Source organism: Eretmochelys imbricata, chromosome 12, assembly GCF_965152235.1.
Source record: "Eretmochelys imbricata isolate rEreImb1 chromosome 12, rEreImb1.hap1, whole genome shotgun sequence".
Lineage (NCBI taxonomy): Eukaryota > Metazoa > Chordata > Testudines > Cheloniidae > Eretmochelys > Eretmochelys imbricata.
This window is the reverse complement of record NC_135583.1, coordinates 25,618,185-25,736,922: the sequence shown is the minus strand read 5'-3', so window position 1 is coordinate 25,736,922 and position 118,738 is coordinate 25,618,185. Positions and strand designations below refer to the sequence as shown.

The following is a 118,738-nucleotide window of genomic DNA, read 5'->3' as shown; positions in this document are numbered from 1 at the left end:
AATTAAATTCAAAATTCAATTTGCACACTTGTACTTTTAAAGATCTCAACTTCTAAGACTGAATATAAGCAAACTAACAGTCCAGTACAAGTGTGCATAAACTGATCTGAATGTAAAGATTAAACTATTCCATAGCTTAATGTCTGTATAAATGATCAGAATATAAATAGTCTTTGGTTTAGGATAGTGATGACTGGTCAAAGCAAATCTATATTTTAAGGTAGGAGTTCCTTCTCTCTAAGGAGAAGTCACACTGTTACAGGTGATGAATTAAAATATAAAATTATAAATGTTAAATTCCCTGATTCCAAAATAAAACTGTCATCTTAATTTATTGGTATCTTGGCTGCACCATTACTACGTTAATTTCCACGTTAACTCTTGTAATAGTGGAACAGTCATTTTTTAAAAAAATTATACATTTTAGTAGCTTTATTTTACCCACAGAAACATATACAACTACATATCAGAAATCCCGTTTATGTATAAAATTATCTTAACACACCAGAAAAACAAAGATTTCTTCATCAGGCAATTATGATCGAGCAGACAAACACTGGTTCACCACTTCCAGCAAATGAGAATTCTCCAAAGCAGCCGCTACTCGTTCTTTGTCAGCAAGTTGTTTATTAACTGTGTGAAAAGAAACCCACAATAGATCGGTCAGTACACATTTCTATAGTGATGCATGATAACATTTTACATACAAATTGTTTACCTCCCACACTGTTGTAATGGCAGACATAGCCCCATGTTTTTCTTAATTCTAATGTGCCGCAGAATTGCACTGTACAGTGTAAATTAATGATTTAATGCACAGTACTGCAACTTTTTCCAGATGGCTGGACGTAGAGTCCCTAATATTTTATTGGAGCTCCGTGTGAACGCAGGGGTTCATCGGCCTGGAACAAGTTGTGGAATCAGGGCCTACACTTATTATCTCAGTATTTTAGCACTTATTCAGCTACCATGCTTATCCATTGTTGTTGGAGTCAGTGGTAGATTTTGGTAAGGGTAACTTTGCTGTAAAGGGTGCGGAACTAAGAGTTTAAAGTCTCCTCTGACTTCCAGTTCCCTCTCTATCCTGCACTTACAGGTCAGTGAACTTGATGACAGATCTATTCCATCTCTCAATTCGAATATTTATTAGATTATTATAATTATTAGCACCCCTTGGACTTAAGAAAAGCTCACCTGCATGCTCAGAGGCATGGGTTCCTGGTGTTATGTGAACATCCATCTAAAAAATAAAATACTCTATTTGTAATAGTTATTTATAAAACTTGTTACACTACAATAGGTCAGTGTTTACTTTGACTTCACTCTTGAAGTCTTTGTGAAGTTGTTGGACAAAAGCTATAAAGATAGAAGGAAAATTTATTCAGCAGTTCAGAAAGCAGAATGTAGCATTCTCCCACAAAAAATAAATGTAAAGGGTCTTTATCAGCTTCAAACTCATGCCTGAAAAGTCTGGACCTCCCATAGTTACAAGCAACACCTTGGTCAATACTGAAGTTGCTGAGTAAACGCCAATCCTTTCATGTATTTATACCTGCTCCTGTATTTTCACTCCATACATCTGATGAAGTGGGTTCTAGCCCACGAAAGCTTATGCCCAAATAAATTTGTTAGTCTCAAAGGTGCCACAAGGACTCCTCATTGTTTTAATTAAAAAAAACTGTTTACTTTGTGCATTTGACAGCTCAGAGTCCCCTTTCCTTTCCCCCTCCCACTCTTATGGTCAGTTTCTCCCTTCCTGAAAAGATTATAGACATTTAACAGGACAGCAGAAAAAAATTCTTAAGATTTTTTTAATGCGTTTATCAAAATTCTGGACATACTATTTGAAGGATGTTTTATCAGACTGGGTTTTTTCAATATTAATCAATTTTTTAAAAGAACATGTTAACACTATCCCTTAAAGGAGATTTAACGTTATGACAAACCAACAAAACTCTGGAATTTTGGAGATAAACACTTTCATAATTAAACATGAAAACATTTCTACACAAAGGAATTTTTACTTGGACCAGTCACTTTTTTTTTTTTTTATTATCTGAATCAGTTTTCTTTGGGACAGATGCGTAATTTAATGGTCCGAGCCCAGAACTATAAGTCAGAAACTACTGAATTCTAATCCTACTTTTGCCACAGACTTCCCTTGTGGACTGGAACAAAGCATTTAACTTTTCTGTAGTGTCAGGTTCCCCATATGTAAAAATGAGAATCTCTTCCACAGGGCATCAGTTAATTTTGAAGTAGTAAGTGTTATTTCTCACACAAATCCAAGTTACCATTTGCCTTGAGCCTGCAGTGATTACTAATTCTGTGCTAATTTCAAATTTATTGGGGTTTGGGGGTTTTTTGGTTTCATGGAGCATGTCCTTGTCCCACAGCAGGAGGAGATAAAGAGAAGTGGTAGTTATTTTTCACTTTAGGTTTTTCTCTTTAAAACACTTTCCCTCTTCTTCTTTGGGGCTGATTTTATTACTCACCTTAAACCTTTCAGGTAGTGATCTGATCAACTTTACTTTTATTGATAGGCCAATTAATGTTGCCATGCTGCAGTGAGGAATTGTGGGAGTAAACTCCACCACTACTGTGCTTTCAGCATCACTCACCTGTTGAAAAACAAACATTTTCCATATACAAAACTCACTGATCTGACCACAAGTCAATACTAGCCATTTTAGTTGAACTTCAACTTAATTAATAGTCCTTAACTCCTCCTACTTCCCTGCTTGTTATTTTATCTACGGTATCACTATTGTCAAATGCAGTTTTTTACCATGACAGCTCTAAATATTCGCTTTCCATACCGGAAATGTGTGATAAACTAAGTAGACAATGGACCAAATGCTGTTCTGTAACACCTGTGCAATCTGGCCACAGTCAGGGGTAACAAACATAACTGAGGACAGAATCTGTCCCAATATACATAACTGCTAAAATAAATATAGATCATATAATTATTTTACCAAAATGTTATAAGCAGAACATAATCCAATAAATGCTCCATGGCAATTTAATAACATTTAATTTGTATAAATAATAATTGTATTTCTTAAGAGATTGATGTTATCTAACTTTGTTGAAAACTGAAGCCCCAACTTTTCCTTGCCTATTTGAGTCATTGCCAGCACCCCACCCTTGCAGAAATGAGATATTTACTGGAAGTTCTTTACTCCAGTTTTAAAACATCTCTACGTTGCATTTCCTATGTATGTTTCCTGAGACAATTATGCGTTTTGCTTTCAAACATGCCAGTACTGAGACAAAATGTGGTTAGTATACCAATGCTTGCCAAGTCCTCTCTATTATAATTTTGTTACTAAAGTAACTTACGTTAACTCTAACTTGTTCAACAACATTCAGCTCTTCCAAAGTAAGGGGATGTTCTGGGTCATTAATTGAACGAATAAGATGTATAATGTAAAGGAAAATAAAGCAGTAAACAGAAATAACAGTGGCACCCAGTATCAATGGAAAGGGACATCAGGTGAATGGGTGATGACCCCCCTCCACACACACACACTCTTTAGGTTTCTCTCTTTTCTACCTATAACATAGATATCCCTTTGTTATTCAAGGAGCAAGTGAGAAGAGACCTACAACTTTCTGCAAAGCTACAATAAAGTATTAGATTAACTGTTTAATTTACTTTTATACTAGCGTAGCTTTCAGAGTTTGCTTTATGGGGGGGAGAGGGGAGGCTCATCCAGCTGTTTGGGATTCAGAGCCCTTAAGTAGTGCCACAGAAGGGCCTGGAGCTTTACAATGTTCTGTAGGACTGACCTAGCAAAGAAACACCCCCACCCTACCAAGCCACTACACGCACAATGCTTTCCCCTGGCGAGGGCATGAGGAAGAAGGGCGCTGATCTGACAGTCACGTCACAGGGCACTACTGGAAGGTGCTCAGAGACTGGGGGGCTGAGGGCGGAGTAAGAACCACGCAGAACACACAGACGTCCACGAATGTCTTCGTACGGCACCGGCCCTGTCAGGAACGGAGCCCGGCCCTGTTAAGCGCGGGCCGAGGCGCTTACCAGGGACTTGCACCGCAGCTGTTACCAGCGCAGTCAAACCAGAGAAAATACATCCCACGTTTTCCCACACAGGGAAGAAATCTGCAGCTGGCGGGCAGGGGCTGCCCCAGCCCAGGGGAGCAGGAGGCGAAATGATGGAGCGTGAAGAAAACTCTCCCCCCGCCTCCCCAAAAAAAGCCGCCGCCGCCGCCCCCGGCCTCCCCTAGCGCAGGATATCGAAGATCTCCCGGTCGTCGATGGAGTCGGGCAGCTCATCGTCCTCTTCGCGCGCCGTGACGGGCCGCTCCCCCGAGCGCCGATAAATCAGGGGGTTCGCGTTCTCCAGGGGGCTCCCCCCCCCGGGCCCGGGCCCCACCATCGTCCCCGGCCGCCAGCACCGGCACCCAGGGGCAGGCGGAAAGCCGCGCTCGCTTCCGAGAGATGGGGGTGATGGGTGGGTTACCCGGTCACTCGCCCACTTCCAGCGCTAGGGAGGGGGAAGATGTTCTCTGGTGCACAGACTGACGGGAGGGGCCGAGATTCCTCGCTCGCTCGGACACACTTCCGGTAACGGAAGGGGACGGATTTGTAGCGCGCACACTTCCGGGCAGCGGAGAGGCGCGTCTGCGCTCTCGCGGCCCCTGCTGGGAGGAGGGAGGTGAGTCTCCTCAGCAGAGGGCCGGGAACGGGAACGGGAACGGAGAGGCGGGGCCGGTAGAGTCCGCGCGGTCCCGCTCTCGGAGGACAGGCCGCGGGGGATGCTCTGGGTCAGGGCCCGCTCGGGGCTGGGGCTGCCCTGTCTCGCTGCAGCCTCCAGCCCAGACAGTCAGCATCGCATCGTCCCCGCACGCACGGGCACCAACAGTGAAGCGAGTGACGTCCAGTGAGGTGCCTGGGATCGGGGGAGCATGCAAACAAGAGCCCATAAAGGGCATCCGAACAACACACGTGTGAACACCACTCGTTCTGCCACCGAATTACAACAGGAGACGCTCTCAAGCTCCCCCGGCACCTTGCTGTGACCGTGGCAAAGCAGTAACTCAGCCCAATCCCACCTCCCTTCAAAGTGCTTGTGTTTGCCAGCAGGCTGAGCAACCCCAAAATGCAGATTTTTAGGTTGCAGACTCACTGGGGCCAATGACCTGTTTGTCAAAGTGCCAGACATACCAGCGGTCAGGGAAAGAATGATGAATTGGAGAATTCCTTGTAGTGGGGTTTGTTGTAGATAAGTGATCAGGGTTGGTCTTGGTAGCTCTTGTTCAACCTGTCTCCAGAACTGGCTTTTTTATTCACTTAGGGATGGGGTGGAAATTAATTCCTTTCTAACACATATCTCCAGGGCCTTTTACCTCATATCTGTTTCGATCTAGAGTTTAGTAACAAGCCCTTAGTCGCTCTTCTGGCCATGTGACCTTTGTGCCTGCATTTTGGCAATTAGAAGAGAACGAGCAGTTGGTTAGTGTAGACATGAAAATGCAATCTGCTGTCAGGAGTTTGCTGCTCAGATCTCTGATTTGTACTGCATGGTTCCTTGTGATTGCAACTGAAGGTAAATATAACCTCCTTTACTGATGGGAAAAGTCAGGAAGGGATATAAGCAGGGGACCCTTAAGATATTTTTAACATTTTCAGTCTGATTCTGTTAGGGTGACCCATATTAGGGGCTTTGTCTTATATATACAACTAATCTTCCCTCTCCCCCCCCCCCAAAAAAAAAGTGTCACAGAAAGCGGCCAATGGGAGTGTGGAGCCGGTGCTTGGGGCAGGGGCAACGCATGGAGCCCTGTGGGCCCCCCCACCCCGCCTAGGAACCGGACCTGATGCTGGCTGCTTCCAGGGCACAGCACAGTGTTAGAACAGGTAGGAACTAGCCTTCCTTAGCCGGGCAGCACCACCAACGGGACTTTTAATGGCCCGGTCGGCAGTGCTGACCAGAGCTGCCACGATCCAGTGTTTTACATTCTGTGACCCACTACTGGGTCACGATCTGCAGTTGGAAAACCAATGACTCAGAATATGTGCTAACTATGTATGCCAAACTGTCTTGGCTCTCGTATTTAGTTGTAACAGTCTAAGGGCTTGTCTGCACTGGCACTTTACAGTGCTGCAACTTTCTTACTCAGGAGTGTGAAACACCCCCCCCCGAGCACTGCACGTTTCAGCTGGTCCAATAAAAGACTTTACCTCTCCACCTTGTCTCTAATACCCTGGGGATGACATGGCTCCAGCTGTTATACCAATAAATCAAAAACCAGCAGGATCTTAATAAAGGGAAAAAGGCAAAATACCACATTTATTGTGAATACAGAAAGAATCATAGTAAGCAGTTAATTATAGCTATAACATTCCATTCAATCTCATATTTATTCACACATTCATTCCTACAAACACACACACAGAGGTTCTGCAAGGTTGCTATCATAGTTACCAGCCTTAGAGTTGCTCATGCCAAGCCACTGGCCAGGTGGCCTGGACATGAGGAGGGAGCAGGGCCTTGTCAGATGCTCATCTGACACTCCTGGAAGTTGGTTTGCAGAATCAGACCCCAAAGTTCTCACTTCGTAGAGTCCATTTTTATAGGAATTTCTTCCTATGCCAGTCTATGGGAATTGCTTCATCATGCTGTTGCTGAATCAATCAGCAGATAGCACATTCCTGATGGCGCTGTGCTGCCAGATGTTATCTTGTTCTTTGGTTCTCCCATTCTTGAGGCTGTTGGGTGGATTCCAGTCTGCCCTCCGGGGGGTTCTCTGGTTATTTCCACTTGACGCCTTGACACTGGATTCTTAGTCTGGCACCTCCCTGATCATTCAGTTATTATCCATACCAAGCATCCATCCACAAACATCCTCTATCTCTATTTTAATTACAATTGTTAATACAACAAAAGGGGCGGGGAGTCTCTGGGTGCTGTTTCTGTTGTTACAGAGTATTGCTTTGAGCTCTCTCTGTGTGAATTGCCTTGAGAACAGACTCTGTCTTAGAATGTACTAACGCAATTAGCAGCTTGCAAGTTTCACACACAGAGGGAGAGAAACAGTACCAAAAACCAAGAGACCTCTTAATACCCTGGAATTTAAACTATGGGGAATCAAACTCATTTGTGATTTTAATACGGAACTTCTTTAATATGATCCGACATAATAACACTGCACAAAACTAAGAGGTGTTACCTTCACAATTGTCTGTTTACAGTGAGGCTGTGCCTCACTCAGAGGCCAAGGGTGAATGTATTTTGTTGAAGTGTAATTTTTAGTATCTAGGCTTTCCTCTGGTTTTTTTTGTTTGTTTTTTGTTAGTTGTAAAATGAAAGTGGTAGAATTTTATTCGGTGCTATGAAATTTATTATCTCATAGACATAGTGAACCTCTGCTCTGGGAGTACAAAAAGACAAAGTGCCTAGTTACAGGCAAACTGGTAGGCAAAACTCGAGTGAATTATTAGAAACATTTTATAATTGTTAGGGCAGGAGTGAAAAATAGACACTGGGGTGAAGTCCTGGCTATACTGAAGTCAATGGGAATTTTGCACACACACAAAAAATTTTGAGAACTGTTGCTGTGGACTCTTTGTTTCTGAAAATATGTAAATGAAATTGGTTGTTACTTGCAAGACTTTTCTTTATTGCTATACATTGATTTTACAATGAAATAGTATTTTTATCTCAAAGTGAAGGACGTTATAATATAAATCAAGCCCTCAACTCATGGGCGGCAGCAGGGCCGTCCTTAGGATTTATGGAGCCCTATGCAGTATTTTTACACTGGTGCCCCTATGCCTGACGGCAGCCCGGACTCGCATGTATATTTTAGATAAGGGTGGTCTTTTGAAGGATTTATTTAAAAATCTATATGTTTGAAGATCCAAGCATTTCAGGCTAAAGGTGAATACTCAGAGTGTGCATCTAAAAATTTATGCAAGGATTTTTTTCAGATGTGATTTTATAATCTTCAGCAACACACTAATGAAATATTTTTAAAGCAAATTTTAAACTAAGGTCCTGTAGACTACATGTTCTGAGTAAATATTACAGTAATGCACAACTGTTTTTGTCAGTAAATTCAGAAATTAACAGTATATGCCTGGAGGTTGGCAAATGCCTGTTAAATGGCTTCATTACCACTTGAATGGCTCTTTAACAGTTTCAATGTTGTGCTAATAGATCTGGCAGGTTTTTTCACTTTTAAGTACTAGATCCCCTCTGGAGGAAGAGTCAACAGGCTGCAGCAGCCAACTGTGGTGGGAGCCTGCAGGACAGATCAGAACTGGGATAGGAAGAGGCGGGAGGGAGGACACTAAGACCCAGGGGTGCTCCAAATTTTCGAGGGCGGCAGATATCATAGGCAGAGGTAGGCTGTGCTTACCCAAACAGCCTAGTGTGGCCCTGCCCACACTCCACCCCAAGGCCAGGCCCCCTCCTGCTGTTCCCAGCCCTGGCTGGCCCAGGCTAGCTAGCTGGCTGGCCTGCCTCCTTCAGGGAGGCAGGGCGGCTGAGGCTGGAGCCATGCTGCCCAGTGTACCAGGGATGGGGGCTCTGCATCTGCGCTGCCTAGCGCTCTGGGGCTGGGCCACAGGGCACACTGGGGCTGGGGGTGCTGCCATCCGGGGCTGGGGCTTCATCACCTGGCCTTGGGGCCAGGGGCTGCAGTGTGCTCTGGGCTCCTGCGGGGAAGGGAGATAGAAAGGGGCGGCCTTGGACACAAGAGGAGGGGCTGGGGCTGGGGCCTAGCCTCTCCCAAGGGCCGGGTCACTGACACCCCATGCCTCAACTCCTTTCATACCTTTGTCACAGGTTTCACATAACCAGGTCACCTTCTTTCTCTGCCTTTCATTTCAATTCAATTTAATCACTCCTGTGCACGCATGTTGCACAAAATCTAGTTTAATCCCTTTGCTGCACACCTATATAATGGTTCTCATGTCCTTTAGGGGAGAGTAACCGCTAGCCATGGGAACAGATTTTATGTTTAGCTTGACACTTGCTAGACTTGCAATTGCCATCCTTTGCCTTGTGGTAGATGCTTTTTAGGTTTTTAATTCATTCCTTCCTCTGAACAACTGTCAGCTTGATCCCTACCTCTTAGAGATATGTATCATACAAGTGCAGATTTTGGATGCTTCTCCCAAAGTCATGTTCTTTGCTGTAGTCACACCAGAGGTTAATCAGAACCCTGGTGTGATCCTTTGGCTAGCTAGCAGCGTGCTTGCTTGGCATCTTCTCGGGCTGTTTGGATGAGGTGAACTGAATACTGCAGAAATGGAGCATGGGTGCATGGAATGAAGAATTAAATGCTGGCCTGGTGGGTATAAACTGGCAGGTAGCTTCAGGCACATAGGAGGCAAGTAGGAAGTGAGTAGGTAGGAGGGCCAGAAACTACAGGCTTAGAGGGCTGACAAAACCTGAGCTGTGACCTGGGCTACATCTTAATTGCAAAGTGGGCTGGTCAGAGCCCACCTTAAAGAGGACCCTGTGCTCTAACCTGAACCCCCAGATGGGCAAAAAGGTATAGGTTCAAAACACATGCACATGCATAAGGGTTTTGTGTGAGGATGATGGGGGGTAAGAGCATGGGTTAAGCCTGCAGCGTAGGCATGTCGTCTTTGTTTAATGGTCACATATTGATTTCTTGTGTTCAGTAAATAACAAACATTGCCTTTTTACCTTATCCTTTTTTATAAAAGTCATTACATATTCATCAGGAAGAGGAAAATTATGTTGAATGAAGTCTTTTTTGCCTTCTGGTGGTTCATATAGACGCTAGTAACTCTGAGTGGAGCTAATACTTGCCTCCTCAAGAGATTTGTGGGAAAAGTCATGCATTATGCTGCTGTTGCCTAATATTAAAGTACAGCCCCCATAATTCATCCAATCGTAATTCTGGTTATAGTGAGCCCAGTCAGTCATACAAAAAGTACAAACCAACATGGTAAAACTGTGAGAATAGACAGATTCTTATTGTTTAAAAAATGATTATGTTGCCACAGTAGATTCGATACTGAGTTCAGCGTTCTGCCTAATTAACTTTTATATTTCAGTCAAAGGACCAGGTCCTATGGAGTACCAACACCTCTCAGAAGTACTGAATGCCTATGCCTTTGCTTCCCATGGACTTAGTTGAGGGCAGTCAGCATCTCTCATGATCAGGCTCAAAGACTTTAGTTGAAAAGTTGGATACATAAGGAAATGCTTATCTACGTGATAAATTGTGGTAAATAGCACACTGTCTTCTGCTGGTCAGAGCTGACCTATAAGCACCTGAAGTCTAAGGAAAAGTCAGAATGGGAGAAAGAAGAGGAAGAAATGAAAAATATCCATACTACATACATTTAATAAGTTAAACCCTAAGAAACTGCACCTCACTGCAAAAGGTTTATGGAGTATTTTTATTATGAAAATGATAGTAGTATCTTTAAGTATTAATAATAATGTGAAGTTCTTTACTATAGTGAGAAGTTAGTAAACACTTCTACTACTTCCTTTTTGTTGCAAATCATGTATGTAGTGTAGCAAATGTACATTGTACTTTAAAAACATAGAAAGTGACATATTCCTTGCCTGAAAATGCTGACAGTCAAGGGCATGTGCACAGAGAAGACTCTTACTCCTGTGTAGAAACCCATTGAAATAAATGAGGTTCTTCACAAATACCCATATGGATTAGTTCAGGATTGGACCTAAGTTTGAAGATACCAGTTCGTATTTTTTTCCAGTTAATAAAAATGTAGCTGCCATTTTTATTTGTTTTAGTTTTAAAGGTGTACACGTCTTTACAGAAAGACCAAGTTGAGTAATGCTTTTTATAAGCCTTTTCCTGAATGTATTATGTATTCCACTTTTTGTAAAGAAGAGACTCTTTGAACACAAGTTATTAAAAGATGTCCATGCCATCTAGAATTCTGCAGACTATCATTACCTTGTATGTGTGCAAAGACCAAAGAAAATCAAACAATAAATTATGGGTGAGATTTTCAAAGTTGCCCGAGGAATTTGTTTCAGAGTAGCAGCCATGTTAGTCTGTATTCACAAAAAGAAAAGGAGTACTTGTGGCACCTTAGAGACTAACCAATTTATTTGAGCATAAGCCTTCGTGAGTTACAGCTCACTTCATCGAATGCATTCAGTGGAAAATACAGTGGGGAGATTTATATACACGAAGAACATGAAACAATGGGTGTCACCATACACACTGTGAGGAGAATGATCACTTAAGGTGAGCTAATACCAGCAGGAGTGGGGTGGGGGGGGAGAAATAAACATGGGGAAATAGTTTTACTTTGTGTAATGACCCATCCATTCCCAGTCTCTATTCAAGCCTAAGTTAATTGTATCCAGTTTGCAAATTAATTCCAATTCAGTAGTCTCTCGTTGGGGTCTGTTTTTGAAGTTTTTTTGTTGAAGAATTGTCACTTTTAGGTCTCTAATCGAGGAACCAGAGAGATTGAAGTGTTCTCCGACTGGTTTTTGAATGTTATAATTCTTGACGTCTGATTTGTGTCCATTTATTCTTTTACGTAGAGACTGTCCAGTTTGACCAATGTACATGGCAGAGGGGCATTGCTGGCACATGATGGCATATATCACATTGGTAGATGTGCAGGTGAACGAGCCTCTGATAGTGTGGCTGATGTGATTAGGCCCTATGATGGTGTCCGCTGAATAGATATGTGGACACAATTGGCAACGGGCTTTGTTGCAAGGATAAGTTCCTGGGTTAGTGGTTCTGTTGTGTGGTATGTGGTTGTTGGTGAGTATTTGCTTCAGGTTGCGGGGCTGTCTGTAGGCAAGGACTGGCCTGTCTCCCAAGATTTGTGAGAGTGTTGGGTCATCCTTTAGGATAGGTTGTAGATCCTTAATAATGCGTTGGAGGGGTTTTAGTTGGGGGCTGAAGGTGACGGCTAGTGGCGTTCTGTTATTTTCTTTGTTGGGCCTGTCCTGTAGTAGGTGACTTCTGGGTGCTCTTCTGGCTCTGTCAATCTGTTTCTTCACTTCAGCAGGTGGGTATTGTAGTTGTAAGAATGCTTGATAGAGATCTTGTAGGTGTTTGTCTCTGTCTGAGGGGTTGGAGAAAATGCGGTTGTATCGTAGAGCTTGGCTGTAGACAATGGATTGTGTGGTGTGATCTGGGTGAAAGCTGGAGGCATGCAGGTAGGAATAGCGGTCAGTAGGTTTCCGGGATAGGGTGTTGTTTATGTGACCATCGCTTATTAGCACCGTAGTGTCCAGGAAGTGGATCTCTCGTGTGGACTGGTCCAGGCTGAGGTTGATGGTGGGATGGAAATTGTTGAAATCATGGTGGAATTCCTCCAGGGCTTCTTTTCCATGGGTCCAGATGATGAAGATGTCATCAATGTAGCACAAGTAGAGTAGGGGCATTAGGGGACGAGAGCTGAGGAAGCGTTGTTCTAAGTGAGCCATAAAAAATGTTGGCATACTGTGGGGCCATGCGGTACCCATAGCAGTGCCGCTGATTTGAAGGTATACATTGTCCCCAAATGTGAAATAGTTGTGGGTGAGGACAAAGTTCAGCCACCGGGTTTGCCGTGACATTCTCGGGGATACTGTTCCTGACGGCTTGTAGTCCATCTTTGTGTGGAATGTTGGTGTAGAGGGCTTTGACCAAAACCTATTAAAAATTAATAGGAATTAGACATCCAAATGGTTTAGATGCTTTGAAAATTTCAGGCTACAGCTTCTCTGTGAAGTACATATGAAGCAGAGAAAGATTAACACCCAAAAGAAAGAAATCCTTCAAGCCAAAGCAGTCAGTAACAGTGACTAAAGCAAGAGGTCAATAACATATTTGAAGGTATTCCTAAAATATCTAGCGCAGACATTTTTTTCCCCTTTTCAACTGTAAAGCAGCTTTAAAAAATGATCAGTAAAATACCTAGTTTGGGCCAACCCTTAGGCCTGAGAGTTAGTGCTCTGCATGATCATATAATCTGCTGTTGTGTGATTCCTGAATCTGGCCTCATGTATCCTTATCCTGCAAGGTACCCAGCACCTTGCTGGATCGGGACAATAGTTGACCTGCTGAGGGAACACAATGGAAGGAACCATTTGTTTTCTTAGGCACAATGTTGGGTCAACTGAAGGGAATAAATCCCTCTTACTTATTAAGATAATTATTTGTTACCAGCGTCACCCGAACAGTGTCTGAGCTCACGTTCTACAAGAGACAAAACAGTGAGATAGATGAAAGGTCATGCAGGGGAGTATGCTAAGTAATCAAAGTGGTGATTGGCCACTTTTCAACCATATAGGATCAGATAACCCATCGTTTTTGTTGTTTTTTAAAAACTTGCAGCCTATTCCTAATTACACCCCAACTCTCACTATCAGAGCGTATTTCTGCTTCGGAATTGGAAATATCATAAAATTCTTATAGTGAAATACTGTAAGGGAAGAAGTAATTATTTTAACAGTACTTTTACTTTGATGTATGATAGCAAACAAATAAAAGGACTATGCTAAAAGCATCGAAGAAAGATTAATAAATTGTAAGGCCAGAAGGGACCATTGGGATCATCTTGTCTGACCTCTTGCATAACACAGGCCATTAAATTTCCCCCAGTAATTCCTGCATCAAGCCCATATCTTGTGGTTGAGCTGGAACATATATTTTTAAAGACATCCAATATTGATTTAAAGACATAAAATAATGGAGAGTCCATCATATGACTTGATAAGTTGTTCCAGTGATTAATTACTATATTGTTGAAAATTTACAACTTATTTCTAGTCTGGGGTTATCTAGTCTCGATTCAGCTTTCAGTCATTGGATCTTGTCATGCCTTTGTCGGCTAGGTTAAAGAGCCCTCTACTATCTCAAATCTTCTCCCCATGTAGGTACTTATAGGCTATGATTAAGTCATCTCATAACCTTTTCTTGGATAATGTAAATAGATTGAGCTTCTTGGTATTTCTTACAAGTACAACTTCTTACAATACTTACAAGAATTTCACTGTAAGGCAGGTTTTCCTGGAAAAAAAGTGGAAGATTGTCTGAGCAGCACTTGATGCCCTGGGAAATCTGCCTCATTGAGAATGTGCTAATATCTTATCAATATGTTGCACAGGGCATAAAGGTGCACAACCAGAAGTGACTACCAAATATGGGCGACTTCAAGGAAAACAGACCAGCGTGAAAGGAGCAGACAGGCTCGTGAATGTTTTTCTTGGAATTCCTTTTGCAAAACCACCTCTTGGATTCCTGAGATTTTCCCCACCACAACAAGCAGAGCCATGGAAAGGTCTGAGAGCTGCAATTTCCTACCCACCAATGTAAGATCCGATTGTGTTAGGCTTTGCCTATCTACCCTGTTTAGTAAATGAATCTGAATTGCATCATGTATGCCTTTTTTTGGTTAATGAGGTTGTGTAACATTATGTATCCTAGCAAAGGAGTTTGGCTTTATTGAATGTGTTTGCATGATAATGGTGGGTCCCAAAGGGAAAATGTGAAATTCCTAAAATCCTCCAGTCGTTTCTCTTGTGAATTGAATGGTGTCCTTGTCCTTTACTAAAATAGCCCAGTAACATCACAACACTAATATATCGTTAGAGATCCATTTGAGTGTGAGCTGTGAAAACCGTTGCTTTATTTTAGAAAAATAAAATGAGAATAAGAGTCTACATTTAAATTTTGGATACTCTGCCAACCTAGTTAATGTTGCCCTCAGTAAATAAATCTGGAATGTAAGCCCTGCTAGGTCAGTTTAAGTGGGGTCAAGCTGTCTGGAAAAGATTTTATATGTGATTGATTTTTAACTGTAATTTCAATTTTATGGCCATTGCAATAAATAATTTTCACTGTTCATCAGTGATGTTCTCTCCCACTTCCTCTTCCTCCTGCTATGCAGACTCAACTGAGGTCAGGGAGACTACTCTCAGTAGAAAGAAAAGGAGTACTTGTGGCACCTTAGAGACTAACAAATTTATTTGAGCATAAGCTTTTGCGAGCTACAGCTCACTTCATCGGATGCATTCAATGAAGTGAGCTGTAGCTCACGAAAGCTTATGCTCAAATAAATTTGTTAGTCTCTAAGGTGCCACAAGTACTCCTTTTCTTTTTGCGAATACAGACTAACACGGCTGCTACTCTGAAACCTATTCTCAGTAGGAGTTTATAAACAACTGTGCTGTTGACTTCATTATCCAACATCTCCAGCATATTGGCTGGAGGGAGCTGTAAATGAGCAGGCAGCCCCTTGTATACTGAATATTTCCAAATAATGCCTTTTGTAGTATTTTTGAAAATAAGTTGATAGCTTAGTTATTGTTTCACACATTTCCAAGCAAAATGATTCCCCCACTGATCCACTGAGTTGAACTTTGATAAGGCAACCTGAAGCTTTAAGAGCTCTTTTGGTTATATCTTGACTTTCATGAGTTGTGCAGAAACAAAAATAATATGTGTTCAAAGTAAGAGGCAAATCTACATGATTATAATGCCAGGAGGATATAGGTGACTGGGGTTTTCTGTTGTAACTCAGATCAATTGCAATTCTTACTTAAAGCTGGTTTCCTTATTTCAAGATTAATGTGGTGTTGTGAATTTTTGGATCACTCTGTAATTGTGTTCAGCTTTAGAAATGCTATTGTCAGAAATCTAGTATCAGATAAAACTAATATTATGATCATGTGTTACTATCATTTTACTGAACACTGGCATTTTCATTATATCATTAAAGGTGCCTACAAGTCATGGAGTGGATAAAGACAATAGAAAGAATGTTAAAAACTGAATTACCTCCCTTAACAGTTTCTGAAGATTGTTTATATCTGAATGTTTACACTCCTGCCCATTCAAACAAGAAGGCTAAGTTACCTGTAAGCAAACCTACTTAATGGTTTAACCTGCTAATGTTAACCTACTAACGTTAACCTGTCCTTCCTCTCTCAGCTTCCCACTACTGTTCTCTTACCCCTTTTCATTGTGTCAGATCCGAAATTAGCTTTTCAGAGTAGGGATCATGACTTCTTATCTATATTGCAAGATGTTCATCACTTCCTTGGGTGCTGTAAAATAATAAAAAATAATCATCCTAGTTCTGCTGAGTCACAGGGCAGGAGCACCTTTGTTAGAAATACAAAGTGAAGAGCCATATATGAATTATAGCAAACAATCGAACAAAAGAAAATGCTGAACATTATTTCAATAAGATAACTTGGTTAGCGTAAATAGCCTCTGATACCCTTTGAAATGTCAAAGCACTGTACATAAATATAAGTGAATGACACTGGGTAAAAAGGATATTTAAAATGCATTATCATGGTCTTGGTGACAAAAGTAAATAAAAATGTATTGGTCCTTAGCATGGGTCACTTGTCACACTTCTAACAGAGTAAATGTTATACATAAACAAGAGTTTGTTTTCTCTTTGTTGAGCACTATCTAAAACTAAACTGTTGCTTTAAAAATAATAATCCTGTTTATATAAATTGCAACCTGCAACCCTTTGATTTGTTTTTGTCATTTATTACAAAATTAGCAAGTTCATCATTACAAATAGTTGTAACTGATCCTGCTTTTTTCAGGTTATGGTGTGGATCCATGGAGGAGCTTTCATGATAGGTGGGGCTTCGATATATGATGGGTCGGCATTATCCGCCTATGAAAATGTGGTGGTAGTAACTGTCCAGTATAGATTAGGTATCATTGGATTCTTTAGGTGAGACATGTTTTGTTACTATGAATCTGCTCAAACCAGATACTCTGTTAACTAACACACACACACACACCCACCCACCATGATAGGAAGTATGCTCATGATGAGTGAACCTTTCTTACTGAACAATTACAGCATCTTTTTTCCAAGTAATTAATTTTATTATTACCTTTCATTTTTAATGACAAAAAGTACATATCCCGTTCTACTCTGGATGCCCTGACAGCAGTTAAAAATTCACAGTCAAACAAAAAATTATAAAATACAGAAAGCTAATCTGGTCAGCCTAAACCTATAATGTAACTTGATATGTGCCTGTTGCTAAATGCTCTGTCTGTAATATTATGTTGTCTGGAGTTCACATGTATAGTGCAAAACTATTCCTTTGAAAGTCAAGCAATGATCAGCAGTGGCCTGTAGTACTCAAAGCCATACGTTGGGGCTCAGAAATAGACTTTGAATAAGCTGGTGTAAGAATAAAGTATCCACATGGTTTTTGTTCTGTAGAGCCAGTATTGTATGCCAGACAATAAGGAATAAATAGCCGGTGGTTTTACGACTGATACCCTATATACACTTCTGATTTCAGTACTGGTGATGAACATGCTCGTGGAAACTGGGGCTTATTGGATCAAGTGGCAGCTCTGCAGTGGGTTCAGGAAAATATTGAGTTTTTTGGAGGAGATACAGAGTCTGTTACTATATTTGGAGAGTCTGCAGGAGCATTCAGTGTTGGAGCACATGTAAGTTTCCAATAAATACCTTTGTATTAAGAACACTAAGTAAGTCTAGACCAGGGATCGGCAACCTTTGGCACGCGGCCTGCCAGGGTAAGCCCCCTGGCGGGCCGGGCCAGTTTGTTTATCTGCTGTGTCTGCAGGTTTGGCCGATCGCAGCTCCCACTGGCCGCGGTTCGTCGTCCCAGGCCAATGGGGGCTGCGGGAAGCGGTACGGGCTGAGGGATGTGTTTCTACAGCCCCCATATGGCAAACTGCGGCCAGTGGGAGCCGCGGACATGGCAAGTAAACAAACCGGCCCGGTCCACCAGGGGGCTTACCCTGGCAGGCTGCGTGCCAAAGGTTGCCGATCCCTGGTCTAGAATCAAGCCTCACTTTTAAATCTAGCTTCTGAAGTAAAGTCAGTCATGGATTGTATCAAATCTGCATTTTAACATGTAAATTATATTCTTGTTTTTCATTTGTAGATTTTATCTCCATTGTCAAAAGGTTTGTTCCATAAAGCCATATCAGAAAGTGGAGTTGCTCCACTTCCTGGCTTCTTTATTTCCCATGCTCAAGCCATTGCTAACGTAAGTTTTCAGTATTACCTTAACCGTATTTCTCTAAAATACCAAGTTTCCAGTGCCTGAGACCTTTTCAAAACTGAGTTTCAAATTAACCACCATATGTTTGCACCCTCCTGTTCTTTCCTGATGGAGAAAGATGATCTCAACGGTTTTATTTATAGTTTCTCCTACTTCAACAAAAATTGTAGACTGAAAATATCAGGTTCTGATTTCCCTCTTTTTCTGTAGGACCTCTGCAATTGTAGGAAGACTTTGAATGTAACATCACAAGAGGCTAATGCCTGAGCTGCAATAATCTGCCAAACTCAACAGATTCATTTATTGAACTGGGAGAAGTCAGTGTCCTGTGCTGTTACTTTCCGAATCCGGGAGGAAAAATAGGAGTTAGAACTTGACTTTTCTAATGTTTTTAAAAAAAATGTTAGGAGACAAGGAAGCCTTAGACATTACAAAGGGAACAGAAAAAGGACTGCAATCAAAGGAACCCGAATTTACCCCAGAATTACAACTGAGACCCATCAAAGCATATATCTGTTGAAGATTAAGCTTTTATAAATAGCCTGTTTTGCTTTGAATATTGCCGAGAAAACAGAAAGTATTCTTCAAACATGGGGCCTGCGGACTCCTGTTCATATCTCCATACACCATAATCTGAATGTATCTATATTTTGACACACCCACCATTTGATCTAAGGCAAGAGATGTATGGAATGGAGAGTTGACATAGGAAGCATCTAATTGCCTCTGCACACTGGTAACTTGTCTGTGGCGGGCACTTTTTAAAATCCATCATACTAGAGCAGTTTTGGTTATTGATGGATGATTTGTTTTTATCACACCTCTCTCATCCGTTTTTTTTTTTATTAACAGTTGCAGGTAATCGCTAATATATCTGGCTGTGAGACAACCAGTTCTGCCATGGTTCACTGTTTAAGGAAGAAAATGGATAAGGAAATAATGACCCTGAGTGCTGATCTAATGAAGGTAGGTGAGAGTTGCTAGTTTGGGAGCTGCCAGAAGGCTGATTAAGCTCAGTAGAAAGACTCCCATTGACTTCAGTAGGCTTTGGATTGGGCCCTTACTGCAGTTACTGATATTTAGGGCTTGTCTACATTTACACTGTGCCGTTGTAGCCCTTCAGTGAAGATGCTACTTACACCAACAGGAGAGTTTCTCTCATTGGTGTAGGTACTCCAGCTCCCCAAGAGGTGGTTGCTGTGTCAATGGGAGAAGCCCTCCTGTTGATATAGTGCTGTGTACAATGAGGATTAGGTCAGTATAACTATGTCACTCAAGGGTGTGGAAAATCCACACCCTTGAGTGATGTAGTTAGACTGACACAAGTTCCTAGCATAGACCAGGACTGAGTGTTTCATACAAGGATGGTCCACTGAGCTGCAGAATTTGAATCCACATTTCAAACTCCACAAAGTCCAAGAGTATCTGAATCCAGGACTTGGATTCAAGCCCATTTTTAATTTTATGACATTTATTACTTGTTTATTCTGCTACCCACTGATTCTACAGCCACGCAAAGTTTATTGCAGTTTTATTTCTGATTATTTATAGTACATCTGCACACCGAGGCTTCTGTATCAAGCATTAGAATGGGAAAGTAAGCAGGCTTCACAGAGCCAGCTGTCAGCAGATAGAGTGAATTCAGGAATGCCTCCATTTCTGTGAAGGGGATTTCAGGGTAGAGAGGAAAAAGAGGAACAGCAGCAGTTGTGGGGAATGGAGAGTTGGCCTAGGAAGTATGTTAGTGACAGTGGAGCTCCCAAATATAAAGTTAAAAGACCATTAATGTTTTCTTTAGAAGGAAGTTCTAGTGGTTTAAAACTCTCTTCTGTGGCCCAGAAGTCCTTAGGGGACAATTGGCTGACCCTCTCCCCAATCCTATGATCTTCCAGAAGTGTCCAGAAGGCTCACTTCAGCCTTCAGAGACTACAGGGGAGCCAACAACTGTCCACTGTACTATTGGCCAGGCCAATAAAGAGCCTTCTAGAAGAGAAGCTTCTTCTCTGTTTCCAACCTCCGCGGTCTAGCAGTGTTGCTGTTGCTGCTAAACTCAGCCTGGGATCAGAGACATGCAGTGTTCTGAGGACTTAGGCATCTACCAGATTTGCATCCACAAATGCAGTTTCAGTATGCAAACCAGATTTTATGTGCACTGTTAGTCATGGAAACAAAATCTTGGCACCCTCAATTTTAAACACCAGGTGAGGCCACATTTTCGATTCCATTCTGTCATTTCCAGATATGTTGTTCCAGAAATGTATGTTTGAATTGCAAGAAAATATATCCTCTATTCCAGAAATACTGGACGTATGTGTGCTAATTTTAGCATGTGGCCACACCCTTACCTGGGATTATTTTCATGTTCTTGGGCTTGCCTCTTCGGGTCAGTGCTGCTGCTCACCTGTTGTGAAAAATAAATTAATTGTCCCTGTCAAACTGGGAAATATAGCTAGCTCATAGGGAATGTTTCCAGTGCCAGAGTCATTTTTTTCTTAGAAGGCAGAATTAAAGTATGTTACACAGCAGTATAAATGCCACTGCTGGGAATTTATCATCCTCTCTTTTTTATAGTCATGTGAAAGGTTCTTTGAAATTCTTCTTCCATATTATTGAAGTCTTAACTATACATCTTATACAAATCAAGCTAATAACACACATTTCCAAGGTACATTCAGCTGATGTATTAATCTTGGCCATCTGGAATGGAACATTCTAAAGTTCTCGATCCAACTTAACTGCTCCTATTGAAATAAATGAGTGTTTTATTATTGACTTCAGTGGGAGCAGAGTTAGGACAACAGAATGGTGAAAATCTCACACCTAGTATTTATTTTGTTGTAACCCTCCTTATTTATTTCCCAGTATGCAAAACTCTGCCATATTTTCCCTCCATGCACCCACATATTTCTGACATGGAAAAGGTGAAATAGACCTAACGTACCCCACACATACATTGTGTAGATATTCCACAAGGAAGCACATGACAAAGTAATAAAAATAGCCTGAGACTTGAGGGCTTTGTTAATGGCTTTTACAACCCTCTTCTGTGTTGGATTGTAAAATGTTAGAACTTGTGAGTTCTTATTTTAGTCTTGGCTCGGCTTGGCTTGGCTCAGCAGTGGGAATTTTTCAATGTCATCTAGAGGAAGAAATAATTATAAAATAATATATTGATTTTTTTCTTACAGCAAGGGGCATATTTCTTTGCAGTTATAGATGGTGTGTTTATGCCAAAGAAACCTGAAGAGCTGCTGGCTGCCAAAGAATTCAGTACTCTCCCATATATAATAGGAGTAAATAACCATGAATATGGCTGGCTTATTCTTTCAGTAAGACATTTTTAATTATTTTTCTACACTAATTCCTGTGTTACAAAATATGAGATTGTTCCATAGGACCAGAATCAAAGTACAGTCCCCTAACATGTAGTGTTTTAAATATAGCTCTGCCATCCCTGCTCTACATTGTCTACACTCTGTTCTTACGCCTATAAATCAGACAGCACTCTTTGATGTCATTGCTATCAGTGGACTATGGATCAGGTTCATATTGAATTAGCCTTGCCCCTCTTTTAAATGCATGGGGGTTGACATCTCCCAGCATATGTTTTAATATCTTCTCCACTGTCTCACAGAGTCTAAACATATTGTACATTTATTGGTCTTTCCAAAGAGTTTGCCAGGAGCCTAGAACACACTGCCAATATGTCGTGTGTTCTGTGAGAGTTTTGATTAATCCCACAATTTATATTGTCATTGATTAATAACTCTAATTTTTGTGTGAAGACTTTTAGACATGTAATTTTTGTTAAAGGAACATGTTTTAACGTGTGCTGTCAAACTGTCTTCAGAGAATGGTACTAAATCTGATCTCTGGTATCAGTATGTCCAAATGGCTTTCAGTAACTCAGACTGTCACAACTTTTGGTGCCCATCTGCTCAACCATCAAGCATTTTTCCGGTTACTTAAATAATTTCGTATTTAAAGAATAAGTTTATATTTAATAAATGATGAATCATAATTACTGGCTGGTATAAAATGGAGCAGTAAGTAGTTATGAATTAAATAACACATGGTATCAAATCATTTTAATCAATATAAAAAGGAAAAACTATATTTTAACTATACAGGCACTTAACTTTTCTGGCATAGAAGAAGGGATGGAGAAACAAACCATAATCTCATCATTGCAGCTGACATTTTCACAACTGGTAAGAGACCAGCAGGTTAATTTGGGTGATATTTTAATATTCATTTTAAACCCACTCCACATTTGGGGCTATATGATGCTATTGGCGAGATCTCATTTTTGCCGTATTTATGCATTCAGTGGCTTAGTAGTGGATTCCAGACCTAACTGTGGCTCCTCTGGTGTCATCCCCTGTGAAAGGATGGAATATTAGGAATTGGTGGCTCCATACTGCCATATAATATGAGGCACAAGGAGAGTAAATAAAAGAAGGTTCCCACACTGAAACTAATAGTATCTTTTGTGCCCCTCCAGCCCCTTCAAAGAGGTGGTTTCCTTTAACATAAGCTGTGTATGACTATTCTTTTGCTGTTCTTGTTTATAGCTATTACATTGTTTTATAATTGTGTTCCTTAGGGAATGTGTATACATTGAATCTCTACTGTCCAGAGTGATGTTCCAAAACGCCACATCACTTTTGGCTTCTCCAGCACTAATAAAAAACCAGTTGATAGTATTTATTAATTCACGACTGAGAAAGAACTCAAGAGAGAGAAGCACACTAAACGCTGCCGTTAATGTTGTATTTCCATCCTTCATTACAGAAGTTTCCATCTGAATCTGTGTCTGTGGTAGCAGATGAATATTTAGGAGACACAGATGATCCTGCTGAGCTGCGAGACCGATTTCAGGATCTGATGGGAGATTTCCTCTTTGTTATTCCAGCTCTTCAAGTGTCTAAATATCATAGAGGTGAATTTCCAATCAACGTCAAAAATTCAGACCAACTCCCAGTTGGCACTCAGCTGAGAATAAATCATTGTAGCACTAAATTTGTATTATGCCAAAATTCTCATTGATTCAAGATTTGGCACTTGCACATGATAATTTTCTGCCATGCTGCTCTCTCCTCCTATGCTGTTTCCTTCAGTGGAGAAACTCATTTAGGACAAGTATCCTCATTTAGGATCTGATCCAAATGGAAAGTCAAGGGAAAGACTTCTGTTGTCTTCAGTAGGCTTTGATTCATGCCCTTATTTCGCTTTGTTTGGAAAAAATGTTGTCTGCATTTTTCTCCAGTTTAGACTGTGCTTTCTGAAGAGTAAAACTTGGTACAGTAACTCCTCACTTAAAGTCTTCCCAGTTAACGTTGTTTCGTTGTTACATTGCTGATTAATTAGGGAACATGCTCGTTTAAAGTTGGGCAATGCTCCCTTATAGCATCATTTGGCAGCTGCCTGCTTTGTCCACAGCTTGCAGGAAGAGCAGCCCGATGCAGCTAGCTGGTGGGGACTTGGAACCAGGTGGACTGGCAGCCCCCTATCAGCTCCCCGCTCTCCTAAGTTCCCTGTGCAGCAGCCGCCCAGCTGGCTATCAATTTCCTGCAGTTCAGCTGTCCCTCCCCCACTGTCCTGTGCTGCTCCTGCCCTCTGCCTTGGAACTGCTTCCCTAGCCTCCTGCTTGCTGGGGCAGGGGAGAAGAAGGGGGTTAATGTCAGGGTGTCCTTGCTCCTGCACCCTGCTTACCCATCTCCATAGAGCACGGGGACACACGACAGGGCTCAGGATGGAGGGAGCTTCCTGGCAGCAGCTGTGGTCTCAGCTTGCTGATTAACTTAACAAGGCAGTGTACTTAAGAGTGGGTCAGCGTACTTAAAGGGAAAATGCGCATCTCTCTCTCTCTCACACACAGACACACGGTGTATGTGTCTGTCTCTGTCTGCCATGCTGTCTCCCCTCCCTCCATTCCTGCTGCCTTGTAGAGTGTGAGGCTACATTAACAATGAGTTAACCCCTTGAGGGCTCAGCCAATTGCTAGTTCATCATTTAGCAGTACGGCATTCCCTGGGAAATATCCCACTCTCTGACTCCTCCACCTCAACCAAGCTTCACAATCATCATCGCTGTGTACCGTATTAAATTGTTTGTTTAAAACTTTGTGTGTGTGTGTAGTCTTTTGTCTGGCAAAAAAAAAAATTTCCCTGGAACCTAACCCTCCTATTTACATTAATTCTTATGGGGAAATTGGATTCGCTTAACATCGTTTCGCTTAAAGTCGCATTTTTGGGGAACATAACTACAACATTAAGTGAGGAGTTACTGTACTGGTTATCCTTCTTCAGTCTAGCCCACCTTTACTTTGTCAACGCTTTCTTGGTTACTAGATCCTATTGATCTTTCTAGTATCTAATATTGGAGAGAGTACTCTAGAGTTAGGCAGGATCAAGTTTTATGCAGCAGAAATAAATTACATGAAAGAACATAACATGTTAACACTGAGGTTGGATTTCCTCAGCTAAACCAGGAGCTAATGGATGTTTCTCCTATGGTAGCGCCCTCATATTTTTCAGTCAATATGCCAAAACATTGTTTCTTCATTTAGTATTGGATGCAGCTAAAAAAAATATTGGCCCCAAGTTCATTTAGTTCTAATTATTCTGTATCCAATACTATTGTCGGGTCTTGGGTGGTGGTGTGTGTTTTTTAGATCGAAGGAGAGAACGGGAGGGATATTAAATCAGTGAATTTAGTCTGCTTGTACCCCAGCCTCTTGTATTTTCTGAAATCTAGTTCAGAAACAACTGATTCTAAACCTTAGCTGAGCTAGAATTTTAGTCAGCATCTGATTTCAAGATTTAATCTATTGCAGCCTTTTAAAATATGAAAAGAGATTTCAGAACATGAATGAAGCTGTTGATCTGATTTAATGGTTCCCTGTGGAAAGCACAGTAATTGTAATCTTGGCTTTGATTCTCAATGTTATCTTGTTTAGACTCTGGCGCTCCTCTCTACTTTTATGAATTCCAGCATGGACCCAGTATTTTTAAAGATACTAGGCCAGATTTTGTAAAGGCGGATCATTCAGATGAACTTTTCTTTGTCTTTGGTATGCCGTTCTTGGGAGATGATACAGGCATAACTGGTAAGGACTCATCTTTCAGATATTATCCTTTCATTGTAAAGTAAACCTATTTCACAGTATGGATGCATACTTGTCTTTTAAACAAATACGACCCACACTTTTCACTTCGTTGAACTAAGTACTTTTGCTAACAAAGAAAAGATGGGTAAGTTATTTTTTTCATTAACTTTGGGTTTTTTCCTTATAACACTGATGTACTTTTTTTGTCCTTCCCTTCTTCCTTCCACATAATTTAAGCTCGTACATTCTTTTATTGAGGGTTATCTTTAGAGTGGTACTTACGGCATTTTCTTTCTACACCCTGTTGCATCTTTTAAACCCTGTATGTGGAAATACATGTATATTGACAAACCAGTTTTCCGCCTGTGCATCAGGACTTTGATGTGGTTTTGAATTTAGCACACATCTATGCTGTGAACCTGTCTTCACAGCTTTTTTTTTTTTCTCTTCACTGTACCTTCCCGCTTCTCTAAGGGAATGACTAGGAATAGCAGCTTTACACGATCTGTTGAGATGCAAACATATTTATGTATGATTTTAGAACAAGGACTGAATGCTCAGGAACCTATATAATGAGCCAACTCATCATTCTTTTGGCTGGTAAACTTTGAAAATACTAGCATTAGACAGGCTAGAATAATATCTAAACAATAAAAATCTGTAAGCGTTATTCCCTATTAAGCAATTCTGTTGTAACTTGTATCTTGAATAGTCTAATGCACTCATGCTTTGATATTATGCATGTATAATTTCAAACATTTTGTTTTGGTTTTTTACTTTACAAAATAGTTACATTTACATATTCTCCCTTTCAGCTGAGGCTACGGAGGAAGAGAAACACCTCAGCCGAACGATAATGAAATATTGGGCTAACTTTGCTCGAAATGGGTGAGAATAATGCTATAATAAAATATTATGTTGTAACATTTGAATTTGTTTAGTCTCAATAGATTAAATGGGGATTTTATTCTTCATTCTGTCATTTCCAGAAATCCTAATGGCAAAGGTTTGGTTGAATGGCCAGTCTATGATTTGAATGACCAATACCTGGAATTAAATTTAAAGCAAAAGAAAGCAGAGAAACTGAAACAGAACAGAGTGGAGTTCTGGACAGAGATCTTCCCTGAAAATGTGAAGAAAATAACTGAAGACAGGAAAGAGCACTCAGAGTTATAAATTATAATGTTTAAATTTGTATCTTTCAATTTGTCACAGCAAAATTCTACCAGATAATATTGGTTCAATAGAAAAAGTTTAATCTTATTAGCATATTTTTTAGTTTGATTGAGGGAAGTGAGAGCAAAGCTCTGGACATTATAGAGATTTTGTTGCTAACTAGCGAAATATGTGACAAAGTGGAAAACTCCAGATCATTTACATTAAATAATAGGAGATATTAACAATTGAAAAAGTCCCAACAGAAGTAATTGAGGCACTAGGGGCATTGGAGGGAAGACTAGATATAGCATTTAGGGATTTAATGTAAAGGATAATCTTGTATTAGAGGAAGTACAGGGAAATAGAACTCTGTATCTCAGGAAGAGACCCATCTTCTGAGATATGAATCCAACATGGTGTGTATCTTTTAAACAGCAACACATATTCCCCTCAAATATCTACATTTTGATAATGGACTGGAATAAAATTTGGAACATAAATGATTTCAAATATCAGAAAAGTCTGATGGGGAAATGTTAAAAATATAGGGCCAAATTATATCCTGAGATGCATGCTTCTGTTTCCTCAACCAGACTTTGAATGATGCTAGGTAGGGCTTTTTGGTTTATATTAATGCTTTGGGAGGGGGTTTTTAAACAGAAAATGAAAGATCACACATGCAAAGGTTGTTAGCCAATCTCAATGTACGTACACATATATGTAATATTGCTAAAAGCTTAACCACGCTCTCCCATACCAAACACAGTGCAAATAACTTACCAAGAAAAGAAACATTAACATCTTTTTCCAAAATTAAAACAATCTCTTTTATCATCTAACATTTTTCAGTAATATTTTCACTTGTAAAATTGCACAACATTTGATTTTGTATCAGATAATTTCCCTTTTTTGATTAATTTGTCTTTTACTCTTCCCTGGATAAATTAAAGCAATGGAAAATGAAATAATCTGAGCCACTGAAATTTTCTTTGTTTACTGATACGTCAGAGATTATGTCGTTGTGTGTGATCAGGTATAGATAAAACTGATAAAAATTGTAATACAATAACAGGAATAAAGATGTGAGCCTCAAACAAAAATTAGTTGCCTGTATTAAGTAACTATTTAAAAACACAGCAAAAGTTGTCCCAGTGTCACACACAATGTTACATACTGAAATGCTCATCATACAAAGACAGGATTCTACTTATAATCAAGATGAATAAGTATGTATAGTACTGCATGTTTCAGCCTGGAATATCTCCTTGAAAGACCCCTTCAGAAGCTCTGCCCATGATGTTCATACTGTTCTGAAATTGTTTTCAAGCATATTAAATCCATAAGGCTCACAGGTCTCCCTGCAGGGTGGATTAAGGCTAAGGAAGGGTGCTTATGATTTGTAACTCATGATCCCAGCTAGATCAAGAAGGCAGAGCAGCCAGAAGCAACACAAAGCTCAGATGATTGCTGTGGACCATCTGGGTTGATTCATTCAGAAGGAAGCTCAGGGACTCAGATGTGGGAAAAGGAAGAAAAGAACCCATCTGCAGAAGCTGAAAGGGAACGTTAACCCTGCAAAGGGCCTTGACTGAGAGAGGACTGCTTGTGAGAAACAGAAGCTCGGTGGATCTGAGCCCAGTGTGGCAAGATTGTTCCCCAAGGCTGTAGTGGTTTCAAGCTGTACTCCCCTGATTAATACTACAGGGGTTTGTGTATCTGAAGACACAAAGCCCTTCTGGAACTCCACTGTGGCGTGCTGAGGAAAGGTGCCTGCAGTTCTGTCCCTTGAGACTGCGGCATACATGCCTGCTAGTCAGCTAGTTCCACTCAGCCCATAGCCCTATCTCTTCCTGCCGCTTTTGGGGTGGTTTGCACCCTATGGGGTGCTGGCAGAAAGCCTACCCTGTTTGTAGGATTGCAATTTTGACTGGCTTCTTGTGCCCTCTCTGACCTTGCGCACCCTGCATAAGGTGGTTATAACCTGACCTTTAATTTTTAACATCCCTGGTTCTTGCTCTAAGGTAAACAGCAATGACTTTCAAACGTGCAGTTTTATTCTTGTTACATGAGGTGAGAGGGGAGAATTGATTTTAGAGATGAAAAATTTGGTCTCTGGAGGATACAATGTAACTGTACAATTCCATCAGTGCAATGTCACTTTCCAGTGGGTCTGATTAATGTTTACATAAGGGGTGGGCAAACTTTTTGGCCTGAGAGCCGCATCAGGTTTCTGAAATTGTATGGAGGGCCGGTTAGGGGAGGCTGTGCCTCCCCAAACAGCCAGGCATGGCCCAGGCCCCAACCCCTATCCAACCTCCCCACTTCTTGCCCCCTGACAGGCCCCCCCGGGGACCCCTGCTCCATCCACCCCCCCTCCCGCTCTCGGTCCCCTGACCGCCCCTGGACCCCCCCGCCCCTAACTGCTCACCGCCACCCCATCCAACCCCCCACTCTCCTTCCTGACTCTCCCCCCCACCCCCCAGGATCCCTGCCCCATCCAACCCCCTGTCCCCTAACTGCCCCATCCAACTCCTCCTCTCTTTCCTGACTGCCCCCCTGGGACCCCTGCCCCCATTCAACCCCCGTTCCCCACCCTCTGACCACCCCCTGAACTCCCATGCCCTCTATCCAAATCCCCTCCCCCCCGCCGCCCCCTTACCGCGCTGCCTGGAAAGTTTCACCTTTCTGTCTTATAGCACGAAAATGGATCTCCTCCTCTGCCTTGTCCTTGAAAGCTAAAGGTGAAAGTTTTCTTTCACATAGTTAGAACAATGTTTTTTAAACTGGCATTGCTAAAGTGAGTACAAGCTAAAGTTACATTCTAGGAGGATGCTATTATTTGATTGTACCACTTTAAATAATGAATGCCAAAGCACAATATGATAATAAAAGTAATAATGATAATTACTCCAGCCAGGACAGGTTAGGCATTTTAGAACTCACTCCTCAAAGAATTCAATATAAGCCTAAGAGAGAAATACAATTATGAAATGCATAGCCCAGTAAAAAAAACTAAAATAACAGCCCTTTGAAAGAATACAATTACAGAGGATATATGTGCACTGTAGGAAGTACCAACAAGTGACAACAACAATATCAGCATGTACTGGGCCACGGTGGCCAACCGGTGGCTCCGGAGCCACATGCGGCGCTTCAGAGGTTAAGATGCGGCTCCTTGTCCAGGCACCGACTCCGGGGCTGGAGCTACAGGCGCCAACTTTCCAGTGTGCCGGGGGGTGCTCACTGCTCGACCCCCCGCCCTGCCCCCACTCCACCCCTTCCCGCCCCCTCCCCTGAGCCTGCCGTGCCCTTGTCCCCCCCACCGCACAGCACACCATGAAACAGCTGATCGGGAGGTGCGGGGAGGGAAGAGGAGGGGGAGGTGCTGATTGGCGGGGCTGCCGGTGGGTGGGAGGCGCTGGGAGCAGGGAGAGGGGGCGAGGAACTGATAGGGGGGCTGCTGACATGTTACTGTGGCTCTTTGGCAATGTAGGTTGGTAAATTCTGGCTCCTTCTCAGGCTCAGGTTGGCCACCCCTGTGTTGGGCGGTGATGAGTGTGAAGGAGACAGTGTGTGAGCTGGGGGAGTGTGTGAGAGAGGCGCGCTGCCCCTTTAAGAGAGGGGCGGGCAGCAGTCTGAAGGAAAGCTCCTTCAGACACAGCAGCAGCAGCCGCCAGCCGCTCTGTCCCGCCCACCCCACCACCCGCTGTGCGGAGATGGCCGGGGGGGTGGGTGCAGGGGACACCCTGACATTAGCATCCCTCCTCCCCCCCGTCCCTCCCCCCTCTACACAGCAAACAGGAAGATCCCAAGAGCAACTGCCGGGGCGGCTCTGAGGCAGCGGACAGGAGCTGCAGACGCCAGCTGAGCAGTAGGGGGGAGGGGCCCCCCGCTCTGGAGGCGCCCCGTTTGTAACGGCGCCCTGGGCTTTCGCCCCATTCGCCCATGCCTAAGGCCGGCCCTGCTCCCAAATGGGCAGGCCACCCCTTACGCCCAGGTCAGCCCACGGGGCACAAGGAGGCCGAGTGCGAGTGGAACGCCACCAGTAGGCCTGCTAGGCACCCCAGACATCTGAAGTGTGGCTTATAGATGAAGGTCTAGCCCACATCCCGCAGGCGAGCTGCCCTCAGTCTGGGAAAGAGGCTGGCAACCCCAGCCCATTAACATGCTATGCTTGTGGGTAGATGGCACATATCGAGGGAGTGCCCACTGATGGCATGTGAGTACGCCCCGGGCTGGATGGTGGAAACCCAGGCACGGAAACACCCCCTCCCCAAGTTGATGGCACCGGTGATGGTCCAAGGGAAGCTGCAGTCAGACAGTGGTCCAGGCCTCCATGGTGAGAAGTAACACCACTCCCAAAAACACAATCCACCTTCAATGTATCCATGGCAATGTCAAGACCTACCCCAGCCAGCAGCTACAGCTGATGGTGGGAGCCCATACTGCAGTAATAACCGCAGCCTTAGCAGAAAAATTGGCCTACCCCATGATTATAGCCTAGATGATCCTTTTTATGGCAGGTTATTAATACCCAGGCCTGGGCCGCAAGTGAGAACGGGGCCAAGTGGCGACACCAGCTTGCCAGAGCTTGGCAAACCTTGGGGAAGCCAATGACCCCAGAGAAGGGACATCCTGAGCAACACAGCCGCAGACCCTCACCGAAAGAAAGAAGCAGGCCACCAGGAGCTGGCAGTCCTCTTACGGAATGGGAATTTCTTGTTAGAACAGAGGAGCAACCCTAAGTTAAGCCATGCATATGAGCAACTAGTCCCCATTAAAACAGAGTCTCAGGAAGGTGAATGGTATCCACACTTTGCACTCAGGAAGGAGCACTTATACCAAATAGAGAAGAATCAGCAAACTGGATTGGTGAGAGACCAGCTGGTGGTACCATGCTGGTACCGCCAGGCCGTGTTGCAGTTGATACGTGATATCCCCTACATGGGCCACCTGGGGAGAGAAAAGATATTGGCCCAGATATTAGTTCAAGTCTATTGGCCAGGCGTAAACCATGAAGTGAGAGAATAATGTTCCTCCTGCCCAGAGTGTCAACTAGCTAGAAGCAAAGGGATTCCCAAGGCACCCTTGGTCCTTCTGCCCTGATTGACACCTCTTTTGAAAGGATCGCGGTAGACATGGTCACCCTAGAAAAAACTGCAGCAGGGCATCAGTACATATTAGTTATTGTAGACTATGCAGCCAGGTATCCAGAGGCTGTGCCTCTCCACTCCCCAAAAGCAACAGCTATAGCTCCAGAGCTCTTGAAGCTCTTGTCACTCAGAAGGTTTCCCTGCGAAATATTAACAGACCACAGGATTAACTTCACTTCCCAAATGATACAGGAATTATGCTTCCTTCTGAAGGTCAAGTCTCTGAAGACCTCAGTGTACCACCTGCAGACTGATGGTCTAGTAAGGTGGTTTAATAAGACCCTGAAGGGGATGCTGAAGTGACAAACCCAGGCAGTGGGACCAGCTCTGATACTGGAGAGATTCTTTGGACTCTATTTTGTGTCCCTAGCTTCCATTTTGAATAGGCAAAAGTCAGTCTACCATTAGAAGCTGCAGGTTATATGATACTTCATTGGTGACAGTAGGCCAGAAAGTTGAAAGTTCAGCTAAAAAAAAACAAAAAACACCCTCCATAGAATTGCCACAAAGCCAAACAGGTGCGGCATAACTCTGTGGCATACAAGTAGTGATAAGCATGTGCAGTAAAGATCTGATAGCTGAGAGCACTGTATAAAAGGTTGAGGGTTAGAACAGCTGAGAGAGAAGAAGTGAGGAGTTAGGAGAGCGGCTGCCGGAGCAGAACAGACGGCGAGATCAAGCAGAGAACTGACCTGACGGAGCAGAACAGAACGGAACAATCTGGCAAAGCAGCAACAGCAGTGGTAGCGGCTAAAGTCAGCAGGTAGCGTAAACCCATTAGTTTTAATTACAGTATAAATATAAGTATGGTATAGTATAGCGTAGTGTAGGGTATAGTATTAATGTGTGTGTATGGGTGTTAATAAAGATGCATAAAATTCTGTTGTTAATCATAAGTTACCTATGTAAAATTTAGAGTACGTTTAAGAACTGCTGTCAGCGATCTGTAATGGACCAGCCGTTACAGAGCGCATCCACTCAGTATCATAAAATTATGTTATTGTGGTTTAATTGCTCTTTAACTTGCAATAAGGGATTTGTGTCTGATTTTTAATTGTAGATTATGCTGTGGTAGGGATTATTAGTTACATTCATAAAAGATACTTTATTTAGGAGAAAATACTGCCTGTGTCAATCATTTTATCGGAAGGTTATAGCTATGTCTTCTAGTGTTTCCCTAACTGCCCTGGAAACCCATATCTTGGGAAGGACAGGTTAAAGGGGTGATAGGCAGGTTATTCTAGGGGTGCCCCAAAATCCATTTTCCGGGTTACATTACCACTCCTGTTTGCCATAAAGGAGGTCCTACAAGCCTCTACAGGATTCTCCCCGTTCTAATTGCTCTATGGTTGCCAATGGCAGGGCATCTTAGATCTGCGACAAGAAGGACAGGAAGAAAAAGATGTGGGGGGCCTTAAGCGCAATTCAATATATCATACAGTTAAGTGAGCAACTCAGAAATATAGGGGTGTTCACCCGGGAGAATTTGAGGAAGGCCCAACACACCCAGGAACAAAATTACAGTGGGGAGGAGGTATGACTATGGACTCTTCAGACGGGTGACAATATTTTTCAGCTATTGCCCTCAGCCAAGTCTAAATTAATGGCCTGATGGCCAGCAGTCTCTGGATGGAGCACCTTCTTCCTCTTCAGCGCCCCTTCCTGTAGTAAATTCCCCCTTTTAAGCTCCTTCTCCACCAGGCTGAACAAACCTAGCAGGTAGGTCTCCTTAGCGTGGAACAGGCCCAGAAGAGCTCGTTAGCCTCTTCCATATCGGTGTGAGGAGACAGCCACAAAACCCACCGCTCCCAAAGCCCCCCTGACTTATAGTGAGGCAATACACGGCAGGAAGAGGGGTATAAGGTAAACCTTGCAAAGGGGCAATAGACTCTGGGAGACCAAACCCTTCAAACTGAATGTCCTGGGGCTGTCTGAGAGACTGACCCTCTTTCCAGACAGATCCTCATCCCTTGCAAGGGGAAGGGAAGAGGAGGAGTTGAGCCTCTGGCTGGTGCAATTGCCTTAGAGAGCTCCCTTACGTGCTGCCAACTGGGAGGGAAGTGAGGGTACACAACAGGCATTTGGACCTGAGGGGGTTCAGGTTGCCTGACTTCTCCCCCACTCTTGAGTCTGGGTCTGTGAGGTGTGAGCAGTCACATGTGCACTCCTCTCACAGTTCTGTATTGTGACTATTATATTGAACAATATCCCCTCTGCAGGAAGAAGTGCAGGTTTATTGAAATACTCTCAGTGCACCAACCTAATTTTGTAGTGAGTCCTATCAGCTTTTCCTTGCTGAATTGATTTCAAATAGTTTGTACAACTGCTTTGTCTGCCCTCCTACCCTGCATTTCAGAAAGCAAAGAGGAACTCAGAATGATTGTGACATAAGTGTGGCTCAAAATGGGAGAGAGGCAGGGAGTGTGATCATTACTCCAGGCAGGGCCGTCCCTACCCATATGCAAAGTACGCTGCGTACGGCACCAGGAAATTTGAGGCACCACATTTCCTGGTGCCCTGTCCAGCTGCATGCTGCTCTGCCCCAGCCCCGTCTCTTTCCACCCCTGCTCTGCCCTAGCCCCACCCCCACTGCTTCCCCAAAGCCCCTGCCCGCCCCCACTCCCCTGAGGACTGCCACAGGGTCGGGCCTGCACTCACCAGCGGTGGGAAGTGTCGCAACCCGGCCCCAGCCGCACTGCCAGTGAGTGCTGGGGGGGCAGTTCCCACCTGCCCCCGAAGCCAGCCCCGCCCCCACCCCCGCAGAGGCTTGGGACCACACACCCCCTGTGGAGGGGCTGCATAGGGCCCCAGAATCGCTAGGGATGGCCCTGCTCCCAGGTGATTTTCTGTGACAGGTACCATATTGACTTCCTCCAAAAACTACTGACTCATTTTCAGTCAGGGCTTAGGTCAAAACTGAGTTTTAAAAACAGATTTCAACATATTTCTACCATGTGTTTGAAAGAGAATGTAATTGTGAGCTCATAGTTGGGCCCTTGTAGTGTGACTTTTGGGTTTGCTTTTTCAGCAGTTAAAACAAGGAAGACAACACTGTGTTCAAGCGCACAGAAGAAAATGTCTTTTCCTGGCAGGAGTTCCTTGCTTTGGTCCCTGATTTGTGCAGCATGGGTGCTTGCAATTCTAGTTGAGGGTAAGGAATAAAATGTCTTACTTTAAAGGCAAACACTGAGTGGGATTCAGGGATTCCACAATCAGTTTCTGTCTGGTTCTGTGTAGTTTTTTTAATCAAAATCCTATTTCATTTTAATTTTCCCCCAAATGAAGTTGGCAGACAGTTTACAGGACCTAGTTTGTACTGGAGACAAAGGATTATTCTCAGGAATTGATCTATTTCACTTTTACAAAGACAATGTGTGACTTAGTCTGTACATTTTCTGGTCATTTGTCATCACAGTCTTTCTTAAGGCTAATTTTAATATTAGTACATAAAATATTTGAAAGGAAATCTGCATTGTCTGAAAGTAGAAATGTTAAGTTGACTATCAAAATCTATCCAGAGTGCACATGAAGGCTGCTCATTATATGGTTAACTCTGTTGGATCAGCAGTTGAAATTACTTCAACTTTTATCTAATTGTTGTTTCTACAGCAGAGTTCTTGGGTCAAATTCCTACCTGCTGTAACTCCAGTTAAAAAGTTTATCCACTAAATTACAGTAGAGTTTCACTTGCTTACATCAGATCTGAGCTTATCTTCTTGTGTTTGTGGGCTCATTTCTGATCTCCAATGCTTAGGCTGGCTGTGTTCTGAACACAGCTTTAGATTACTATTTTTTTCTTATTAAATCTAGTCATCTTTGTATCCATACTTCATAGTTGTTTTTGCTGTGCTTTTACAGCACCTTACTACTTAGGAGAACTGCAGGCAGTAGAATGGAAAGAGTGCCAAAAAAAAAAAAAAAATCCCACCATTCCTATATTTCAGAGCAGGTTCTTTTCAAGAAAAATAAGGAGCCTTTCTTTTGCTGATAGTCTGGGAAGAGTGTGGCTAGTACTGACCAGAGCCATAAAATATTTTTGCTGCACTTCTTTAAATGTTAGCTCTAAATATTAGAGCTTTCAAAGACGAAGGGGAAATTTACCAGACTACACAAGACATTGAACTTTGTGATGTGTGCTAGCCTGCTCAGCAGCAGGACTGAGTATAATGATTGATAGGATAACAACTGTACTCTAGTTAACTTTAGACCCTGCTTTTAAGTCATGTACTGTAGATAGGGATGGACTCAAGACTCAAGTCACAAAATTTCAGATTTCAAACATTCAAAAGTTTGGTGGTTGTTTGATGGTTGTTTGGATCTGCAGTTTTCACTGTGGCCCATCTCTGGGACTGACTGCAAAATGGTGGCTTTCGAGGCTCTTTTTTCCTAGCTGCTGAAAAAGTTAATGACGGGAAAATATCTGAAACTGGGGGAATGTACGCTGCAATGGAAGAAATCAGTGTTTGTAATAGCTACATTTACTGTGGCCACTGAAAACAATGGAAAGCTTTGAAGAGAAGGGGTAAAAAAGCAAATTCTATGGGTACTAGTGTTTGGTGCTAGTGGGGCCTGATCCAAACCCCATTAAGTCAGCAGGACTCTGAATCAGGCTATTAACTTGTCCGGTTATTTATTTATCTTATGTTATACAGGACAACAAACCGAACAACCAGAAGTGGCTACCAAATATGGGCCACTGAAAGGGAAACAGGTTACTGTCAAGGGAACTGACAGACTTACAAATGTGTTTCTTGGAATTCCTTTTGCAAAACCACCTGTGGGAGCCCTGAGATTTTCCCCACCACAACCAGCTGAACCATGGATTAGTGTGAGAGATGCAACTTCTTTTCCACCAGTGTAAGAACCCTTGTGCTCCAAATTATACATCTTTAACTTTTTTTTAATGTAACATTTTTGGCCTAAATAAATTGAATTTATTCACTGGGGAAAGGCGTTTATCCTTGAGGAGAACTTCGGCCCAATGAGTATGCTTTTACAATAACGAAAAACTGCCCTGATGGTAAATCTAGTCACACAAACTGGTGCAGGCTTAATACTGTTTTAGCAATACTAAATACTGTTTTACTCTTGCACTAAACCCCTCAAACAACAGTGTTGGGGTTCCTACTTGTCTAAGGCACGCTGGTCTTAACGGGACACACAGTTACAGATGTGATAATCCTATGGAATGTGACTGGAGAACATATAGACTGTTTCATAGAAGTCCTCCACACCCAAATTCTAACTGGGAAACTCAGCTGAAATTGATGAGGATTTGCTTGAGATTCTTGAATAGAAGGTGCTACACAAGTTTAAACAGTGATAGATGTTAACACCTCAAACAGTTAATTTTAAACCGCATTGTTGGTGAGGTCTTGTGAAATACAGTATGGAATTACTATTACTGCTTACAGGAAGAGCAGAAAAACTGGTTTGGCACTTTTTTTCTTTTCTTCTTTCCTGCTGTATATAAGAAATATGGTGAAGGAAGTATTCATTACAAATGCCTAAGTTGCTAAAATGACCTAATTGATATCAAATTTTTAAACCATTTTTATACAGGAAAATTGAGCTGCTGATGAAACAGGGTGGTGAAATTTAAATCAAGGTATATTAAATCACTTGATTTTCTTTAAATCATTGACTTAAAACAGGTTGAGGCTTTGTCAAACTGATTTGAAAACTTGTGCTATTGCAATTTTAGATTTAAATTTATAATGAACTAAATTCTAAATGCTGTTTTAAAAACAATGGTGCTACTGGTAGGGTACCTTATTTGAATTTTACAAAACTGCTATAAGCAAAAAACCCCAGATATTTGAAAAATTAACATCCTGATTCTGTAAATATTTACCTTGACTCACATGAATGGTCCCACTGACTTTATTGTGACTAGTCATGTGTTTAAAGTTACGCATGTGCAACAGTGTTTGCAACATTAGCAGATAAAACTGTTATGTATTTTTTTTAAATCTATTAGTGACTTAAAACAAAATTCCTTCTGTGTTAACAATGAAAAGTTGCAGTAACTTTCAATGCATGAACCAAGTTATTGTGAACTTTTTTATACACGCACAAAATCTGTAAAAATAGAAGTCAGTTTTAGGCATAAGTGAGCAAATGTCCCTTTGACTTCTGCGTGCAAACTGTAATGGAGGAGTATAGCCTTGTTGAAGCATTTCAACCTTCTTGACTTGTGGAAGGTCAGTATATTGGAAAGTAGTGTTGGTTGGAAATATAGCATGTGCTATTTGCTATCAGTTTCGGGGTTGGGTTTGTGGAGTTATCACAGTAAGGATGTTAATGAGGCCCTGTGTTTGACTTTTTCAACAGAGATGAGTATTTTAATGCCCTGATCTTGCAAACACTAACTATATTCCCATAACTAGCTGAGTTGGTTTCAGTGGGTATACCTACAACAGTGAAGTTAAGCACATGTGTGTTCACTGAATCAGGGCCCCAGCATGAAACTTTTTACTAGAAAAATTCTCCATGTAAAAACTGAAATTCTGCTAATTGGCAAACTAATTGATGAAACAAGTACAAAACATCCACATTCGCAATTTCAGACTATAAGATGGGAAGAAAGAACTAGCAGCATGTAAACTTTAAAAAAATCTGAATTTAATAAAAAGAATCATGATTTGAATTTTTTAAATTATTTTTTAAAAAATGTATGATGAAATGTAACATCCTCCAGTGAAACTGATAATGGATATTTTTGTCATCATAACAGTGAAGAACCTTCTTCTCCTTTCTGTTCTTTAAGGTGCTTACAAGACCAGGCGGTACTGGAAAAATTTGAAGAAATGTTTCCATCTAAACAACTTAACTTCCCAATTTCTGAAGACTGTTTGTACCTGAATATTTATACCCCTGCCCATTCCAATGAGAAAGCCAAGTTACCTGTAAGCAAAGCTACTGTACAAATGTAATGTTTTCAAACCATGGCAATTATTACAAGTGCTCAGAGATCTCCTCCAATAGTACTGGACAGCAGCCAAGACAACGTCTGCATCCCCTTAATTTTGTAGAGCTGGAAGTACTCACTTAAGCCAAAATTCAAGCTAAAGAGTAGTTTTTAAGAAAGGTGTTTTGGAAGTAATTTTTCTGGCAGCTCTCCAGACGAGGAGAAAGAGGTCCTTTTCCTAGATCTACTCCTCCAAGCTTTTTACACATCCTTCATTGTTTAAGAGTTGGGGAGGGAAGTGTGTTTTTGTTGGAAAGACATAATTGGGAGTTGTATCTAAACTATTACAGGTTCCTTCTTAATGTCTTTCAAAAGCCTTTCTGAATCCTACCATATTATTTACATAGTGCTTCACAAGCAGTAATTAACTCCTAGGAGTAATGTGGGGATTAGCTTGCAATGTCATTATTCCCATTTTACAGATAAGGCAGAAGAGGTTAAATGACTTGCCTATGGCCACAAAGGGAATCTGTATGAGAGCGAGCATCTCTAGCTCTATTGGACCATGCCTCCCTTTCATGTAATTCATGTCTGCATTTTAGCAGTCTAAATCTCGGAACAGGGGTCAATGTAGCCCATGTTTATCTAAGCTTTATGTAACTGACTACACCTGAAGAAAAGCGGCTCTGCCTCTGCCCTTGTTTTCCCTGTTGGATGGATTTTAGTCTCCAGGACAGTCTGTGTAACACGAGCACTAGCTTACGTCCAATCTTCAGTTAGTGCATCTGCATTAGAACTTCAATCTGCAATGTTCTGATTTGGGTTTTTACATATGAGATCAGAGCTGTAACCAGATTTGTTCTTTTCAGGTTATGGTGTGGATCCATGGAGGAGGTCTGTCGATGGGTGGAGCTTCAATGTTTGATGGGTCTGGATTATCTGCCTCTGAGAATTTGGTGGTGGTAACTATACAGTATCGATTAGGTATCACTGGATTCTTTAGGTGAGTCTTTGTATCATCACATCCCCATTAAAACACAAACAGTTTGTATACAAGGATATAATGGGTGAAACATTTTAATGATATAAAATATTAAATATCAACAGTAGGAGCACTGTTCTGCTGCATTCCTCTAAATATTTGTCCAAAAGAACTATTTTACACGCTTGCTTCTTCAAATGACGCCTCCATGAAGTCCTAAAACACACAGCTCACGTGAGATACAGAAGCATGTTTATAGGTTCATTCTTTCAAGTACCTCTCTTTATGGTCATGGGATCCCATTACATAGTGATGTTCCTCACTTGACTGGCTTATTGTACAAGGTAGGTTTGGTACCATTCTCATCAATTTGAGGAAGGTTTTAAACCCACAGCAAATGTCATTATATCCGCTGAAATAGTGTTAACTTTCAGGAGACAAATTGTGCATTGACATTGAGTGATGCTGATAGCCAATGTCTATAATGTACATTTAATGCATGGCCTTTAGTTCCTAACCTTTAGAGAGTCCTTGAATAACAGCACTAAGGTCCGTCTGTACTACAGACCTATGTCAGTATAACTAGGCTGCTCAGAGATGTGAAAAATCCACACCCCTGAGCAGCACAGTAATCTTAATCCCTCTGGGTAGACAGCGCTATGGTGATGGGAGAGCTACTACCTTTCGGGGAAATGGATTAACTACACCAATGATGGGAGAACTCTCTCAAGTCAGGGTAGGCGCATCCTCACTTCAGTGCTACAGGGGCGCAGCTGCAGCTGTGCAGCGTTTTAAGTATAGAGTTGCCATAAACCCTTTCCAGTTCTGCATTTTGCGGGGATTTACAATTTTGTCTCTTTTTGTTTTCATCACCCAGAAATGCACAGAAGCCTATAACCAAAAGTCAAACCACAAATAGGAAAAAGTTTATGTATCTTAGTTAACTTGGGCCAAATTCATACCAGAAGTTACTTCACTCACCGAATGACAGGTTTTAGAGTAACAGCCGTGTTAGTCTGTATTCGCAAAAAGAAAAGGAGTACTTGTGGCACCTTAGAGACTAACCAATTTATTTGAGCATGAGCTTTCGTGAGCTACAGCTCACTTCACCGAAGGGGAAGTTACCCCAGGGTTGAATTAGGCCCATTCTCTGTAGGTATTTGTAGAGGTAGGCTTGTAGAAATACGTATCTTCAATAAGGTTATTCTAAACAATGTACATAAGTGATTATTTTTGTTTTCTGGAGACAGAACCATAAACTTAATAATAGCAAAATAAAGTCTATTGGGACTTACTTAGAATCCTCTTGCTTTCAGTACTGGTGATGAACACGCTCATGGAAACTGGGGCTTTTTGGATCAAGTGGCAGCGCTCCAGTGGATTCAAGAGAATATCAAACATTTTGGAGGAGATCCAGGATCTGTCACTATATTTGGAGAGTCTGCAGGAGGCATTAGCGTTTCTGGCCTTGTAGGTTTTATAGTGATTAATGTAATACTTTGCATTTCTGTGCTGCCTTCCATCCATGGGTTTCAGTGTGTGTTACAGACACTGACTGATCGAGTCTCATAATGCTGCTGAGAAGTTGGGAAGTATTATCCCTATTTTACAGATGGGGTGACTAAGTCATAGAGAGCTTAAGGGCATAGCAGGCCAGTGGCAGAGCCAGAAATAGAACTCCTGTCTTCCCTTTAGTCACAAGGCCACCCTTCCTCTCAAATGCTATAATGGATACAGATGAGGCTTTGAAACATCTCCCCCCTACAAACTCCTGGTTTTACTTTACGTTGGGAATAACAATGAGTATCCGTCCTACACTACAGCAAGTCTGACAACTGAACCAGCCCCCCAAATAGGAACAACCATCCCAAACTCTGGGAAAGGTTGCATGTCCATCTGAAACTGGAAGCCTGGTCCATCTCTACTGTAAACTGACTATAATGTTTGAACCCTACTTTTTTCCAATCTCTTCCAGGTTCTCTCTCCTTTGGCCAAGGGCTTGTTCCATAAAGCCATCTCTGAGAGTGGAGTTGCACTTTTTTCTGCCGTGTTCAGTTCACATCCTGAAGTGACTGCTAAGGTTCTGATATACCCATTCTTACTAACTATGTTAATGAAGCAGCACAGTTATGATGACACATCGTCTGCCTCTAAGCTCTGTGTCTCATTCCAGAGGAGTTAACATTTTTTCTTTGTTCAGCTAGATTCTTTGAAACTTCATCATGGGGCATGTGCATTGCAACCTATTACACAGAGATCAGATTCCATCCTTCAAATGTTACATATTGTTTTTCCTACGTGGAAACTGTCATCTGCCTCCTTTGCGAGTTTCTTTCTTCCCTTCCCCCTCAGACTCAGTTTTTGACTTAAAACTTTGTATGTAGCTTCCTTTTTCTTCATACCCCTATATAGGTACTCGTGGAGGGCTCATGCTGGGGAATGTAAGTCTGCTTCAGTAGAATATAAGGACTCTAGAGATTGATTGCTGTTTTATTGGCACAATCTAAAATATTTTTTTAAAATATTATTACATCAACCAAAAGCAGCCAAGCAGTTCAGAAAGAGATGCAGGATACTTTATTCTAAACTCATGCCAATGATCAGACAAGATGATCAGTTATGTGAAACTAGAGTGCTGCGCTTGGCTTCGTTCATTTCTTGTGAGGTTTATAAATGTCCCTTTAAAACAACATGTTTTTTACACTTATCATTTGGTCTCTTGTTTAGATTCCAGACCTACCAAGCTGATTTGTAAGCATATTCAGCTAGTATTCTATGCTATGGGTGAGATTTTTCAAAAGCATCTGTCATAAGACTAAATCAATTAGGCTAACAATGAGCAGTTTTGACAATCCCATCCTAGGACTTCAGGTGCATGTTATGGAAAAATTGGTGCTCATTAAAGATGGACTTGTAAGTGTGTGTGCTAGGTTAGCTTCACAAATTCCACTTTATATTCCTTGTAACACTTTCTTGTTTTTACTATTTAACATAATCTCCCTAGAACCTAAAAGATTTTAAAAGATCTAATTTTTTTTATTTGTAAATAATTGCAGATAGTCGCTAACATAACTGGCTGTGACACCTCCAGTTCAGCTGCAATGGTTCATTGCCTAAGGAAGAAACCAGAAGAAGAAATGATTTTGAACGTTCAACAACAACAGGTGGGTGAGGCTGACTGAGATATCAAATGCAGCCACAGTGCATGCAGTTATAATGGCACTGACATCCATAGAGGTGTGTCTGGGCTGAACTGGGACCAGCATCATAATTTTTTTTGCATAACTGTTTGTAATAGGGTCACACTCACCTTTCACGAGCACCCCCTGGCCAAGTGTGTGTGCCTGGACTCTCTCTGTTTGTGGTGGGTCTTCAGTGACTCAGCCCTCTGGCCAAGTCATACACAATCTGTCTGTGAGATAAAAGCAAAAAGTCCAGCAGGGGCCTCTCCCAGTGCTCTCTGTAATGGCTCCCTCAAGTTTTCCCTGCTCCAGAATAGAGCAGTGCCCCAGGGCTCCTCCCCTGGAGGTAGTGACTTGGCCCTCTCAGGGCCTTTCTGGCCCCAGCTCTTCAGCTGGGTCACTACAGTTCAGTTCCCCTTCTGGGGTGCCTCAAAGTCCAGGCCACTTTCCTAGTGGCTGGCGGGGAACCTGGGTCCGCCCTCTACTCCAGGTCCCAGCCCTGGGACCCAACAGATAGCAGCTGATCACAATGTCCCTTTAAATAATCTGCATTGCTGCTCTAATTCCCTGGGCTACTTCCCCGTGGCTCCAGCACATTCTTCACCCTTTCCTCTGGGCCTTGTCCTGGTGGAGTCCTAGCAGCCAGTTCAGAGTACCATCCACTCTCCTCCAGCTCAAGCAAGGAACTGCTTAATCTGGCCCTGCAGCTCTTCTTATACTACCCTGCTGGGCCCTGCTTCGCTGCCTCCCACACAGCCACTCTAGGCAGCTCAGAGGACTCTCTCCACTGCCCTTTTCTGGGGTGAGGTGTGGCAGGGCCACAAGGCCTCCAGCAGGGGACCTCAAGACCTAGTCCACCCCATCACACTGTTACTAATATTTGTCTGAATTTTTTTTTTAGTCTGGCCTCAGTTGAAACTTTGCAATACTGTCTATAGGAAAACCAGTAAGTCCGCATAACAATTGAAAATGTGTAGAGCCCTACAAATCCACAGATATTGGCTCATATCCACAGATATCCATGGACCATTTTTGCAGGTCGCAGATCGGATATAAATTTTGTATCTGCACAGGGCTCTAAAAATGCGTTCTTTTTTTCTCCTCCAGCAAGTCGGAATTATCCCAGCAGTTATAGATGGTGTGTTTATTCAGAAGAACCCTGAAGAGCTAATGGCTGGCAAAGACTTCAGTGCTGTCCCATATATAATAGGAATAAATAATCATGAGTTTGGCTGGTTGCTTCCTTTCGTAAGTAATTTCTAATGGCTCTTCTACAGCAGTCTTTGCATTAACTGCATATTAGTGGCACATTTCCCAAACCTTTTTATACCAGCCTCCTCTCCTATTAAAAACAAAGTTTGGTCACCCATTCTTGTTTAGGAAAGGCCCTCTTCCCCTCCTCCCCCCCCCCCCCCCGCCGGCCCCAAGCTGCTCCTGTGCATTTTTATAGTTTTCACTCTTTCCAAAAAATTACTTTATGTTCACAGAGGGCCTTCCTTTCTGAAGGATCCCAGAGTTATTACATACATAGACCACCTCTGGGATGGAGGGTAGAGTAGCAGAAAGTTAAGTCTAAGAATTAGAAAAGACTGGAAATTAAAGTAATGATCAACATTCCTCACCAGGCTCCCCCCAACACACACACACACACTCTTATAATCTGAGCTCCAGTGTGTATCTGATGTCACCACAGAAGTCCTCTAAGAATTTTGCCATGGTCCTCCAGCAAAGAGAGGGAAATTTGATGGCCAGAATTTTCAAAATTGACTAGTGATTTTGGATGCCCAGATGGTTTGTTAGAAAGCGCTGAGTGCCACTCTCTGGGAATCAGGCACATTTAAGGGCCTCAGACTGGACATCCAAAAATAAATTAAGGCACCCCAAATCACTTATCTCTCTTGAAAATTTAGGCTGATATTCAAATGTTAAAACACGCAGGGGAAACCACTGTCTTTGTTAATTAATAAATAAAGCTTTTGAGGCATCCATACATCAAAAAAAGTTGGTTTCTCTGCGTCACTACTACTTTGTGCTTTGCAATTCAACTTCAGGAGTTTACAACCTCACTCCCTCCACATCACCAGCTGCAGGTTTCTCCAAACTGAGAGCCTCCTGTACTAGGAGAACTCCCATAGCTTGAGTTTGATTTACCTTATAGTGAGAACTTTAGGGATTTATATCTAGATCTACCTTCCCCTAAAAACTTGGCAAAAGCTTTACTTATTCTATATTTTGTATCTACTTTTCTAACCTTAACTAGAACCTAGCAAGACTCAAAAAGGGATTGGACGCACATATGATAAGAGTATCCAGAATTGTTGTTGTCATTTTGGGAGGGATGTGAAATCTCACATTTAAGGTCTGAAACCAGTCTCTAACTATTAGAGATCAGGATGAGACATGATTCGGGTGTGGGACGGGAGACAGATTACCCACACCTGCCTACTGTGTGGTTCTTACACCTTCCTCTGAATCACATGGTCTTGACCACTGTTTGAGACCTAATAGTGTAGTAGATGGACCTTGGGTCTGATCCAGAATGGCAGTTCCTATGTTATACAGAACCTTTCATTTGTGGGTTTATATGTAAATCTCTGTGTAGTTGTTAAGGCTCTTGGGCTATATAAACATAAATGATTATTTTTAATATGTTCCTGTGTAGTTTTTGGACATACCTGGCTTGAAGGAGGGGATGCAAAAAGAAACCATCCTCTCAACATTACAAATGCTGCACCTGTTCTTGGTAAGAGACCTGCAGATTTTCTCATGTCTCTTTCTTTTCAGATGTGTTGAACATTTAGGACTTGGTGGAGTTTTTTGGGTTTTTTGTACATACATTTTTTTAAAAATCCCACAGATGCTGAAGGACCTATGTGCATTTTTCACACGTGGGCACCTACTTATCTGCATGTACTTAACACAAAGCTGGGCACAAATAGGGGTTGTTCTCAAAAGCTACATTTATTGCTGGGCTGTCTGGTTCTGATTTTAAAAAAAGAGATTTACAAGCTAATTGCTACTTGGAATTCTAGATACTGACACTTCTTTTTAATGGTTTTTGGTTAATTTCTTCTCCTTATCCTTCCTTCCAGCCTGTGCCAGCTGAATTTGTGTCTCTGATAACAGACGAGTATCTGGGAGACACAGACGACCCTGTCGCTCTGCGGGACCGGTTTCTGGATATGTTGGGAGATGCAACGTTTTTAGTTCCAGCTATAAAAACATCTAATTATCACAGAGGTAAGTTTCTAGTTAATATTTGTTAAATAAAAGGTCACAAGTTCAAACCTACCAAGACTCAATTGTCACTTGACTTCAGATATCACACTTAATACGTCCATGATCTGATTTCAATTTGGTCACCGCTCTTTCTAGTTAGGCAAAGCATTCTCAGTTGTATTCATTATTGAAGATTATTGGGTCACTTTTTAATGCGCTTTGTGACGGGTTCCCCCCAAGGTGCTGCCTGGAACTGGAGTACCACTCACACCCTCCCTCCCCCTGACCCATCAGCTTGGGGTCCCACTCACCCTGTAATGCTGTGACAAGCTGCTGTGACAAGCTGACATGTCCCAGTCTCACACTTTCACCAGCACACAGGTAGGGACACACCCAGCTGTAATAACATGCAGACAGGCCTTCTGACCAGCCCCTGCATGGGAAGGCTATACAGCTAGGACACTTACCAGCTTCCCAGGCACCTACACCCCTCTGGATTTATACCATCTTGTGCTGCACAGAGAACTATACAGCGTAAGCTCATAAAATTCGCCCTCTCCCTCAATGTGGAGAGACATATGCAACAGCTTTCTGCCCGAAGTTATGATTTCCACACACTTGTTTTAGACAAAACAAAAACAAGCTTATTAACTACAAAAGATAGATTTTATGTGATTATATGGGATAGCAAACAGATCAAAGCAAATTACCTAGCAAATAAACAAAATGCAATCTAAGCTTAATATACTAAGATATTGGATATGAGTAGCAAATTCTCACCCTAAATGATGATTTAAGCCAGTTGCAGAGATTCTTAAAGGGCAAACTGCACTTGCTTGCAGCTTAAAACCCCAGGTATTCCTTTCACAGGCTAGAAATCCTCCTAGCCAGGGTTCAGCCCTTTCCCCCAATTCAGTCCTTCTTCCTCAGGTGTTTTCAGGAGTCTCTTTCGGTGGGGAGGCAGTGAAAAACCACAGTGATGCTACTCTCCTGCCTTAAATAGCTTTTGCCTATGTGGGAACTCTTTTGTCTCTAGGCTTAGTTCCTATGCTTTTCAGGGGGAAACACTGGTATTTCAAGATGGAGTCCAGAACCAGGTGACTTGATCACATGTCCCTGTAAGGTCACAGCAGCCATAACTCGGAGGCTGTTTGTAGTGTCCTCAGGAAGGCTCCCTGGTGGGAGATTAGGGAGAACAACAGGTCTTAGAAGAAGCTAATGTCCCTTCCCAGCCAGTCATCTAGACTGATTGCATTCTGTCTAGTGGGCATTTCCCAGGTGTAAACACATTTGTAATAGATGCATAGACAATGTTCCTAACTTCAGATACCAAAATAATACACGCATACAAGTAGGATAATCGTATTCAGTGAATCATAACTTTTCAATATCTTACTTGATCTGTCTTGCATAAAATATATCCTAGTTATAGCATAATCATATAATAATATTACTATGAAGAATATGGGGCGTAATGCCACAGCACTCTTCCTAATCTTGGTGATTGAATAGTGGGCTGGGGACAAGGCATATACATACTTACGGTGAGTATATTTCCACCTTTCACTTGTATAAGCACTTTAACTCTCGAAGACAGAACTCAAGTATTCCTTGTGTTAAGCAGGCTTTAATTATTTCTTCTGTAATATCTCCCTAATCTTTTTCAATCACTGTGCCCAAACTGTTCCCCCTTTGGTACTGGATGCAGCCGAAAAGCCTTTGTATGCAGGTCCCTCTCGTTACCGATTTAGCTATTTTAGGATTTTACACTGCCACCTGTCAGAATAGTATTTGGCTGTCTTCCAAGTAAAATGGACAGCAATAGCAAAGTCCCTAGTGGACTTCATGGCATCATTAGTCCTTCTCCTTTTGTGGGGAAAAAACTCTTCTTGGAGTATGTGTTGTGTTTTGTTTTGGTTGGTTGGTTTTGTTTCAGCTTCTTTTTCGGGGTGATGGGCGGTTGTGTCAATGGGATTTTGTTGGTGTCATTTTTGCTATGGTGGAAAAGCTTTTTCAAGAGGTTCTATAGCGTCTCCTAAAGATGATGAGATTCTAGATTCAGCTGATTTCTTCTGGAAGTTGGTTCCATAGCAAGATTGGGGGATTGAAAATGCTTTGCTCTCAATGCTCATGTGCTTTGTCCTTTGGTTTGTCCTCTGCATTGTCCCAAACGAGAAGAACTCTTAGACGTTCAGAGATCAAAATTAAGTCTTTAATGTGTCTGGGGCTTGATCCATTAACTGCTTTGAATCTGATATCCTTCCTTTTATGTTTGGAGTTCATGTCTCATCTGAAACTCAAGTCAGAAACTATTGATTCCAATCTCCAGTTACATGCCTAGAATTGTTTTAGCTTCTCACTGTAAAATGTAATATGTTGTCCTTTTATTTTTTTAAATCTATAACTTCCATTCCCCATGCAGCACTGAATAGGCTCGGTGCCTTTGTGGATTTGTAGTGGTTTTTCTATTTATTTTAATTGTGTTTTCTCTTAGACTCTGGCTCTCCAGTCTACTTTTACGAATTCCAACATCGTCCAAGTTCAGCAAGTTTCAAACCAGATTTTGTAAAAGCGGATCATGGAGATGAAGTTAGTTTTGTCTTTGGAGGGGCATTTCTTACTGATGAGACGTCACTGTCTGGTACGGAATTTTGTAACATAGTGTATGTTTATTGTTCCAGTATAACCGCAGGTTAGCCCAGTATTTCTCAGATGCAGCCACCATGGCCACATGCGGCCATGAGGGACTTTTCTTGCGGCCACAGCCTCCTGGGCGGTGATTGCAGGGGGCGTGGACAAAGCAGCGGCCCCCTCCCACAGAGCCGCCAGCAGTGGTTGGGCCCTGCCCACCTCTGGAGACACACAAGCTGGAGGAGCAGGCAGTCAGTGAGTTCCCCACCTTCCCAGGGCTGGTGGGGTCAGGCTTCAGCCCTTGGGTGGTGGGTGGCAGGCTCCAGCCACGGGGCTTCAGGGTCCGTTCCCCGACCATATGGTGGCAGGCTCTGGCCCCAAGGTCACACACCTCCACCTTCAGTGTCCCTGGCCCCCACTGCTTCCATATCCACCTCCCCATCCAAGGCTTGCTGGGGCTGAGTAAGTCCGCTGTGAAAAGTGATATATTTGTATGTTTATTAATATCACTTTTCACTGCAGACTTAGTTACTAGCATGTCTTGGGGGGAGGGGGAAGCAACCAAAAAAAAAGCAAAAGACAAGAACGTACAAGGCACCTTATTTGTGATTCTATTCTGTTTAGGTCCAGTAAAGAATAGAGACAACTCTACATTATTTTAATTGAGTCTGGGAGAAAAGATTCTGCATAAACAAATTACAATGATTTGGACATGGATATGTGCATATTTATTTACTTTTCCTAAAGTTAATTAAGTAGTTTAGGAAAAATTGTCAGACCAGCCACCAGCAAGAGATCGTGGCTGCATTCTGAGGCCCCCCCTCAGAATTGTGAGAACCCCTTGGTTAGCCATATGTTGTTCCCTTTGGTATTGAGGGCTGACAGGTACCTGCTAAAATCAGCAGAGTTGCATAAGTGGGTGTATGAGAAGGCAGACTTTGGCCATATTTAAATCAGCCTTGCAAAATTCTACTTGTAAAATTAAAAACATATATATTTCCTTCTTGCTCCTCCCATCACAAATTATTCTGTTTGATTAATTTGGCATAGGAGAATAATGGGTAGTTTTTGTTTGTGACACTTTTTCCCAGTCCTTACCTGACAACATGGATTTACATCCAGGCTTCCTTTTTATCCAGCAATATATGGTAATTTAACCCTTTTTTGGAGGCTATAGACATATACATTCCCTTTCTGTAACACACACACACCCCCCTCAAAGCAGTAGTTTGACTGGCAGCCTATAAAATACCGAGGTTCAAAAGGTTAACTGTAGTTGGTGCAAGGTGGTTCTGAATCTACACCTACTACCTGTTTTCAAACAAAGCCTCCTTTGATATTCCCAGCTTTCAGAGATGCTACAGAGGAAGAGAAACACCTCAGCAGGACAATAATGAAATATTGGGCTAACTTTGCTCGAAATGGGTAAGATTCATGGCTTCTTTTCGAATAGAGAATTTTGCTATTTGAATGTACAGCCAATTAAACAGCCCAGTTATGCAGACCCCGTAATGTTTCCAAAGTAGCTTCATGGATAGCCCTAGAGACTTCAGTCCTCTGCTTAATCACAGAAAAGGTACAGCATGGGTAGTGACAGTGCAAGCTGCTACCCAGAGCCTCACTAAAATGTGTCGGAATTGTGACCTGGGACCATCTTGAGAGCTAGGAACAGAAGCCAAGGCCTAATCTACATCTCACCCTAGGTCTACCTAGCTAGCTCCAGGGCTGTGGGAAAATTTTGTACCCTATGTGACATAGTTATGTCAACCTAATCCTCACAGTGGACACCTCTAGCTCGATAGTAGAATTCTTCCCTTGACATAACTACTGCCTCTCAGAGAGGTGGATTATCTACATCAATGGAAAAACCCCTTCCGTCAATGTAGGAAATGTCTTTGCTACTGCAGCATAGCTGCAGTAGTGTCGACGTACCCCAAGTCTCCTGAGTCCCAGTCCTACACCCTATCCTCCACACCACACTACCTCCTCACAGTGCCTATTATTGTGATGACTTCTCTGCTATGGAAGTGTTTGTATTAGAAGCTAACCTGAGCCCACTAACTTATTTCACATGCTAATGAACAGCTGTCAGAAGAAAGTGGCTTTGTTAGTCTGGGCTGGATTAAAATTGAAGGCCTAGAAGTTATGGATTATCCCATTCCCAGTCTATATCACCACTGTATCACCTCTTCATTCTATTGTGTGCAGAAATCCTAATGGCGAAGGTTTGGTGGAATGGCCAGTGTATGACATGAATGAAAAATACCTGGAGTTGAATTTAAAGCAGAAAGAAGCAAAGAAACTGAAAGGGAACAGAGTGGAGTTCTGGACAAAGACTCTGCCTGAAAAAATCAAGAAAATGAAGGAAAAGAAAGAGCATCTAGAATTATAATTCATAATGTGTGGGGGAGAAAGGGCGTGTGTATATGTCACAAAATAAAATCAGATAAAATTGGTTTAATTGTGAGAAATTAACAAATTCTGGAGTCTTATCCAGAGATTTTTTTATACTGTTTCATGTATCTGGTGTAAGGATCAGCTTGCAGAATGCTTTGACACCCATAGGATTCATTGCTAGCTCCAGCAGGGAGATCTTCCAGATAACTTAAACAAGGCACTAGCATAGATTTTTGACATTGAAGTCATTCCTTGGAAAAATAACTCACCGAAGGAGGATCACCAAAGGTGCTCAAGAATGAACTATGTGTGACAGGGTGCAGGGTCCCCAGTAAAGGAGGACTTAACATTAGTTGAGCTCTTCCCCTTGCAGAAGTGCCCCTGGGAAGGGCAATACACTGGGTGCTTGGAAAATGGTTGGACCCCCAGCTTGGGGGCATTTTATTTCATTTTCTGTTATGTTTTTATTCACCTTTTCACATTACAAACATCTGTTCAGAGCAAAAACTTGCTTGACTGCATGTTGTTTCTGCTGAGTCATTCTACCAGTTTACTCTTCTGCACTAAGCTGTGCAAGGCTAGACTGAAGCATAATTTTCCCTAGGCTGCATGTGATGCCCAGGACCTGCACAATCTGCTCCATGCATTAAGATGGAGTAGATTGCTCCCCTTGGTTCACCAATCCTGCTCTTGGGTCCAGTGCAGAGTGGGGGAAATCAATACTCTTCTTCTCTCCTTTCTGCCATCTTATTGAAAATGTGAGTGTAGGGATTGGTACCATGAGACGCCCTTATTCAGTTGGGTAAAATTGAGGTGGAGGATTTTGTTATACACCATGCAGGTCTATGTGAGGGCACCTTTACTGTATAGCACTCGGTGAGGGACCCTCGAGATTGGTTGTGTAAAGTAAATGAGAACAGTTGCCCTATAAAATCAACCTTCAGATCTGGCACAATGTGGCTCTTGTCTCCATTGGGACTGCTGGACACTACTTTGATAACAGTAATAGATGCATGCAATCCTAGCAAAAATGGAAAAGCTGACGACTGAAAATCTAAAACTCTTCCAGGACTTGAGACATTTAAGTGAAAGAATAATTATTTGTTGAGTTTTATTTACAGTCTTTAATCTAACAACCCATAAACTAAAGTCTCTACCAACAGAAAGTATTTCTAACTTCTACATATTTTCCGTGTGCCACCATAGCCTTATGTAGCAACTTGATTTATTACTGCTATTCAAGGCAACTGTCTCTGTTCAGTCTATTTGCCAGTTCAGCCAGCCATGCAGAAATAGTAGAAAAGGACATCACCCCTCTGTTTTCTTAAAATGCAACTTTATAATTTTCACCACTGTCAAAGTCAGCAAGAATCCTTTCCAAAAGTCTGAGGAATAAAACTCCCAAGGAGAGAGTGTATGTAACCATACAAATCTGCTATAACTGAGCTATTATGCAAAAATATTATTTTCCAAAAGTTCAAATCTACGATGTTTTTCCATTCTAAAAATGTACCATGTGTACTAACCTTTGGAGGGGATAGCTCAGTGGTTTGAGCATTGGCCTGCTAAAGCCACGGTTGTGAGTTCAATCCTTGAGGGGGCCATTTAGGGATCTGGGACCCAAAAAAAAAAAAATTGGGGATTGTGCCTGCTTTGAGCAGGGGGTTGGACGAGATGATCTCCTGAGGTCCCTTCCAACTCTGATATTCTATGATTTGGGAAAATACATGAATCAGCAAATCTAAATGAGCCTGAGCAACAGTGGGCTAAGGGCACAATTCAGCACGGATATGAGTAGGTACATAATCCATGGGACTAGTTCCATGTTTAACTTTATACATGTGCTGAAGTGCCTTGCTGAACTGAGGGCCTTTGGCTTCTAAACCAGCACTTGAAGCTAAATACTGACGTAGGCCATGAACTCAGGGCACACATGTTTGAAAACTGGGCCTTTAAATTGTTAAATGTATCTGAGGAGGAAACTCAATGGATCAGTCCACTCCATCTAGGGAAAGGCAAAAGATAGAGCAATTTGCCAACTTCTCAAAATACCTGAAGCTACTTCTCCTAGTGTACTGAAAGAAACAGCCCACTTAAATAAACACAGTTGCATGAAGTTAAATAACTTATGGAAAGCCCGCCCTGGGAAATAGAACATTATCTGTTGACATCAGTGCTACAGAATGAATGATCTTTTTGGAGCTAAGGCCTGTTGAATCACTGCCACAACAATTAGTGAGGGGGAAAGACTATCTTGGAGTACAAAATCAAAGCCAGAAGCAACTGTTGATTTCACTGGTCTTAAGAGGGTTTTTGATATGGAATTATTGTACACCCAAAATGAGCTACTGAAAACTACTAAACAAACTAAAAGCAGCTCTTAGTTGATGGAATGTGCTGCCAACACTAACGCAAAGGAAATTGCCACTTTGCTTTCTCCTCTACCACCCCCCACCCCATTATTTCTTTAATAATAAACTTATTGGACTGGAATGGACTAAAATATGTTGAATATTTACTCAAAGCCCAACTCTGCAAAGTGCTGAGTGTCCTTTATTCCCATTATATCAGTCAATCTGATAACCCCAGAGTAAACTATCACAAATACCTCCAGAGATGAGATCTGACCAGAGCTGCTTGCATAATATTTGTCGAGAAATAGTGCAAAATTTTCAAGTCATTTGCCCAGTACTGCTTTCGTTCACCCAGCTCTTGATATGACATGTTTGTATACATATACATTTTAGAAATCAGTATTAGCTATGGAAATAATAAATATTCCAGGAGGAAATTAGTACTTAGCCATCAATATGCTGGCCCCATGCACTCCAGTCCTCATGAGATCACAGAACACTGAAAAGGATGATAGGGATTTTTAACAAATATGAATGTGACCTTCCCCTCCACACACACACACCCCCCTGAATACAGCCAGCTAGTACGGCTGAAAGTTATGCCTGATTTATTTGTTATGAGCCAAGTAAAGAAAATGGAAACATCTTGCTTTCTGAGTACATGTTATGTCAACTTAAAGTATGCTATGGCCATCTGTAAGGGGGTCTCCTGCACAACCTGACCCGCCTTTCCTACCTGGCTTCACTGCTCTCCTCTCATTCGGGAGCCTGAACAGAATAAAACACCAGAAGCAGCAACTTGTAGCTGTGCTAGGGGGTGGAAGCAGAAGGAGCTGGAGACATTGGGGAGAAGAAAGGCTGTTTCCCTTACCATAACTGTACAGCTGGCAGCTGTCCTGCCTGTTCATGGCTGGGAGAGCTCTTCTCTAACCCCCACCATCCCTATGTGCCTCTACAGAAGCATCAGGAAATAAGTGGGACATGTCCCCCTTTCCATTCCCACACATGTGGCAACAGCTTAGGCTCCCATCCAGCCAGGACTCACTGATCTTGCACAAAAAAATGCCTGTCACCAATACCAATGCTACATAAGAGGCACATTTTATATTGTACATTTATTATTCATATATGAACTCAAAAGAAAGTGGCCTCTACATGCACAGGCTAGATGTGTAACAAAGAGTGCTGTGTTCCCACAATCCCTGCCAGCATAACGCCCCATAGGGGACTGTGTCCAGCCAACAGAAGTTAAAGGAGCCCTGAAGTTACTCTAAGATATGGTAGGGGCTGAACTGGACCATGACAAACCCAGAAATCAGAGAGTGCAAAAGTGCCATATAACCACCTTTGTGCCACTGGCCCTTCCCCTTCATCCTCTAGGTCCTAGGCTGAACATAGCTTGACTAGACCCATAAATTGGGGGCAGTAGCTTTGCAGAGGTTGGTGGTTTGTTTCTGTGAGAGTAACTGTGGGAGCTAAATCTCATCCGCACAAGGAAATGTTACAGACTACGCCAAAATATTTTGTTACAACCTTATCAAAATGTATTGTGTTGATCGGGCAAAAATGTTGTTTTGTTTTAATTTTTATGTTACATTATATTCTGGTTCAGAATAATGTCAGTCTTGACTTTTACATTACGGAGTTACTGCTTTCCGTTTAGTTTTTTAGTAATTTGTTTAACACAGTACTATACTGTATTTGCTTTCTCTGTGTGTCTGCTGCTGCCCAATTGTGTACTTCCGGTTCCAAATGAGGTGTGTGGTTAACTGGTCAGTTTGTAACTCTGGTGTTCATAACTCTGAGGGTCTACTGTATATTATAAATTATAATACAATATAACATAAGTCAAAATGATAACTTTAAAACTGTTAGCCAATACATATGTTAGGCCTAGGGCTTACCATATTAATATTGTATTATAACCAATATATGGGCAGTTATGTTAACCAAATTATGTTATGTCCTTCACACAATTCTGTCCACTTTGCTTACTTATTTATCCCACAATATTCTGCAAAATTAATTGTGGCTTTTGGCATTAGCGAATATAAAGCTTGTCAAAGGCAAGATGCATTTATTCTATGTCCTAATACAGGTACCTTCCCAGGCAACTGGTTTAAAATGTAGTAGCCAAAATAGAGATTATGAAACAAGTTAAGGAACTGGTACAAATTGGTGGGTTGGCTCTTGGAACATAAGCTCATAAGAGCTGCCATACTGGATCAGACCGTGGTCCATCTTGCCTAGTATTCTGTCTCCAACAGTGGCCTATACAGTGCTTTGTGAGGAATGTACAGAACAAGGCAACTATGGAATGAGCCACCTCTGTCTTCCACTCCCTGCTTCTGGTAGTCAGAGGTTTAGGGTTGTGTCCCTGACCATCTTGGCTAATAGCCATTGATGGACCTGTCCTCCATGAACTTATCCAGTTCTCTTTAGAACTCAGTTATACTTTCAGCCATCACAATTTCCCATGGCAATGAGTTCCCCGGATAAATTGTGCATTGGGTAAAAAAGTACTTTCTCTTGTTTGTATTAAACCCACTGTCTATTAATTTCATTGGGTGACTCCTGAATTTTGTATTGTGTGAAAGGGGAAATGACACTTATCTAGTCATTTTTTCACACCATCCATAATTTTATAGACCTTTATCGTATCCCCCCACCCCTTAGTCATCTCTTTTCTAAGTTCAACAACCCTAATCTTTGTAGTCTCTCCTCATATGGAAGTTGTTCCAGTCCCTTAATCGTCTGTGTTGCCCTTCTCTGAACCTTTTCCAATTCCATTATATCCTTTATGAGATGGGGCAGCCAGAATGGGAAACAATATTCAAGTATTCTTAGGTGATATATAAAGTGCTTTCTAACTTGTAAGCAACTGTGCTGTAAATACAAGTGGCATGGGGGGCGGGCATATTTGGAAGCACACCTTCTGTGTGGTGAACATACTACAAAATAAAACATGCTTCTTGGAAAGAGGGTACATATGTCTCTTTTTTATATTATACTGGTTGGGCTCTAGACAAAAAAATTGGCTATGTTTGATTAGTTGGTCTCTTAAACATTCTTAATAATGAATGATTGGCTATACTTTTAGACAGTAAAACAAAACATTTCAATAATTTCCCACTGAAAATTTCAATGAAATTGATACATCCCTGGAAAATGTTTTGATTTAGTTGAATCAGAATTTTCCAATGGAAAAATGTTCCATTAGAAAATTGTTTACAGTTATAGCTGCCAGTTTTTAAGCAAAACACCCAACTCAATTTGCTGCGTAATCCCTGTATACGGTTGAATGATCCAGACAGTCTACAGAATGTCATGCCTTCTTATAGGTCTTTATACTGTAATGTTTGAGTTTATAATCCATGCAAGGTGAAATAAAGGTGAAACCATTATTTCAGGACAGTCCCAAAGTGCTACTGGTTAGTGACTGCAATGTACTTTAAACAGCAAATAATCTATGTCTGAAATTGTGTAAGATGTCAGCTGTTACTTTTACGTAATTTTTGCACTTTACTGACTTTTTAAAGCAAAAGCAATGAACTGGACCTCTGACTCCTGGAGCATCCTGCAAAATGTCAACTGGTGAGAATATTTTGCTGCTGTCCCTGATTCTTGCAGCCTGGTTCACAACCTTTACAGTTAATGGTAAGATTTTAAAATATTTTACACTATTGCCTCTCCTGGGGAAACAGAACAATTGAAGTACGGTGAGTTGGGAACAGCATGGCTCGTGTGTGTGTGTGGTTTTAACACAGGAGCTGGGCACTCATGAATTGTTTGGAAGAAATATGACAGTCTGAATATCAAAGTGTTCTTGCCTGCTTTTCATTTTCCTGTTTTCAGGCATGTGCCTGTTTGTTGCAACTTTAGTTCCTACAATGTCTGCATTACTCCCATGTGATTGTGAAGGGCACTCTCCTTAGTGGAACAGGTACAGCTGCATTAATATTCATTAACTAGTATTACCTGAACAGCAATAAACTACTTATTTAGTGCTACAGATTTACACAGAGCCTTCTAAACAGCAAACTACATTCCCTTCCCAGAGAACCTGGACTTCAGTCGTATCTGGATCAGAGCCTGGGCACTTTTTCAGAGGGCTCAGAAAATTCTTTTCCCCTCACCTGTGCCAGAGGCAGCTGGCACGCATGGAGCAAGAGGAACACTAACACAACCGGGGCTCTCTGTACTGCAAGCCTGATCTGACTGCAGGTTATGAAACATGGTTAAAGTCCACTCTGCACAACACCCTGAAACCATGTTAGTAATAGTAACTAGTGGTAAGCAGTGCTGTGACTGAATTCCCAGGAGTGGGTCTACTTGCAGTGCTGGCAGGATCTTACTGAAGTTGTGTTGGAAATGAATCTGGCCCTATATGCACAGTTAAAAGAAGAATTCTGTTTGGTCTGTGCAATACAGCACTGGCATTCGCATTCTCTTAGTTTAGATTCAGTTTAGGGTAAAAGACACCAGACCAGACTAACTTGCAGTGCCAGTTCTTCCACTTACTGCCACTTTCCCATGCATTAAAAATGCTTTCCCTGGCCCAGTGCTTAAACTGGGACGGATTGCAAGGGGTCACAGACTCAGAAAAAAAATCAGGCCAGATTGCGGAAGGGTGCACTGTAAGCACTCTCTTGTCAAAGTGGCTGTTCCCAGATTATGATAGACGCCCACCTCCACTTTTTTCAGATCACCTTAAGCACTGCCCTGGCTGCTTTTTACCCTTAGGTAAAAATTAAGATTTGTATTAGGGCTGTGTATCAAACCTGCGTAGTGAGACACTATGACATGCAGAGCGTGTTGGGTGATTAATTCACTGTTGACATTACCAAACACTGACTAAATTTTTCCCATTACACTGTATATAAAGCAGTCTGGCTCTGGAGATTAAATTTTCCATACTCAGTTTATGGATGGATGAGCACAATCAGATCCTGATCCTAGGTGCTATGGTAGTAGAAATAATATAATAATAATAATAATTTCAGCCTCATTTCTTACGGACATTACGGACATGTTCTGTAAACTGAATTATATAACTATATAACAGATCCTTAAATCTAGTCCCCTCAATTTTGGAGTTCAGGGTGTGGAGTCAAATCCCTAGATGTAAATTCTCTCTGTGGTTTCAGTTCCAGGTGGAATGTAAAACTGGAAGAGTCCTATTTTCTGGATCCAACTTAAGTTCAACCAAAATGGCAGAAATCTGGAAAGAACAACTGATCTTGTGAACAACTTATGATATTTCAATGCCGCTGAACCCAAACCCAAGCTCCATTTTGGTTTTTAACCCAAATCTCAACCTAAATTGAATATGGATTCAAACATAAACATCAATGGATTCAATAAACATTGCTGCCTTAGCCAAACTACTATCCAAAATAAAATTTAAAAACATGTCTTAAAATGGAGCTAAGGCTGCTGAATTCCTTTAATTAAATACACACAGTTTAAAAATACAGGGAATCTTGATTTAAGTTTCCATCTCAAAATTTAAAAATCACTCCAGCATTCATACATTAAATTGCAATAAATACACTCTCGTATTATCTAAGTATAAACATAACAACAGTAATTCTGACCATTTTGTGAGTCTGTACATATACAAACAATACCCCACATAAAATGTTATTAAATCACAATGACTAAGTCGTAATAATCTGTTAAAACTAGATACTACATAAAATAATTCAAGATGAACTTCAGATGAGTAGTTCTCCAGCAGATACACAGGTGTAGTGAAAAATAGCCATAAATGAAGCACTCCTTCATTTATACTGGAGGATGTTTGTGTTTGTGACACATTGGGGATTCTGTCTATACCACTTCTGAGTTGTGGATGATTTTATGAGAGTGTGTCATGAAATAACTGTGTCTCGGAAAGCCTATATGTATGTGGATCCATCCTGAGTTAGCAGGGTTGTATCATGTCTCTGCCAGACGAGAGACAGTGGTGAGTGATCAGCACTCAGTGATCCGTCTATTCAAAGTAAAACCCAATGGGTTTGCTCCAGCTGTGAGAAGACACTTTCTCCTCTTGTCTGAAGGGTGTGAGGTTTGAGAGCAGTGGAACATTACCAAAAGGCAGAACATAAGAAGCAGGTGACTATAAAGGGACTGTGAAAGAGTGTAGGGTGAAAACAGGTGAGCCTGCACGCTGATCATGCAGATGTTAATCCGTTCCCCTTGAGAAAGCTGATGTGGGTAACTGGACAATAAGGCTGGCTGGCTGTATGGTCTAAGCAGCCAATTACCCCCTGTAACCGTGCCTTAGTGGGTCACAACTGAGGATGCCAAATTCAGGACGAACTGCTAAGAAATAGGGCAAACACAATCCAGAACTAGTGATTATTCTTTTATAAGATATACCAAACCAGCCAGAAAAGTAAACTCCTGTTTCACCATACTGGCTAACAAGAAAACATAAAGGTAATTTCCTTGGGCATTCCAGTTCTTATATCACCACCAAAAACACTAGATTCAGAGATGAGTGGTTCTTTACAATGTCTCATCAAATAATAGGTTCTTCTGATCCCAAAGGACCAGCCACATACCCAGGTCAATATATAACTTAGATCTTACCCAAAAATCATGCTGATGCCAATCCTTTAGTATCTAAAATCTAAAGGTTTATTTATAAAAAGAAAGAAAGAAAGGTGAGAGTTAAAATTGGTTAAAGGAATCAATTACATACAGTTTTGGCAAAGTTCTTGGTTCAGGCTTGTAGCAGTGATAGAATAAACTGCTGGCTCAAGTCAAGTCTCTGTAGTACATCCCCAGCTTGGATGGGTCATTCAGTCCATTGTTCAGAGTTTCAGTTTGTAGCAAGTTTCCTCCAGAGGTAAGAAGCAGGATTGAAGACACAGTGGAGGTATTTCCAGGGCCTTTTATCGCTTTTGCCATGTTGAGGGCATTCCATTGTTTTTACTGTGGAAAATCACAGCAACAAGATGGAGTTTGGAGTTACACGGGCAAGTCACATGTCCATGCATTTCATCTAGTCACAGCAGGAAATTTCATTAAGGGTAGATAGGCATCTCCCATGGTTGGTCCATTGTCAGTTAAATGTTCTTTCTATGGGCCACTCAATTAGAATAGGCCCTCCAAGATGTGCTGGCTAATTACTTTGTGGGCGTTACCCCAGGAGCAAACATTTGAAATCCAAATATAGAGCCAATACTTATTACTTCACATACAAAAATGATACATGCATACAGATAGCATAAGCATAACAAGCAAATCATAACCTTTTCATAGACACCTTACTCGACAACCTTTGTACAATATTTGCTACAAATGTATAACAGTGGTTGCAACAATGATCGATATGGTCATATTTTAATCAGATAACGTCACACACCCCCATCAGCCCAAAGCTGATTAAGAGGCAGGAAGGATGCCCCAAGGAAGGGGGGAAGGGGAGAGAGGGCCAGCACTTCACCCCTTATCAAGATAATTAAAGAAACACTGTTGTTTTTTTAAAACAATAATAATGCAGTGTTGCCATTACATGGCAATCAACATGACTGAAGGTTTTCCTTAATAATACTTTCATAATAATAATACATTGTGTTAAAATAGCACAATGGTCATACTTTTGAAAGACATATAAGCAACTATTTTGCTACTTATGTCTTTAACACATAGCCAACAATTAATCAGCATAATGATTTCTGTATTACACATGCACTGATGCCAAGTTTAATGTTAAACCTTTTTCCTACCTTACAGGCATACATTATTATGCAACAAGTTGCCTGTAAGAACAACATATATTTTGATAATAAATTAATGCAATATACAGACTAGGGTTGTCAACCTTCCAGGATTGTCCTGGAATCTCGAGGAATTAAAGATTAATCGTTAATTAAAGATTATGCCAAGTGATGAAACCTCCAGGAATACGTCCAACCAAAACTGGCAACCCTAATACAGATCTCTCATAAGCCTTGTTAGACTTAGAAGTTGATACAGTTTGGGGTTTTTTTTACTTGCTTGTGAATATTTATTGAAATATTCTGTAGGAAATGTTTAAAAGAAATCAAAGGTACATGCGTAAACATCTGAAGGACTTAGAAACTTGTCAGGTCATTTTGAACCTCGTGATATATAATCGGATTTTTTGTACATTTTTCACAGGACAAAATGCTGCACACCCAGAAGTGGTTACCAAATACGGGAAACTCCGAGGGCAGCAAATCAAAGTTGATGGAGCTGAGGCACATGTAGATGTTTTCCTGGGAATTCCTTTTGCAAAGCCACCTATTGGACCTTTGAGATTTTCCCCACCGGAGCCAGCTGAGCCATGGAAGGGTCTCAGAGATGCAACTTCCTACCCACCCATGTAAGACAGTGACATGAACATGTGGATGGATAGGAATGTGTAATATGGATCAACACAATACTGATACTCATGCCAAAATAAATCTAGCAAAATGAGCTCTGGGGTCTGCTAATGCTCTGGGGTCTGTAACTGGGGTCTGTTAATGCCTGTAGACTGTTAACCTAGGTGAGTTTTAAAGGTAAGTCTTAGGATCTTTATTTGGCATTAGCAATGGACCACTCCCACTCTTCATCAATGATGTTATCCCTTGGAGGGCTTTTGAATCTCCAATTAGTAATGTTTATGAAACCTATACCTCAGGAGTAGAACTGAAGAGGAGCTGAGAAACGTTGGAGGGACTAAATGCCATATGAATCACATTTCCAATGCTACATATATGAAGTTGAGGGCAGTCTATTCTATCGAGGTTCTTATTCTGCCCTCATCACTGTAGTGTCAATGTGCCTTCCAGTAGTGCATTAAGTGACATGATTAATGTCTATAATATGCTATATGATTGGGGTATATAAGGTGGAAAAGAATCCAGTTGCATTTCCACTGAATGACAGCAACTGCAAGGAGGCTCTTATATGTCTTAGCTCCTGCCTATTTGCAGGCAGATTGCTATGGTGTTTCAAAAAAGCCTACAAGTAAGTGTGTTCGCCTGGAGGCTGTGGCCATTGTCTGTATGACTCCTTAATGCACTTTTGGCTGGCAGTCACAGGGAAGAAAATGTTTTTATGTTAAAAATGGAAAACGATATGATTCTCCATTGCCAACAAGCTGGAAACCTATCACAGGTGGAGTTGCTTTATTTATTGTGGATGGAGCATCTGATGGTTTTTGTTACTATGATTCTGTTGAATATTTTATATATATAATATATATTAATTATTAAGGTGCCTACAGGATCCAGTGGCTGGACAGCATCTATCGGATACATTTACTAACAGAAAAGAAAAACTTCCTTTCCAAGTTTCCGAAGACTGTTTGTTCCTAAATGTGTACACACCTGCGAGTGCAGACAAGGACAAGTTACCTGTAAGCAACATTACTGCAAAATCGGTGCCATGAGTTCATCCCTGGTATAACTCCATGGATCAAATTATACCTTGGTGTAAGCTGGCACAACTCCCATTAAGGGAGGTCAGTGCGTACATACTGCAGGGCTCAATCTGATTCCATAAGAGAAACTTCACAGCACTTTACCGCTGTATGCAAACTTTCAGGGGCAGTTCTAGGGGCTGCTTTTGAAAATTGGACCAATCTATCTAGTTGCATGTTCATATTTTTAAAACATTTGTTGAGACTTACAACATATAAACTCTCTAATATTTTACAATTAACTATTTACTTAAATGTTAAATGTTAAATAAGTTAAGAAAACTGAAAAGAGAGAAACTAAGTAAATAGTAAAAATGTGCCCTGTCATAACTGGATAACTTCCAGGCACTTGCCTCGGTTTGGTGGTTTCTCATTTTATTTCCCATTTTTTGTTACTGTAACTCAGAATTATTTTCCACATTTAATGAACATCTATTTTATTCTTCATGCCATTCTGTATATTTCATACCATGTGAATTATCTTAGATCTAAGATCCAAAGAGACTGATATATTCTGCCAGTTTCTAGGGGTACATGCTGTTCTCCAAAGTAAATTAAGAAAAACCTTATTGTCCTTTGAAAATAGAATCTCTGTTAGAGTATGAAGTACTCTGTAAGGACATTTGGAATTGAAGAAATAGGGGTAACTATTCCCTTTCTTTTTCTTTCCTTTTCCTGCTCCCTTCTTCTCTATCTCTTACCCCAATTAAAAATAAAAAACCTAAACTCCCTAGAATTTATAACCAACAAATCTGTGCCAATCTTTCCACATATTTCTCTGATTTCAAGTTCTATTCCCATCCTCTACTCTTTGTCTGTTTGTGTCTTTAGATTGTAAGCCCTACAAAACAGAGCATTATAACTATATAAATATTTAATAAAATAATAATTTCGCTTTAAAACTGAAATTTGCATACACGAAAAAGTCTTACCACTTTTTTTACTATACTCTCAAGCAGCTGAGCCAGCAAGAATTGTTGTGTTGTGCAATAGCACAAAATAGTACTTGATCACAGCACAAATAGCAACTTTTGGTTTGAATTTTACACCAGAAGTAATATCAGGGTGTTACAGATGCAGGTAACTAACTCTTCCTGCTTTTTTCAGGTCATGGTATGGATCCATGGAGGTGGACTAGTGATTGGTGCAGCTTCAACATATGATGGGTCAGCACTATCAGCCTTTGAAAACGTGGTGGTTGTAACCATTCAATACAGACTAGGGATCTTTGGATATTTTAGGTAAGACATTGTGCCCTAAAGGCACACAGGATAATGTTTCCATTACCACTACTCCCCAGTAGCTGAGTCTGAAAAAGACAAGCACATGTCAATCCAGTATAGAGTGTCTTAACTCACAAGCCATAACAAATTAATTCATCCTTCTATGGGGAAACCTGAGTGAAAACCCTAATGCCACTTAGCCAATAAGCTGTTTAAGGAATTCTGCTGCATATAGGCAGAAGCCTAAAAGAGAAAGGACTATACATTTTTGTTTCTTACTCATATTTGTTTTATCGTTAATTTGAGATGGCCATAACCAAAACCCTGAACCTAAGTGCCCTAAATTATGGGAAAGTTCATATGCATAGCCTGGCTCAGCATTACCTGAACTTTGGAAAAGTTTGGGTGTGAACTAGCACTTCAGCCTATTCATGTTTTTTTACAGAATGGGATTGATTTGGGTACCAAAGATCAAGGATACAAATAAATTATCTGCATATACCCTCTCCAAAAGACAAGGAAAACAGGTATAGGATAACACGAATGCACCCAAATAAATATTGGAGAACAAATATATTTACCTGGAACCAAAACCACCATGATGCCCATCTGTGGGTTGGACAGTGGGTTGTACATTAAAGGAAAAAAGGAAAATAGACCAGGAAGCCACAATAGGACAGTATCATTATAAAGATGTCATCCACACAGCAGAAATTCCAAAGATATTTAGTGATTGATTGCACATCTATCTCTCCTTAAGCCATATACTTAATTCTCCTTTAACACTGTGTCCATTCTTCTTTTCCACATTTTTCACCTGCATCCCAAGTTTGTGAAATTTACCAGTAAGTATACTAATAACCCTCTGAAACCTACCAGTTTTCCATTATATCTTGATCACAGTTATAATCTGATCTCTTTGATTATCTGCTTTTTTTTATACTCTAATTCAGGTGAGGGTGAAGAAAATATCAGCCCTTCTCTCAGTGGAGAGGAAAATCTGAGCTGAAAAATATCATCTTGTAGGAGTTTGGGTTAATTCTTAGGCAGGTTTATCTAATCTATCTATGCACTGACGTATTCAAGCCTCGGTTCAACAGGGTGTTTAAGCTTGTGCCTAACTTTAAACACATGAGTAGTCCCACCAGCTTCATTACTTCTTTGCTTAATATGGGCATTAGGGCTATTGTCATAAATTCTGTGCTCATCACTATAGTATCTGAACACCAAAAGCCACTGTCATTATCTATAGTGCAACTGGAGGTGTGATGGCAGCTCAAGTAGTCATACCTGCATTAGTTTTAATTTAGCTAGCACAGCTGGGCAGTGAAGACATGGTGGCATGGAACACAGCTGTACAAGCCCCTTCTTGGAATCTTGGGTTCGTACTTGTGCTGCTAGCCTACACCAGGGTCCATACTGTGGGTCTTCACTGTTATTTTTAGCGATGATAGCTAGATTAAAGCTAGTGCAGATATAACTGTAAAAGCTGCAATCACACCTCTGGCGGCAGTGTAGATATACCCTTCAATTGTGTTTCACTAGTGTCTGGGGCTAGGAGTGCTATTTAGATAACTGACACTAGTCCTGACCTGAGTCTTCCAGAGTTCAGAGTCTTCTCACTTGTTTTCTGACACTGCCAAGAACTCCATTTTCAGGTGTTTGCTCCATTACCATCTTTGATACAATCCTTGGATATTTTTTATATAATACAATGTATGTTATAACACTCCAGGTTATCTACTTCTCTTTATATTCTCTTGCTTTCAGTTCTGGTGATGAACATGCCCGTGGAAACTGGGGTTATTTGGATCAAGTGGCAGCTCTCCAGTGGATTCAAGAAAACATTGAACATTTTGGAGGAAATCCAGGATCTGTCACTATATTTGGAGAGTCTGCTGGAGGAGTCAGCGTTTCTGCCCTTGTAGGTTTTATAGTGATCACTAATGAATTTTTAAAAACACCCCCATATTTTTATTGTGAGTTTGTGAGCAAAAAGTCAGGGTGATGATGACAGGATTGAGTATTATTGGAGACTGAAGCAGCTGGGATCCACGGATCATCAACCTTCTCTGAAGGAAGAGTTTGATATTAAAGAATCTTCTGATTAATTAAACTCTTCTTTTCATACAATCACCTATTTGTTTTAGGAGCCCAAGTGTTGATTCCTCTTTAATTAATCTGAGTACTGAATTATTTTAAACAGCTGTGGTAGGGAACAATATTGTGGCCAGAAAGAGTAAAATTCACCAAGGTGTAAAAATTAGAGGTTAGTGCCTATGCCCCACTTAAGATCTGCATTAAGGATCACTTGCACATATAGTCACCCAGTCTGGGTGAGCAGCCCTGGTAACAGCACGTAATAGACATGCATTCTGGGTGAATTGCACATCTTTTTTTTTTTTTTTTTAAATCTCAGCATATTTGGAATTGAGGATAATCTGCACCAGACTGTGAGAGTTTGGAAGTAAATCAGACCTTGAGTCTACAGAGCATTTGACATAGTCTAATAATATTTTCTTTTAAAAGTGAAATAATGATGTTAAAATGTAATTTGTGACCCTGCAGTTTGTGATTCAGTAGTCAAAATAGATTGTTTTTGCTCTCCTTCTTTTCCTGCTTTTCAGGTCTTATCTCCTCTGGCAAAGGGCTTGTTTCATAAGGCCATCTCAGAGAGTGGAGTTACAATCCGGGTTTTGTTTACTGCTCATCCTGAAGCACAAGTTAATGTAGGTTCTTTGTAATATCGAGTCTGTATTTGTAAAAGCTGGGACCTGACTTGCACCTGTAAAAATGTACAGTAACTGTAGACATGAGCACCTACATTTGTGTGTGGAAATAAGAAAACTGTGCATACTTGATATGTTAATACTCAGATACCCATTTATATGTGCATTTATCATTCTGGCCTATTCACACCCACAGATGCACATGTACACACATATTTTTGGCTTAGTCTTACTCCCATTTTTTTAAAAAATGGCACCCAGCATCCCATTGTCAAGGAAGGTAGTATGGTTTTGTGCTTAGAGTACAGCAGGGGTAGTCAATAGGCAGACCGTGGGCCAAATCTGGACCGCCAGATGCTTTTGAATGGACTGCAAAATCTTTTTATTTATTTATTATCATTATTGCTATTAATTTCATTTTATTTTCTCTGGAGTCTAGGTCTTGACTATACCTTAACCAAGAAATTTTCACCTTGTCAAAAAATAATTGATTAACCCTGGATTACAGGACTGGCCAGTGGGAAACCTGAGTTCTATTCCCAGCAGTGCCAGAGGATAACACTCACCTACCTGACAGCAGAGGCGCCCATAGGGGGAACAGATGAATGTCCCCTTCCCACCTATTTTTGCACTTTGTCAAAGTTCCATAGACCACAGAGCTGGCGGGGGGCATGGCCTGACCACTTTTAAGTAGAAGACCTGTACCAAATCAGTATGGCTTCTCCCAGAACAGTTAGGAATGTCTCTCTGGATGCCTGGTCGTAACACCACTGAAATTTGACTCGACCGCCTGTCTGTAAAGATGAAGAGGCAGCTAAGCCAAATTTCAGTGGGTGGCATTGCAACCTGGCGTGCTGGGTTGCAGTGCCACTTAAATTTGGCCTGGCTGCCAGATGGAGGGGTGGCTGGGCCGAATGGTGTTGCAGCCCAGAACACAAGGAGTCTGCTCCTCTACAGCACAGTGTAGGAGAGTCCACTGAGAAGGACAGCACTCATGCACTGTGTGGATGAGACAGAGGGGAGACTCCCCAGCTGAGGGAGTGTCTAAGCCTTGGTCCCTGTGGGAGGTGTGGGGACTGGAATGGGGTCACTGCTGGGAAGGGAGGGGCAGGGAGCAGAACTGGAATTTGCCCTGCCCCCCAAGAAACATGTTTATTGGCTCTAGGGGGACCAGATGTCCCAATTTTATAGGGACATATTTTTGGGTCTTTTTCTTATATAGGGTCCTATTACTCTCCACCTCCGTCCCGATTTTTCACATATGCTGTCTGGTCACCCTAATTGGCTCCACTGCCTGACAGATATGTGTGAAGCTTAGTTGATTAACGTCTGTGAAGCTATTTGACTTCCTCATGTGGAAGGTTCTATAAAAATGCAAAGTATTGTTATTACATCTTGCAACAATCAAATCTGAAAGAGTTTACAGCAAAATTGGAACTGAACTTATTGGAGGCAGAAATGTCCTAGAGAATATGTCACCTTATATGATTAGTAGACAACACTGGAGCCGATGAAATCTATAGTTTGTAGTCACTTGAGTTTTTGGAGGATTCCACTAGGCTAGTTTGAGGTGCTCTGGGACTGGCCACTTAGGGACTTCCATGGGTTCCCTCCCAGCTAGCTGCCCATAGCTCTGCTGCCCCTGGCTCAGCTGACTCCACTGCTGAGCAACAAGTGTGACCTCTAGCTGCAAAATGTGAGAAAAGCTAATGTAGTTTACTAAGCACGCGACTGACAGAAACACTTATATGTTGTGATCCTGGCTCTGACACAGACCCTCTGTGTCTTGGTCAAGTCATTTAACCTCTGTGCCTTTGTTTTCCCATCTTTCTACCTGGGAGGAGTTTCGTGATGATGAGTTAATGTTTGTAAAGCTCTGAGAAAGTAAATTAAGCCAGCAAGTGCACAAAACCCTCCTACATTGAGATGCTTAGCTGCGTGCAGACCCCTGATTTATTTGCAGCATCATCCCTTGAAAAGCTTTTGAAACATACGAAGTGCAGAATGTACAGCTGAGCTCCCTTTCTCCTACAGTAGGAGACTGTGACCCAAAAATCCCAGACCCACCCAAAATGTAAGGTGTACACAGCACACTGAAGGGATAAAGTGCTATCTAAGAGCTTAATATTGTTGTTGTTATTCTCCATAGAGAGCTACTAAAAGTGATTTTTTTTAATTGATTGCAGAAAATTGCTAGGGTATCTGGCTGTCAATCAACCAGCTCTGCTGCAATGGTTCATTGTCTGAGGGAAAAGACAGAGGAAGAGATGATGGAAATAACGCTGAAGATGGTAGGTGGCATTGTAACTCACTGTGTGTGGCAACTGATCATCTTTTACTGCAAACAAACAGGATTTCAACCTTGGGTCCAAGAGTGTGCTTATTTTCCCTTTCTGTTTGCATCAGAGGAGGAATTAAAGACACTAGATTATAAGCACTATGGAGCAGGGACCACGTGCATTTGCATTTTCATTGCCTGGCACAATGGAGCCCTGATTGTGAATGGGGTCTCCGAATGCTATCTTGTTATAAACAATACCTAAAAACTTGGGTTATTACACTTGGAAAGAAAATGAGTAAAAGGAGATAGGACAGACATTTATAAAGTAATGAGTGACAGAAAGCACAGTGGGCCATTTGTGTTTGCCTTCACTGATAACCAGAGCACTAGTGCACTCACTATTAAAAGGCAACAAATGTAATAGATAAACTGTAATGCTATTACATGGTGCATATTAATTAAACCATAGAGCCAAATACAGCATCTTAATAAGCTTCTAATGAAGATTAGACTCGTCTGGCTAACGGTACATTTTCTGTCATGGCTGTCATCAGAATCAAGACTGCTGTGATTTTTTCACAACTTTTGACATTTGAGGTTTTTGCCATGTGGTGGAGGTGGCAGTAAACAACTGACCTCATTTCCCTGAGAACCTTAGGAACCATCACATTAAAGCCTGGATACCATGGGAAGCGGGAGCTCTAATGGTTTGTCATGCTGGGGAAAGGTGTCAGACGCTACGATTTCTTCAATGGGGCAAGTGTGAAATGCACCAGGGCAGCACTACTGCCCCTGCAGCTGTGGCAGAGACAATCAGGGAAGCAGTCCAGAGTGTGGTTCTCTCCTTCACTGAACTGACAGGCACTGGGATGGCAGTTTCAAATAGTTTTAGGATGAGATTTTCAAATCAGCCTATGGGAGTTCAATGTCCAACTCCTAGTAAACTTGGGTACCCTTAGACTCCTTTGAAAACCCCAACCTTAGCTATCTGTTAAATGTTATTGCATGGCTTTAAAAAATTTGTATTGCAAACCAAAGATCATTTGGCTATAAATAACATGATCTTGGCATTTTTCTCTATATTCATGATATTAGATTTTGTTTCACCATGACCATGCTATTTTTTTATATAACTTGTGATGATAAACCACTAGCCCCTCTTTAGAGTATATTAAGAATAACATCTGAAATTAGAATGAAAAATATAAAAATGTTGAGGCCTGCCTATCCTTATGCTTCAGTTGATCAGGACTGAATGGCCACCTCCCCCATAACTTAGCATCATTGCACCGAATGCTTTATTCGTGACAAAAAAGAAAAGGAGTACTAGTGGCACCTTAGAGACTAACCAATTTATTGGTTAGTCTCTAAGGTGCCACTAGTACTCCTTTTCTTTTTGCGAATACAGACTAACACGGCTGCTACTCTGAAACCTCTTATTAGTGACAGTATTCACCTTCCTCTCAAGTATCTAATGTATTGCACTCTCACAGACAGCCAGCAGAGGGACCTATTCTATTTTTCTTTGGCAGTTCCTAAGTTCCTAGGGTCACCCTGCTTGCTGTTAAGCAGATGCAGCCATAGGGAAAAGACAGGCAGAAAGGGTGAAGATAATAGGTGACACTGTAGCTCGTGTCTGCAGTGACACTTCAACTTTTACTGCAATAAAATAAATAAAATGTGTGCTGTAAGATTACAAAAAGTGGCAACCATCACACAACTCATCCTTTTCTTCTTCTCCTCCTTGCCTTTTAACAGGAATTCACAACCATACAGTTGAATGCTACATCATCTGGAGACTCTGAAACGGTGACATTTTTTTGATTTCCTCTTTGGGCTTTGAACTGTTTGTGTCTTGTCATGAACCCATTTTCAAAAGGGAGCTGGCATCACAGCAAGAATGTACCAAAACTCACAATTTCCCAGGGGGAACAAACATGAAAAATGCAGGCTTGCAAATACAAGCAAATGAGAAAATGTGCAAAAGGAAAATGGCCCATTTTTTCAGAGCTCCCAGTGCCACCACAGTCATCAGCCAAATGTATCCACTGGGACTGGATGGATGGCTTTTTAACATGGCATGCAGGAAGTAAGCACTGCATATTTGGGGATCTTACTAAGGATTAATCAAAACTTTGCACAAAGCATAAAACATCTGAAATTTTTGTTTTCTGCAGAATTGCAATTTATTGCCCCACTTACATGGTTTTCCCCATCACTACATTAGCTTACTCAACAGTTTGGCAACCCCCCAGCAAAATTAATTCTGCCCTTACTTACACAAATGCAGGCCCAGTAGTAGGGTGACCAGACGTTCCGTTTTTAAAGGGACAATCTCGTATTTAAGCCCTCCTGCAGGTGTCCTGACTTTTTATTTAAAAGGGGCAAATTGTCCCGTATTTTCTATCTTGCCCCCATCAGTACTGGCAGGTCCTGCTGCTGGCCAGATCCCGGCTCGCCAGCCGCCTGCCCACCAGCAGTGACCAGGTGGGGGGAGTGGTTCCCAGTGGCTGACAATGGGGGTGGGTGTGCAAGGCTCGTGGCCGAGCTCCCCTGGCTGGTCCATCAGTGCAGTGACTCAGTCCCCACTGCATGCAGACTCTCAGCCAGCAGGGCCCTTCCTCCGTCCCGTTTCTGGCCGTCTCTAGCTGAGCGCTGCTTGCTGCAGTGGCTGGTGAGTGCAGGAAGGCGCCAGGCAGCAGCCAGTTATGTGTCATTTCTGCTGCCCACCATCAGCCCTTTACATGCTCCCCCTCTCGCTGTCCTCTCCCTGCTTTGCCCTTTTGCCCTTCCAGCCCTGCTGCTCCTCCATATCCCCCCCAGCGGGGTGCGTCCTGCTCCCAGCCCTGTGCAGAGAACCAGCCCTTGGTCAGAGCACTGAGCTCACCAACAGCCTAGCCAGCAGGCTCCTTCCTTCCCCCACTGCCTCTGGCTGGGCTGGTGCCCCGGGAAAACCCAAGACCCTCTGGCTTAGGGTGCCTGCCGGGAGATGCTGAGACCTGCATGTGCCAAAGCCCCGCACAGCATTGGCATGGGGAAGACTCTCCACCCCTCAGCTAAGCTCTGGAGTGGGGGGGAGCAAAGGGGGACGAAATTTCCAGCCTGTTCATACCCTGAACCTGGAGGCTCCACAGTAGCCCCCAGGGTAGGGGCTTAGCACCCTCTTCACCCCCCAGCTTCCCGCCCTGGGTCTTGCCCCCAGGGAACGTGGGGCTGATCTGTCTCCTAGGCACCCTCCCCTGCTGAGCCACCGCTGTGGCTGGGTTTGCTGAAGCCCCTGCAGTCAGGTTCCCTGGGCTCTGGTCCACAATGCATCCTTAGGGCTTAACCCCTTCCTGCCTGCATTGTAGCCAGGGAGCCAGGAGGCAGCTAGCTTATGTCGGTGGCCAGCCTAGAGGTGTTAGCTGGCTGTATACACTGTGCCGGAAGGAAGGAGCAAGCTGCTTTCATGGGGGTGGGGGGCGGTGCAGAAGAGATGAGCTCTGCAAAGACATGGGCCAGGTCATCCCTTCATGCCCCTCCTCCTCCCCTGTGGCTGGAAGTAGCTCCCATCCCTTCCCTCCTGCACAGTGCCGAAAGGCTGCTGCTGGCCACATTCTGGTGAAGCCTAGCAGAAATCTGGGGGGTTGGGGGGAGCATGTGACCTTGCGTGCTCCCCCAATGTGTTTCCTTGGGAAGACACAGCACCAGATATCAGGAGAGGCGGGTCCATCCCAGAGGCCCACCCAGGCATGGAGGGCGGAGAGCACAAGGCAGGGAAGGTCAGGTTGGTTGGTCAGTCACCCCAGCTGTGTGAGAGAGGTGTACGGGAGTGTGTGTGTGTCACCTCTCCCACTATGTTTGTGTGTGGGGGGTTAGAGGTGTGTATATCACCTCTCCCTGTGTGAACCCTAAAGCTTTAAAGATAAGAAGGTAAATAAAAGGAATCAAACTAAGCAGTTTCTTTTTAATGGAGGCTCAGTCAACTTGATGTTAATTTGTACGTTTGTACTGCGTAGTTCTGACTGATTGTCGTTGAACTCACTTGAATACAAGTAATTTTACCAGGTGTCCCGTATTCAGCAAAGGGAAATATGGTCACCCTACCCAGTAGGGTTGGAATGGTGTAAGCAAGGATGGAATTTGACTGACTTATCTATGTGCCATGAGCATTTGACATACAAAGGGCAGAACACACATTGTTAAACAGGATAGAAAATCTGCAGGAGAAACTCAGAACACGACTTGAAATGTGTATTCATCTCTTACATACGCATCTTACACTTTCACTAATAACATGTGAGCTCACCTGGGCACTTGTTTAGGTTTGGTTGAGGTCTGCTGTGGGAATCTTGAAATATCTTCTAGAGGCAAAAGTAACTTATAAATAACAAAGGAATTTGTTTTTTCCTCTGCAGTCACTATTTAGCTCTGCAGTTTTGGATGGTGTATTTTTTCCTAAGAGCCCTGAGGAACTACTGGCTGAAAAAGCAATCAATGCAGTCCCATATATAATAGGATTAAATAACCATGAATTTGGATGGCTACTTCCTAATGTAAGTGATTGTAATAGCTTTATTTATCTCCCAGTCTGTTAACTCTTTAGAAATATAGGAATTCATGGGCAATATCATGTTCTTTTTACTGTGCAGATGTTGAAATATCCTGCTTTCACTGAAGGGTTGGACAAAGAAACAGTAACCTCACTGCTACTGAGCTCAGAGTTCTTTACAGTAAGAGACTATTTCAAATTAATTAACATATGAGGGGTATAGTCCTAGGTGAGATCTCCCTCCCCAACTTTCAGTACAGTGTGCAAGAATATCTTATACCATACTGCTTTATTGCCGGGCTAGGCCTTCCCTTTTTAGAAGAGGTGTATATCGGGGGGGAATTCATTCTGGGCTAAAACTTCTGAACAGAGAGCAACATACTCCTGACAGAAAAGAGCCAAACAGGCACAAGGGGAAGAGAAGCACAATGCTGCTCCCTCTTGAGATTAGACACCCCACAAAATCTGCTATAACCTATGCTCTTCTTTCCCTCACCCACCCCTGCATGAGGTGGAGTCCCATTCTTTAATAGGAGTTCCACGGGCAGCGCAGGCCAGAAAGCCCTTGGCAGCATGGCTCCTGTAGGTATTGCATTGTCATGGGGCTGCAGACGGGAGCACGATTCATTTTTTACAGAAAGGAGGAGGGAACAAAGCCACCCTGAACACCCAGGCTGTTTCCTCCCTCTTCTCTCCCCAAAAACTCCTATTAGCTCCTGGGCAGAGGGAGCGGGAGAGTTCTTTTACCAAATGGTAAGGGCAGCCAATTAGAGGAGGCTTTTTCTGGGGCAGGGCTGGAAATCCCATGATTTTGTCATGGTGAGACCTCCAGTGGACACCGATGTTGCATTGCTCTCAAGGAAGTCACTAGGGCTAGTGTCACTAATGCTGTTTGTTCATCAGCATTACTGATTGATAACACTTGTGTGGATGTTAATATAGTGGTCTCTGACCCCTTCGCAGTCCTGCAAACCTCTTCCTCCCAAAGACAGCATGAGTTGGCAACCTCACAACTTCTGACTCAGAGTTTTGAGTACTTCCCACGCCCCCCATGACGTGGGATTTTCTGTGGGAGGAGGTAACGTGGTCCAGTGTTCATAGGGTTAGCTAGTGGCTGCTATGGCTGCTCTAGAGAAAATGAAGCTTGCTAAATGCTGCAGTTGTTTCCCATAAATATCATCATTATAACAAGTATCTTTATTGTTCATTCTAGCATGTTCCTGCTGAGTTCACTCATCTACTATCTAATGAATATCTAAGCAATATAGAGGAGCCTACCCAGCTACGAGATAGGCTTTTTGAATTGATGGGAGATGCACTGTTTGTTGTTCCAGTCATTCAAACAGCTAGATATCACAGAGGTGAGTTTCCAATTAAGTACATATTTTTTAAAAAGGTTAAATTCAATCCTACTAATATCCTTGTTCAAAGCCTGACCAGGAAGTAGGTTCCTGTCTATATACCTGTGTCTGTAATGGATCATCACAACAGCTTTCAGCCCGAACCTCTGTTGTCATGAAACTTTTAGAAAAATGTATGGCCTTGGCTCTGGCTTTCATGAATCCTGAAAGAACCATGTTACCATAAAAGCCAGAAGAGCTGTACACATGGTAATAGAAATGGTCCCTTACAGGAAAACTAAAGAGCTGCAGGTTTAGAGAGTTGGTCCCCATTCTTGTTCTGCAGGGAAAGGAACAGGCACATACCTCCTGCAATGGGTATAACAGAGTGAAAACCATGGAAGCAAATATAGGGGGTTCCTGTTCTTCACATTGTCTTGTCTAAGGGACAATCAAGTGCATAGTTTAGTATCAGATGAACTTCTGAACTTTTTCTATTGGCACCAGCTCTGTGACTGTCTGGGGGCTCATTGTGCTGCAGATGACTATTTTCCATTAATCTTTGGTATTGTATGTTTGCACCTGAATTCCAGTTAGTATTAATAATCAAATAAATAATCAACAAAATAGCTATCATTTTGCCAGCGTCTTATCAAAGTGGCTGTTGATGAAAATGTATTGTTCTGTGTGGAATATATTTTTACTACTGGAACCCTTCTTATCTTTGTTTTCTATTAGATTCTGGCAACCCAGTCTACGTTTATGAGTTTCATCATCGACGGTATGAAGGTGTTAGACCAGACTTTGTAAAAGCGGATCACGGCGATGAAATTGGCTATGTTTTTGGAAAGCCCTTCTTAGCTGGTGATGTCTCCATGCTTGCTAAAGAATTCTTATTAAAGCATCATTATTGTGACACATGTGGAACTGATGTCTAATAATGTTGTAAATACTGAAATGTAACAGTTGTATGAACACTGTATGTGTCTCGGTCAGTGAGGTGAAATTATTGTATATTGGGTTATTGGAATTTCCTGTATGGCGGCATTGATCAAATTTATATTGGGGGTTGTGGAATGTTTACTATAGGCCTATAATGCTCAAATTTATAGGGGTCGGTCTGTGCATGAAGGCAGCACAATGGCTTCCCAAATAAGAACACCCAAGCATATACTTGAAAGACAATGGGGCAAGTTGTTAGTTTCTAGGACTCTCTGTTCAGTCTCAAAACAAATTGAAAACTTGGTTTTCCCAGAGCTGAAAGTTACCAGATCAAGTGGCTATAACACTCCAAAGGTGACTTGATCCCTTTGAAAGGAGGTGATAAAAACTGCTGTGAGTTCAGGAGTGAGCTCTGACAAGGAAACAAGCTTACGCAGTCAGGCTCCACTGAAGGAACTAGTCCTACCAGGGTCCTAGTGCGGAAGGTAGTTTGGTACCTACTAAGTTAGACATGAATATAGTCTGTTTTATTGTTTGTAAAGTATGTTTTCTCCAAAATGCTTTTTGTTCTAAATAAATGATACTTTGCTTTTTTAAGGAACCTGGTTGGTAATTGATTACCACTGTAATTGCCCCTGCAGGAACAGGACTGTAGAGTCTGAGCCTAGATCAGACCTGCTGAAGCAATCATAGTTAGTACCAGGAGACTGCTACTGAGGATCTGATCTCAGAGTCTGAGAATTGCATGATTCCCTCCTGAGCAGGTGATGGCTAAAGGCCTGAGACCTGGGCAGAGAACCAGGAGAGGGTCAGAGGTGCAGTTTGCCCAGTAACTGACATTATTATTACTTGAGCCCTATTAGCAGGCTCACTGCTGTAAAAGTAGAGGAGATGTGATCTTTGTTTCCTGTCTTATAGTAGTGAACTAGTTACTTTTTAATTGGAATCAATTCTGAGTGCACCTATCTCAATATAACCTTTGTGCTGACATTACATTTCATATCTTGCCTGCAGGTGATGCTGCAGAAGAAGAGGGTAAACTCAGCAGAACAATTATGAAATACTGGGCTAATTTTGCTCGAAAAGGGTGAGATTTATAATTCATTAATTAGGGGTCAGATTTTGTCATTGCTACTGAAAACACTATGCCAGTACTTTTCTGGTGGGCCCCATCTTTCTGCAGAGTTTAAGATTTCACTTCACAACAAACTAGTTTCAAATCCCTGTGGCTGCAAAGAAAACATGCCAAATGTGATCTACTGCAGGGCTGTCTTACTGAACCTGGAGATAAACAGAAAAAATAGGTCCAAAGGCTTGAGCTATCACACTCATATAATGAAGCATTAGAGCTGAAGCCTAATGAAGAAAATTTAAATGACAACATGTTTCACTGCTAATGACAGATCATTTTAGCAGAAACATCCACAGATTGTGGGGATGTGAGCAAAGCTTGAATTAACCACCACTGTGTCCTCTTCCCCACATCCCCCCAAGGAATCTGACCCTTGACAATTAATGAACAAACACTGTGTTGTGCAGTTTTCATCGCAATGACATAAAAGTGGCAAGATGATTCTTCACTGTATTTTTTTTCTAGAAATCCTAATGATGAAGGTTTGGTGACATGGCCAGCGTATAATCTGGATGAACAATACCTTATAATAGACTTCAAGCAGAAAGCAGCAAAGAAATTGAAAGAGAACAGAGTGGAGTTCTGGACAAAGACCCTGCCTAAAAAGATGGCTGAAGGAAAGAGAGAGCGCAAAGAGTTATAAAGTCTGAGAAGCATATGGGTTGCTTTTACTACAGTGAAATAAAACAAGATTATGTCATCTGAATGGGAGACATTTAATACTCATTTTGTAATTCATTATAATGTAGTTTAGTTTTATGTATGAGGCGTTAGAGAAGAACCTGAGCAAAACTGAGTCCCAGGAGGAACTGAGCTGCTCTGTTGCAAACCAGGCAGAAAACAGGCTGACCACTCAGTCTTAAGCAGAGTCAGTGATGTTTGCTCACAAAATAACACCAACTAGAGTTGTAGTACAACACTGTTGTAGAGTTTGGTACGGCACTGTCAAAAATTATACAAATAAGTTCAAATAAAGTACCATGATAATATATAGTACATGTAACACGTTGCAGATGCTGAGTAGCAGTGTTGCCCTTTATTCCCCCTTTATTTTCTCTCTCAAGAGACATTAGTCACTCATAGGCCTCGCATCTGCTCCCACAGAAGTTATGACTTTTGCTATTGATTTTAATGCAAGTTCAATATAAGGTACTGAGTGCTCTCCAGTTCCTTATAATGAAAATAGTTGCAGGTGCTCAGTGCCTTACAGGATCATGGCTCAACTCCAGATACCTAAGAACATCAGATAGCCTGATGGTCCGTTTAGCCCAGTGTCCTGTCTTTCAACAGTCGTCAATGCCAGATGCTTCAAAGGGAATTAACAGAACAGGGCAATTACTGAGTGATCCAGCCCATTGTCCAATTCCAGCTTCTGGTAGTCAGTGGCTTAGGACACCCAGAGCATGAGGTTGCATCCCTAACCATCTTGGCTAATAGCCATTCATGGATCTATCCTCCATGAACTCATCTAATTCTTTTTTGAACAAAGTTATAGTTTTGGCCTTCACAACATCCCCTGGCAATGAGTTCCACAGGTTGACTATGTGTTGTGTAAAAAAGTACTTCCATATGTTTTCAACCTGCTATTAATTTCTTTAGGTGACCCCTGGTTCTTATGTTATGTGAAGGGGTAAATAACAGTTCCGTGTTCACCTTCTCCGCACCATTCATGATTTTAGACTTCTATCATATCTTCCCTTAATCTTCTCTTTTCCAAGATGAACAGTTGAATAGTTTTTAATGATGAATAGTTTTTAATCTCACATTATATGGCAGCTGTTCCATACCCCCCAATCAGTTTTGTAGCTCTTCTCTGTACCTTTTCCAATTCTATCTTTTTTGAGATAGGCTGACCAGAACAGCCTGCGGTATTCCAGGTGTGGGTATACCATCGCTTTATATAGTGCCATTATGATATTTTCTGTCTTATTATTTGTCCCTTTCCTAATGGTTCCTAACATTGTCAGCTTTCTTGGCTGCTGCACATTGAGCAGATGTTTTCAGAGGACTATTCTCAATGACTCCAACATCTCTTTCTTGATGGGTAACAGCTAATTTAGGCCATCACTTTGTATGTATAGTTGGAATTATGTTTTCCAATGTGCATTACTTTGCACTTATTGGCCATTTTGTTGTCCCGTCACCCAGTTTTGTGAGATTCCTTTGTAACTCTTCACAGTCTACTTTGGATTTAGCTATCTTGAGTAATTTTGTATCATCTCCAAATTTAGCCACCTCTCTGTTTAACCCTTTTTCCAGATCATTTATAAATACATATAAATATACATTGAATACCTACAATCACTTTTTTATTGTTTAGCCCCTTTTCCTATATATGTTATATACATAACTGTTAACTCTTCACTTTTTGAAGTTCTTACTCTATTGCCTCAGCGAAACCTAGACTGATGGGAAATTCTGAGATTATGTGAAAAAAGATAATATGGGGGGGGGGAAAAATAAAGCACATTAAAGTGTGAGATAAATAATCTTAAGGGCTTTTTACTGTTAAGCGCCTGCAACAATGTAAAATTTAATTGCATTAGTCATATCAGATTTCTTTGGGGCTCTTTGTTGATGCAGTATCTTTCTTTTTGCGCTGAGAGACAAGGTGAGTGAGGAAATATCTTTTACTGGATCAACTATTCCCTCATGGGGTTGTCAGGCATCCGGTTTTCGACTGGCACGCCCGGTTGAAAAGGGACACTGAAAGGGCTCCTGGAAGGGGCCTGCATGTCCCGCCGGCTCCTAAGCGCAGGGGCAGCCAGGGGGGCTTCACATGCTACCCCTGCCCACAGCACAGGTACCACCCTGAGCGCTGGCTCCACAGCTCCCACTGGCCAGGAACCACAGCCAATGGGAGCTGCAGGGGCAGTGCCTCGGGGTGTGGGAAAGCACAGAGCCCCCTGGCCCCCCCTTTGCCTAGGAGTGACATGCCACCGCCTCCGGGAGCTGCCTGAGCGCCGCCCACGCTCTAAACCCTCTCTCACGCCCAACTCTTTGCCCCAGCCCTGAGCCCCCTCCCACACCTAACCTCCCTCCTGGGCCTGCACCCCAACCCCGTGCCCCTGCCCTGAGCCCGCTCCCGCACTCCAAGCCCTTGGCCACAGCCCAGAGCCCTCTCCTGCACCTCAAACCCCTAGCCCAGAGCCCACCCTCCCTCCTGCCCCCCAACCTCCTGCCCCAGCCCCGAGCGAGTGAGCCAGGGTGGGGGAGAGCAAGCAACGGGGGGGGGGGGGGTGGAGTGAGCGGGGTGGGGCGAGGATGGTGGGTTTCCTGCAATCATAAAGCTGACGATGACAACCCCCTTCCCTCACCCACCTCGCCTCTCTAATAGCCTGGGACTGACGCAGCCGCAAGGGAGGCATTTACCCTCCCTGTGGTAGATCCACTGACCCCTCCGCCTCCTCTGACGAAAATCTCACTTGCAGCCCGACATGGAGCGCATGCCAGCGCGGCGGCAGGGCGGCCGTCGGGCCCGGCGCGGTGCCCGCGGCGCGCCGCCAGCGCCTGCAGGAGCCCCGGGGCAGCAGCGTTGCGGGGCTGGCCGGGAGGGGGCAGTCTATTCGGCAGCACGCCGCAGACCGCGCGGAGCGGGTAGCCCGCGGGGCGGGGCCGCAGGCCCCATCAGCCGGCCAGGCGCGCCCGCCAATCCGAGGTGCGCACAGCCCCCGCCCCCCGGATTACTGCCGCAGCCGCCAAGCGGCCTGCGCCCGCCGCGCCCGGGCTGCCGGGAGCGAGCCGGAGGGCGGCTTCGCGCAATCCCCAACCCGGCGCTCCGACTCCGGGGAGGAGCGTTCCCTTGCCTGCATTTGTCCCCTCTCGGCTGCCTTAGTCACGTGGCACGACGCGCTCGGGTCCCCTTTTCCCGCAGGCCGGCATGGCTGCCTCTGCCTGCCGCCCTCCGGGGCCCCGCGTGCTGCTGGGTCTCCGCGACGCCGCCATCCCGGACCCCGGCCGGGACAGCCTGCAGCCGCCGTCGTGGGCCACCAGCAAGCTGGGCGGCTCCCCGGTAAGGGGGCCGCCGGTGCCCGACGGGGGAGGGCGGGCTCGCGGGCCGGTAGCGGAGCGGCCACTGCCGGGGCCAGCCCGGGTCGCTGCGGGCGGTGGAGGCTTGGGCGGCTTCGTAGCGCAACAGCAGAGCGAACCGCCGGTAACATCCAGCGCGCGGCGGCCCCTGCCGGGCAGCGGCTCAGCGCCAACGCTGCTGGCGTTTTACCCCCGCATCCTGCACTTATCTCTGCCTGGGGCGAGTCCCAGAGAGCCCGCGGCATGCACCGGCCTCTGCCCACCCAGCTCGCCGCAGGAGCTGAGCCACAAGTTCGCTGTGACGAGCTTAGCCGGGGATGTCAAAGGGCTGCTGGAGACTCCAGCTTTCTCCAGTGATCGTACATGCTCAGTTCTCCGAGATGCGCCTGGCCCCTGTCTCGGCCTGGCTGGCAGCACGGGCTGGTATTTGAAGGGTTTTTGCATAGCCACGTTAAGTCAGGCCATAGTGGGTCAGACCTATGGGCTACCTAGCCTAGCTTCCCACAGTGGCCAGTGCCAGATGCGTCTGAGGGAAGTGAACAGAGTAGGGCACTTACTGAGTAATCCATCCTCTGTTGTCCAGTCTCAGCTTCTGGCTGTCAGAAAGTTAGGGATACCCAGAGCATGGGGTTGGGCCCCTGACCATTTTGGCTAATAATAGTCACTGATGGAGCTATTCTCCATGAACCTACCTAATTCTTCTTTGAACCCAGTTATTCTTTTGACCTTCACAACTTCCTCTCACAATGAGTTCCACAGGTTGACTGTGTGTTGTGTGAAGAAGTACTTCCTTATGTTTGTTGTAAACCTGCTGCCTGTTAAGTTCAATGGGTGACCTTTGGTTCGTGTGTTATGTGAAGGGGTAAATAACACTTCCATATTCACTTTCTCCATACCATAATTTTATATCCCTCTCTCATATCCATGCCTTAGCAGGTCTAAGTTCATTAAATAACACTGTGCAGTGCATCTTGAAATCATCCTTAAACAAGGCCACTGTTTTGTGTCTCCTAGAATTGTGCCCCTTCAGTAACTATGACTTATCCTTCTTGTGGGATCTGCGGTGCCATCCTGATGCACATAGTGCAGATATATTGCCCCCTTGAAGGCTCACTATTCCACCGTGTCATTAATGTATTTGCTTGTGCTGTGAAAGGCTGCTGGGGAAAATCAGAAAGGTATGTATATGGTTTACGTTTCTCTTCTGAGCCTTCTGGGTGGGGGAGGGTGCTACTGTAATACAAAAAATGAATCCTCTTATTTTCTTTTGCCTTTATCACGTTAATTACTTGTTTTTCTTACGTGTCACTTTCTTATTTTTCACTTTAGCTGGAAAGTGTTACGCTCCCAGTATTTGCAGATGCAAGGAAAAGAAACACAAGATTGCAAATTAAAGCAGGTATTACTTGCAAATATGATTTCTTTTTAAGTGCGATATATAGAGTGTAATATTTAGGAACCTCAAACAAAATGTATAGTTTCTTCACAGCTGAGATTTTTTTTCCCTATTACAACTTTTTTTTTAACTATGGGTGGGTGAGAATAAAAAATGTATGGTTTTTGTACTGATAGACTTGAAATCTGTTTGTACAGTTATTGATTAATTTGAGTTGGCAATAAATGAAGCAGATTGTTTGTTGTTGTTTTTTTTTTGACAGAAATGGTGAACCATAATTATGTAGTAAGTCCTACCTTTGTTCCACCTGCCACAAGAAGTCAACTTTTAAATATTAAAGTTATAATATATCTTATTCCACAGATAAATCTTTGCATGTTATACACTTGTTTTGCACCTTTCTCTTTGTTTTGGGCAATTTTAGGGTCAGTATCTAGCATTGGGGGAAAAATTAAATTAAGCATTAAATTGAGAAACTTAGTTCCTTCATTTGTGTCAATAAAAATATGTGTGAAATATCTTAGGGACACAGCACTTGAAAATTGTCCTTTTTATTCTCAGAAACAAGAGAATAACTTTGCAACAAAGGATTGGTGCGATGGAGCAGATGACTGGGGAATTTGGGATGAAACAGAATGTCCTGTGCGAACCACCAGTCACCTACTTGGCTTAAACACAGTGAGCAGTTCCTCCTTGTCCACAGCCACAGAGTGTGCATCTCAATTTCAAGGACTTAGCCTGTCAGAAACTACAGATATCTCTGATTCCTTACATAAGCCAGTACCACGTGGAGATGGGATAGTAATGCCTACCTCTTGTCCCAGATTCCAGTCCTATTACATCAGTGTTGTGGATGAGGAAGACTACACTGGCTACCTTGATACAGATCATGCACACAAACTTTTAAAGGAATATCAGCAGAGGGAGGGCATTGATTTGGAACAGTTGATGTCAGAAAGGTGAGAATAGGCTTATAGTCTGTGTTGTTAAACGAAGACCATTTGATGAGCTCCTGTCTGCTGACCTCTTCCAAATTTGTTAAATCACTATTCAGGTTCTAAATCATTAGAGCATCAGTAATTTTATGCTATCTTAATTATATATTAACAGTTAATTATATTTTGTGTATGGATTATGTCCAGTATACTTGTAGTTTCCTAGGTTAGTATTGAAACTTCCTTTTCCTGTGGATTTGAGTAAGGGATTGGATGACTATGAGAGATGGACCCATAGAGACTTTATGAGGGAAGTAATGTGAAAAATAGATTTTGGGCATTAGAGTTACTGTATGCTGCTAGAACACTTGTGTAGTTGACCACTTATACCAGGAACAATTGCCACTCTGTTAGAATGTAAAATAGGCTCCCACAACAGAAAAGTGGGGGCTCAATCTGGTACTTCAGTATGAAAGATGATATCACTTGCAGGATATACATACATGCTTCTCTGAAGTAGTTTTCCTGTTCAGTTGAATGGACCTTCTTGAAAGAGTATGTTAGAGGACTTACAATTTTGTATTGGGAATAAATTAAAAACAATACCAAAATTAAAAACTGGAAGGGCTTTGAGAGATCACAGAAGGGAATGACACTAGATATAAACAAGTATGTGGTGGATTTGATTTCATGCATTATATTACAGGTTAGGTAGAAATAGCTTTAATGATTGTGAGCCAGTGAATATCTATGAATCAGGACCAAACTGATCAATTACACTTTAATAAAGGGTTGCCTCTAATTTAAGAAACAGGTGTCATTTAATTATGGGTAATATAACAAGAAACTTCAAGTGTGTTTTTCCTCAGAGTAACCATACTTATTTTTGAACATGTATACTGTACTGTGCGCCTTATTGGCAAAATTTCCCCCTTATTCGTCTAGTTTTGTAGGTGAAGGTGATAATGAGAAGTATGAAAAGAGTGAAGGCAAAAATAGAGACCATGTGTTCCATAAATTTATGAAGAGAATTTCTTCCTGTCATGAACAAATTCTAAGGTATTTTGATAATCTAAACATGTTTTTGGTGGGGGTGCAATGTCAGTCATTTGTGTCAGAGAATGAACAAGTCTTTGATTTGACATCACTGAAAATGTAATATTTTTAAAAATATTTTAATTTCTAAGAGTTGCTAAGTGTGGGGTGTGTGTGATACAGTATAGATGACAGAAACACACTGTTCAGAACAGGTGAGATTCTTACCCCTGTTCTGACTCCTTTATGCCAATAAAAATGGTTGGAGGAGCAAAAAGCCCTGGATTTGGTAAGGGAGAACTGAGGAAGACAAAGACAACTACTGAGACTCTGGCATGCGTGTGCGCGCGCGCAGGAACAGGGCTTGTGGTAGAAACCTTAGTCCACAGATCATTGGAGAGCCTGAGCAGCATTGCTGTCCCTGGGCAGCTGATACTCGGCTGTCGTAACTCCATCCCAGCCCCCAGAGCAGCCCAGAAATGGAGAGGCGCACCTTAGTTTCTTTACTTTTGGACTATGATTTCTGTGCTGTGCTTCTCAGAGGTGCAGAACAGTATCCCACATGTTGCATTGAAGCAGAAGCTACCTTTTAACAATGGTTCTTGGGAGATGAGGGATCTGTTGTACCAGAAATGTTGTGCTTTACTGTAATGGACCACAGTATTGCAAGGTGTTAAGAACCCTCTGTTCCCAGTGAACTAGAATTGCACAACTGCATTTAGTGAGAGTTGAGGGTACTGCACATCTTACAGGCACCAGTCAATGGCTTCTGTCTTTTAAATATTGGGAGGCTGCATTCTTTATGTCATCCAGCTCTCTCGTATGACCCTCTAAATTTTTCCCCCCACTTTAACCTTTGTAAATAATGAATGAATACTTCTAAAACTTAGGGCATCAGCAGGAATCAGAATCTTTGCCTATTTGTATGGCAAGCAGCCTCTTAGATTTAGAATCCCAAGTACTTATGTGACATTGTCATGTGTCTGAGTCAATGAGATTTAGTTGCAAAAAAGTGTAAATAAGGGGTCTTTTTCTTCTCTAGATACTCCTGGGGTGGCCAGCCTTTATTTATAACATGTCCTTCATCCAGAATTAATGAAATGGTTCCAGTCTGCAACAGCTGTGGAAGTAACAGAGTCTTTGAATTTCAACTTATGCCAGCACTGGTCAGCATGCTGAAGAGTGTTGATGCAGGTTAAATCTTTTGTTGCTTTAACTGAATACTAGTCAATCTGCTGGTTGATTTATGATTATAGTGTACTGGAATTTAGGCTGCTTCTTGCAAAATGTACACAGTGAATGAAATAACTATTTTTAATACCATTAAGCCAATCAAGAAGCCAACTAATATTGAAGGTAGCCTTCTGTTAGGTTGTACTCAGTGCTTTTGGGGTCTTGTGAGGACAGTATCTTGTACAAGACTCACTGTTGTTTGATTTTTTAGCTGCTCAGTTTCCTTTTAATGAGAAGCAACATTCCCATTCCCATTTTGTTCCTATTTTCTGGGACTGTTTGATCAAAGCCTCATATTTTCCTTAGTGCCTTTCCAATAAGAGAAGTCTAGAAAACTCCTTGTCCCTGAATAGTAATTAACGTGTAATGCTAGTCCAAACTGAAGACCTGAGAGCTGAATAAATATCTGTTAAAATTCTGTTTCATCACAAACAAGACTGCAGCTCCACACAAGAAGCTTTAATTTGTTGATTTAAAAATTTCAGCAGGTTTTCTTTAAAACCTTGAAGTGACAAAGTACTCAATGTTTGCTAAGGAGATTAAACCCTAGTCTACACTACTAACTTGTGTTGGTATAACTATGTCACTCCATGGTGTGGAAAATCCACACCCCAGAGCAACAGTTATGCTAACCAAACTCCCAGGGTAGACAGTGCTATGCCCATGGGAGGGCTTCTCCATCAACATAGCTACTGCTTCTCAGGGAGGTGGAGTACAGGAAAAGCTCTTCCGTCAGCATAGGTACCATCTTCACTAAACTCTACAGCAGCACAGCAAGTGTAGACAAGCCCTAAAAGTTAACCATATTTGTGGTGAGGAGGTTTTAGTTACTAAACAAAATCCTGATTTATTATGTATTTATATCAAAATGTAGTTCAGAACACTGATCATTTAGGCTTCACTGAAACCAACCTTCTACATTGCAGATTATGGTAAAGATGTTCCAGGCAAATTGGATTGTGATTTCCCAAATACATACTGAACTATATTCTTTGTGTTATACCTATTCAACCTCACTGACTCACTGAAGCCACAGTGGTTGATACAAATATGAGAGAACAGAATTTGACCCACTGTCTTTTTTTTTTTAATTGCAGTAAATTTTAAGGTAGTATGTTCAAGGCCTGCTTAAAGTTCTTTGTGAATTTCAGTCAAAGGATTGATAACTTAAAAGTCAAACTTCCATCTGAATTTTATAACTATTACAGTAATATTTTGTATTGTAACTGAAAGAGAAAATCTCATTTCTAAATTACTGTATGCTGTTTTGTACATGAGGTGGATAATATACATTCTCACATTAGAAAATAATTATATTTTAGAGGCATCCGATAGGTGAGATACTGTGTAATTATATATGTATTACAGAATGATTAACATTCAAATTAAGTTTTATGAAGCAATGGAACATTTCTGCAGCATAGGTGACAAACAGGTATAACCAAAATGATATAGTTTTTCCTTAAACATAAATAAATCTTAAGCAAACCTTCTTGGGCTTCTGGGGTCCAACTTTTTTTAGATACTGAATTATTAATATCTCTCAGCCTATCATTAGTATTTGAAATCTGGAATGAATGAAGTGGAATGTGAGTTTTAGATAATTTGTTTTTTTTTAATAATGTCAAAGAACTTTTTAGGGTCCAGAAACTTAGCACTTAAAAATTAAGTCCAGTATCCTGTAAACACTTACACATTTGCTTACCTTTAGGCATGTGAGTAGTCCTTTTGCCTAGCTACTGCCAGTGCCCCCGTACCCCATCATATGCTTACAAGACATTATAATTAAGTCAATAGGACTTCTCACATGCTGTTGAGCATGTGCACAAGTGTTTGCCAGATTGGGACACTAATTAGCATCCCAAAGTTGTTTACAATTGTACCAGTCTACCTGTCTGCCCCACTGTAAATAGATATTTTAATTACCTGTGGAGAAAGGGCTATACTTTTAGAACTGCACATGAACAAATGAACAATTAGGTATGTAAATAGCTGTTTGTTGCGTATACTGCTTATACATTTTTGTGAATGCAGTTATAAACACCTGCCTTTTAAAATGTTAACCACTAATACAGTACATGTTGTAAACTCTTAAATATTACTTTTTTCAGATCTATCAGTGGAATTTGGAACAGGTATAGTTTACACATGTGAAAGAAGCTGTTGGCCAGCTAATCATCAGAACCCCTTGGAGGAATTTATTTTTATACAAGAAGATCCAGATCAGCAATTATTTAAATAAAAAATTAATTTTCTTGAATAGATAAAGTTCTTATTTGAGTAAAATGAAGGTATTTGTGCAGCAAAATGTCACATAATGAAAATATGGTGACATTTTGAAGTCACATGGTAGTGTGGGTTTTTAGTAATTCTTGCAAAGAGAACTCCAAAACAGCTGTTCTGGGAAGTGAATATTAATACACTTTCATAAAACTTGGTACATGCACAAGATTTGTTACTTTTGCTTATGTACACAATTTTGTATAGTGATTTAGTAGTACATATTCTAGCTAGTAACTATGAGTACTTTAAAACGGTCAGGAATGGGAGGGAAAGGAGGAAGGTTGTTCTTATTGCACTTGCTCTAGCTTTATTTTGTTTGGCTTATGTCAGCTAGGCAGCATTCTAGAATCCTGCAACTGTTCAGCGGGAAAAGTTGACCCCCTCTGTAGGGTTCTGTATATCAATCAGATTAAGTATAAAATACAGGCCTTTCAATTGGATTTCTTTATCTTCCGTTGGCATTAAGTGAATATGCAGTTTGTGATCCAAGAAAAGGCATTTTTACTATGACTACTGTGCTAAGGATGAGGGTCTCTTTATGACTTTCTGCGGTGCTACTAATACTGAGTTCCAGGTGCATGGCCTCTCCTCCCGTTGAGCTTTGAGAAACATTAACAAGGAGCACAGTAGTGATTAGGTACAGGCTTGATTGTGGAAAACAGGGATATAGGTTTGAGTCCTATCCCATTTACACATGCTTTTATATGGGAAGCTTCTATGATATGAAGAAGGGTTTAAAACTACCTCTCCTATAATGCGTTTCTAATCCCTCTCTTCTTCAATCTCCTGTTACCCATTTTTGCTTTAACACATATAAGGATGCAAGCTTTCAGATGCAGTGCTAGGAATTATTCCATATATTCCTGATTCTGGGAGGATGGGTACAGCCTAACTTCTGTGATCTAAGTGCTTCTCTAACCTAGGGCATTGGCTGCATATAATTGTGCCTGTGTTTAGTTAAACCCCCCCCCGTGTGAACACCTTTATTTTAGTTTGAGTGGTTTTGCTTAGCCCTGTTCTTAATCTATGTAAACTAAACTATAGCAAGCTTGGTTTAAATTGAACTCAGAGCCTTTTGCATTGGTGTATCACAATGTAAGTAAAAACAGTGTAACTCTGCATGTGGGTAAGTCCTATGACAAAAGGTGTTTTTTTAAATTGTTAGCTAAACCCTTAATAAATTTTAAAAGGCTAGTACAGACAGCACAAGCTAAGATGTGCCTCTAAGGCTAACACGTTTAAAAAACAAGTTAAAACATTATTCCTTTGTAGATAAGCGTTGCTAAACTATGATTCTAAATGAGTTCAAAAAGCACTAGAACCCCCTCTGCCTACACTTCAAATAAGGCGGTTTTCACAGCACGATAGCAATCCTCCCTTGCATTGAAGAGACACTTCGGGGGAGGATAGGACCACTGAATCCCAGCTGGCAGGGGGCGGAAGTCGTTCTCACCCTCAGCAGCACGTGACCCAAGCCCACCAGGAGCCATTTTTCTGAGCTCTTCTCTGCAGTAGATTTGGGTACAGGAACTGAACCCGGCTCTTCTGCGTCCCCACCCGCCCCTGTCGCCACTTGGCCGTCAAGCCACGCTAGGCACGTCCGCTAGCGGCTCCTGGCGTTCGGAGCGGCCCGTTCTCCTCCCCGCCAGCAGGGGGCGCTGCGACAGTTGCGGGGCGCGGTGGCTACTTCAGTGTGGGCTGCGGCTCGTCGTCGTTGTCCCGAGCGCGGCCCGGCGCTGAGGAGAGACGAGCGGAGTTGCTGCTCGGCCGCCCGCCCGCGCGCGCGCTGCCTCCCCCTCGCCATGTCGCTGCCGGTGTCGGGAGCCCTGCGCAGGGAGCTGGCGGAGGCCGTGTCCGGGGCTCGGCTGCTGGTGGTGGGAGCCGGCGGCATCGGCTGCGAGCTGCTCAAGGATTTGGTGCTCACCGGCTTCAACAACATCGACGTGGTGCGGCCCGGGGCCGGAGCGAACGCCGGGCGGGGAGAGGGAACCGGGGCCGGGGAGCAGATACGGGCTTGAGGAAAGCGGATCGGAGGGAGCCGAGCGCGGCCCGCTTTGCGGGGGTAGAAGCAGGTCGCGGGGCCGCCGGGGGAGCGTGCGCCGTGCTCCCCCCTCCCCTCTCATTGTGTGTTTTCAAACTGCTCCTGCCCGCCAAAGCTGCAGGGACTAGGGAGGGGCTGCCGCGTCCCGCAGGGCCCCCTGCGCGTGGGCCTCCGGCGCTGGCGGGAGAAGAGGTTACAGCGGGTGGGAGAGGTGGGAGCTGGCTTGGCAGGGCTGATGGGGGTGGCCTGCGTTGGGCGGGTGGGGAGCAGTTACCGCTTGTGTAAAGAGAAACCCTGACAGAAAATAAATAAAGTTTCAAGCCCGGGAACCCACAATATAAAATCCAGTGTAACGATGGTGTGTGCGCTTTGCGTCCTGTAGGGATGGGCTGTCCAAAAAACACTAAAGACTCGAGTGGGATCTCTCGCTCTCCAGGAATTCAGAAGTGTGTTCTGAGAATTCACTAATAACATCTGCATGGCAAGGCATCGCTGTCTGTCTTTCCCCAACAGGGATTGCGCAGTCACATGGTGAAGTAGAAGCCTCACTTTCCCGAAAGCTAGTAGGCAAAAACGCGCGTGGGAAATAGCAAATCCTGTTTGCCACTTTTCAGCTGCCCCCTTAAAATCTTAGCAAAAAGTCGGTGTTCATTTTTCCTTAATGCTTGCTGTCTTTTAGTAGAGATGTTAATATCTAGAATAGACTGCTGTTGTAGTCTGCTGGGTGACACTAAAAGCGAAATATGTGGGTGGTGAAATTGTATTTTTAGATAATGAGTTGTAAAATTGTCAGTCTTGAAAGTCCAATCCTGATACTTCCTTCAGGCTGTTGCTTTCACTTTTGTTTCGTGATGTGAATCTCTAAACTGGAGGATAGAAGAATGGGTACACATGAAAAAAGGAACTGTTAGCACTTTTGGCAGAAAATTAATGTCCCCAAATAAACCTGGTTTTCCGCTCTTAATTCATTACTATCATGTAATGTAGTTATAAAGAGGTTTTTTTAAAAAGGCAAATTATAAATTTAGCAGGTCTTAGTCACCTGTCTTATTTGCATCACTGTTTTGATTGTCCGCATTTGGCCGTAAACAAAGTTTGAAAATGTTGTGTGGAAAACAGATTTTAAGTTTAGTTCTGAGAAGTTTTGTTCATGTCCAAACTTGCTTAACAAACTAAATTAGGAACTTTTTATCAGAAATCATGTTTTGACACTTGGCAAATGGTTTCCAGACCCATGGCCATGTTCAGCCCATAGTACATTATTCCACAAGCAGTCCCATTTATTTCAGTATTTTCTGGATGTTGTTAACATTAATATTGTGTCAGTGAACCAAATCTAGAAAAGAAGACGAAGATAAACATTTTTCTTCATTGTGAGGCATTTTTAGTGTTTTTCTCACCTTGTTATTGGACTCTTGTTACCCCTTAAAAATAGCAAGTACTTTTGTTCCAAAGATTGGTGTGGTTGCCTTGGAAAATCAAGGTTTATAAGCCAGGTAAATTTTCCATTGGCATGTTTAGTATTTTGCTTGTGCCCCTGTTTTAGGACCATGGCCAACTCTATTAGCATACATAGGGGTTGGATCAGATCCTTAGTTTTGTTCCCTTTACACTCTCTCTCTCTTTTTGACAGCAGTTTGAGAGTGTCTATCAAAATCTGACTATGGAGGAAGGGGCTGAGCAGTGGACAAAGAGAATGAGAGCAAAGCTATAATTATTGTGCAAAATAGTTTTGTTATTTTACAAGGAAATTATTTTTGTCCAATATCAGTAAATGAAAACGTAAAGAAAGGTTCTTAGGAATTAGGACAGTGTCAATTTGGCCATGTTGCACAACTTGGATATTTTGTGGCATATGTGTTTAGTCTACCTGATGGCATGAGTAGGCATTGATGTCAGCAGGTTTGTCTAACAAAATTTGATTGTTGAAAATAATTTTGAACAATCAAGTTAGGTGACAGTGTTGAACGTGATTTGTCATATGTGCTGCTTGCTAAGTTACGGTCAGCATTGTCATGCAACTGAGTTTTTCAAAACCGTGTTCAAATGTGATCAGTTTTTGATATACAGACATGCTCAGTGGAACTACTAGTTTGTGTAATCCCTGTATTAGACTGTAGTGAAGGTTACTGTGTCAGGATGTAAACTGAAACCTACTAAGCTACACATTCAGCGGGAAAAAGAGAAATAGAAGCTACTGCATACCTGAAATGTGTCTGAGTTAATATTGGTTTAAGAACTTTAACTTCTGCACTTCGTATTTTTATTTTAACTGCAGCCATAAATCTAGCCATAGAGGGCTTTTTATTCAGTTAATAAAGTATATGGGGTAAGAAAACTACATAATAGTAAAATATATATTGTTCATGAGCAGAATTCTTGCAAATGTTCTTCATTTGCAAGTGGCATTGCTAATTTTCCACACCATTTTGAACATATCCTAAAATACAGAAGGATCAGAAATTGGAGCTTTCCTACTAACTAGCATGCACGTTTTTAATATGTGGTTCAAAGTCACATGTCAAATGTCTGTGCATTTTTCATTTTTCCCAGGGATTCTTTCTGCATTATCTAACTCTCGCATCCTTAAATTGTGAAACTTATCCTAGCTATTAACATTACTGAACATGTGCAAGAAGATAACCAGTTAGATATGTAGTTGATCATTTGTATGTACAGGTCCTGCAGCTGTCGGTGTGCAGATGTAGTAAGTGTGCATATGCACAGATCTGAAAATTTGAGCTTTAAAGTCCATGTATATCAATGCATTTAATTGTCCTGGTCAGTTAAGTCTAGTAATTTTAACATTTTAAATGTAAAATCACATTGTTTTTATTAATTAAATTTATAATTCAAAAGGCTTGGGTTGTGCTTTTTTTTTTTTTTTTTTAAGTCAGGGTGGAGGGGTAGAAGGTGAAATGAAGCTGTTCCTGAAATTCCTGGTCTTAAATGTTGACTCAGCCAGCTAGAACAATTGTGGTTTTCATGTTTTTATTCATAAATGTACATAACTTTATTTGATAAATTGCAGTAGATCTGAAAATTGTGCTTTCTGAAGATAGCATGAAGAACTCTATTTTAATGTTACATGCGCTACTTTTGGTCTGTTTAGTTTGTAAATGTGAAATGGCTGTCTCTTATGCACTTATAGATTGATCTGGATACTATTGATGTCAGCAACTTAAACAGGCAGTTTTTGTTTCAAAAGAAACATGTTGGGAGGTCAAAAGCACAGGTAAGGAGAAAATTTTGAAAACTGAACTTTTTTCTAATGAATATAATAAACATCTTTCATGTTATGAATGTAATTTTAAAATAGTTATTGTACATACTAGATCAACATCAAATTCATGATTCATATATCATATGATATGTAATATTTTCTGCAATAATTGATGGAGTAAGTATTGATACAGTATTTCTGCATTTAAAAAAAATTAAAGCCCAGTATTAATGCGTAGTGTTTGCAGATTTGTTGAATCTTGAATGTAAGGTAGAAGTATTGGACTACCAATTGTTTGTTCTTTTTCAGGTGGCTAAGGAAAGCGTGTTACAGTTTTACCCAGAAGCTAATATTATAGCTTATCATGACAGTATCATGAAGTATGTTTGTCTTAAATTTTATTTAAATACTCTTATTATTGGGAATTTCATATCTGTATAAATATCTAGTTATTTAAAGCTGGTATCTTGAGGAGATTTTATAAAATTACTAAATATTGAAAAATTAGCTATAAATGTCAGGCTACAACAAACTGAGTGACTTCAGTTTGGGCATGAATTTATGAATTTTATTTTAATGATATTTATTCAAATGTTTGTATCCAATTTCTCCTTTTTTTCAACCATTGTGGAAGTTTTCTAGAACAGTGTTACTCAACCTTTTTGATACCAGGGACCAGCTTTCTGCCTTCCTAAACTCTGTCAGAGAGATTGCAGGCCGGTGCCGGTCCACAGACTGGTCGTTAAGAAACACTGTTTGTTCTAGAACATTGAATTCTGCTTGGGCCTCGGGTACTAATTGGATAAATGTGTAATTTGAATACTTTTTAAAAGTATGTTGAGTTCTTAATAAAAACCAGAAGATACTTTAACATGTATGGAGATTAACACATTTGCATATTCTACTCTTATACATGTGAATATGATTTTTTTTAAAATCATAATTTGACCTTAGCTCTGTGTCAACAGTTAACATTTAAAAATCTAGTTAAGAGTTAACGTCTTTAATGTACTATATCAGTACAGTACCAAATACATCTTTCCATAAGATGGAGTAATTCTAATGGTTTCATTTGTGTTTTTCCAGTTCCTTTAATGCCATGTTTTATGTTGTGTTAATGTTAATTGTTGACACACAGACATTTAAATCTTTATTAGCTTTACCGTTTTTCTTGGTTCCTAAAATTTTAAAACCATTAAATATATTTTCCAGAATATACTTCTCTTCTCCCATCAATCCTTTTTCCCTGCCTTTCCAAAAAAAAAAAAATTGGAAGTTTTTTCTAATTGGGTTACAAACGCGTTAACAGTTTGTAATTGGGTTAACAGTTAATGTTATAACATTTACTAAATCAACATCGCTACAGTATTTGGTTTAGAATGTTAACATGCACATTAAAAGATGCTGTCAAATACATTTTTTAGTTCAACTTTTTGTTTTGCTTTCCCTTTATTAGCTGTAAAAACCCTTCAGCATTTGGAAAATTTCTTTGCATATTAAATTTGCCTCTTTCACTACCAGACATTAACATTTCCCCCGTGTTCCAATGGAATTGATATGCACATCGTGTTTTTTGTTTACAAGTTTTTTCATAGCTATTAAAAGGGGACTTGTGGGATATGTAGTGCATTCTCCTCCACTGTGGCTGAAAAGATTTTTGTGTGAATCATAATTGTCAATGTTGTTAGAAATTTGCACAGTTCTGGAAGTACTATTGGTGAGTGAACTACTGCTCCAGAGCTTAAAAGGAGAATTTTCACCCTGCTTTGGATCATGGGGGTGATTTTTTTTTAAGTGGAACTACAAAGGACATTTCCCATTGGACAATAGTTTTATAGACTAACTGTCAGTAATACTAGGAGAGGTAATAAATAATACTGTTCTGTAAAAGTAGTTCTTTATTTTAACAGTTGGTGGTTATGCATTTTGTTTGTGCATATATTGTTTCTATGTGTTTAAGAACTTTACTGAGTAATAATACGCATATTTCCCTACCTATAAGGATAGGAGTCTGAATTACCATATCTCAGTTGGAGAGAAATTAAAACTAAATTTGGGGGGGAGAAAACCCTTCCAAAATAACTTATAACTAATAGCATTTTTAAACAAAAAAGGTCATATCTTTAAAGTCCACTGTTTGGGGCCACTAAGTCCAGGTGGGAAGCTTGGAATAGCTCCTTTTGAGTAGTATAATGTTCCCATTCCTAGCCCTGCAGTGTTGAGGAATATGAGACTTAAAATTGGGCAGAGGACAGGTGAGATAGTTAAAGGTGAGTGGTAAACTTAACTTATGTCTGTGGAACTTATCATATGGATATTATTTCTGTTTACATTGTTTGTGTAGAATTTCTGCTGTGCCATAATAACCAAAAGCCATTTAATAAACTGGTTTTAATATTTTTTCTTTTCTACAGCCCTGACTATAATGTAGAATTCTTCCGGCAGTTTACATTGGTTATGAATGCTTTGGATAACAGAGGTGAGATTTCCACTTTTTTTTATGGCTTTATTTCTGAGATGAAAGAAATGTGACCTGCACATAGAAGGTAGAAACCAAAAATTACTGAGTTCTGATGTCAATTCTGACGTTAATGCTCTTTGCAGCCTCAGGTAAGTCACTCAGCCTCTGTCTCTGTCTCACCACCTGCAAAATGAGGTTACTGCTTACCTACTTCACTAGGGTGGCTTTAAGGTGTACTTCATGTTTGTACAGTTTGGACTTTGAAAATGAACAGTGGTGTATATGTAAATGCTAAGAATTAAAAGTGTGCCCCCCATGGTAGGAAGGTCCCCATGATACATAACTACATTTTAGATGGCATTTTCTATGTTAAGAACAGCTGTCAATATATGGTACTAACTGAAAGATTGGTGTTGTGAGAGAGGCAAGGTGGTGTGTATAATGAAATGAGGTAGGTGCAGATATATATTATGCAGGAGGCTGGTCTCCAACCTTTCCAAAGTCAAACATTCTCTTTTAGTTAATATTCAAATTAATCCTGAATGCTTTCTCTTCCAGCTGCACGTAACCATGTGAACAGGATGTGTCTGGCTGCTGATGTTCCTCTTATAGAGAGTGGAACTGCAGGCTACCTTGGACAAGTAACAGTTATCAAAAAGGTTAGTTGATATAACTTTTTGTTGTTGTTGTTTGAGTCATTTATTCTTTCGGACAGCATAGGCTGGATAATGTCCTTTATGTTTATTGAGATATTGCTAACATTGTCACTTTTTAATGATGAATACCGTATTAGTAGCCATCACAGTGTGACTTACGGAAATAGTTATCTTTTCCTGATTCTATAGGGAGTGACAGAGTGTTATGAATGTCATCCTAAACCAACTCAAAAGACTTTTCCAGGCTGCACAATTCGCAACACTCCATCAGAACCTATCCACTGCATTGTGTGGGCAAAGTATTTGTTCAAGTAAGTAAACATATTTTAAGAAAAGAGCGATCACACTGTTTTCTAATTTCTAAATGTATCGCCAACAACAAAAAATCAAAATAGGCAAATTAAAAATTACTTTACAGCATCCTTTTTTCTTTTCCAAACTTCTACCACATTTGAGGAATGCACTGAAAACCTATTGATAGCTTGCCCGATCTGTTTCACTTAATGATAGAACAGACTCTAAAAACAGACTGATATTCTAGTATCACAGAGAGAAACTGGCAAAAAAGTTTTAGGCACATTGATATGGGTTGATTGGAGGTGTGTTTGCCTATTGCTTCATTATAAATTGTGTTTTGTGGGAAGCCAATGAATATTTGCGACCATAATTACTTCTTTGATTGAAAAAATTTGCTGCCTTTTTAGAGGCACCAGCTTACTTCAGTATAAATAAAAGTGATAGACACAGTATTGTTGGAGTTATATAAATGAGGAGGTAATTTAAGAGAAACTTGGCTTTACAGCTCATTTGTTTCCATTTAGCTTTGTGTTGTGTGTTGTCTTGCTGAAAAGAACATAATTTAAGATTAGATGTCACCTGCAAGATCTCAGTGTGACCTTAGACTAAATTTCCGAGCTGGAGATTTATTATTTAAAAAGTTTTCTCTTCCTTTCATGTTGACTGGTTGATAACAGTAAAGATCGTAAGCTTTGAGGGATATATGTTAAAGGCAGTACCCTCTCAACAGACATTTGAAAGGCAACAAATACTAACTCCCCCTGTGCCTTAGTTTGTTTTCAGTTATAAACTGCATTACATGATACAGTTCTGTGGTGACCTAGAATCCTATTTTTGACGCCTCTGACTCAAGGAATATTTCCAACACACCTCTGAACAACATACTAACCCACAGAGAGCTTCTTATCAAGACTACAAAAAGAAGGATTCTGGGTGAACTCCTCCTGAAGGTCGAAACAACAGACTGGACTTCTACATAGAGTGCTTCCACCGACGTGCACGGGCTGAAATTGTGGAAAAGCAGCATCACTTGCCCCATAACCTCAGCCATGCAGAACACAATGCCATCCACAGCCTCAGAAACAACTCTGACATCATAATCATGATGATGACAGCACCTCCTTTGTCAGCCTTTTTGAACAGGTTGGAATATGAACAAGAGGCTGCTAGGCAGTTCTCCAACACCACTTTCTACAAGCCATTACCCTCTGATCCCACCGAGGGTTACCAAAAGAAACTACAGCATTTGCCCAAGAAACTCCCTGAAAAAGCACAAGAACAAATCCGCACAGACACACCCCTGGAACCCCAACCTGGGGTATTCTGTATGCTACCCAAGATCCATAAACCTGGAAATCTTGGACGCCCCATCATTTCAGGCATTGGGACCCTGACAGCAGGATTGTTTGGCTGTCTAGGCCTCAGGCCCTACGCTACCAGCACACCCAGCTATCTTCGAGACCCCACTGACTTCCTGAGGAAACTACAGTCCATCGGTGATCTTCCTGATAACACCATCCTGGCCACTATGGATGTAGAAGCCCTCTACACCAACATTCCACACAAAGATGGACTACAAGCCGTCAGGAACAGTATCCCCGAGAATGTCACGGCAAACCTGGTGGCTGAACTTTGTGATTTTTGTCCTCACCCATAACTATTTCACATTTGGGGACAATGTATACCTTCAAATCAGCGGCACTGCTATGGGTACCTGGATGGCCCCACAGTATGCCAACATTTTTATGGCTGACTTAGAACAACGCTTCCTCAGCTCTCGTCCCCTAACGGCCCTACTCTACTTGCGTTACATTGATGACATCTTCATCATCTGGACCCATGGAAAAGAAGCCCTCGAGGAATTCCACCATGATTTCAACAGTTTCCATCCCACCGTCAACCTCAGCCTGGATCAGTCCACACAAGAGATCCACTTCCTGGACACTACGATGCTAATAAGCGATGGTCACATAAACACCACCCTATACGGAAACCTACGGACCGCTATGCCTACCTACATGCCTCCAGCTTTCATCCAGACCACACCACACCACACGATCCATTGTCTACAGCCAAGCTCTACGATACATCCGCATTTGCTCCAATCCCTCAGACAGAGACAAACACCTACAAGGTCTCTATCAAGCATTCTTACAACTACAATACCCACCTGCTGAAGTGAAGAAACAGATTGTCAGAGCCAGAAGAGTACACAGAAGTCACCTACTACAGGACAGGCCCAACAAAGAAAATAACAGAACGCCACTAGCCATCACCATCAGCCCCCAACTAAAATCTCTCCAACGCATCATCAAGGATCTACAACCTATCCTGAAGGACAACCCATCACTCTCACAGATCTTGGGAGACAGGCCAGTCCTTGCCTACAGACAGCCCCCCAACCTGAAGCGAATACTCACAAGCAACCACACACCACATAACAGAACCACTAACCCAGGAACCTATCCTTGCAACAAAGCCGGTTGCCAACTGTGTCCACATATCTATTCAGGGGACAACATCATAGGGCCTAATCACATCAGCCACACTATCAGAGGCTCGTTCACCTGCACATCTACCAATGTGATATATGCCATCATGTGCCAGCAATGCCCCTCTGCCATGTACATTGGTCAAGCTGGACAGTCTCTACATAAAAGAATAAATAGACACAAATCAGACGTCAAGAATTATAACATTCAAAAACCAGTTGGAGAACACTTCAATCTCTCTGGTCACTCGATTACAGACCTAAAAGTGACAATACTTCTACAAAAAAACTTCAAAAACAGACTCCAATGAGAGACTGCTGAATTGGAATTAATTTGCAAACTGGATGCAATTAACTTAGGCTTGAATAGAGACTGGGAGTGGTTGGGTCATTACACAAAGTAAAACTATTTCCTCATGTTTATCCCCCACCCCCACCCCCCACTGTTCATCAGACGTTCTTGTCAACTGCTGGAAATGGCCCACCTTGATTATCACTACAAAAGGTCGTCCCTCTCCTCTCCCCCCCCACCCCCCCTCCTGCTGGTAATAGCTCACCTTAAGTGATCACTCTGATTATACTGTGTATGGTAACACCCATTGTTTCATGTTCTCTATGTATATAAATCTCCTGACTGTGTTTTCCACTGAATGCATCCGATGAAGTGAGCTGTAGCTCACGAAAGCTTATGCTCAAATAAATTTGTTAGTCTCTAAGATGCCACAAGTACTCCTTTTCTTTTTGCGAATACAGACTAACACTGCTGCTACTCTGAAACATTACATGGTAGGTGAGTCTAGCTTCCTGTTGAGCCAAAACAGAGCGATAGAGGTGGTTTTTGATAGTTTCTTGTGTTTTGTTTCAAATATAAATTCCCAGTCATAAGTCTTGGTGTTCCTTCAAGAGGTTAGGTCATGCAGCCTTAAAACAAAATTGCCACGAGATGAATTTTTTTATTCTGGAATTTTTCTGTTCATAGGAAAGATAAATAGCTCTACTGCAGGATGGGACTAGTTAATTTCTCAATCCATGTTTGTAAGAACCTTCCATTTGGAATTCTATTCTTCGCTTTATTTCAGCTCTATAGAAGTGCAGACTATGGACATTTTATTTTCTTGCCCTAAAACTGTGCTACATTACCCAGGGTACAATATGAACGGCTGAACAGCTGTGTCCCCTCAATTCTCTAGCCTGGGTGCCTTTTACCCTGCTTCACTGTGAGAATCACTGCTCTTGTGCCCACACACAGCCTCCAACATGTAAATTACTCCCAGCTATATTATATGAGTGCTATGGCCAGCCATTCTTGAATTACACTTCAGAGAAACACTAACAGTTTCCCAGTCCCAGACTTTCCCCAGAAGTGTGCCCTCTCCTGGACAACACAAGGTCATATAAAGTCTTGCACAAATCTTGTTCTCCTAACGTTTTGTTCAGCGTCACGAACAACCTCCATTCCCGAAGTGTTCGTAAAGCTGAGGTTCTACTGTACTTGTGCTTCTAATTGTGCTTACAGATATACAAACAGTTTTTATGGACTGAGTTAAAGACCCTTTGACAATTGGGTTCTGTGTTTCCTAATGTCATGTTCTACAAATTGTTCTCCTCTTCCAGACTTGAAGACTACTTTTAGTAAGTAAATCCAGTAAGAATTTGTCAAAACAGACTATATCAAGTGCTTGCTCATGTTTTTCCTGTTACAAATTTAAGGAGAAATGGGTAAGATTACATTAGTTCATACATTTGCTAAACAGAGATCTTTATTATCGCAGGAGTGGGTGGGTGAGATTCTGTGGCCTGCATTGTGCAGGAGGTCAGACTAGATGATCATTATGGTCCCTTCTGACCTTAATATCTATGAATCTATGAACTGAAGTTTCCTGAATACTTCAATCGAAACATACTGGTTTAGATAAAACAATAAAACAAGTTTATTATAGAAAGAAATAAAAATTTTAAGTAACTACAAGTAAGGAGGCATTAAAGTCAGAATTGATTACAAAGAAATAAAAGGTAAAAACGCAACTAATACCTAACTTAACAAGGTAAGTGCATTCAAAGCAAAAGGTCTCTCACCACATGTTCTGGCAGTCTTACTGGCTGAATTCCTTTCAGACAGAATTCCCCCCTCAGTCCAATGCTGTTTCTTTGTTCCTCAGGTGTTGTGGTCACTGTGGGAAGAGAGAAAGGGAGGAACAACTTGGGGTATCTGTTCCTCATTCTTATCCTTTTCCTCCTCTTTGAGAATTATCTCCAGCTGAGATTTAGGAGACAGAAAGTCTGTGGGGACAGGAACCTCCAGCTGTTTCTTTACCAATGTGTAAATTTCTCCCTCTCACCCTTTTTTCTGCCAGAGAATTGCCATTTAACCAAGTGATGATCTATTTGATTCCTTGACACCTGGCTGAGGTGTCAGTTTGCCTTTTGTATCTGAGGAACTGGTTTGTGACTGCTTCCCCAGATTTGGAATATGTTTTAATAATATCATTCAGTAGAATCTTATAACTTTATATACAGTGTTGGCACACATATTGTACTGGGACAATAATGATCAGCAAATTATGAGTTTTCATAATATCATTCAGTAGAATCTTATAACTTTATATACAGTGTTGGCACACATATTGTACTGGGACAATAATGATCAGCAAATTATGAGTTTTCAAATACCACCTCACAAGGCATACTTTATGAAATATTTGTCATAGTTTTGAAAAAGGAATGAATATAGGAGTACCAACGGTCACACTGTGTATGGCTGACTTTTTAATTAGCCTGTTCTTTTATCAAAGGATGCTCCCCCTCGCAGAATATTTTCTGTATCGTTTTTGGGGTCCAAATAAATTTGGTATATACATCATACTTCCATGCTATAGAAGCTCTGAGAAATTATCCTGTTGTGGCTTCTCACAATATAAATATTAGACTGTGCTAAATGAAATTCTCATAACAAAATATAAAAATCCTAGATTTAACACAGCTGTGATAATCAAGTAGAATAGACTGGGATAAGTAAGGTTTCAGAGTAGCAGCCGTGTTAGTCTGTATCCGCAAAAAGAACAGGAGTACTTGTGGCACCTTAGAGACTAGCAAATTTATTAGAGCATAAGCAGGAATCATAACATCAACAACCAGGAGGAGAACACTTCAGCCTCTCTGGCCACTCAGTAAAAGATTTAAGGGTGGCAATTTTGCAACAGAAAAGCTTCAAAAACAGACTCCAACGAGAAACTGCTGAGCTTGAATTAATATGCAAACTAGATACCATTAACTTGGGTTTGAATAGAGACCTGGCTGGGTCATTGCACATGTTGAATCTATTTCCCTAAGTTAAGTATCCTCACACCTTCTTGTCAACTGTCTTAATGGGCCATCTTGATTATCACTACAAAAGTTTTTTTCTCCTGCTGATTATCGCTCATCTTAATTAATTAGCCTCTCATAGTTTGTATGGCAACTTCCACCTTCTCTATATGTGTATATATATATCTTCGTACTATATGTTCTATTCTATGTATCCGATGAAGTGGGCTACATGCTCTAATAAATTTGTTAGTCTCTAAGGTGCCACAAGTACTCCTGTTCTTTTTGGGATAAGTAAAGCATCTATCACAAATTTTTTATGACAGGCTTTAAAAAACCAGGTATAAAGAAGGAGCTACTTACTTAACAATTACCTTATGATAACCTCATGTTTTTGTTTTTTTTAAATACATAGTCAGTTGTTTGGTGAAGAAGATGCTGATCAGGAAGTATCCCCTGACAGAGCTGATCCTGAAGCTGCCTGTGAGTGACATAAATCAGTAACTTCATTGTATCTGAGTTGTGTTAATCAAAATGTCTTAAGTTTTACAGCTAGTTGTATGATATTCAATTAATGTTAGTCTATTAAGAAACGATCCTGAGAACTGTCTACTTTCCCTTCTCCTTTTGGATTCTCTGATGGGCCAATGGATTGCAGAGGGAAAAAACCTCTGAATACTTCAGAGACAGGTGAATGTTCAGTTTTATTCCCTGGATAGCGTTAGTTTATCCATGATGAAAAATATGTTGGGTCACAACCTGCTTTTTTTAAATTCAAAAACATAATCAACCTTTTATTTTATAGGGGAGCCAACAGAAGCAGGAGCAAGAGCATCTAATGAAGATGGTGATATTAAACGTGTTTCAACTAAGGAATGGGCTAAATCCACTGGATATGATCCAGTTAAACTTTTCACTAAGGTAATAGTTTTGCTCCCGATAAGTATTATTGTTTGAAGTGTGTGAATTACTATAGACTTAACCGAAAATTTTCAACTTGGATGCTTAAGTTAGCAGTCAAATCTGATTATTTAAGAAAAATAATAATCCTGATATAACACTGAGGCCTTGTGTACACTGCCACTTTACAGCGCTGAAACTTTCTAGCTCAAGGGTGTGAAAAAACACACCCCAGAGCGATGCAAGTTTCAGCGGGGTAAAGTGGCAGTGTAGACAGTGCAGCAGTGCTGGGAGCTACTCCCCTGGTGGGGGTGGTTTGTTTTTTTACAGCTGGTGCCGCGACTACACAGCCACGTTAAAGCGCTGCCGCAGCAACGCTTTAACATTAGTAGTGAAGACATACCTGAGAGTAGTTCTTGGTGTAGCATCGTGGTCCTACCATGTATACTCCTTTCCCTGTGCTCCAGTGGAGGGACAGTTACCAGCTGCCTCTGTTGCACCAGAGTAATGACTAAATTGTAGTTAAATTTACATCTGATTTAGTTATTTTTAAAGAGAAAAAATTCAAAAACTATTTTTGAGCTCTGTGGGAGCCCCTCCAACATAAGCAGATGCAGTCTGAGTATGGGAAGGTTCTCCTTTATGCTCTGGGTGCAACCATCCCAGGAACAGGGATGTAGGTGCTGTTTCAGAGTCCCTCCCCAAACAGTTGTCCCTAGTGGACAGAAGTTAGGAACAGGCATGATACGGACTGTGATGTTAAGCAGTACAGACTGTTACCATGGTCTTTAGAATTAGATCACTATTTAGGTTGACATATAGGTAAAAATGCCCTTCAGCACACGTTCCAATATTTACAATGACTACTTCAGTGTGTGTTTGTGTGTGGTATCACTATTCCCTTGACACTTCATGGATGATAAAATATTTGGGTGCTAACTACTATTTATTTTTATTTTACATAAAATAGTTAATGTTTTAGAAGGCAGGGATTGGGAGTAACTTTTCAATTTCTATTTCCCCTTTGTGCCTTCTTGAGGTGAGGGGAATTGTTATATAATTTTAATCACTGTGGCTGAAAGTGCTCTCCGGTAGAGAAACACAAACTGTTAATCTTAAAGTAGATTTAAAAATGAAGTAAAACAATATCTTTACTTTCCTTTTAATTTTTCATATTGTTTTGTAGCTTTTCAAAGATGATATCAGGTATCTGTTGACAATGGATAAACTGTGGAAAAAAAGGAAACCTCCTGTGCCATTGGATTGGACTGAAGTACAGAATCAAGGTAATCTTTTTTTCCCTTTTTTTTCCCCTTTTGTGTTTTGTTTGTGCTTTATGGTATACTTTAAATATTCAACCATATAAAACTGTATGCACTTCACATACCATTGTAACTATTTAAAAATATTGATTTTGACATTTAATTCTTTGAAGATCTGCTGTTTCTATGGAGAATGAAAATGCCTTTCTAAATTTGACTTGCCCTTGCTATTTCAGGTATTAAGTACATAATTCTGTAGTTCTCATTTTAAAAAACTGAAGCCTCATAGAATACGCTGATATCTTCAGCTGTAACAATCAAGTGGTGTTAAAACTATACTTCATTCTTGACAATAAAAATGTCTCATACTCAGGTTGTCTTTGGTCTGCCTTCTGTGTTTGTATTATTTACAGCAGTTTTGAGTTTTCAGCAGTCTTACTGATATGAATATACTAAAATTTAGCTTTTGAAAATGAAGACGTAAGTGCAGATTTGTTATAAACTATTTCAGCCACTCTAGTTTATGGCTTATAATTGCATGTTTTCTAAATGGAGTACAATTTTATTAAAATTGGCAAATTTGACATCTTTAAAAAAGACATCTATGAAATTCCTAAATATTTGTAATCTTAACTTTTTTTTCTTTCATTTTGAAGAGAAAAACATGTCTGATCAACAGAATGACTCCTCTTTAGGCCTGAAAGACCAACAGGTTCTGGATGTCAAGAGCTATGCACGTCTGTTTTCAAAGAGTGTTGAAACTCTGAGAGTTCACCTAGCTGAAAAAGGTGATGGAGCTGAGCTTATATGGGATAAGGTTAGTTCAGAAGATGTATAAGAACTGGTCATATGCTAAGTAAATATGCTAATCAGTTATTAAAGGCTTAGTTTGATTCTACAGTAGCACTTCTAGGAACAAAAAATAGGTGTGGCTACTCATGTGAATGCCTATTTGTATTTAGTCTTTAATAGTTATGTACAACAATAGTTAAAACAGTCTGGCAGATAAAATTGTACAGTGCAGGTAATTCCATAATAAAGTACATATATTTGGGGAGTGCAGGGCTGCTGTCCACTTTACCCATTCTGGCCCACAGCCAACCTGCTGCTAGGACCTTGCCCTCTCCCTCCTGAATGGGGAGGTGGCTATAAAAGAGCAATGGATTTACCCATGGTCACATTCAGCGGAAGGATCAAGTATTTGGAAGTAAAATAATTACTTTTAAAAGTTGACATATCTGCTAGAGCAGTGTGGAGCAGCTTTGCCACTTCTAGTTGTGGCTTTTAAAATAATTGTACTTTGTTAGTCAGGAGAGAGATTTGGTAATACGTTTTATTGGACCAGCTTCTATTGGTGTAAATGACAAGCTTTCAAGCTTGTCCCATCCACCAACAGAAATTGGTTCAGTAAAAGATACTATCTCACCCACCTTGTGTCTCTCACAGCTACAACAGCACTTGAAACAACAATGGAAGATACTGAATTCTAGTCATATCCATTTAATTCCTCTCCAATATAGACCCTTACACAGAGGTAAGGATGGAGCCAATTACTGTGTAAAGCTAGTGCAAAACTCTAACCATAGACATCTGATATATTATGAAACTTTGTTAAAGAAAAGTGAGGAACAGAAGAGTTGATCTGGCTATTGTCTGAACATCAGAAATAATGTGATCTTGTCTGTGAGTTGTGGTTATCTGAGTTGAAATGAACAGGGGAGAGTTTCTTTTTAAAATGACCTCACCACACTTTAAGCAGTGGGGGCCATTATCTGGCTTATCAGAAAAGGTCAGAGAGCAACTTGCTGTGGCATCTTCATGTCAGGTCAGTGTGGAGATGTTAACCCATTCTCCCCATGTGACCAGAAGAAAGCAGGGACTGTTTATGTCCACGCAGATTGGCCGAGACAAGGGGGATTTATTTATTTTTTTGCCTTCTCCACAGCTGGTTGGGTGCTTTGTTGGGAGCAAAAAAAAGTTAGTGGGGATTAGACTGTGATGTTGCAACTCATTATGTAAGCTTGGGGCAGTTGTCTCATGCAAGTACTACATAGGGAAAGGATGCGGTGATCAGATAAAAGAGGCACTCCTAAAAGGAGTGGAAACAGGCAGGGGTTCAGGACTCTTGTGACTGGTACAGCCGGGAGTAAATCCATTGCTCTTGTATAGTCCTCCGCCCATTGGGGCAAGGTCCTAGCAGTGGGTTGGCTGTGAGCCAGGATGAGTAAAGTGGGGAATGTGGACAGCAGCCTTGTACCCTCCCAGTTATATGTACTTGATTATGGAATTACCTGCACTGTACAATTTTATCTGCCAGGTACTTCCAGATGTTTAGGAATAAAGTTTCAGCCTAATTAAACCACATCCAGTGTCTTGTGTCCTTTTTCTGGCATAGCCAGACAATAGTCTTTCTGCAGTAGACTTGTATAGTAAAAGATCTGGATTGTTGTACTGCCATTTCTGAAAAAAATGTGGTTGGAACAAAGAGCTGTTAATAGAAACAACATAGAAGAAGAGTCAAAGGTCAAACTGAATTATCGGTGAATCCAGTGATGTCAATATAATATGAAGAGACAAAATAAAAGATATAACCTCACTCACCTTGTCTCTAATATCCTGGGTCTGGCACAGCTACAGCTACACACCATACAGTAAAATATAAACGCAGATTTTTAAAAAAACCAAAAAGTTAAGATGTCAAATTAGTAATAGATAATATAAAGTCTTAATTGGAAATACACTTTAAAAAAATTCCTACTAAAGCGCTAATCGTGCAAGCTGCTATGCATCAGCATACCATCAGGATCTTCACTTAAATGCCAAGTCATAAGTTCAAGACTGTTTTTCTTCATAGTTGAAAACATCCAACATCAAATACAGGAAAATGCATTATGCTGTATTTTAGGGTCTTACCATATTGGCAGTTGTTTGATAAAAGTAGAATCCTGAACTCCATGGTTTGGCTCTGATGTGAAGGAGAAAGAACCTTTATTTTTCATTGGATGGCAATGTGATAGAGGAATGGTCACAGATTTGGGAATTAGGAGGTTCTGAAATCTAATCCTGGCTCTGTCACTGACTTTCTGTGTAGCCCTGGGCAAGTCACCTCCCCTGCCATTTCTTAGTTTCCCTATCTGTTATTGGAGATAAGACATTTACCTACTTTCAGGGATGCTGTGAGGATTAGTGTCTAGAACTTGCTTTGAACATTTTTAAAGCATTATGTAAATACATTTACAAAATGAAAATACGTCGTATTTATAATATTTGTTTAAAGTACAACAGTGTCTAAAAGTTGAAACATAATATCTGAAAGAAGAAATGCATCAATTATAATTACTGAGTATTGTACAAGATCTCTCAAATTGTCTGTATTTATGGTAATAGACTTCTGCAAACATTTCTTCCAATTTAAAATCTATTCTAAAATGTTTTGTTAAACTTGTTGACAGGATGACCCATCTGCAATGGATTTTGTTACTTCTGCTGCAAACCTCAGGATGCACATTTTCAGTATGAATATGAAGAGCAGATTTGATATCAAGTGTAAGAATAAAATTAATAATGACCTCGTTAAATGAAGTATTTTTCTCTAGCACTCTTTTAAAGGTTCATGCACTGGAAAAAAAATCTACTTTTGCTTTTTTCTTTTTTTTGCAGCAATGGCAGGAAATATAATCCCTGCTATAGCTACAACTAATGCAGTGATAGCTGGTTTGATAGTGCTGGAGGGTTTGAAGATTTTATCAGGAAAAATAGACCAATGTAGAACGGTAAGCGAGATAACATTTTTGCTTTTGTTTTGAAGTTATTCATTATATATTTGACCCTCATTTTTTTCCCTCTTCTTCCTCAAAGATTTTTCTGAACAAACAACCAAACCCAAGAAAGAAGCTACTTGTTCCTTGTGCATTGGATCCTCCAAATCCCAATTGTTATGTGTGTGCAAGTAAACCAGAAGTGACAGTGAAACTTAATGTACACAAGGTTACTGTGTTGACATTACAGGATAAGGTAAAGACTCTGAAACCTTAACTGTCATTTTTTACTTAGCCTTTGCTTTTTTTTTCAATTTAAATCTAAGGTTAAGTACACTTATTGTACTACAAAATTTTGTTGATGTTTGAACCCTTTTTATTACGGTATGTATGTCAAGGTTAGCAATTATGATACTAAGAGGAGAAAGGGGAACACAAACTAATTAGATATACTTTTTAAATTGCATTTTAAAATCTGTAAGGGAAGTTTAAAGACCAATGTCCGTTTCAGAGATGAATTTTGTTAAGAAATAGAAAATGAAATAAAATTCGTTAATTGTATTGCTAGTAACACCTCAGATTATTAAAACTGACTTGTTAAATCTGTGTCCACTTTTCAGAGTATATTTAAGCTGTTTACCTTTTTCTTTTTACTTTGAACTTTTCTTATCAAGGACAATAAAACTAGATTAGTCGGTTCACTTCTATTTTATTCTTATTAGTAGTACTGTTACTATAGTGCCTAGGAGCCCCAGTCATGGATCAGGACTCAGTTGTGCTAGGCGCTCTATGAATACAGAACATAGATGTTCCCTACCACAAAGATCTTCTTTACAATACTGTCGCTGTATAGGAATGATTGAATTTTGTAAATTTTCAATGGAAGTGATAAAATCCATTATAACATGATAGCTATTTTATCATCCTGTCTCTTGTTGAGTATCTTAATATTAGATTTTAAAAAAACTACCTGAACACCTAAAAGAGAGGGCCCCAGTTACATAATTTAGTCGTTTTTTGTATTGACTGGGTTTTGAGATTCCAGTTATGGTGGGGAATTTAATTTGATCAGATGAATAAGAAAGATTTTTTTAATAGGCTTTAAATGCAGATGTCTCAAGAAGAAGAAATTATTGGTCTTAAAACAGAGTATTCAATATTTATCACTTTTATCCTTTCAGATAGTGAAAGAAAAATTTGCTATGGTAGCACCAGATGTACAGATAGATGATGGAAAAGGGACTATTCTCATATCTTCAGAGGAGGGAGAAACAGAAGGTATGTCCATACTAGCTTTCTGGTTCGTTTGAAACTGCATTGAGTCCAGATGGCTTAGTGTAGTGTTGTTTAAACCTCTTTATTAGTAGTCCTGTGTATAAAACAAAAACCTCCCCAGAAGTTATGCACAAATGTATTAGAAGATATTAAGGGTTAAGTTGGATGCAGAGTGATCAGGAAACTGAATCAAAATGTTTCTCTGTTCCATTATTCTTCTGTTATGGCAAGGTATTGGAAAGATCATAAGGGTTACAGTGTGTAGATAAAAATGGCATATAAAGGAATGAGAAGATTCTGAATCTTCTGGCTTTTATGCTTTAAACTCTACCTATAAAACTTTAACGTATATTTGTACCTTTTTGAATTTTTATAATATAGGTAACATTTTATTTAAAGTAAATCAAATATACTTTACCAGTCTCATTTTCTTACAGTGAATTACTTGTTTTTAAAAGCAAACTCCTATTCATTGAAGTACTAGTACTAATTCTAGTACTTACCATAATTTTTGTAAAAATTCTGTTAAATATCTCACTATTTTTGTAGCAAATAACCACAGGAAGTTATCAGAATTTGGAATTCGGAATGGCACTCGGCTACAAGCGGATGATTTCCTGCAGGACTATACCCTGTTAATCAATGTGCTTCATAGGTAAAGATTTTGGAACATTTGTTTTCTTACATATAATATATATTCTATAGTATTGTTCTAAGGCGAATTTTAAACAAACAAGTTTAAAACATTAAGTGACTAAAAGGATATGAAGACTTTGATAGGGAACATTTGTCTTACTGTTGGATTGAAATAATTTGACAATTTTAATGCAAGAATAGGAACTTGGAGAGATCTTAGTTTAATTAAACAAATTTTATGATACACGAACAAGAATGCAGTGTATGCTCAAAATAAGTACAGCTGGTGGATCTCAAAGGAGAAAATAGGTATAGCTGTCATATCAAAAACTACTAACTAAATGGAAGATAGATGACTATTTAACTACCTGTTATCAGAATAAAGGGTTGCAAGTTTGGTGCTCAAAATCAGTAGTCAGTTGAAAATCTTGGCCTGTTTTATTTACTGTGTAGAATGCTCCAAGAACCAAGGTAAACATAATTATATTGTGGGGAAGCTGAGTAAATTATTTACATACTTATAAAATAGATTCATTCACTTGGCATTTGTGATGAACACAGAAATTGGGCATTTAAATTGAAGGAAACTCTGAGGGAAAAAAATTCAAATGACTGTTTCCCTCAGTGATGTTCTTATTTGAAGAGGCATTCCCAGGTAGGCCATTGAAGCAAGGTGTGTATGTGAATAAAAAAAGCATGTCAGTCAGGAGGGAGCTTGAACAGCTTTTCCATTTATTATCATTTTGTGATAATTACATGTTGCTCTCTTAGTAGTGGATTCAGATATGTGGTTTTGTTTATGAAAAGACCAATGTGGATGCTTACATGTTTGATTAAAAGCCTATGGGTTTTTCCACAGTGAAGATCTAGAAAAAGATGTGGAATTTGAAGTTGTTGGAGACAGTCCAGAAAAAGTTGGCCCCAAATCATCAGAACCAATTTCTAAGAACATTACCAATGGTAGTGATGATGGAGCACAGCCATCAACTTCAACAGGTAAAGAATACTTATGCGATTGAATTAAATAGCTTCTTTTACTAGAAACCTACCTGTTTGATTGTGCACTACAGTTAAAACATAAAATAAGTGTCCTTTACATGATGACTTAAAGCTAAGTCCGTTTTTGTAATGTGAAATAGCAGTGGGGCCCAAGATACCTATTATGAAGGCATCTTATGTGTATATAACATTATAAATAGTAAAAAATGCGCCTTTGAGACTATCATTAAAAATGTTAATATTTTATCTTAAATGTAAACTTTTAAAAATCTGAACTACTTGAATAGTTTTTCTTATAAGGAAGATGTTGTTTAACTGCAAAGGATTTTGCAGGCATAGAGCAGTTAAAGGACTAGAGTGTCATTTGCAATGATTGTGTAAAATAGACTCATCATGTTGTCATACTGTATGTTGGTGAATAAATAAAATTATTTTTGTGAACCCACACAAAGCAAATACTTCCTCTGTTACAGCTTTTGAACCGGTTGATGCTGGTGGTAGTTTGACCAAAAAAATCAATTATATAGATAGATATATACACACACTAATAATATCTAGCTCTTAAATTTTATAGTGCCTATCAGCAGCAGATCTCAAATCAGTTTCATTCTCCCCATTTTACAGTTGGGGAAACTGAGGCACAGGGAAGGATGTGAGTTGCCCAAGGTCAGCCAGTAGGGCGGTACCAAGGCTGTGTATAAAACGAAGTCCAGTGTTCTGGGCATTAGGATACACTGCCTCCTTTTTCCCATTCTAAGCAAAGCATGGTGAAAGCAGTATTTGCTAACCAGAAAAATATCCATACCTTCTCTTGCAGTTTTAGAATGTCTGTCTGTCTGAAGGTATCCTAAATAGTTTAAGAAATAACTCAAATGGATATGGGACTCTAAAATTTAAGTTAAGATATTTGAAACTTCCTACTATGCACTCAGAGCTGGCATAGAAGCACAGATTATATGAAACTGAAAGCTTGTTTTATGTAGAAATTATTATACGTGTTTTCTCTTTTAAAGTTTTTTGAGAAGTTCATATGACTTCAGTGGTTCTACCCAAAATATATGTGCAAAAAAGTGATCACTTGCCCATGCCACTTAATTTATCACTTTTTCTAAATTGAGAATAAGCATTAGAGCGTGGTCAGAATTATTTCAAATTTAGATAGAGGCAGTTTTTATAAGTACTTCAAAAAAAGTTTCTACAGTGTATTCATACAAAAAACATGGTTCTTCAAAGGTAAATCTGCTTTTCTAATGTATCTTTTCTGTTCTCCTCTTTACATGTTCCATTGTCATCTTTTTAGCTCTTTGTTAACACAGCTTCCCGTCTATTCTTTTTCTCTATGCCTGGTTCTTTTTCACTCTTATGGACTATGACTGTTAGTAGAAGTTGTAGTTCATTCACTAAGAGTAAAAGTTGAAGATGGACTGGGACTCAAGTGTGTAATTATTCTTGACTTAAAACACCTGCACATAGGGCATACGTGCATTTCATACTGACTTTGCATGTGCACAAAGATCTTGCCAATTAACCCTTATCCCAACAAAAAAGTATTGGACATTCAAGGGTGAGAATGGCTTATCAAAAAACAATCTGTTCATTTTTGGCATTGAAAGCATTTTTCTATTTTTGTGCTAAGTGAAATAGTCAGTTTTTAGAGTATACCAATTGATTATTTTTTTTTAGCTCCAGATCAAGATGATGTATTGATTGTTGACTCTGATGATGAAGGTCCTTCAAGCAATACTGATGATGATATGGAAAATAAAAACCGCAAGAGAAAACTAGAAGATAGAGAGCATGTCAGTACAAAGAGAATGCGTTCAGACCAGACAGAAGAGCAAGATGACATAATAGCACTAGATTGAGTGCAAATACCCAATGATAGAACGATCTAGATAATGTAATACAATAAGATGTTACTTTGGGGTGTGTTAAATGTCCAGAACTAGACTATTTTTATGGCCTTTGTTCCCAGGGAGAATCACACCATTGGCTTACAGAATTTGTGTCCATTCCTCTTGATGGTAAAGCACTCATTTCAATAGAATCTTAGAAGTTTTCCAGTATCCTATATTAAATGTAGTAGAAACTTAGTTTATAAATACTTAAACATAAGTATTTGCTTAAACAGTCATGAAGACAAAGCATGTTATTTTTATGTAAATACGTTTAGATATAATTCATTAGGACAAAACTACTCTTGTTTAGGAAAGGGTCATCATTTGAAACCCAGATTTATAAATATGTAGATTTTTATTTTGGCTAGACATAAAATATTTTTAGCCTAGATCTAACCATTTTTCACACCCTCAACTAATATGAGATAGCAGATTCTTTAAAAAGAGAAATAAGAAGTGCTATGTTTAAACTCTCTGATCTTAAACATCAGCTGGCACTGTGTACATTACTGTAAAACAATGTTAATTTACTCAAGTTTTTCAGCACGTACTGCCTGGTATGTCAATGTAAGAAACAAATTTTGTGTATTGTTACAGTTTCAGGTTATTTATATTTGCTGTTTTGTAAAACTCAAATACTATTACTATACTGTACATCTCATGGACCAAATAAACGACATCTGAAATACTTGCTATATCTGTTTGCACAGTCCAAGTTTATGTGGAATTCTGGGATATTTTACCATGTATACAGTCTTCATAAATTAATACTGTACTATTTTCATTTTTGAAACATGATCTCATAGTACAGAACTTAAAAATTAATTTGTTTGAGGTAGAAGGGGAATTTTTTTAATAAAACTTTTATGTCAATATTTTTTTCCTGGACAATCAATTATTGGCCTATTCAATGTGAGCATTTAAACCAGCTTTTTCCAGGTTGTAATCTCCAATGGATATTGCCACTTCATGGCTTTGGAAAGGGCTGGCACTGGGCTTCATGTGGTTCATTAGATTACACTAAAACTACTGTTATGGATTTCTTTCTGACAAGAAGTTCTGTAGTTCAGTTTGGTATTTGGAAAAATTACTGTGTGGTAAATGTGTAAGTTTTGGAACAATATTTTGAAAGTATTAAATTGTTCATTTCAGTAGCGCCCAAAGTTTGCAATATGTCTGCAACATATTCAACTTGAGGTGAAGATTTCACACCTAAATCAGGATTACTACTATTTTACCAAAGTTATTTTCAAAATGGAAGATCACCAATCTTACTGAACCAACACTGCTTGCTTTAGTATGACTAGTGTTAGCCCTACAGAGTCAATAAAATTGACCAAATGAGTTCTATTATTATGGCTTGCACGCCAACAGAATTTTAAATGAAATTCTCAGCAGAATCTGTTGATTATGATGTGCAGTACAGAAATAACCCTACTTAATGTTCAGATTCCTGGTAGAGTGTCTGGGCTGTGACATCTACATAAGCTACTTTTTCAACTGTAAACAAAGCAAATGATATAGATGCCAACAAGACAAAAGTACAGGATTCCTCAATTCCACATTTAGTCTTCTTTCATATTGTATTTTTGATATAAGACTGGTTTCGCTATTCAAAAATCCAAATATGAAATTCTAGGTCTAGATGCTTAGTCTTTTTCTTTTGTTGACAGGGCAGGACTTGATGTCAAGTTGAAAATGAAGACATGATCCAAAAGTGTTTTTAATCATGCCAAAGTAGCATCAATTTGAAAAGAGAAAAGAAGAAATTTTGATAGAGGACTAACATTCTTGATATTTTGCTTCTGTAGCTTTCTGTGTGCATGGGGAATTCAAGTACAAGAGTTTGGATGTGTCTTTGCAGCCCTTCTTAAAAAAGAATCTATAGAATGTCATGAATACATGTTCAGATGTAAATCTTCCTTTACTCAACTGTTCAGTACTTCCAGAAAATTAAGGCAAATGCACTTTTTCTTTACAAGGTTTGTGTATGTGTTTTAAAAGAAACTTTATGGCTTCGTTACTACTGCTTGTGATCCATATATTAGAGCTTTGCTGTCATGCCACAATCAGAAACTCATGCCATCTGGGCTAACAGCCTGTGTCCAAGATGCTGTAACCTTGTCTCATATTTTACCTAAATGCTTGTTAACAATGGCTGGTATGAAAGACCTTTGAGAAATACCTACCATTTTTATCCATCAGGGAAAGGCTGCAGTTTTGATTAACTTTCTGATTTCAAGTTTACTCATGTTGTGAGGGTTGCTTTTCATCTCTTGGCATTTGAATTTGGTGTGAGCCAAATGGCTAAGATTTTCCTTTAAACAACATAAGCAATTTTGCAACAGGATTTTCTCGCAGATTGGAGAATGGAACCTTGGAGTCATGGCTCTCAATTCTCTGCTTTAACAATTAGATTTACTTTCTTGAGGGACTTTTTATCACCACTGTTCATTTTGTTCCATTGTCAAGGAACATTCAAAGGCATTAGTCTCACAGATTGGAAGGCTGGTGGGGGGGAACCCAAACCTTCTTTCTATGCTTCATTGGTCACTGGTCCCAAACGCTTAAGTGTTCTGTCTGTTGTACAGTACTGAAATGCTATATTTTGTATTACAACCGTTTCCCAAAGTTTGCGGGGAACACTCCCCTTGGTGTTTCACATTGCCACCTGCCTTGCCAGCTTGTTCTATTCCTTGAATACACCACTATTAAATCAGTTTCCAGAAATCCTGCAGTATGGAGCTAAAATGTAGTAGTATTTGGCCCTAAACTTTGAATCGTAGGAGTTAACCTGGCATTTGTGTATGTGGTAAATATTTTACCTGTCTGTGAATGTGTGCTTTTTCTGTACTACTTAGAAGCATTGCATACCCTCACTTAACTAAATTATTAGATGCAAAAACCTATATCAACAATCCAGTTAAAATCTTGTATTTGCTGAGTGAAGTTTCCATGTAACCTGTGCATCACTGTCTGATTTACAACTTAAAATCTAGCCTAAAATTTAACACTACTCATTCAAAAAAAAAAAATGTTTTTAGGAGTTGAGCTCTTTTTTGTTTGGGTAATCAATGCTTAGGTGACTAAATGAGTTCTGAGACTTTTCTTTCTTTTAAAAAAATATTTAAAAGGGAGTTATAAAAATACTGCCTTTAAACAGGCTGTTTCTATAGAAATAGGCGACTTCAAGATGTGCTGTTAATTTAGTGTTGGATATTCTCTTGGGTCCTTTATTAAGTTCAGAAATACTTGATGAATCACTAAATATGCAAAGTGGCTCTGAGAGCAAATGAAAGTCTACATTTCAAAATGATGGAAGCTGGATCACCTTAATTTGACCATCATCACCACATTATACTCAGATTTTTTTCACCTAAACTTTATCTTGCTGCTGACAGCTCCAGATTTTTTTTAAAATTAACAGAAAACTGAACAAAGAATTTCCGAAATTTACCATTTTCAGCTGTGACAATTTCAGTTGTTAAACTCTTTTTTTTGTATGGGTGTTTTTAAAAAAAAGTAAGAAAATATACTCGAGAAGGTTATGCCTAATGGTTAAAACACTAGAGGCGGAGTCAAGAGATTATTTCACAGTTTCTCACTTGCGTTACTGTATGATGCTAAGTAAGGCCTTGTCTCCATTAGAGATTTTTGCAGCAGTATAATTGCTTCAGTGTGGTTACACCAGTGCAAACTGCTAATTGAACTGTTGTAAAGCGGTTCCTGTGTTGGTGCAACTTGCTATGGTTATTTATTACATTGATGCCATTTTTCCTAATGTAGCTATTTAGGAAAGCAGCCAGAAAGAGGCTGTAAAAGAGGGTTAGTACTTAATGCTTGTTACTTTATGGGCATGTTCTGAAGCTTAATTGTCAATTTGGGGCGCTGGAATGAAAAGCACAACTACAGTGAAGTATTTACCATAATTAAATATGAACATATGCATTCACTTCCACCTCAAACATCCTTACTAAACTGGGTAATGGAAACTAGCATGAAATTAAAATGGAAGCTCATGCTCCTTTGTTCTGTGGACTGTTTTGTGGGAAGAGATTCTTGTGGACTCTCCCTAACTTTCCAGCCCTGCACACAAGCAACTGCTTGGTTCTCAAAATATTTTATGTGGCAGACTAACCAACCCCTCCGCTGAACTGTCAAAATGAGACTCTTTTTTTCCTATCCCCTTCAGCCGGGAGAAAGCCTAAGTTGGGCAACTGACAACAATTCACTGGCCTGGTTCCTGAAAAATCAGCTTTGAAATTGGTATTACTAATTTACTGCTTGTAGTAATTCCATCTGATACCTTAATTTTGTTCCATGACACTGACAATTATGAGCCATCCAGAGACATGAGTGATTCCTGGTCAATGCCTATTGACTTTCACAGTGGCCAAGTAGCATCTAATTTGCATTTTCAAATTGTGATCCTTACAGTAAGCCTATTGCCAGCCACTTGTTCAATCCCATATGCTAAGCAGATTCAGACTCTGTCAGCAGTATAAAGACAATGTCAGTATTGCCTATCTGAAGCATTCAAATGAGAGTCAGGCCACAAAATCATAAGACTAGCTTAAAATCATGTTTGTTTTTTTTAAAAAAATAATTATAAACTGGGTTCTTTTTCTTTTATGCTGGGTTGTTTTTTTTTTGCGGGGGGAGGGAGTTTAACCTTTTGTAAACACACTGGTTTACATTTTCAAGTTTTGCTCTGCAACTATGAGAGCTGGGTACTTAAGAATTGCAGTGCCATTAAAAAAAAAACCTATGTAATCCTTTGATTTCAGGACCTGGCACTTTAAGGAAAACAAGAAATACTGCTAGAGTCAGTAACACTTTTATTTATCATTCGTATAGCATCAGCAATGTGTTAGGATCTGTATGGACAGCTGAGATGTGCTTCTTGTCCAAAGAGCCTACAATCTAAGCAGACTGGCATACTGCAGAGGGAATGGCATGTACCTAACAGTGAAGTGTTAATGGTGAAATGGGCATTTTAGTGCCTGCCTTTGTTTTAGTGACACTTCTTTGAGGAAGGATGGATGTATAAGATGGCTCAACCTTCTGGGAGAAGGGTGTTTTAAGGAAAGAACTGAAGGAAGAGAGACTGGAGGCTTGTTAGAACACTGGGCAACAAAAGTAAGAGAAGGCCTTGAAGAAGGCTGGTGGTCATGGCTGGGGAGAGCATAAGGAAAATGATGTCTTCAGAAAGCAATAGTGATTACAGTAGGTGACACTGTTCTCTCTTAGGGTACATCTACCTTGGAGCTGTAATTTCCAGCTCCAGTAGACATACCTGTACTAACTCTGATTGAGCTAGTGCACTAAAAATAGAAGTGTTGCTGCAGCAATGCAAATGGCAGGGGAGGCTCGTCCCCCACAAGTACCCACCTAGGGTTTCAGGTGGGATCCTGCTCCTGGCAGCTAGCCCAACCTGCTGCTTGCACTGCTGCTGCTACACTTCTATTTTTAGCACCTTAGCTTGATCAAACCTACCAGGGGTAATTACACCTCCAGGTATAGTATAGACATACTCTTAATCAATGAGCCATGGCGCAACATCATGCTGGGAGTGCTGTGCTGTTGATGGTTTTATATGTAATTACAAAGATCTCACCAAGTGCCTTGACCAACTGTAGTCAGGTAAGTTCCCACCACACATTTTATAGAAGTTATGGGCTTGGCTCCAATGCCCTGAGCAAATTCCAAGTCATGGTAAGTATCTTCTTCCTTCCTAAGGTCCACTGACGTTCCTATGGTAACACTGTTCCTCGCTTCCTGTACTGTCTATCATAGTTTTGTAATTTTGCTGTGTTACTATGTTTCTCCCCCTAGGTGACTACATTTCAGTCCTGGATGAAGGGATCCCAGTGTACATATTATGGAA

At 40.9% G+C, this 118,738-nt stretch overlaps 6 protein-coding genes across 7 annotated transcripts; 5 read left to right on the top strand and 1 right to left on the bottom strand.

The window, feature by feature from the left end:
* Positions 1-414: 414 nt before the first annotated feature.
* On the bottom strand, positions 415-4,553 carry CIAO2B (cytosolic iron-sulfur assembly component 2B). Its single transcript, XM_077831020.1, has 5 exons — positions 4,265-4,553; positions 3,346-3,425; positions 2,496-2,621; positions 1,195-1,240; positions 415-633 (listed from the first exon to the last, which is right to left on the bottom strand). The coding sequence occupies exons 1-5, from the start codon at positions 4,404-4,406 to the stop codon at positions 536-538; spliced, it is 492 nt and encodes a 163-aa protein (XP_077687146.1). The 5' UTR covers positions 4,407-4,553; the 3' UTR covers positions 415-535.
* Positions 4,554-5,462: 909 nt separating this feature from the next.
* LOC144272771 (fatty acyl-CoA hydrolase precursor, medium chain-like) lies at positions 5,463-27,373 on the top strand. The gene is made up of 13 exons (XM_077831080.1): positions 5,463-5,576; positions 14,108-14,312; positions 15,722-15,860; positions 16,569-16,702; positions 17,289-17,442; positions 17,904-18,008; positions 18,876-18,989; positions 21,212-21,352; positions 22,154-22,234; positions 22,818-22,965; positions 24,985-25,134; positions 25,950-26,022; positions 26,124-27,373. The coding sequence occupies exons 1-13, from the start codon at positions 5,495-5,497 to the stop codon at positions 26,308-26,310; spliced, it is 1,713 nt and encodes a 570-aa protein (XP_077687206.1). The 5' UTR covers positions 5,463-5,494; the 3' UTR covers positions 26,311-27,373.
* A 4,758-nt stretch (positions 27,374-32,131) lies between these two features.
* Positions 32,132-50,943, top strand: LOC144272772 (fatty acyl-CoA hydrolase precursor, medium chain-like). Its single transcript, XM_077831081.1, has 14 exons — positions 32,132-32,208; positions 34,477-34,596; positions 36,098-36,302; positions 38,215-38,353; positions 39,225-39,358; positions 40,654-40,807; positions 41,313-41,417; positions 42,394-42,501; positions 43,627-43,767; positions 45,182-45,262; positions 45,612-45,759; positions 48,233-48,379; positions 49,716-49,794; positions 50,578-50,943. Exons 2-14 carry the CDS (start codon positions 34,521-34,523, stop codon positions 50,759-50,761), a joined length of 1,701 nt encoding a protein of 566 aa, XP_077687207.1. The 5' UTR covers positions 32,132-32,208; positions 34,477-34,520; the 3' UTR covers positions 50,762-50,943.
* Positions 50,944-61,162: 10,219 nt separating this feature from the next.
* LOC144272775 (fatty acyl-CoA hydrolase precursor, medium chain-like) lies at positions 61,163-77,383 on the top strand. The gene is made up of 13 exons (XM_077831083.1): positions 61,163-61,479; positions 62,358-62,499; positions 63,670-63,803; positions 65,556-65,709; positions 66,413-66,514; positions 68,701-68,805; positions 70,554-70,604; positions 73,193-73,330; positions 73,427-73,507; positions 74,540-74,687; positions 75,405-75,530; positions 76,623-76,695; positions 77,206-77,383. The coding sequence occupies exons 1-13, from the start codon at positions 61,163-61,165 to the stop codon at positions 77,381-77,383; spliced, it is 1,749 nt and encodes a 582-aa protein (XP_077687209.1).
* Positions 77,384-80,539: 3,156 nt separating this feature from the next.
* On the top strand, positions 80,540-87,636 carry PDCD2L (programmed cell death 2 like). Its single transcript, XM_077831140.1, has 7 exons — positions 80,540-80,752; positions 81,784-81,947; positions 82,099-82,168; positions 82,727-83,124; positions 84,046-84,159; positions 85,178-85,329; positions 87,480-87,636. Exons 1-7 carry the CDS (start codon positions 80,621-80,623, stop codon positions 87,608-87,610), a joined length of 1,161 nt encoding a protein of 386 aa, XP_077687266.1. The 5' UTR covers positions 80,540-80,620; the 3' UTR covers positions 87,611-87,636.
* Positions 87,637-89,367: 1,731 nt separating this feature from the next.
* Positions 89,368-113,546, top strand: UBA2 (ubiquitin like modifier activating enzyme 2). Of its 2 annotated transcripts, none has more exons than XM_077831505.1 (17): positions 89,368-89,597; positions 92,844-92,927; positions 93,225-93,295; positions 95,330-95,394; positions 95,935-96,035; positions 96,222-96,343; positions 102,539-102,606; positions 102,929-103,044; positions 104,210-104,309; positions 104,942-105,102; positions 107,738-107,831; positions 107,946-108,058; positions 108,144-108,299; positions 109,225-109,321; positions 109,868-109,973; positions 110,814-110,950; positions 112,637-113,546. In XM_077831505.1, exons 1-17 carry the CDS (start codon positions 89,454-89,456, stop codon positions 112,816-112,818), a joined length of 1,917 nt encoding a protein of 638 aa, XP_077687631.1. In that variant the 5' UTR covers positions 89,368-89,453; the 3' UTR covers positions 112,819-113,546. The 2 variants fall into 2 exon arrangements, with proteins under 2 accessions (XP_077687631.1, XP_077687632.1); XM_077831506.1 differs by lacking the exon at positions 89,368-89,597 and adding an exon at positions 89,616-89,775.
* Positions 113,547-118,738: the final 5,192 nt, after the last annotated feature.

Coding starts and splice junctions, on each gene's coding strand:
- CIAO2B (XM_077831020.1), bottom strand. CDS start 4,406: ATGGTGGGGCCCGGGCCCGGGGGGGGGAGCCCCCTGGAGAACGCGAAC. Junction 3,426..4,264: donor CGACGACCGGGAGATCTTCG/ATATCCTGCGCT, acceptor TTTACATTATAC/ATCTTATTCGTTCAATTAAT. Junction 634..1,194: donor CCATGCCTCTGAGCATGCAG/GTGAGCTTTTCT, acceptor CTTTTCACACAG/TTAATAAACAACTTGCTGAC.
- LOC144272771 (XM_077831080.1), top strand. CDS start 5,495: ATGAAAATGCAATCTGCTGTCAGGAGTTTGCTGCTCAGATCTCTGATT. Junction 16,703..17,288: donor GGTATCATTGGATTCTTTAG/GTGAGACATGTT, acceptor TTCTGATTTCAG/TACTGGTGATGAACATGCTC. Junction 22,966..24,984: donor AGTGTCTAAATATCATAGAG/GTGAATTTCCAA, acceptor TATCTTGTTTAG/ACTCTGGCGCTCCTCTCTAC.
- LOC144272772 (XM_077831081.1), top strand. CDS start 34,521: ATGTCTTTTCCTGGCAGGAGTTCCTTGCTTTGGTCCCTGATTTGTGCA. Junction 45,263..45,611: donor AAATGCTGCACCTGTTCTTG/GTAAGAGACCTG, acceptor CCTTCCTTCCAG/CCTGTGCCAGCTGAATTTGT. Junction 49,795..50,577: donor GCTAACTTTGCTCGAAATGG/GTAAGATTCATG, acceptor TATTGTGTGCAG/AAATCCTAATGGCGAAGGTT.
- LOC144272775 (XM_077831083.1), top strand. CDS start 61,163: ATGTTTAAAAGAAATCAAAGGTACATGCGTAAACATCTGAAGGACTTA. Junction 70,605..73,192: donor CATCTGGAGACTCTGAAACG/GTGACATTTTTT, acceptor TTTCCTCTGCAG/TCACTATTTAGCTCTGCAGT. Junction 76,696..77,205: donor GCTAATTTTGCTCGAAAAGG/GTGAGATTTATA, acceptor TTTTTTTTCTAG/AAATCCTAATGATGAAGGTT.
- PDCD2L (XM_077831140.1), top strand. CDS start 80,621: ATGGCTGCCTCTGCCTGCCGCCCTCCGGGGCCCCGCGTGCTGCTGGGT. Junction 80,753..81,783: donor GCAAGCTGGGCGGCTCCCCG/GTAAGGGGGCCG, acceptor TGTGTCTCCTAG/AATTGTGCCCCTTCAGTAAC. Junction 82,169..82,726: donor AAGATTGCAAATTAAAGCAG/GTATTACTTGCA, acceptor TTTTATTCTCAG/AAACAAGAGAATAACTTTGC.
- UBA2 (XM_077831505.1), top strand. CDS start 89,454: ATGTCGCTGCCGGTGTCGGGAGCCCTGCGCAGGGAGCTGGCGGAGGCC. Junction 95,395..95,934: donor GAATGCTTTGGATAACAGAG/GTGAGATTTCCA, acceptor TTTCTCTTCCAG/CTGCACGTAACCATGTGAAC. Junction 102,607..102,928: donor AGCTGATCCTGAAGCTGCCT/GTGAGTGACATA, acceptor TTTATTTTATAG/GGGAGCCAACAGAAGCAGGA.